Raw genomic sequence first — 144,179 nt, 5'->3', positions numbered from 1 at the left:
ATTATAAATAACCTAACTTAAGATGAAAAGTAAATAAAGAGATAAATAAATTTCATCAAAATCTGACGGTCTCCTCCTGATCCTGTTCTGCCCTGCCCTCTATAGTTCATGCACGCTCCCTATAGTGTCCGGCGGCTTAGCACGGTCGCGTTTTTATCCCTTGTCACCATGCCTGTCACGTTCTAACAAGTACGTAAGTGCGAAAGGGACGCGCATAATGATAGACGATAAAAATGGAGCCGTGCTGCGCCCACAGGAGTTTAAATAAAAAAAAAAATTAACTATTTTATTTTCAGGTGTCACAAACTTCAATGGCAAACATGGTTGTTTGAAATGTTGCACTGTCGGAGAGTACTCTTATGACTCCCACACCGTATTTTTTCCGAATACTAGGTGCCCACCCAGAAACGATAAGGATTTTCGTGACAAGAATTATGGTCAACATCATAAGAAAGACTCGCCATTATTAAAGCTTAAGATAGACATGGTAGAAGGCTTTCCAGTTTCAGACTCACTCCACCTGATTGATTTAGGAGTTATGAAGCGCTTACTTATAGGATGGCGAGATGGTAAATTAGGTAAATATACTACTAAGTGGCGAGCACAAAGTATTAAAAAAATTTCTGATTTTTTAATCAATTGTCGTACACCCAAGGAAATACATCGAACTATAAGATCAGTAGAAGTACTCGCTCACTGGAAAGGATCCGAATATCGCACTTTCTTGTATTACCTTAGCTTCATTATTCTTAAACATAATGACGTAATGTGCGCTGGCGCTTACCATCATTTCCTTACCTTTTTTTGTGCAATAACTATATGTTCTAATGAAAAATATTTCTGTTACTTAGAGATTGCTGACAAATTATTACATGTGTTTATAGAAAATTTTTCTAAATATTATGGCAAAGATTATATTTCCAGCAATATTCACAATTTATGTCACATTGTACCAGAAGTTAGAAAATTCGGCAAATTACAAGATTATAATGCATACCCTTTTGAAAATAAATTGTTTACTATTAAGAAATTAATAAAGCATGGCAAAAATCCACTAGCACAGACCGCGCGGCGCTTAAGTGAAAGACATGACTTTGAACTTCAAAATTTAAATAATAAAATAAATGTGAAGTACCCTTGCATAAAAATAAACCGTAATAATTTGAAAACTGTGCAGCTAAAGGATTTCATTCTATCAACGCAGCAAAATGACAAATGGTTTCTCAGTGTTGAAAATCATGTAGTGGAAATTGAAAATATAGATTATGACCCCAACAATTCTGATAAAATACTGCTTCACGGAAAGCACATTTTAAATTTGGACGACGTATTTGTAACTCCGATAAAATCTTCCGTTTTTAATATATTTCAATGTAATGAAGACAATGTCCGTAAAACAACTGGTGTATACACAGAGAGTGAGATTAAATGTAAATTATTTTCGGTTAAATACGAATCCGTTTTATATTTCACACCTTTGCTACACACATTGTAAATAAATAAGGGTGAAGAGTGTCCAAAATTTAATGCCACAAGAACTAGAATAAGATTTATAAAACCACTGTCCATGTAGGTATTAAGATAGGTACCTAATGTATATATAAAATATCAAATATACGACCTGTCTCATAAAACTCTCACAAAACACAAACTTGGAAGAAACAAGCCCTTTCAGAAATACGCAGTTCTTTTTCCGTCCTTTGTTTTGTTTTAAGTGACCTTTATGTTTTATTGTAAGTATAAAGTAGGTAATCTAAACTGTAGCATATTATAACCGTAACTTTTGTATACCAACAAGGAATCAGGCTACTCCTAATAAATGTATTGTTTTTTTTGGTAAATAAGGAAGTTTGGTGGAAATGTAAATAAAATATAATTTAAAATCTTAATGTTTTATTTCAAATCAACTACTTCAAAAAATTTACAGCGTACTTACTAGCATAAGATAGAAAGATGTCTTATCGACATTTTTGTACGAAAGAGGTATAGGACGGGTCCTGTTTAGAACAAAATATGGGTTGTATTTTACATCGGAATGTTTCCGGAGAAGAAAGCTTGAAAACTGTAAGTCATAGCAACATGTTTCAAAGACTAATACCGTAAAGGGTAATTTTATAAAAACTGAATTTAAAAGTCACAACAAAACTTTTTTACTTTACGCCGTAAAGTATTTAATGTAGAATTAAATTTAATCTAAAAAGTTTTGTTGTGACTTTTAAATACCGTTTTTATAAAAATTAAGCAATTATAAAGGTAAGCAATCGTCTGATGACTTTTTCTCCTTCGGATATTTTTTGTCCCAAGTTGTTATTAAACATGCATGCTAATTTTCAAGCTTTCTTCCGGAATGTGAAGTACTCAGGGCTTAGAAACAGTACTAGTATCTTACATGCACGCAATATCTTATATAAAAACTATCTTTACTAAGAAAGAGAAATAAAAACACAAATATGGCATAAAAAACTAAACTAATGAGGTAGGTATAACCCTATTTTTGGTCATGCAGCAAATCTGCCGCTTGCGAACAGCTCACGCACGTGCGTGAATGACACATTCGAAGCGTCAAAGTGACAGTTCGTACAAATTACGCTAACTGTCACTTTGATGCAGCAAATGCTTCGTTCAGCAAACGCGTAGTGCACGAGCTGGTCGCAAGCGGCAGATTTGCTGCGCAATCGTTAGATTTGGACACCGTTTTACAAAAAATATGATTGATTAGAATGATAAACATCAATTTGGCACCTAATCTAATTAGTTGCAACCCTATTTTTGGTCATTATCAGTTTTGTGTTCACTATAAAAGATAAAATAAAAATCAAAAATCTCTAAAACCACTCCAGCAGCATCGTAACAACAAATAATCAACGTAATAACGTAATTACAAGTTTGTTAAAATATTATTTTCCCATAAAGTAATACGCCTATCTACTTAAGCCCCATTGGACCATTCCACTAACCCGGCGTAAACCGGTTAAACCGTTAACCCAGTGTCAAATCGTACTGATAACTATGGTAACTCCAGGTTTAACCGGTTAACCCCAGATTAGTAGGATAGTGCAAGTGGCGCTAAGAATCATGAGATCAGTAGAAATTAAATCACCTATTGTCCAAATGTAACGATTACGCAGCCAATCTGCCGCTTGCGAACAGCTCACGCACGTGCGTGAATGGCACATTCGCTGCGTCAAAGTGACAGTTCGTACAAATTATGCTAACTGTCACTTTGATGCAGCAAATGCTTCGTTCACGCGTAGTGCAAGAGCTGGTCGCAAGCGGCAGATTTGCTGCGCATTCGTTAGATTTGGACACCGTTTTACAAAAAATATGTTTAATTAGAATGGTAAACATCAATTTGGCACCTAATCTAATTAGTTGCAACCCTATTTTTGGTAATTATCACTTTTGTGTTCACTATAAAAGATAAAATAAAAATCAAAAATCACTAAAACCACTCCAGCAGCATCGTAGCAACAAATAATCAACGTAATAACGTAACTACAAGTTTGTTAAAATATTATTTTCCTATAAAGTAATACGCCTATCTACTTAAGCCCCATTGGACCATTCCACTAACCCGGCGTAAACCGGTTAAACCGTTAACCCAGTGTCAAATCGTACTGATAACTATGGTAACTCCAGGTTTAACAGGTTAACTCCAGATTAGTAGGATGGTGCAAGTGGCGCTAAGAATCATGAGATCAGTACAAATTAAATCTCCTATTGTCCAAATGTAACGAATACGCAGCAAATATGCCGCTTGCGAACAGCTCGCGCACGTCCGTGAACGGCACATTCGCTGCGTCAAAGTGACAGTTCGTACAAATTACGCCAACTGTCACTTTGATGCAGCAAATGCTTCGTTCACGCGTAGTGCACGAGCTGGTCGCAAGCGGCAGATTTGCTGTGCATTCGTTAGATATGGACACGCCGTTGTACAACAAATATGTTTAACTAGAAAGGTTAATTAAAACATAAATTTGGCACCTAATCTAATTATGTAGTTTCAACCCTATTTTTAGTCATTATCAGTTTTATGCTCACTATAAAAGATAAAATAAAAATGAACAATCTCTAAAACCACTGCAGCAGCATTATAGCAACAAATAACCAACATAACAAAAGAATTACATTGATTCATAAAGATTTATGCCTATGTATTGAGACATGAGATCAGAACTGAGATATTTAACATAAATCTGAAATTTCTTCATCGATTTCTTCTGTGATCATATCATCTTCGCGCACGTAATCAGCATCGAAATTTGCTTTAGTAGGGTCGTTTTTTTTACCATGGCTTGATAATTGATTTTCCTTGTTATGTTGGATTTCTTCTGCTTTTTTCAGTTTTTTGCCTCTTATCTTTTGATGTGGCATTCTTACATTTTTTGTACCACACCTTTTTCTCGAGTTTCGGAGAATATTCTTGAAAAATGAAGAACACTCTTGTGTTGTAAAGCTCGTATCAGACATATGGACTATTTCGAAAAACAATTTAATAGTGTTACGGTAGCTTTTGAAGCAATTTTTTTCTACGTTAGATCGTGTTCCTCCAGCCCATGAACAACCGTCTAAAAATTTCCGGTCGAACATTACGTCCGATAACGTATAAGCATTAGTTATTGCTTTTCCTTTTCCCTGGCCGCAAATAACTGACAACGAATTTTTGACTTCTTGTGCCTTATCCTTATTTTTAATGGATTCTTCAAAAGCATCGAGACTTTCTTTGTTATCTATAATCTTAAATGGAACAACGTTACGTTCTTGTTTTGCCATCAATATTGCTCGAGACAACTTTTTCATATATTCTTCTAATTGCGTAGATATGTCTGCCAACTTCTGTAATATAACTATTTGGTTGGCACCCAAGACTTCTTGATTGCTCTGGATATTATTTACTGAAGCACTCAAAGCTTCTATTTTTGATTCCAAAAAATTTGTGGAAGTAAGAATACTTGTAGTTTCATCTACTTGAGCCAGAGGAACTTCATCATGTTGTAGCTTTGCGGTGATTTCTGGCGATATTTGTCCTGATTGAACTATCACTACTTTGGCGTCAACAGTTGCGGGTTTGAGTACCTAAAAAATAAAATAGGTTATTATTAGGTTCAAAATGACGTAACCAAATACGAAACACTCAGTTAGTAAGTATATGAAAATCGCTACGATAGCTGATCGGAATTGAGGTTTGAAGTACTTTGTTGTGATTGGTCATTTTACGCACCGCTTAGCTAGTCTCGCCTCAATATACAGAATGGCCCATTTAGATCGGTCAGTATGGGAAAATCTGAAACCATTAAGACATACGACGATCTCTTCTTAGGAACCATGTCATCGATTTTAGTAACAAGAAAAACTGCATTCATAAATTTAAAAAAATGTCTACTCAGCTCGGGAATCGAACCCGGAGGTTTTGAAAAATAAAACTAACACTATTTATATTTAGATATCGATTGTGTAGGTCTTAAGCAGTAAACGTTACTATGTAACATGATTTCTGAAATGAATAAAATGCATTGTTTTAAATTTTCATATCCTTTAAATTATTTTAGTGTGTTTTCGAAATGACCACCATTTTTTTCAATACATTTTACATACATTTTTTAATCTATGAATGCAGTTTTTCTTGTTACTAAAATCGATGACATGGTTCCTAAGAAGAGATCGTCGTATGTCTTATGGTTTCAGATTTTCCCATTGTGACCGATCTAAATGGGCCTGAAAACGCTGCCTGCGGCGTCAATAATGCCAAAAAAAGAATAATGCGTCGTATGAGGAAATTAAAAGACTGACATACGAAATAAATGATTGGCGATTACTCCACCGACAAGAGCAAAGCTCTTAAGTTATGATGATGATGATGATGAAGGTACCAATACCAATCAATTTCACAGATTCAGATATACAAACAATACAACGTAAAGTTATCTAAAATATGTATTCTACATATTATATAATAGTCTAAAATAATAACGCTAGCGAAATTTCAGGCTTTGCTGCAAGAGAACAGCAAACAAGTGCAAATTTACCTGAACACGTTTTTGATTACAGGAACGGACTAGATTATCAACCTCCTCTGGAATTGCATCTGCTGTTTGAAGTACCGTAATAACCTCCGCGTCAATAATTGTGGGTTTATCATTCTGAAAAGAAAATAGGCATATTAGACATAAACATTCCTAAGTTCAAATGTGGAAATTTCTATTTTAATCCTAAAATATTACTTAATGGTAATTATTTAAATTACAGTTACTTAATGGATTACCATTAAGTAATATTTTAAGATTAAAATAGAAATTTCCAGTTGAATTAGCCAGTTGAGCCAGATATTTAAAATTATTTAAAAAATTTGGCTAAAAAAAAAACAATCAAAATAAAAGTTACTTCGTTATTTACCTACTCCTGTTCACAGCATCATCGTTGGTCTAAGTTCGTAACATAAGAGTCAGTCCATGAAAAGTCTGCAGCGGATTTGATAGCCCACGCAGTGCACGTGTTATTTTAAACGTCAAACTTCTATGAAATTATGACGTATAAATGACACTTGCACTGCGTGGGCTATCAAATCCGCTGCAGACTTTTCTTGGTCCGACTCTAACAATTTTGAAGGGATGTTTACAAAAACAACATAACTCGTTTTTTGGTATCATTGTGTATTGGTATCATCTACGAAAGGGTTATGTGGATAAGCGAAATTTAAGATAAAAATCCGTCAAGTATTATTTGAGAATTAAGGGATAAAAGTGGTAGACTAAAATAAAAATATAGTTATTAAGTATTGAAAACAACAAAAAATATAAAGTCGTCTGAAGGCATATTTGTTGCATTTTCCTCCAAAAACAACATATTTAACTAACGAACAATTTACAAAACTGCTTCGAGTCTGACCAGCGAGTCGTGGCACAAAAAAACGCGGGAATTTCAATAAAAAACGCACCTGGCAATAAAATTACTATGAAATTAAAAGACAGCTTCAAACTGACAGCTTATTTGATAGGAAAAAAAGTAGCCATATAAAGAATTTTAAAAAATAGCTTGAGACACGACTCGCTGGTCAGACTCTAACTAACATAGACTATTTTCACATCACCTAATCAGAAAATGGATTTTTCTTCCCCGCTAGGAGGGATCAAAGTGTCACTTTTCTGTTCAACGACATTTCATTGCCAGTATAAAATATTAATATAATTAACTATGAACATCGTATGTACAGCTTGGCAAAAAAATAGAAATTAAAAAGTGGCGATACTGTAGTGTTGTCCCTTTCAAACCAATATATACATATAAGAAAACGGGACGACACTACAGTGTTGCCCCTTTTTAATTTCTACTCTTTTTTGCCAAGCTGTACAGCCTGGCAAAAAGAGTAGAAATTAAAAAGTAGCAACATCGTAGTGTCGTCCCTTTCAAAGCCAATTAAGCCATATATGTAAGAAAACGGGACGACAATACGACGATGTTGCAACTTTTTAATTTCTACTCTTTTTTGTCAGACTACATAATCGATTAGAGTCTGTGCGGAGTGAAAAGCAACTTGGAATGTATTGGCTGTCATACAAACCAGGTCGTTTTTCATTCCGCACTGAGTCTACATTTTTCTAATTTTACTTTTTAGGTATTTAGGTTAAATATTAATATTTCTTACGTAATAAAATACATTTACATAATAATCAAAGTTAAAAATAAAAATTAAAATAGCGAAAAATCTAACTCTCATAATCGATTTTAATTTCGTTATAATCGATTACGTTCTCATACTAATGTAATATGAAACATAATAAATAACTCTAAATAATGAGTATAATAACATAAGCAGTGCTATACCAAGTACATTTTAAATAAATAATTTTAATTAGACCACGACTATCTAACGATTTTTCAAAATGGAATCGATACAATAACTGCAATAAGGAACAGTCACAGCTATCGATTAATCGATTTGGTCTACGCACGAACTTATACTATGCGTTACCTGTGGTGCCGTCATTGTAAAAATTACATTGCAAATAATATGCAAATATTTGTTATCAGATTTATTTATACTTTCAAAAAGTGCTGCAATGACAATAAACATACGAAAAGCAAAAAGTGTAAATTTAAAAACAAATGAAAACGCATCAAAAGAACCCACAATATGGCTGTACAAATAACATTGCGACGTTTTTAAACGAAGCACCCGACTACATTTATTTGTTAATGAAAGTAAGTAAAATAACGCACTCTATGCTTAAATTACCTGGGAACAGTGCATGTAATACTCATCATCTCATTAAACATAACTTTTGTTACAGGTGGTTCTTCTTATCTTTGGGCTTAATGGTGCCTGCCGTGGAAGTGAACTAGCACATTTAACTGTTGATAATGTTCAAAAACATTCTGAAGTAATATTAGTAAATTTGCCTGATACAGAAACAAAGAGAGAGCGGTCATTTGTAATAAAGGGAGAACATAAGAAAATTGTTGAAAGATACCAAGCACTTCGGCCTTCTGACTACACTAAATGTGTGAGACAGGTAATTGGGAAGAATAAATTAAGCTCAATTCCAGGAGATATAGTACTCCGGATTCGGGCCGACTCCGGAGCGGATCTAACTCTACTTAAGCGGCATGGAGGTTGGAAATTGAGTTCTATAGTAGAAGGCTATATAGAAGAATCAGTAGAAAACAAGTCGAAGATAAGAAACAAACTAACAAATAATATTAAACAAGACCAAGCTTCACCTATGCCTGGATGCTCATCTGATGTAAACCCAAGACCAGCTTCACCTTTGCCGGGATGCTCCCAAATAAAAATATAACTTTGAATTTTGAAAATTGTACCAATATCACACTTCACTTTTAGTATGTATTTTAAATTTTAAGGGATAAAATAATCACATAACCATTATTATTTTCGTTTACTGTTTCTTGTTAAATTTGATAACTTTAGCACTTTTATAATCCTGTTTCAACGCTAAGATTTTTTGTTATAAGCACTTTTATAATTTTGTTTCAATGCTAGGGTTTTTTGTTATATTTGTAATACTAACTAATAAACAAATAACATTATGACATTATTGATAATGAACTGAAATCACAAGAAACATGCTTTTTGTATGTTTCTTGTGATTTTAGCACTTTCTGAAAGTATAAGTAAATCTGATAATAAATATTTGCAATGTAATTTCCACAATGGCGGAGTTATAAAATAATAAATAAAAATAAAATAAATATTATAGGACATATGTGTCACAGTGTCACAGGCAGTATGTGTCACACGGTATCAAAATTATTTTGTCTTGGGCATTAATACTTGAATCCCTCATTATGCTCAGGATTCTACTTTAGAATCCATCGCTTCATTCAGGATTCAATGTACGCCCTTGACGGAAATATATCATTTTGATCCCTTGTAACACAAACTACTATTTCCTTAATTTAAATAAATAACGGATGTGTTATCATATACATATATACATACTATTCACAAGACATCTACGTTTATAATATTTTTAGTGTTTGTTCCTCTCTCATTTTCTCAAAGGTTAGCTGGAAGAGATCTCTATTAAGGATAAGTTCGCCTTTGTAAATATACTTACATCTTTTACTCTGTTATCACAGAATAAGTAATAGTACTCTGTTGTATGTAAACTTGTTTATGTGCAATAAAGTGACATGTATACATACAATACTGTAAGAGTCATTTATTTTAATCTCCTGAAAAAACATGTTATGTGTAGTTGTTGTTTTTGTAAAAATCCCTTCAATTGTAAAAAGCAAAGTTAAGTACCTAGTGCTGTAACATGACATTATTAATATTATTATGATATTAATTTAAGTAGCCTAGGTTTTACTTGAAACACTCATTAATTTTTGTACTAAACCCTCGGCTCATTTATTGTTTTATTATATTTGTTACTATCTAAAATATTACAAATATTTTTACCTGTGTTTGTTTTTGATCGCAAAAACGTATTAAATCATTAAAATTTTCCAGCTTTTCTTGCTGCTGCCAGCTGGTTGTTTGTGGGCGTTTTGTTTGATGCTTGGAGGGTAGCCATTTTCTATTACTGCCGTACTCCGTTTCAGTATCGCTCATATCACTCATATTTTTATTGACAGATTCGGCGGATTGAAAACTAGGGAAACCACTTCGTTTTACTATGCAATTGAACGATTTCCAGTTTTCTTTGGGTGTGGATAATGGATCCCGACGTAACTTCTCAGCTTTAAGTAAAGGCCACCTCAGTATACCATCGGTTTCCCATGCTGATGGTACAGTACATAGTAATATACGTTTGTTTTCAATCGTCTGCACTATTTTGAATGACATGGCACTGAAAAAAAGTTTATTCTGTTAGTATTTTTGTACGGGCACTTTTATATTCACAAAACAACAACGCGTGCACTCGTGGCTCACAATTGAATAACAATAATATTCGCTTAAGGGCTGTTTACACCTGTCTAACGTCAGCATGCTAAAGCCCTTGCTACACGGTCGCCGACAAGCCTTCAGACTAGGGATTGCAGAACCGGTACTGTTTAAAAGAACCGGGATTTTCGGTACCAGGCAAAAATGGAACCGGGATTTCCCGGTATTTTCGGTACTTTCGGGACTGCCTTCAAAAATCAGTTTTTACCTCATTTTCGGTAAAAAAAAATCATGAATATTTCTCTAAACACCAGTACAGTATAAAAAGTACCACAGTGAAGGTACAAACACTTCTTTTTTACGATAATATGTATCTTCAAGCCACACAATCATTGCCTACATTAACTCAGATATGGACTGCCTCTGCTTACTATAGTAATATACTACTAAATAATATAATTTGGTTTAATCCTAAACTACATTTGATATTTTTACTATCTTTGTTGAAAAACATCGGCAAAAACTGACTTGTGGCTCAGGTAATATCATAATTTATTTTAAATGTGTAAGCCGTATCATAAAATTTAATTTTTTCGCCACCGTTCTGTGGCATTGATATTCTACCTACTAATAATAGAACTATCAATATGAAGAATCAAGAAGTTGTTGCAGCCAGAATTAAGAATTTACCAAGGAGAGGGCATGTCACTGTAATATTTTAATTCATTCTGAAATGACATTATCAATGAGAGTTTCTTATACCGTATTCGAACTAAAATGAATATTTTATTAATTACTCAATTCTCTCTAGTTTTTGCTCGTATTTAGTATACAAATAACTAATTATTCGTATAAAATGATTTATTTATCGTAGAATCACTTATGCCCGTATAGTTTCAAAATACGCAATTTTATATTGTTGGCATCGTCAAACCCATTGACTATTTTTGTTTTAATTTTAATATGTGGTCAGCTGTAAAAGTATTAGCGTCAGCCTTAGATTGATACAATATATTTCTTTAAATAACATGATATTTCATGCTTAGTAACAGAAAACAGTCAAATATTGTACCGGAAATATTAGTCCCGAAAATCCCGAAAGTACCGGGAATTTAATATTGAAATCCCGGTTCTTTGCTTGGCTCCAAATCCCGGGAATTCCCGGTACTTTCGGTTACGGTACGTCCCGGACCGTGTAGACAGTTGTTTCCAACAAAATTTGACCAAAACTGACCAAGGACAGACCAAGGTCAGACGGTTAGAAGGCTTGTCGGCGACCGTGTAGCAAGGGCTTTAATAACACGACAGGCTATCTTAATGTAAACAATTTAAGTAAGGTACACTCACCTAACTTATTTAAATAATTTTCATAGGGTTGCAAAAGTAGTTTAATTACAATAATAGCATTCATCGGTAATAAAATGATCATATACAGAAAAGTAAGTGCAATATTGACACCAAAATAAACCGGTGTGAAGTAATAGCTTTATTTTACTGTCAGGTAAAATAAAGTGAAATCTTCGGTTCGAATTATTAGCACCGCAACCGTAACATTTTTCTGATAATATAAAATGCGTTTCCTTCCAGGGCCAATTCATTCCAGTATTAAGCAGTTGGAAATCATCTTTTTTAAGAAAGGTATCTACATCCAAGAAGACTGGCATTGTTTTATGGAGTCCTTCCTTTAAAGAAATAAAAAAACACAAAGGAATCAATAAATTTGGTTCTCGACTTATTAGGGAACCCTAAATCCATTAACAATATGGCTACATTGTGTGCTATAAGAGTAGCAGTCAACACAGTTACTCGACTTATGATCGAATAAATGAGATATAACAGAAACTAGATCGTGTAAGCAAATTTTTACTTATTTTAATTAATATTTTATTATTGAAATTTAAGAAAATAGGCGGCCCATGAATATATATGAACAAGTGTCTTTGGTTTTATCAATAAAGTATTTTTCGCACTAGGTTTTACTGTATTACGTGTACTTACAGACAGTAAAAACTTATGTACACAATCACGGTAAAAATAAACGTCATGGACGAGAGCAGTAAAAAAATACTTAAGTACTTACCTTTTTGTTTTAGACACGTGAAGACAAAATGACGACGAGGCCTCAGTATCAAATTATTGAAATATAATCGCTTACCTGAGATCGTTTTTAGCACATATTAGTTGAATAAAAGCATTTACTGCACTCTTACACATTTAAAATGCCGAGTAAAAGCAATTCGGCTACTTTTACGAAACATTTTTGCCGAGAAAAAGCAGTGCGGCTGCTTTTATAGAACACTTTCACTGAGTAATAGCAAATTGATAATGTTTATAGAACAAATAATCGAATAAAAGCACTATCGTTGCTATTAAAACACTAGAAGCGCTTTATATCAACTTTTACTCAACTCTTACAGCATCGATTTGCTTCTTATACAGCGCTTACTCTATTTTTATAACACTTTTAGTCTGTATAAGTGCGCCTTTTCGCGTTGAGTAAACGCTTACAGGACTTTTATTCGACTGTTTTTACACCGTTTATAGCACCAAAAAGCGAAAATAAAAACGTGCTCTCAGCTTTTATAGCACATAGATTTGCTAGTTGGGCTATTTCTGCGAGTACTTTTGACTGATAGTAACAGTCACAATTACTATTAACCACTGATTTTCAGGTAAAACTACTCAGTCAAAAGCAGTTTTGCCTGTTTTTGTCGGTTAAAAGTTCTTTTGACCAGTTCACACTTTTGACTGCGACATATACAATATTTAAATGCTACTTTAGGGGTTTCTCGTCGTTAAATTTATACAACGTTCATAATTAATGTGACATCAAATAAAAAGGCCGTCTTTAGTTAAACACCATTTAATATTTTAATGAGTAAACTTTAACAACAATAACATTTCCTCGATTGCTCAAAGGGATCCGTGATATTTTTTGGATACTTACCGTGCAAATATTTCCCTTTTACCCTCATAATAAAAAAGACGACGGCGCTGTCAAAAGGAATCAATAAAAACGTTTCAACAAACTGGACTACTTATTTCACCATTTTGTAGCAACGGTGAAAATCGAGTTTCAAGTGCTGAGAGCAATGTCAGCATATTGCCTGTGCCACGTTCCACTTGTATTATGAAGTCCTATTTTACTGTGACATTTTTCGTTCACTTCTATTCGATTGGATTTTTGAAATGTGTAAATTCGATAACGGGGAGTTGGGAAGAATCTTTAAGTTTCGTGTTTTGCATTCCATGCCACATTGTTTTCTTAAAATACTGGAAGTTTGAGAGCGTTATGCACGACATACCTAATGTACGATGTAAGACAGATTTACTATGCGTAGAGTGATGGTACATTATCATGGGTAGTATTCACATGGCTAAGACGAGTTTAAGAAAATAGTTTTAATGCAAAAAAAACACAGCGTTTGAAATTCATTAAATGCCCGAGACATCTATATTAAAGTCTAAAAAAAGTTTTTTATGTTCACATTTTTATTAGTCTAGGTCTAGGTACCTATCTGAAACTAACACCATTTACAATATCAGATAATTTGAGGGGACCTTGCCTTAACTAATTCCATCCGTGGTGCATAGCACTGCAATATCTACATAGTCCGACCGAAAAAAATGTTTTACATCATTACCGTTTCAGAAAAAAACTTATTACATTCTCCCGTTCCGTGAAAATTTTCTTATTAAACGTAATGGTAGTGACAATATTGCAACAAAATATAAAATTGGCGGAGTTGACGATGTCCGCGGCACGAGGTAATGGCAGCGCGTCATCAGCGGTAAATGCAACGAGGAAATTCCGCGGCAGACACACGTGCACCCGTCTTGGAAGGAACAGGGAATGATGTGGACGAGCGTTTTTAATGTTTTAGGGTTACGTACCTGATGTCGTTTTATCTGTCCATGTGACACTGACGTCAGCACTGCAGGCTTTGGCATTTTCGTAATGAAGCGTGATGAGTGAAGTTGAGTCGGGAGCCCTTAATTAGTGAAAAGTATGCGGTCATAGTTTGGTCTAAGAAGTCTTAATTCAACCATTAAAGCCGACGAGTAGAAAATTATATTTATTGAGTAATGACTCACTAGCTAACAAACTACTAATAGGCAAGTACAGTCTCTAAATATTGCTGTTAATGAAAAAATCATTTGTCAATTTTCTGGGACAGTTGGACGGAAAGTAGCTAATTATGTAGCTATAATTATACTTTTGTTATTTTGTACCGTAAAACGGGGTCAACAGAAATCGCGGGGTGAATAGAGAAATTTTGAACTTTTTCTTTCAAGTTGTTATATTTAAAAACGTACATCTCTAAAATTATTTTTTTGGAATGCGTATATAGTAGACCATTCATTCTCTACATTGATACCAAAAGAATTTAATCAAACTGCCTAAAAGTTAGATTTTTTTGACTCTAAAGTAAGGTCTCGCCGAGGTAAGAAATTAAGCCTGTCTGAACGTTGTTCTAGCGGTAAATGTTTTGACATTAACTAAGTAAAAGTTAGCTAACCTGATAATATAGTATCTGTATTACCTAAATAATAAATAATATCACAAACTTTCTCTATAATGAAGCATTTTTTTGCAAAAAACTAATAACAGGCAATTTTACGTGATAAAGGGGTCAGTAGACACGCATATGGGGTGAGTAGTTACGCCATAGGGGGTGATTAGATTCAACAAAGGGGTGTAAAGACACGGCTTGGGGGTTAAAAGACACGAAAAAATAATTTTGTGTCAAATAGCTGTTTAACAGATATATATACCATTTGCCAATAGAGTATCAAATGACCAAATTCGATGTCTATGACAACTAAAACTTAATATTTCTATTCACCCCTTTCTTGTGTCTATCGACCCCGTTTTAAGGATGTGGAGAAAACAGGTAGTTTTCTTTAATTTTCTCTGAATTGGGTAGGTAAAAATGTATTTCACAAATGCAAAATTGAAGAACTAAACAAGACTCAAAAAATGGTATCAAAATTTTTACTTTTATCATTTGGATTATTGGCGAAAATCGTCCTTGAAGTTGAAAATCGTGCCTTTTCACCCCGTTTTACGGTATTTGATTTTCCAAGCGTGCATGTCCCTACAAAGTCAAAACCCAAATAATTACAGATGTTTACCATCAAAGTAAAATCAAAATACCTTCCACTTAAAAATAATTCCGAGTACAATAACTAAAACATTATGCAAAAAAGTTGGGATCACGTAAATAAACTCTTACCATGCAAACCGCGTCCCTCCAGCTTAAATCAGAATACCACGACCGATAAAAATGGAAACAAGGAACAAACTTTCAAATACCTAAAATGGAAACAACATTTTTGTTTTTATTTCCTTCATAATTTCATTTCATTTCAATTTATCGCGCTTGCAGTTGACTTTAAACTGCTGTGTTTGACCTAGTTAGTAATTGGCTTTTAAATGTATGGTTATGGTTTTTTTATGTGAAATAAATATTGTCATTTGTAGTTATCATTGCGCGTAGTCTGGATCAGTCTTGTGTAGTGAAAAGTATCGCTTTTGACCGTAATGGTCAGTAACTATGATTATAAAATTGTAAGGTTTTTATATTTCAATCAAGTTGCTACCCGGATTGATCATTGTTCTGAGAATGATTTCATTACAGTCACTATATTTGTGTCATGTTATACATACGTGTTACACTATCACATTGAGCAACTGTTATACTTTTCGTTAATATAAATAATTAAAGAAATAAAAAGTTACAGATAGCACATATTAATAAACTGTTGAAAGTACACATTATTAATACATGTAACTTTAATGTAACCTTAAATAAAACAAAAACTAAAATACTTATTTAATATTAATGATAATGACATCTCTCATCCATTCCCTGTCCAGTACAATACAACGGTAGCAGGTAATATATTTGGAATTTTCCAGTGCTATGAAAACGTTACGTGATCTCAGTGAGATTTTCGTCCATAAAGAGGATCTAAACATCGCTATTAGCTGAATGTCCGCTTTAAAACTATGTGACAACGTTTTGCACGATTAGACAGGTTCTATTTTTGTTTTACGAAATAAATGATTTACAGTTTGAAAAGCGCTTTTTTAAGCTATATGCCTCTTCTTGGGGTTCCGTATCTAAAAAGGAAAAACGCAACCCTTATAGGATTATTCGTGCATCTGTCTGTCTAACCCCCCCCCCCCTTTATCTTCGAAAATGGATCTAAAATTTTGAAAAAAATACACAAAATAGTATGTTATGTATGTTCCCTATAGATGACAGGAAAACCTATTAGAAATGTGCAGTCAAGCGTGAGTCGGACTTAATTACAGTTTTTGATCCGACCCCTACGGGTTTTTAAAGACATTTCATTCACGTTCCACATAAAAAATACATTGTTAAAAATAAAACTAAAGGGGCCCACAGATTACCAGTTCGCCGGACGATATCACCCTGTCAGTTGTTAGCAACTGTCACCTTTTGCGATTAACTGACAGGTCGATATCGTCTGGCGAACTGGTAATTTGTGGGCCCCTTAAGAGAAATGATGTATGGGACATAAGTGTAAACATAAAATATCATATTCTGTTGTAATTGAAATAAATGTACCTCATTTAAAATACAAAACTAATTATTTATGCTCAACACTAATGTAAGTGAACAAATTAAACTTTTGAGAAGTGATTATTCCATTTAAGAGCCAAAATCAGGTGCACCCAGAACGTGCTCATTTTCAGTTGAGATTCATCGTAAATAATGTGTATAGCTTTCCAGATTTAATAAATGCGAGGCGCGAAACGAGGTGCCTGTCATATTTCACTTGACAGACTATCTGATGAATACATAACCGGCGTTTAACCTACAAGATCTCATAACGCCGCGGCCTCCGCCCCGAGACTAAATCTCATTTAGTGCACTAAATTGCTAAAAGCGAACTTGACCCAGTTTGAAAAAAGGTAGCTAGAGTTTTAATTTTAATATTTTAATTGCTGTTTTCTTAACAAACATGTGTAGTAACATTTATGATTTATTATTAACTTACTCACCTTATAATGATTTGCATAAATGTACACCTGGTAACTAAATTAAAATGAAACATCTCATAATACGAGCTTGGAATAGTCCATCTTTTTAGTGTGATAACTAACTTACGAGCAACTTTCTTCTTGAAGAACCCCATATTATAACGCAAAGGAAATATTGCAGGAGGTAACTCATTCTACACTCTGTTTCTATATATCATATTTAAAAAAAATACATTAAATTACCATACCTGCCAGATGTTATCTGTAACTTTAAAGAATTAACGAATGAAAGTCATCCTCGATGAAAGCAAGTACTCATTGTGGTTCATTCCCACTCGTTCCGTCGGCTCGCACCTAATTACTAAATAGCGTAATGGATGGAACGGTCTCATTAGAGCAGAGTGGAGCATTTGGAAGACATTCAGTTAGCGTTTGCACTTCGGTGTGAATTCTGTTGATGCATTAAATTTATTGGTGGTTGAGTTCTTATACAGTGATGTGACGTTATATAAACATTTTACGCTAGTTGCCCTTAGTACTACGGATACTTTTAATCAACAACAAGTTTATTTAAACTGAAACAATGAACAAAAAATACATAATATGAAGAGAGTTGGTTGGTAGTGGTGGGTTAAGGCTAGGGCTGCCCCGTCGTCAAAGCCTAGGATACGGATACTTAGTACGCTACAGAATATGTTATCCTGATGTTGTTAGGCCTTTTATGTGGCCAAACTAGAATGTGTTTAACTCTAGACTTACTTCATATACTAATCTGATAATTTGTCTAAAAATATTAACTTCTGTAGTCAATAAATATTTATTTCTTATTTTTATTGTAACTTCATTATTCAGTCTACAACACAAAGCCAATGTCTACTGACAGCACATTTTAAGAGCAAGAAAACCAATAAGTACGAGACAAATTTTGTCCCAAAGAACAATATTATGTGCGTACAAAACTTTGGTTCTGAAATTGAAATTTGTTTCGTATCCCCGATTTGAATTTTCTTAACGAAGCTAAACAAACACAATCAGACGACGAGAAAGGGATATTAATTTAGAAACCCACTGGGCAGCATTTGGGAATGATTTAATTTGCTTTCTTACTTTTGCCAAGAATGACACCACAATTTCAAAATGAACAAAGGTTGTTGGCAGAATGCAGTTGATAAAAAATCCAGTCGACTTAATCTTAGCTATTATTAAGAATACTATATACTTATATTTTAATTCAAATGAAAAACTATTCCGTACATAATAAAACTGTATGGTATTGTATTACTATTACTATTTACTTGACTATGACTATTATCACTAGAATTTTTAATAATTTATTTACATACAATATATATACAGTGGTACTACTAAACGAAATTAATAACTAGCTTAAATCTAAAATAGGCCCTTGAGGCATTGTACCAAGGATGCTGGCGGCATTTCCTCGTTGTATCGCAATGCTGATACGTTGTGCGAGGTAGCCGCCAGCTCTTCGGTCACCAGTTACGTCAACCAGACGCTTCGCGATTTGTGCGAACAACTTATGCGCGCTGGGACCTCATGGACCTAGAATTTCAACTCCAAATGGTACAAAATGGTACTCTCTACCGAGGCTCTTATATTTGTTACGTTTTAGAATTTCGGCGCTTTCCGCCGCTCCGCCCGCTTTTACAGCAGAATTGAATATTTATATTGAATTTTTGAAAAATATACTTTCGTTATTAGTTTATAGTTTAAGTCAAAATATCTTGGTACTTTAAATGAAATTAATGACTCAATTTTAACCAAAGCACTGGATTATATTATTTTATACCCCTGTTATTAAAAAAATATTTTATTTTATTTGGTACGAACAAAAACATTAAGAGTGTCTTAAACACTTATTTTAACTCATACTACATCGTAGCTTTAAATCCCTGAAAGATAACAATGTGACGGCAAATTCACGGCAAATTGTATGCGATGTCTCAAGTTTATCAATTTGCACGTTTCGAACCCTCCTTTTTGTGACTAAACTACAACGAGATTTCAATATAAAACTATTTTATTTAAATTTAATGGTAGCCTGTAACATGGAGATTAGCGCTTTTATCATACAGAGTGGGAACTGTTTGTAGGATTAATATGTACAGAATTTCTGATCAGGAGTTCAATTAAAAAGATGGAAGAATTGGCATCAACGTTTCCTTATCGCATTTTTTGCCAAAATAAGACAAGAAAGCGCATACTTGGGAGCTTTATCAATCTGATCAAAATGTGTGATTAACTACCTTGTTGTAATCCATATTGTAATATGTGAAAAAAAGTATACATATTTATGAACTCGACTGTACTTAATTGCTAAAAACCAAGTTCAAAGTTCAAATGTAGTTTATTCATGTAGGCCTAGGACAAACACCGTTTTCTTCATATTAGGCACATACCAAGTCCGAAACTACCTCTGGTTCTAGCCTACTGCTCATTGAACTCCTAATATAAATCAACCCCACCTGTTTCCGATAAATCTCCACCCTTAATGTAAGTATTCTAAGGGCCTCATTCCAATTGTTACCGAGAAAGGGGGAGTCGAAGGCCCAGACAAAGTAAGGTCTCCGCTGCATAGCCGTAACGTATCTCGAGGTCAAGTTATACTGGTTAACGCGAGAACTCCACAACTTGATCTTATAACTGGATAATTTTACAAGGCATAGTCGTGAATTCAATCTATTGAAAACTCATATTAAATATATTAAGAACGGGTCACTCACGTATTTTAAGTCGAAAAACGCTCGACATGTTTCACTCCGTACCGACAACTCAACAAAAGTAAATAAATATTACGAGAAAATTTTACACAAACCGTCCAAGTCCCAGTATTGACGGGAACTATCAAAATTGTATACTTAATATCTCGTTGCGATTGGTGCGATCAAGATATACTGAGAGTAAATAACATATCAATAATAGGATTGTGAATGCCTCTCCTGGGTATTCGAGTAGGTACAAGTTCTATATCAGTTCGTGAGGTATTCAGAAGTGCGCACAATCGCCATTGTGCAGCCGAGCCTACTTTGTATCAATAGCACTGAGAAACTTCCATTTGAATTCCGTATTATTACACCTACTGGGTTTATTGAGCATACTAATGTGACGTGTCAATTGTGTGCCGTGTTTGAAACTACTACTAGTTTTACCCTTGAAGTTTTCGAATTAAATTTTACTATTGCAATCTGAATTTAGTCATAAGCTCAAAAATTAGTATCGTTGTGTTTGTATAATACGTCATTTTACAGATATAAAACGGGAGCTAGCTCAACACTAGACCACCAGACCACCAGCCCAGAAGACTCGTGGCGTTGCCGCTCTAAATAGCGATGCTAATTTGCAGGGAAGGAGGAGTCTTGCTGTTGCTACGGGTGACCGCATCAGCGAGGCAAATTGCTTACTTCCTAAATATTGCATGTACTTCTTAAATATTGAAAATATTCAGGGGCCGAGGATTTCCACCCCAAACATCCCAAAATTGATGGCCTAGCCTGAATTGATGGCTGCATATACGCCGCTTGAGGTGCGCGGCCATTATGGCGGCTGTTTCAACCAAGATCGAGATCTTTGATGCAAGTTTAACAACGTTTACTTTTCTCACTCTCTGTTCGTTTCATGACTCATGCTTGATTCTTTAGTTCACAGCTTCCATTGCATTGACGTAAATATATCTAAGGACTGGCCATACGGGCATTAAAAATGGTACTAGTTCAGCGGTGTCACTCACGAATTCGAGCCAATCGTGCAGTCTAACGCAACTAGTTGCGACCATTCTCGCGCGTGATGCGAACTCACCAACCAATCGTGCGCGTGATGCGAACTCATCAAACAATCGCGCGCGTGATGTGAACTCATCAACCAATCGCGTTGCTGCGGTGTCACACCGCTGTACTGACCCCTGTCATGCCTCATTATTATTGCCCGTAAGGCCAGTCCTTAGATATCTACTGTCACTGTTCTATTGCTATTCTGTGCCCATTCTTCGCAATATTTTACATGTTACTAGAGAAAAGCAACACCTGTAAGATCAATAACCGCTAGTGACACATTATTTATTAATTTAACGAGTACAGCAGATAAAATCAATATAATGCGCATGAATCGGCCGCCGGGACGACATCAAAATTCCATCAAGCGAGGGTGCGGTTGATTTGAATTCGATGTGCGTGCGGCCCGGACCTTTATGCGTGATACATGTACTGTTTTAAGTACCTATGACGTTAAAAAGGAGGGATAATATAAATTATATAAAAATATTCGTTGAAATGAATAAAAAATATCTAATACAACGCAGTTACTGTATACCAGTCGCTTGTTGTACGTTCTTCTTTTCTTTTGGTAGATCAAAAACGAAGCGATTTTTTGTGCTTCGCTTTTATTCCTATCAAGCTCGTGTCAATGTAGCGAATACCTACTTCAAAATATTGTCAAGTAATTTCGACATAGGACATATTTCAATCATATTATAAGTACATTTAATTTAATAAAAATTACCCAAATTCACCTTATTGCCATCGTTGCCCAGCGGTTGCTAGGGAAATTTGTCTTATTACCTACCTATTTTATGAAATAAATAAATGCAATAATAGAGGGTAATTTTTTCCTCGAATCGCCGTGGGTCACAATATAAATTGAGATCTTGGTACTTAGACGAAAACACGTCCAAATATTTGCCCTAAACAACAGACATATAAATGCCCTTACAGGAATTTGAACACAAATTCATCAACTAGATAAAGGTTGTCTGGAAAAGTTTATTTTTTACTGTTAAGACCGCCTGTTTTCCTATTTATATTTTACTTTCAATTTATTTTTGTTATTTACATGTAAACTATTATATTATATAAAGGATATTTACTTACTTACTTAGTTGGCATACCTATTCACAATCGACTATAAATAAACTAAATCGCTCGTCGTTAAATATTTTTACAAGTAAATAAAGTAATTTTACCAAAGGGTTGAAGTAGTCACAAAGAAATTTGCAATATAAATATTAACTAACAGGCCTATTCGGATTTCGAGATAATCACAAGATCTTGAGACGACTTAGAGATCAACTAGATCTACATTAGATATCGACTAGATGTGACTTGGATATCTAAGTCATAACTTGTCGAAATCGTTCAAGAGGACCTCCAGAATCGCGGAAACGTCAAATTTGACATATCTATCTTACAAATATCTTTAAATTATCCGTATCGTAACTTGAAGTCTAGTAGAAATCTAATTCATTTTCCGAATCGAGCCGTTAATATTATAACATGTGCCTTTCTCACAGACGAAAGCGATTTACTGTTTTCCTCTTTGTTCTTTACTTTTTCTCTCCGATATACCTACTTTATCGTTGTTAGATTCTTCCAGAAGTAACGACGGATACGAAACTTGCGCTAAAACTGAAGTTTAAAAGTGCAGTTAACAACGCAGTAGCTCTAACCTAAACTTAAGTTTAATATGCATTGTGTTGCATGAGATAATGTATTACGTGCCTACCGTAAAATGGGGTGAGAAGGGACAAAACTGACATTCAAACCTCGATAAAATTTTATTTTTTTCATTTTATGCAAACTTAATTTAATTAATAAATGTTCCGGCCGTTTGTATTTTAGTTTTTTTATGGTTTTAGGTAGTTCCATTTCATAACTTTAACGATAAACACAAAATCCCTCCTCACCCCGTAGTCCCTCGTAGTTGAGATGAGATGGGAATTCATACAAAAGATGATTTTGAAACATTGTTGAATCGATGTTTTTTATTATTATGAATATTACTATAGCTCCATTTGTAATAGGAATACATTATTTAGGTAGCAGTAGCCTTTAAAAACCATCTCACCCTCCTGTCATCCCTTCTCTCCCCATTCATAATCCGACTCTCCTCGCAATCCCTACTCACCCCACACGTACGGTACAGTACATTAAAAACAAAAAAAAAACAATTTATATCAGATAAAAGTGTATAAAGATACAGATCATACTTATCGTGGCAAGTCTTTGCTATAAGAGCCTCTACCATCAGTTTTAACATTGACATAACGCTCACGTCTACGTAATTTACTTTCTGTACATCTCGCTTCCACTATTGCTCGCATATGCGAGTACGAGCGAGATGCATAGAAAGTAAGTTACGTAAACGTGAGCGTTATGTCAATGTCAAAACTGGTGGTAGCCGTAAAGGTCGACGTCCACAGGGCCGCCGCATTGCACGCATTGGACGCATCGCACGCTACTACAGATTTTCGTATTCTTTGTATAGAAAGTCACACAAGTGCTTCCACTGATCCGCAGTGCCAATATATTTTAGAATACACACTTAACTAAAGTATTTCCCTTTGTCCATGATATATTTATCTTAATAAAAGAAAACCGAAATATTTTAGCTTTTATGGAGAACCTTAGCCGATTCCGTGAAATTGAAGAGCTCTGAGCACTCAAATCTACTTGTTAATCATTTTAGGCAAACTATACTTCATCTTAATTACATGCAAACTTAATTAATAGATGCGAAAAAATAGAACGAAAGTAAATAAGTCGTAGTAGTATTTACTAGTTGACCGAGCGAGCGCAAACTGCAAGCTTAAGCGTCTCCGTTTCAACTTGGGTAAAAAATCTTTCGCATATTCGGTTGTTCTTATCGATTAGATTATAAGCCACCTTAATGGATTAAATGGGCTGTTACAGAACCATTAAGCTATGTACATCTTCAATTTTGATTGTTAGTATAACTGGAAAATAAGTGATTAGGTTATACATTTTTTATTCAATAATTAATTGTACAATCACTTTGTACACAAAAATGTGTTTGTGCATCACGTTTAATAATTACGCTTGAAATAAAAAAAAGGTATTTGATTAAATGAAGCCCAAAATAACTAATGATTAAATTTCATGCTGTCAACAAAGTTTAAATTTCCTAAAAAACGTCGTAAACTGGTTGTAACTGAGAGGGAAATTATTTAAGGGAAAAAGGAAATTTATCTTTTGCTTAATTAGTAAAGTTGGCCGGACGCTACGATGGGGAATTCAAGGCCAATAAATCAAGGTGTTGCGCCACTTCCAAACAAACCATTATTTGCTCTTAACACTGCTATTTGGAACTCTTATCGTAAGCGGTTATAAAGTATTTTCAACTTCACCCAAATCTATTCGAAAGGCACGCCATTCAGAATTTATTTACTATTTATTTTTCGCTATAGGTACCTGATCTAATATGGATTTTCTAATATTACAATTATTTGGTAGCTGTAGTTACGTTATTACTTATTACTTCGAAATATTAGCTTAATACACAGAATTCTTGGAACTCTGGACATTAAATTCATTTAAACAACAAACTTCTCTTAGATAAAGTCTTATAATATTATTATAAAAAGGGCCCTTTATTTGTTTAACAACGTGACCTTAAAGAATAAATATAATGCAACAGAAATACATCACCTGTGAAAATTTCAACTGTCTAGCTATAGCCTGATGACAGACAGACAGACGGACAGGCAGACGGACAGAAGAGTCTTAGTAATAGGGTCCCGTTTGTACCCTTCGGGTACGGAACCCTAACAAAAATCAGTGGCTTCACCTTATATATAAAACTTTCACCTGCTCGACAAACGTTCACGTATTCTCTGCGCTGCGAGCTTATTGAAAAAAAAAGTAAAATTCCGCTCGACTAGATTTTATGTAGACTCCGTAATTGAATAGTGACCCTTCGGTTTTAACGGATTACTGGTTAGGGCTGTCAAGGACCCAAGGGTTCCTCTAGGAGTGCTCGACGTTCTCGAACGTTTGACATATTACAGGGGGGAGTTATCCCACTTGTGGGTAGCCCTAATGCCAATGGAATAATTTAGACACCTTTTTGGGATGGTTGATATACGCTGAATTTTGGCGATTTGTAATTATAATTGTGCATGCACCGACGAAGAGAATTTCTGCTTTTTAGATCATAGTTGCATATTTATTCTCACTTTTACGGCTGGCTTAGCTTTAAGACTTATTTTTGATCATTTTGTGTGAAATATGATTAAAAATATTTTAACGTATTACCTGATCTAAATGCACCAAAGAAAATAAGTTTTAAGTGACTTTAAATTATGTATTAAAACTACTTCAATAGAAGATTAAAATATATTCACAAATATAGGTACTTCTTTGATATATTTAAATGAAAAATACGTAGAAAAATGTAGACCTTATTTTCAATCACCTTGTATTAAGACTGGGGGACGAAGTATATTGGAAGTGAAAAGGAACGACAAGAAGTAATTGGGGTGGAATTGATAATTATAATTCCCCAAAGGGGGCGCCCCTACCCGTGACGGTAAGAGCTAAATGTTAATAATTGAAATTGCGATACTCCAACGGATTTGTTACTTAATCCCCTAGTTAAGGGTGTTATCTAAATTATTACTTAGTAAAAGCTTTGGTGAATCTTTTTGGTATTTATTTTAAAGAAAAGTAAAACATAGTGGCTTGGGAAGTTAGTAATTTTAATCGTTTACGCTAATTTTATAAAAAGTTAAAATTAAACCTCGTTGAACCTCATATGAACATGAATTAAAATAGAAAACCACGCAGTGTGTGATTCCACTTTTTATATACATACCTTTTGTATAGAAATAAAAAAAGATTTACAATATTATTTATTTGCACCCTGGACCACTTAACTACAGCTTGGCAAAAAGAGTAGAAATTAAAAAGTGGCAACACTGTAGTGTCGTGCCTTTCAAATCAATATATCTAAGAAAACGGGACGACACTACAGTGTTGCCATTTTTTAATATCTACTCTTTTTTGCCATGCTGTACTACTATTCATATTCATGGCAGTGTTGATTTTTTTATGAATGTAAAGTGAACTAGTTATGCGTGCCAGTTAAGCTATAAATGATTGGATCGACATGCTATTATAATTAATTACACATGCGTGATTCCATTTTCAACACATGACTAGTTACTTTTAACACAGTAAACACGACGTTAAAGCCTTGCCATTTTTTTACATAATTTTCAAAGCTACGTTTGCTATGTTGAATATTTTTTTTAGTATTTAAGATTTTTATTATTGTATATAATATATATGTTACTTTGTAAGGTATGTATCTATGGGCCTTAGTAGCCTGAAAATAAATGCTTTAATTGATTGATTGAATAATAAAAATAACACTTAAACATTATTCTTTAATAATATATTCATCAATGTATCTAATACTTACCTACTTTGAATTTGTTTTAAAATCCACCTTTGCTTTTTCACATATTTTTCTTGCATTTATTAAGAAATCGAGTACGATTCGTAAATTAATCCATCCACCCCTAAAATAGTACTTGGAGGTAGCCTTTGTGATTGAAGAAAGGGACATCATTATTTCACCCTTTTCGGGGACGAATCGATTTACATTTGAATTATTTATAGGCAGTACAGCGGTTCGATGGGGGGAATTCTCCCAAAAACTTACGACACAATTATGTCATTTTCTCTTCTATCCTACTTTAGTAAAGTTATGACGATAATTGACATATTTTACTTATCTATTCGGAGATTTCCTAAGCCAGCATGATATATTTAGCGGCACCAATAGATTAATATTATTTATACTCGTAATAGTCCTTATAAACTTGTGTATATTATCACAGCAAACAAAATTGTTTATTATTAACAAGGGCATAAAATAAAATAACGTTTACAGAACATGGGTGTTTAAGAGCAATATAAAACTTAGTGCTTAATGCTAAAGAGACCTAAAAGTTAATTTAGGAACTTATTTTCAAACTCACGTTAGCACGCACTAACATAATTGAAAAGCATGGTAAAGATAAAGACATAATAAGATCATTAACTTTCATTTATAAATCGACGAAGTTAATCCACCAGAGCGCACGCAACACGGTACCGTTCGGGCTAATAAATCTTTCGTTAACTATACCACATTCATTAAAATTTCTTCCAACGTGCGTGCGATAAACCAGAAATACCTTACCCCCCAAAAACTTCGACTTATCTCTCTCACGTAGACGGTCGTAACGCCGAAATTATGACCCTGGTTAAACACATGCTACATTTACCTGTATGTTCATGTAATGCTCGGATAACTTCTTGTTGGCGAAAGGGCTAGGACGATCCGGCCTGACTGCGCCAATAAGAAATGTGATCACTTTCAATTAATTATCGAATATTATCTTTTTTAGGCACGGGATGTGTTTTTACACATTTTTGGGATATTTTTTTCAGTTAGAAACATTAACTGGAATACTTACTATCAAAACTTAACTGGAAAGCAAAAGCTAAACTTTAAATCGTTATAGATCCTAGACGGTCATTAAAAATTAAAAACGTTCAATGAAACACCCATCGATGAAACAAATCCATATAAATTGACACGTACCCCCAATAGTTAGGGTTGCCATACGTCCCGTATTTTGACTGGTCCCGTTTTTGTCCCGTATTTTGTCGACCGGTCTGGCCTAGTGGGTAGTGACCCTGCCTATAATATTTATTTATTTATTAATAGCGCGCTAGAACAGGGCTCTCCAAACCCCAGCTCCAAACAGCAGCAACCAGATACAACCCCCACCCCTCGGTGGCCCGCGCGAAAGTTACTGAGCCATAATATGGCCCTCAGGTAAAAAAGTTTGGAGGCCCCTGCTCTAGAATACCACTGTCCCTTATCAGTTCCGACTAATTATGGCAACCCTACCAATAGTATATACTTGTCTTTTTTTTTTTTCGTTTTTGCAGTATGCCGTCTGATTGTCACCATATTATTCTCACTTTCACATACGTAGTGACACACAGACAATTAGACAAATTGATTGACGTAAAAAATTAATAATCACCAAAATTAGCCCTCGCGTTTGATCTTCGGAGTGCCAGAAAGGAACAACCATACAATACATACCTACACTGATAAACACATTACTCTCCTTTGCGTTGCCCTGTCGGGTAAGAATAGTTGTTAGTTTGTTTAGACAATAAAGATCATAAATTATGCACTTGACAGAACCATATGCAAAGCATTAAAAACGATTTACACGATCAGTTGCGCAACATCTCTTTGATGTTGCAGGTTAATGAATATTCCGACACGGACGTATTATTCCGTTCGTATTATTGCGTTAATTACAAGCATTACCGAATTTATGCAATGCGGTCCGTTAATTTCCGCTTGGCCCGTATTGTAACAATGAATTCCATTGTGTTGGTGTTTGTTTTCATTTCTATCGATGTAAGAACTTTGAACGTGCAATGGGTCATGCTTACTACTTGCTGGTTGGACATTTGACAGCTAGGGCAGGCGTGACTCACTCCGCGATTTCGCCGCGTCGCTGCAAGTATATTTCGGCCACACCAGTTTTGGTGCCTAGCAGTAGTAGTTGCCACGCACCGTTATGGAACGAACGGATGCCTGCTCGCGCTTGCGCTTGTATCTCTCGTAATAGGCGCGTATAGTTAGAGTGTGAACCTTCTGTGCCTAGTACTATTATTTATTCTGTGACTAGGGTAACTGTTTTCTATAACAGTCACCCTAGTCACAGAATAAATAAATTCGTCGATTATTGGACACTACATAGTAATTGGCCAATCCTAACAAACCAGGAAGAAACAAGCCAATTCAGCCTTATTGTTAAAAGTGCGCTGACCTGTTTAGTCTAGTTGGAAGTGACCTGAACGGTACCGCTGAAGGTCCTAAAGCTAAAGGTTCCAATATGTCTGACTCAAACGGAAGTTTTGTTATTTATTAAATCTGTAGGTCCCGGTTTCAAAACCCGATAAGGCTATTTACATCTAGCCTTGATAGGATAACATTTATTTATTTCTGACAAAAACCTGTAATATGAATATTTCATAACGTACCTAAATATACACACATACATACATTGTTATAAACATAATATGTATTATTTAAAGTGGTAAATTATAAATAACTGTCAATAGCTCTTATATATCTCTAAATGCACAGTATCTCTATCAGTATTATAATGATGTTTAAAGGCACAATATGCTACTTTTGTTGGTAATGTTTACAAATTATACCTCAAAGAAGCTTCAAGGCATATTTTTCATACACAATACTGTTTCGCGACAGGCGCTTTGTCCAAGACATTCAGAGTAATTTTATTCTCTGTAGCCTTTGTGGAAAAAATGTTGGCTTGTTGGCTTAAATTGCGATTATTTTGTGATGTTATATTTTAAATACATAGTAACTGTATGAGATGTAGATCTAATAAAAAAAAATATTATTCAACCTGCTCTAAAAAATTCACGAAAATCGGCATTTGTCTCGTTGAAGAAATGACACCCTTGATAAGTAGCAGATTATATTCATAACCTTGAAAAGTAGCTGATAGATTATATCCATAACAAATTGATAACAAGAAATTACTGTCCTGTAGAGGAGGACAGCCGGACAGACAATACGAAAGCATTTTTGCCAAAACTAAAGCAAAGTCCGCTTTCTCTCGATCGATTAAAAAATATTTTTGCTTACGGACTTTAAATTTTACACGTGTTGAAGTGGTAGGTATTCAAACTAATGAAAGTTTGATAATTATTTGAATCTCTATCAGTTTCAACGCGTACCAATCAATATATTATATTAATATGCATTATTTTATTCTAAGTGACTCATTTATCATAATATTAGTCATTCTATTTATATAAAATATTGTCGCTCCGCTGTTGTTTTCATATCTTAATGTATAACCTTAATTACTTATGTCGCACTAAAGATATTCTGTCGCCGATGCCAATCAATAGATAGCCATGAACGAGCACTCAGTCGATTAAGCCCGGAATCCGCGTCGTGTCTATCAAATCCATCAACTTGATGGCACTGTAAAATATTAGAAAAAAATGTATCATGTGAAATCATAGTGCGATTTGTTATCATTATTAAAGAAATATCATTAATAATATCAATGAAAGGCTACATGCTTTTTCAACTAGGTTAAAATGTAAAAAATCGTATCGTTTTGAAACTTTTCACTCACGGCTACATTAAATCTTTCAATACGCATGTTTGAATTATTTAAGCATATATGATAATGAAGATAGGTGGATTCTAACATTTCTGATTTCACGACTGTTTATAGAGCATTCAAACAACTTGGTTGTTGTTGAATTCGCTAGCTGCTGAATTTGAATATAAGAACATAGAATTTTGTATTACATAAATCTGTCTATTAATATCTAGATAACATAGTCTAATAGATACAGAAAACCGGTATATGCGATATTTACTACGACTAATATGCATAACCATGTACCGGCTGGTCACGTACGCTAATTTGTAGGTGTCGTCAAATAATCAGATTATAGGCTCAGGGAGCATTAGCCTGCCCACAGCGCGTAACGATCGCGGCGCAAACCGAATTATACGATGAACTAATTAAGGCTTTGCCTTCGCAACTTGAGAGAAACAGCAGCAGGAGGGATACAGAAATGTGATAACAATTTCATACCTTTTACGGTACGGTAAAATCGGACGTAATCGCGAAATAGAAAATGACAGTGTCTTACTGATTTAGTTGCAATCCAATACCAAAAGAGTGCAGTCGTCTTTTCAGCCTTAACTATATAGAGTAGTTAATACCACCATATGTAGGTAAATATTTAATTTCATACATAAAAATGTAGAAATTTACCAAATGAATTGAAATATGTAACTGGTATTATCAACTCTATATCATTTCCGCCAGAAGTAGTAAATGACGGTGTGACGTTCTAAAATTACCTCCGGACGAATTTCAAATTCTGATTCTATTTTATTTAGATTTTGACAAAAAGTCATATCGCAATATAGTCATCCTCCGAGTAATGTCATTAAAATAGGGAGGGCTTATTTGACATTGAGATAATAGGTATCCTTAACGGAGTATCCTAAGCGGTAAGTTTAAAACTTTTTGTGAGTTAATAAGAAAGCAGAACAGCAGTATCACCTTCGCGTGTTACCGCCGATACCCGATGTATCTTTCTAAAATCCGAAGGTCATTCTGAGAGTTAACGGACTGTACTTGAATACCTGTTTTATAGTTAATTCTTTATTATAAAATCTGCTTTAAGCATCGTCTGCTAGAAAAAGTCCTCCTCGCAAGGACCTCTGCACTTCCCTTATTCAACGATTTTCTCTGAAATTCTGACCAGAGCAATGGTCTACCTTGTTGAAGGTCTTTTCTTTCTCCGTCTCTCAGTTAACCATTGAATTTAAGAACCTTCGGCCTCAGCGGCCTTCGGTTCTACGTGATATGTGCCTCGCCTACTGCTTCTTAATTTTGGCAACTCTTTAAGTGACCTTCACTCTTTTGCTGATGTTCTGATTTCTAATTCGATCTTGCAGAGAAATCTGAACAAGGATAAGTCAGTCAGCTACTGAGAAAGCTGGCCATCGGTACAAAGAAACCTTTACTCGATAAGGTTTCACTCCAACCCACACTACGTAGGAAAATCATAGTAGATATGATATTGTGAGTAATACAAACGGTGTGGTAAGGGGGAAACAGAAACTACCTACAAGAGATCTTAGAGGTATTCGGTATCAGAAATGAAAAACAGCATCCAAGGATTTGTAACCCGCACTACTAGTTGGGAATCGAAACCGGGAAATCTAAAAACCAGAAAGCTGTTTTATTGAGAAAATGGATATGTATTATGAAATCATGTCATGCCTTTTAAAAACCAAAAATGTACTTCAGTCCAGAGCGATAACATTTCCGAAAATACATATCCTAAGAACAATTTTGCTAACTCTTAAAACATTCTAATTTCTCACTGCCATTGTTGGATTGATCACCATCATATTTCCATTTTTCAACTGTTGCTTTTCTTATCGTGGCTTAAATTCCAGTTACTTAATTTAAATATATGCGACAAAGAAAAAATTAAAATATTTCACTTCTCTCTTATCTCGTTTTATTCTGCTAATGTAAAACCTACCTTTTGTCAAGCGAAATAAAGATAATATTTTAGTATGACACAATGTACAAATATGAGGGCTCGTCTGAGGGTGCTATTTGCTACCCCTCTGCCGGCAGTTTAATGACCTCCATTTTTTCTGTACTAAATAAAAATATGTCATTGTCATGAACAAACTTTTTTTTTCATAACTTAGTCTCTTTTGTGTTTTATTACCAAGGCTGTAACAGTTTCACAGATTCTTTGACAATTAATAAGTACATTAATTTGATGTGCTAAGCCTTGTTCTATGAAAAAGGTGAAAAAGGAAAGGGGAAACGAATCTAATATAGAAATAATCTATCGGTACAGTAAAATCGGAAGAAAGAGATTCTAGGTGGTATTTCATATTCTAGTCAGGTATTTAAAAAAAAACCTTGCTTGTAATTTTTAGAAATGACTTTAATTTTCCTTTTACCGTGAAATAAGTACAGACTTTTAAAAATCTTAGTCAATAATTTATTCACAATTGTTTTGTTATACTTAAGTTTACCACTATATTGTACACGGGAAAATATTTATCTTAACATTAAGTTATACAGTTTGTGAACGCTTATCTAACATTTTTACATTCTATATCACATTTCATTTTATATTTTATTTATTACAGTAACAACACAGTCACTTCTGTGATGCTATCCAAATTAATATATGAGTAACAATTCTAGGGTATGAGTTAGTAACATTTATTTTCTGTTCAAACAGTGGCCAAAATAAATGATAACGAAATAATAGTCAGAGTTTAATTACCACCGCCCACAGTGTTAATTGTACATCGGTGAGCTTTATGCCTTTTGTAATAAGGTCCACCGATGATGTACAGTTAGGAGTGCTGCTTTTTGTACTGCCAATAAAATACGGCCTTTGTGTGGCACTAAGTCAAAAGTTTCGTAAATGAATCATGTGATTTCATAAAACCAAAATGAATTAATCAAAGCAATAACTTTTACGAGGTGAGCATTATTTACTATACACAAGTTCTAAAGCTTATCTGCATTCACTCAGCAAAGATATTCTCAAAATAATATTCTGAAAGATTTTGACTTATCGATAGTCGGGTATTCGGCTCTATGCTTATTTAACCCATAAATGTGTAATGAAAAGCATACATTTTTATGGATTGCATTTGATTTTATTATTGATTAAGCTCTGCAGGTCCTATTTAAAATATCTTAGATTGGGGTTACTTTATCCACGTTTCTTGTGTTTTTCGTCATAAAGTCGTTCTCGTGTCAAAAAGACCTTTCATTTAATACCACACACGACAGGTTTCTGAATAAAAATATTTTTTTCCCATACAAAAAAAAAGATTACGTCATAATTCCTTTATTTTTTTTACAATTTTTAGTGCTTCGCGTCAAATTGATTCAAATGGCCTAAAGATCAATCGTACCGATTTTATACCTTTAACACCATTTGCAGAATTCTACTGAATTTCGGGGTGTACCGCTAACACTATGTAATGGTAAATGGTAAAAGGTACTTGGAATGCATTTTGAGTTATTAACATTCGAGTTTTATTTTGAAAGAAAATTCTGCACAAAGTAAGTGATCATCGTTTAACTATAATTTTATAAAAAAAATGAAAAAAAAATCGAAATATTTAAATATTGAAAAGTTTATAATCTTACAATTTTTTTATATTATTTCCATTTTTTTGGAGAAATTAAAAAAAAGTTAAAATTAGCAAAAAAAAAATAGAATATTGAATGATTGTAAATTGACAAAAAAGTTTGTAACACCTATAGGCTAAACATAGAGAATAATGACATTTTAAAAACAAAACTTCCGTGAGACACAGACATATTAAATATATTAAAAACGGGTCACTCACGTATTTTAAGTCGAAAAACGCTCGACATGTTTCACTCCGTACCGAGGAGTGTCATACGTGAGTGACCCGTTTTTAATATATTTAATAATGACATTTTAAAATAATGAACGTTACCTCGGTTCAAGGTTAGTTAAGACGTGATTATATTTTAGAATGTTCCATGTTAAACATTAAAATACTTTTTTATTCTTTTACACACGATATTCTTTCACTCATTTTTCTCTGACATGCCTAGTTACTTTTGAATACAATAAGTACACTGTTTAAATTGTATCTTAAAACTGTATTGTCAAGCTTTTTATATACATTTAGATATGTTATTTGGGTATACAATTCTATAGGATGCTCAAATTGAAATAATTGTCAACTTTTAAGGTTTCAGGACTTGTAGTGAAACTTATGTAGCGTACATTTATTTATTTATTCTATTGCACGATTCATTATTACTACTATATTTTCGTGAAACATGTCAGTTAAGTAACACAATAGTATGGCAATCAGTTAAGGATTATTTACACTTTATTAATATCGTTACATCACTAGAATTATACAAATAGATTACTTACATGTCATGTAAAAAAAACAGTATCTTGTTTTAGGGGGATTCCAATAGTACTAGTGATCAAATTTCTTTAAAGTTTCGCCAAGTATTAAAGAGGCACTTTGGCCAAATCAGTCTTCACTCTAATTTTACACAAACACATTCATTTCCTAAACAAATCTGGTATTCGCACTATACAGTAGTTTCTATTACATCCGGAGAGGGTCAACAGAAACCATCCTTGAGATCGGGATACCCTAGATCGGGCATGGCCCGCCTCGAGCCCGTGCCGCCGTTGCCTCTCGCGTTGTCGACGCGCATGCCTCGCCCGGCGCGACCTAAACTAGCGTACCTTGTATCTGCAAGCTTATCCCTTTGTGCTACCTCGTCGTAATATCTCGCGTCGTTCAACCCCGCACAATACTTTTGACTCAAACTATATTTATCTATAGTTGCGTATTTCTGCACTGTCGCGTATTGCCGCGTGGCTTCAGGAACGCCGTTGGTTTTAGCGCGATCGTAAGGTCTTTCTTCTGGAGGTAACGCACCGTCTAACCGAGCTTTAAACTCTTTGTCTTTTCTTCGACGCCTCCGGCATGCGCATAATGCGACTGTGACAGCACAAAGCAGAAGACCGACGCCGGCGGCCGCGGCTATGTACGGTGGCGGCAAGGATATGCGGAATGAACAGTTTGAATCATCTTCGTCGTACCCTGATGGACAGTGAGGACTACCATCGCACCATAAAGTTAAAGGAATGCAAGCGTTGAGCTCCGGACAGCTGCGAAGAATAGAAATTTTTTTTAATAATTACCATTTAAACGTAGTACAACTAAAATACAAAGATTGGTAGAATATTTTATACATACTTGTATCGGCAATCCAATGTGACAGAACTAGGCATAATATTTGAATCTGGATCCTTCTCGAATAATGGCTGTTTCATGACCTCTATCCATTTAATTGAATAATCTGCTGGCTCATGTTGTAGAAAATCAATAACATAGCTTCGGGCATGTGGTTTCAGCGATGTTTCCAAAGGCGTTTGAGCTGACTGCCATCCAGGTGAAAACAATTCAATGAAGTTCGACCCATCGGGACACACTTCGCGCGGTTGCGATGTGTCTCGGGCCTCATAAATAAAAAGTCTATTAGGAGTACGACAATATGACTTGTCTGCTGTCACCTCAAACCCTGGTATTTTTACGTATAAATATCTCCCTTGTACAGGAGTCACTTCATCTCCACCTGGTTCTATTAGCCAAGGCCTATGAACACATGATACTTCTGCTCTAACACTTTCTGATATAACGTGCCGATCCCCAACTATTTCTGGCGCTGATGGAGTTTGTCTTTTGTCGAATAATCTTATTTCTCCGCTGCTTCCTCTTAATTTCCTTTCCCCCCAGCCGGATGAACATACTGTTTCATCGCCAGGTCCACTAGGAATAAATTTGTATTCACCCTCAAAAGTAAAATCGTCGTAATCTTCTGTGATATTCATCATTGTCACAGTAAAGTTGATTTCTACAACTGGAGCAGTCAAAGTATGAATAGTTAAGGGTTCAGATCGATTTGTACAAAGACAATCCCTTTGAATAGGCACTCCTTCCCAAGGATATTCGGTAATAATAATCTGAGCGAAGCCTTCGCCTCCAATTGTTCTTTTCGCAGGCCTATCACATTTCCAGCGGCCTGCCCGGGAGTCTTTGTATGTACTACATTGTTTGTTCCCGAAGTAACTACTAGTAAAGGTTAATTGTATCCTTTCTCCGGGTTTTGCTTCAAATCTGTAAACAATGTTTTATATAAATATTATGTTCTGTGTTATATAATACGTGTTAATATTATTTGTTGTTAATATTTAAATTACCTTAAGATACAAGTGAGATTCTGTGCACCGCCTCGCCCGTAATAGAAAATAGCTCTCGGAGATTGAAATCTTCCCGAATAAGTCTGAGCGGATTTGAAAATTCTGTCGCAGGCTGACTGAGAATCGACCAACGGCTGCCCTTGCTCGCTCACATCCACGAATTCATACCGGAGTAGGAACGAGACGGGGTACAACGCCGATCCTTGACGGAGTTCCTGAGGGAAAAGAGATGATTAGGTAGGTACTCCGCTCGACAACGCCGTATTATGTAATTCAATGACAAAGTGTTCGATACACGATATGCAAATGTCCCGTGTTACATTACATTTGTAGAGAGGTAGTATCAGTCACCAAGGTCGATTTTAACATGACACAAGGCGACGCGGTGTAGTAAAACTTCAAATATTTAGTTAAGGAACTTGCCTCGGTCCTTCCTCTGTTGAATTTAATATTGAATAATAAAGCAGTTCTCAACTTGTGACTTTAACAACTTGCTTAAGCCCAGGTTTCCTACATTAACTCGGGCTTTCGTGTATTCGAATTCACTCTTGCAGAATGCCAATACTAATGTTAGTTATTTAATTATTATAAAAGCAACGTAGGCCACTCATGCGACTATAAATAGGATTGCTCTTCACTCTATACTCGCGTGAGCATATCAACTCATTCAGCCCCTGCCCAGCTCTATGCAGCCAATTAAAACGCTTTTCATTTTAATTCGACCACTGAATTTGAAGCGAGGGATCCTTTAAAATACTTGTGTGAACAAGTATTTGTGCGATTTTCCTGCCTCTAACTATATAAACAAGTCATGTTTAATGGTTTATTAATTAATCTGCACTAAAATGTATTTACTTTATTCGACATGAAAGTACATGTAATCTGAATAGGCACATAAATGCTACATAATTTAAATCGAGCCTTTGTTCTTATGCCTCACCGAATCTGATTTGCATTTGAAATGTCTACGGGAATGTTTCGGAATGCACGTACACTTCAGCTCCTTACAGTGTTTCGCGCAATAACGCGACAACACTGGAGCATTCTATCACGCCCGGAGTGGAGCACGTGCTTGCATTATTCACAATGGCAAATGCAATGCTTTGCGCGCGCGTGACTTATCTATGTTCCAGGTCAATGTTTCATGGAAAAATCTAGCTAAATACCCTTTGGACCGGAGCTAGTAACTTACATGGAGCGCTTCGAGCTTATATGCTCTATTTGCTCATCATAGTCTGAGTGCTTTACCTGCTAGCATGAGTTGCGTTCTCGCGCGCGACTCAATATATCTAGCGCGACTTCAAGTATGGACTCGCGCGCAAGAAGCAACTTATGCTAGACCGCCTTTATAAACACAGATTTGTGAAGGGTTACATCGATTCGATGCTACAGAGACGTGTAGACGTGCGAAACAGTATAAAATTGCTTCAAATATCGGCTATTGTTTAACTTCATTCTGCTTTAAATAAAATTACTCTGATAGAAATACAAACTTTAAACCCTGAGTAATTTATTATTAATATAAAGCGGCAGCAAGATTAATCCTACGTTGCGTTAAACATATAAACGAAGAATGTACACAGTAGTTACTTTTTTTGAACAGGCGATCCTGTTATAAGTTAAATACCTTATACTTACAATAAGTTAAATTGCTTGTGATATCGTGCAATTGCCGTCTACATTGTGCTAATTTTACCTATCTAATTGCGCCTCGTCATTGTTTGTCGCCCAAATATTATACCGCTTACTCGTATTATTATCACCACAGCTTCTCAGCATAATGTACTGTAATCTTCACCACTTAGCATTATGTCTACTCAGTCTTGCGCTGAATAGGCGAGAATGTTTCCAAGTGCGTTTTGCATTGAACTTGTAAAAGGAAGTGAGGTAAAGTCAACGTGTGCGCGGCAAGCAATATACTGTTAAGAAATAATTATCTCGTAGCAAACAAGAAGCTGCGAAGCGTAAATGGAAACTATTCATTTGGTACGGCGTCTTACAATTAACAAGGAAACACTACTAGATAATAAGAAACCTTAGTGTGAGCGTAGCAGCGATGTTTTATTCCCTTAGAACTAGACAGTTCTATTCGCTTTAAGATACCCTGCATTATACTTACTAGTACTTTTATGTCATATGAATAGTCTAATATATTATGCCTAGACAGCGTAGTTACTATTTTTTTATAATACTCAACTACAAAGGAATCATACGATGTGACTCGTTAAGTATTTTCTAACGTGTATTAGTACAGTCGACATCAAACATAACTAATGTTTGCACTTTTGTACCTTAGTTTGTAATACTTGCAATAAGGTGAAAAATGTAAACATATTTTAATGTCGAAAGTACTTGATACTTTCTTTGTCAATCGTCGAACTTCAGTGTTGGAAATTTCTATACCTACATAGTTAGCGACGCCACAATAGGTTTGGTAGAGGTTAGGTGTTATTAACCTTATTACCTACTACGCAGTACCTATTGTTATGACTCATTTGTATTGTATTAAATATACAAGCGTCTGACATCGAAAATCGAAGAATACCTACTAAAAAAGTGTGTGTGTGTCAGCTTCGACCTACGACTGGAATTTACTCCTTACGAACGATTAATAATACATTATAAAAGGAGATCGTCGATTTTCTTAGGCGTTTGGGCCCACTCGCAAATTGAACGTATACATGTAATATATATAGGAAATTAATCGTTATAATTGCTAGATCATGATGATAAAATGAGAGTCACGAAATATAACGGGAATTTTGTGAAATACTGCAATAAAAACTTGAACATGACAAGAAAAACTTTTATATACAAAAGCGTATACTACTCACACTATTCTGTAAAAGTGTTTTGACTTTTTAAAAGAAAATAGACAACGTCTGACATGTAAATGAAACTGAAATCGTATCCGCGTTCAATAAAGAGATATATTTTGATCTTATTCGGAAGTTCATTGTTACTTCTACGGAGAGTGAACAGATTCATTTTAAATCTTCTTTCAATGAAGTAAGGTTTATTTAAGGTTGGCATTACTTGAAAATATTTGACAGTTTGTTAAAAATGGTTGCGTTTAGTTAAATAAAAGTAGCATGATATCGTCGTATTCTGAATTCATTTAAATCTCCAAACTATGTAACTAAATAAAAAGTCAAATTACTATATTTCTTAACTACTTATTTTAGGCATTTTTACAGTCGATTTAGAATTTAAAAGTAGGTATATATTAAATAAATAATAAATGACACTACCTAATAATATTTTGAATAGTATCGAAACGCACTTATGGCTACCCACCTTATAGTTTAATGCAATGAGATTTTATAACTCCTTAGTGAAAAAACCTCACGGTTTGTGTGAATTTGAGCGTTATGTCAATGCTAATAAAGATGTTGACGACGGCAAGGCTTTTGTTAATATATAATACATTGATTTACGGAAATGAATAATATAATGTCTTTTAATTATATATTTCTAATTCCCGTTTCATTTTTACCCAATATTATATCTTTTTCAGTAATAAAATGCGTATATAATTACTGTAATAGTCTGTACCATATACGTGATGGTTTACTCTGGGCCCAAAATCGATGATCTCCTTTAAACTCCGCAAATTGACAGTTGTTATTTGTTGATATTGAATAAAGTGTTTCCATGCAGCGTTTCCATAAGTTGCGAACGGAACATAACGAAATGTAACGTTTGATATTACTCCCCATAAATTTTCATACCCCGCGTTTATAAATGAAAATCGACTCTTAAGAAGTAAACTCCAATAAGGTCCAAATACCTGAGAAAAAAAAATTGTGGCTAAGTATAAAGTTAGTTACAACCGTAATGCTTTTTTATTTACACGCTAGTTAATAATATTCTATAAAAAAAATCATGATGCACGCTGCATGCACGGTTTTTTTTTTCAGCACAAATAATTACCTGTAGGATCGTAAGTGCCGGTCCCGTGGTGATGTAGCTCTCAGACGGAGCGCAAGGCCGAGTGGCCCGGGTTGCGTTTGATAAAAGAGCGTGGTCGCAGAGTCGTGGCGACTCCTCGCGACAGAACGACCCCAGCAACGAACGCTTGTCCGCCATGTCCAGCTGTGGAAATAAACCATATAAGCACGAAAGGGGCTTTTTCACTTCTCATGCTCAAAAAGTGCACCTTTATGTCGTGTGTAGACGACATAAAATCGCATTTTATGCTCTAGAGCATAAAAGTAAAATTTTCTTCTAAGACTAAGGTAATCGGTCTCAACAGCCAAACAGTTAAAACATATTGCACAATTTTACTGAGCAATAAAATTGTGTAGATGAAAAAACTTGTTATATTATTTTATTTTTGCTACAATTTATTAGAAATCCGTATTTTCTGTCATTAAATTTAGTAAATCACATAAAATAGGCGTCGATTATCGTTCAAAAATGCTCCGAAATGTTTGACTTGGCAGACTTCGGCAGACTTCGCTTCGCTCAGACCAAAAATTGCCTCGGGTAAAAATGGGTCACTTTATGCCCTTGTTGTACAATCTACTATTGAATCGCGCCTTGTAGGAAATTGTAACAACTATTTCGTATTGTGTGCGGCTGTTTAAGATGGTAAGTAGGTAAGTATGTATAATAAAACTATTTAAAAAACTCAGCTGGATATACATTTTATTGAGCGTTTCTTTTATTTTTTGCCATTTTTATATATTGTAACCTTTTTTGCGACTTTTGTGTTATTTCTACTTAGAATCACGAGCTCTTTCGATCCTAATGGGATAAAAAAATGTCCCAGAGGTTTTTCCTATTGTGTTACAATTTCCCCATACTCTTCGTATTGCGCTAACAAAAAGGAAAGTTTGAAAAATGTATGGAAATTTTAGGACACTTTTTTCTCCTATAAAAGGGCTCGCGATCCTGACTAGAAATAACACAAAAGTGGCAAAAAAGGTCACAATATATAAAATGGCAAAATATAAAAGAAATCATATTATCATAATTATTGGTTGGTAAGAAGTGTTAGGTAAACAATATAATTTCACATGTGTTGGGCTTGTATAGCCTTTAATATCATGTAGCTATAAGTAGAAAGCTTTTGATTAGTCAGGTTGATAGACACACTTCCTTAAACTCAATAACCCTGTCTTATCTGCAATGTATCGTTAATGACAATAATGCTATTAAAAGCTTGCGCATTTAATGTGTCAAGTCCGTAAAAAAGCTAAAAGTCAAGCAATAATCACAGTCGTAAGGACTCCCAGCTAACTGCTCTTTAAAACATTAAAGACGTCATGGCTCTGGTTCCTTCTGCCAAATTGCTGCGTACATTATTATTACCTTAATGCATGAAATGCCGAACGAATGTGAAAGTAACTGTACTCGTAACCATCTTAATAGACTCTTAAACGAAGTAACGCCCCAGTGAGTTATTTGCGACGCAAAAAACTTTTCCTTATTAAACTACCAAGTAAATGACTTGACTCAAAGCCGTTTATCTATTCTTAATGCAGCCAGAGGAATAGCAAATGAATGAAACGAAACACCGCACTGCAGTTGGTAGAGGAGTCGGTAAAAGTGCTCAGACACATTAAAGAAAATTAATGTTTGGCTCCCGACGTCAAGTGGGGAGGTAGTTGGCAAAGTGAAATGGTACGAATAAAGGCGGTGAGAACGCTACCCAATTTTATATCGCTTCTGTATTTGTATCCATGGCATTTAGTCTTGCGCAGTGCGAAAGTTCCGCTTCTACGCTTAAGTTAATCCACATTTCATTACCATACACGTTGGAAAACTTTTTACATTGGTTAAAATTTGTGCTGCGTAAAAGTTTATGTGGCATAAAGAATTTAAATCTAGGATACGTTTATTGAGCAAGTGAAGATAAATAAAAAGGATTCTATTCCAATTTAAAGTTTTGCTTTGTGATATTCTTTTCGATCTCATACATGTAGATTCACATAAATATATCTCTGTCTTTATAATCTGGTAGATAAGTACCTACCTACCTGCATTTTATCTTTTATGAAGTTTTAAAACTACCTAGTTATGTATTTTTAATAAGTAAGTACCTAATATAACAGAAATATTTCAAATTATAATCATATTTTCTTTGCTTTGTAGTTTGGAACGAAAACTAAAATATTTAGAGTAAGAATAGTGTAAGACACAGAAAACAAAACACAAGGAAACATAATCAACGGACTTCATCTATTTGCAGTTCAAGTCTATCATTATAGGTCACCGTAAAAAGAGCATTTTAAATGAGAAGCATTAAAAAGTAGGGAAGAATCTTTTTAAATTAAACTTTTAATAAAGTTCTGCGAACTACGAAGAAGGTACTGTGGCTATGAAAGTTGAAGCGAAGTGTACTTGATTGCTGTTTTTATTTTCGAAAGTTTTTAACCTCTTTGCGAAATTGATTGTGAAATATTTTTCATAGTTGAGTTGCTGTTATAATAAATAGTTACGTAAATTACTTTATAAACTACGCAGCTCGATGAAAAATGTATTGAATCACGAATATGAAATTGCAACTTTAATACATACCTACGTTTATATACGTGCCCAAAAGTTTGTACCTATATACTACCTATGTATAAAATAATAATGAACGTCGTATACAATTTTAATTACAAAAGTTCCTTGAATTGCGAGAAAGAGGAAGGAATAGCCAGAAATATAGTTTATTAAACATTTGTGGATGTGACCTGTTAAACTGTTATACATTAATATTAGGTACATTTATTTTTATGGTTCCACTTTCCACGCTTTCTCAGTGATATTTTTATATGAATTAAAATACTAATATCTCAAAATACTTATTCGTATATTTTTATTTACTAACTCTATATTGTTCTCAATACCTTTTTCTGATTTATATTTAGTTCAGATATTAATAGTTCAGAAAGTTCTTTTAAATATACCTTTCTCTCAAGATCGGCATCAGGCGCAGCCCCATCCCAAATGGTCAGCTGCGAGGAACAGTCTTTCTGCTGGTCAAATCCTGCAGGTTCAGTGCCTGCTGAATGGTACTTCACGAAGGAGACCCACACGATCTCATTGGGTCGACCCTAAAATGTATGAAAATATGTAATATAGCACAGTTGCTCTGCTTGTAGGATGTAATTAAGCTACATACGTAGCTAAAAATATATTATGTTAGTTCGACATTCTTACACCTTTTGTTGATAAGCCTGGCAAAGGTATTTCCTTTACAAATATTGTTTGTAATATAGCTGTACAAAATTAGAAAGTCATATAAAACAACAAAAATGCTTTAACTCGAATCTAAATTAAAAGGAGTACAGAACAAGGCTCGGAACCGGTTTTTCGTCATACAAAAAATACCGGTAAGTATTATTTATTATTTTTCGTTCTTTGGTTTATTATTTCATTTTTAATATGACAATCTAATAATACCATGTTGTTACCTAAATACATGATTCATCAGTCCTACGTAAATAACATAAAATAATGGGCTATTTTGAGTTTAAAAAAAACCGGTTCCGAGCCCTGGTACAGAAATCTTGGAAAGAAATGCTAAAATACCATGTTGTTACCTAAATACATGATTCATCAGTCCTACGTAAATAACATTAAATAATGGGTTAATTTGAGTTTAAAAAAAAAACCGGTTCCGAGCCCTGGTACAGAAATCTTGGAAAGAAATGTTAACGACCCTCACTTGAAAATAGTAGACGCACGAAGTATTCGGCGGCAGGGAATGTCGAGGATTTCTCAGAACTCCGCTAGTTTTGTCTGAGGATCGAAGTACAAAGCGGCACCGACCGTCTAAACGCACGTACGAATGTGAATCTTTGTCCACGTACAGCACCTGACAAAGAAAAATATTTCAACTGAAACCACGAAGAATACTAACGAGTACGATGAGGCAATAGAAATAAGTTAGCGGGAGATTGGGTTATAGATGGACGAGTGTACCATGTGCAATTTGCCTGTGCAGAGTAGCGTAAATCTGTTTATTATTACTTTGTGGTTTAGATTAGCAATATTTTTAGCTAAAAATTCAAATCCAAATATTTTTAGAACGAAAATATGCAACTGTGTTCAGTTTTCTTCGAAAATACATATTTTCATAATAACGTCGATTAAACGTGCATAATAGATGATTTTACTATTTTAACTAAATACCAGAATCTAGCAGAAAAACATTTTGCATCAATATCAGACATATTTCCATTAATTTAAATTAATAGTTTCATAAGATTATCGTTCCTTGAGAATTCAAATGTTAAATACGGCATTATGAAATATATCTTGATACATCTTGATCTTACCTGAACTTCAAGTTCAAATCCCGGTAGATAGCTCAATGGCACTGGATGGAAAGGATTGTCATATGGCGATGTATGGAACTCCAACAGCATGTTAGGCCCGCGGCTGATTATATCTGGTACTGCGTCTCCTCCACACAGTCTAACCAAAACGGGAGTTTCTCGAGTGGGGCCGTCCCACACTGTCAGGTAATCCTGGACAACATTGCACTGGTCCCAAATTCTACAAAAAAAATGTATTATGACATAACAATTTTCACCTAGCTTTTAACTAAGCGCTATTTTGGTTGCTTAGTAACCTCATCCCAGGAAACAGTTCAATACGAAATCTATTGCCATATAACTTTCCAATGCAAATCGGAAACTAACCCTTAATAGCATTTGTTTGATTTCCTTGCGATGTTTACATGAATCGGAGAGCAAGCAGAAAATTATATCAACAATAATATTTCGTACCTACATAAATTCCTAGTAAATCATTCCAAGTTCCAAGGTCGCAATTAAAGTAACAAAGTTGGAAATTGTAGCGAACGAATAGTTGTTCCTAAGATATATACTTTTCCTATGTATCTAAGTATGTATTTATTTATTTAAGTCGTGTATATAGTCACCTAATAACAGTATAATCTTCGCTTTGTTGTGAGCTAAGTGGAAATGTGTAAAATTCTCCCCAAATATTTATTTATTTGCTTGTAAATTATTGTGTACTTTGACGTTTTGTTAGTATAGGATCCGCTGCCTTATTAATTTTCAATTAAATGTTTAGTCAAAATTCAAACAACCCGTTACCCGTTTTGTGTATTAATTAAGTAAATAATAGAAATTGCTAACGATATCAAATTTAGGTGTAAAGCTACATTTTCTTTGATCAGCAAATCTCAAATCGGTTAATTGAAGTACCACCAAAAATACTAGAACACTTTATCATCAAATATAGCCGTGTGGTAATGCATGTTAAGTAAACGTAAAATTATGTAACTAAGAAATATAATCTACGTAATTTGAGAAGATAAAACATCTCTTCTTCTTCTTCTTCCTCGTTCCCTCAATGCTGAGGATCGCGACCACATGCAACATGTCCCCACTGATTGCGGTCATAAGCCAAGTGAACTGCACGGTGCAGGCTGCCGCCACTCGCCTTCTTCATGGCGTCAGACCATCTCTTACGAGCCCCACCCCGAGCGCGTTTACCATTCATTCGCCCCAAGATGATACACTTCTCCATATCATGCATTGATGATCTCATAATGTGTCCGAAAAATCTAAGGGTTCGTTCATGGCATGCTTCGGAGAGCCGTGTGGTAATACTGAGTTCTTCCAAAATAGAGATGTTAGTTCTTCTAGCTGTCCAAGGTATACGCAGCAGTCTTCGCCAACACAACATTTCAAAAGCGTCAATCTTAGCCACATCACAGCTTTTCAGGCTCCAAGTTTCGGCACCGTACATAAATATCGAGAAGACAAGAGCTCGAACCAATCGCACAGATAAAACATAAAAACATTGATATATATTCAAATAGTACTTACTTTAAAACCCTCTGACTTCTATCGTATTTGACTATTTGGTCTTTGATATGTATTTTATGACTGTTTGTCTGTCTTACTGCTATTAAAACATGCTTATCCGATGGTATCTGAAACAGATATAAAAGTTTAAACCACCAACAAATTATGTAGGTACAGTTAGCAGCAGAAGTTGCTAAGCGCCAAGCAGGCGAGGTGTTCAAAATTACCTTGACTCGCTCTTATTCTCATAACAGTAAAGTCGCGTCAAGATCATTATGAACACCTTGCGCGCTTAACAATTATTGCAGCTGACTATACCCATATTTTAGTTTGCATGCAATTTCAATGCATGCAAGTTAATACTTACATCAATACATACAACCTGTCCCAATACATCAATTTGTTTTAAATCTAAAACTATCTTCCAAATAATGCTAGATCATCACTTCTAAATGACAAGGAAATCCTTATCAGAAAAACCAAACGAATTTAAAAAAAAATTATACCTAAATATAAATTACACTAAAAATATTCTAGGAAGGAATATCAAATTTTCTTATAATGAGCTTCAGTATAGTACGGTGTGAATTTTATATTAATTATTACTGGAAACAGCCGCATCAGCAGCACCGCCGGTAACGTGTTTCGGTTACCCGGTAATTTTTAATTATTCCCATTCAGGTCTGCTTCTGCTTAAATATGTAACAGTTGAATCCTGTCGCGTTTATCATAATTAACAATGATTTATTCGAATATGAACCGGGATCAACTGCTATTATCATTTAGGTCAACTTTATTGGGGAGATCAGAGTGCAACACAATCTCTACAGCTGCAAATCGCTGGCCCAATATTACAAGGTTCAATGTTTCACTTTTATCGAACTGAAATTTGAACATTGTCATAATGACATGAAGTCGAATTTCAACTATCTTGAAAATGTAACATAGAACTCTGTAATATTAGGCCAGCGAAATGTCATTTGATTTCAGATCTCATCAAAAATTTATGCAGCGTTGTAGTCATGTAATAGTTTGTCGACTGTTAAATGGACAAACATACAACATTTGAATAACTTTAAGTACGGTCTATGACTGTTTGAAAACCGCATTAGATCGTTATAGTTAGGCGACATGAGTTGGCAAGGCCTTATCGTGCTCGACTGATAGCTAAATATTTATATGCCTGCCTACGCATTTAATACCACAATAAACCAATAGACGATGCTAAAAATGTAACTCCATTTAACCACATATTTGTAAATTCAGACAAAGAGAGTAATTTTACGTATCAACCAACCCAAAAATTGAAATTTCACTGTTGTTAAATCTGTTATTTCGTTGCTAAATATTATTTATTTGTAAAATCACTAACAACTGGAAACAGCAACAATCTATTTTGTGGATTGGGAGTTAGCTTTTGTGCAATTGTTTAAGCGAAATTGAAGAGCAATAGTACTAAAATTAATAAGCATAACGGCGGAAATTGCAAACGTAGTTTGGCAACTCCATCCGGTTGAATAAAAATCATGCAACCAAACGTGTCGACAATGACAAAGAAAAGCTCGTTGCTTCGAGTACCTTGGTATGTTCGATGCGGTATGTACAGGTGGCGTTTCTCGGGTACACCCCCGGGAAGTTCGGCGACTGGATGCGGCAGGCTCGCAGGTCGCAGTCGCTCAGTATGCGGTCGCAGTAGGTCCCCGGGACCCGGTCCCCCCTCCAGGCCCCCACAGTTGCGTTCCCGTACCGCAACCGCGCTTCACTCCGTCTTAGAAACTTGTAAGCTAACTTGAAGTCGAAATTGTATCCAACGCCCTACGAACAAGGCTGACAGTTAGTTCGTTATTAGTTGGTGTGTTTACTGTTGTAAAAGTATTTTAATTTTGAGTTCGCAATCAATTCTTTGTCGGTCTCGTATGAAATTAGGAGTTCAATGTAATCCCGAGGGTCTTATTCGGCTTAATTAATTGATCGAAAGTTCAACCCTTGCACATAATACGGCTGCTGCCGGCAGATAAAGGAAAAGCAGCGAACCGTTAAAAGCGGGGTGATGTGAAATATTAGTCGAGTCACAGGCGAAAACACGTAGTTAGTTACGTCACGTCAGTAAAACACAAAGGGATGCTTAGTGACTCTTAATGAAGATAAATAACGTTGTTCATTAATAAGGATTAACTTTACTATGTGCGAAAAGATACACTTAATTAGTACGCTCGCAATTTAAACGAGTTTTCGAATAAGGTTGCTTTCAGATTACATTTAACACATTCACTGCCAGCGACCCGCTAGGCGGGTTCTCTGTTCGTAGTCGCTTTCCGCTACATACGGTTTTTCCCGTGTTATCGGCTACGCTCGTAGCGCGTAGCTCGCGCTGGCACTGAATGTGTTAACACATTCAGCGCCAAGAACCCGACCATCGGATACACTGTTCATAGCGACTACGCGCTCCATACGGCGAAGACGTGGTTACGCGCTACGAGCGTAACCCGTAGCACTTAGTGGCAATTAATAAGAAGAAGAAGAAGAAGAATCTTTTATTTGCAATAAACATAATGTGTTAAGACTCCTTAGATATGTTATTTTGACGACCGGTCTAGCCTAGTGGGTAGTGACCCTGCCTGTGGAGCCGATAGTCCTGGGTTCGAATCCCGGTAAGGGCATTTATTTGTGTGATGAGCACAGATATTTGTTCCTGTGACATGGGTGCTTTCTATGTATTAAAGTATTTATATATTATATATATCGTTGTCTGAGTACCCACAACACAAGCTTGGGCTTATCGTGGGACTTAGTCAGTCTGTGTAAGAATATCTCATAATATTTATTTATTTATTATAATTATATGATTAACTTTATTATTTTTCGAAATTCCTACATTATACCTGCTATAAAGTTGTCCGTCTTCACATCAATAAATAAACAATAAAAACTTATGAAAGCTTTTATAATATTATTTCTGTTTGTTAAGCAACATTTTTCAGTTTTTTTAAACATCAACTATGAAGCCACGAAGAATTAGGTCCATTATTTCAATATTGTCTTAAACTTAGGACAATTTTGCAGTAACGAAGCCAACTGGATAAGTTCATTGAACAAGAGGATCGATAACTCCGTTGTTGTAATTGTACCCCTCGTAAAGTGAAATTGAGATTCAGTCTAAAGCAAAATGTGTATGTTATATCCACTACGAAACGATATGTAGGTATGTAGGTAAGGATCCGATTACTACGGTGGGTTTATACATATACCTCTACACACAAGGGATATCAAATTCATTTATGTCGAATAATTATCGAATTGTATTGTACTTTTAATGTTTTATTTTTGTGTCTCAAATCCAATTATACTTCGAACGAAAGTAATGTTTGATAATTGTACGTGTGATTTATTTATAATCTGAGCGCTTATAAATTGATTTTTATAACACATTAGGTACTGGTGTTATCGCGGACATTACTCCTTTCTTATGTGGATACGATATTTTACGATCATATTATTTATAAGATGATTTTAAGTAAATTATTTACTTAAAATAAGTAAATAATAATAAATAATATAAGTAAATAATTTTAAGTAAATTATTTACTTAAAATAATCTTATTGTAGCAGGCTATACTTCTCTTAAAGCATACATAAGTAGAAAAGTAACCTCAACCTATTTAAATTATAGACTCCTCTCTTGTAGGCATTTTGTGATACACCCTAGATTAAAAATAAGGATTCATTGTGACAACATATAAAGTAATCTTGTATTTAATATTGTATTGTAAATATGCCACAAAATTTACAGTTCAATTATCAGATACACTCGTCGGGATTTCAAACCAAATACACAAACACATTAATGTAATACATTTAATGGAGCCTCTAAACTGTCCATAAATTGTAGAAATATTAATGGCAATACAATCGTCCATAATTTACCACCCACCTGTTGGCTGAGCCGGTCAAGTCTCAAGGTCATATTGATGGAGTCCGACTCGCTGAAGTAGACGGTGTAGCCCCATGCTGAGCCGCACCACTGCCCCGTCGGGGGGGAGGGGCTCCTCTCGACGATGGTCATGTGACCGTCGGGGCAGCCGTCGGATGTGAACGAGACGAACTTGCCCACGGTGAATGTGTCGAATGTTAACTGCAACAAGGTTATTTTATAATTTCCGGATAAATTAATTGTTAATTTATATTTCTGCGGAAAATTATATAACAGTCTATTATAAACTTAATTATTTTAGTCTAATTGTAAGCATAGTCAACAAAAAGATGTTCATGGGCCTATAGTCTGTATCTTTAGGTATTTAAATAAAATTAAACAAACAATTTGTACATTTTCGGGTAGTTATAACATTTATTGGTTAACCAACCAAATACAAAACCACCTGGATCTATCAATGAACGACCTGAGTTTAACCTACATTATTATTTGATCATGTAATGTTCTCATCTGCCCTCAACTGGCTTAAGGAGCCATTTGAGGGTAGATTTTGTTTACTTTTATTTAAATAGCTAAAGATACAGAGTATAATTACCGTCATCGTCATGGATTTTTACTTTTGTCATCCTAACATGAAATTGGAATTGATAATTTAGAAACAAGCTGGATTAGTTTGTTGTAGTATTATTACAAACATAATTTCCAGTTTTAATTTCAAACGAGACAAAAAGAGATTGTTTCTAAAGTAATCCGACTGCTACGCCGCGGCAGCGTTGTAGCGAACGCGCAGGAAGCGAAGAATTGCTACGTCACTCTAACTTAAATAATGTAGCTAAGCGTAGAAGTGCTACAAATTGTGTTTTTCAAGTAATCACTGTTAATACTATATCCCTTAACACATTCAACACCAAGAACCCGACTGTCGGGTACACTGTTCGTAGCGACTACGCGCTACATACGACGAAACCGTGGCTACGCGCTACGAGCGTAACCCGTAGCACTTAGTGGTATTGAATGTGTTAACAAGAAAAAACATAAAATATTTAATTTGGATGTTTGTTTTTCTAGTAGGTAATTCAGTTACTTTTGCCAATATCATATAGGAACGTTATTATTGTGAAAGTGTAACTTACCTGAAAATATATGCGCTGAAATAATCATCATCATAAAACCTATATATTAGGTCGTTATTGTCTGAACGGAATTAAAAAATAAATAAATAAAATGTACCTTTCCTCGTGGGAATCGACCGTTTACCGTCGACTTACTCGTACTAGGTCAGCGTAATAACCACTGGAGCATCGGTGCAGCTCTCAATTAAATCGAAACGTCTCTTGTGTATTGTAGTAACTTTTATACGGTCAATTTGGCTCGATATTAATGTACAATTTTTTTTTTTGTTATTTTGTCAAAATCACACAGACAACACACACACACAAATCTGTGAAGTTTTTGTTCGTTTAGCGCTTATTGACGTAGAGAAAATGTTTATTAACTAACTTACTCGTAGCCGGTGATGCGTTCAGTAAATACTTATGCGTTAACATATGTTTATGCCTACATTGAACGCATTATCGGCAACTCTATCAAAATAATAATCCTCTTCAAATAGTCCCCAAACTGGAAATTTGGGACGGGGTCAGGGTCATGTTACCCAGTGACATGATCCCATCCCTTGAGGACGAACCGTAACAATTAACTAGCATTTAACGTACCTGTATGATATCCCCATAGTTCCCCCCGGTGGCGGTGAAGTTGAGATGGCACACGAAAGGCAGGTGATCCTCGCGCGGCCGCCGCACTTCCAGCTCGTAGGTGCGACCCACGTCGCCCATGTATGTCCTGTTGCAAGCTGCAGGAAAAACATAGGTAAGTATAGATATTGATTAAGTTTTGTCAGTGGTGAAATCCCGCCTGATGGTCTGCGGTTGTAGTAGCTTATGATAATGAATTTTAAGAATATAATGCGCATTTTCGATTGTTGAAACTATTATGCAATCCTTATGTTAAGGATACTCTAATTTTATCATACTTATAATACTATCTAGCAGATAGAATAGGTACCTACTGCTAGTAGCATGTATTGGGTCTATCAGCAGTCTATCGGGTAAACCAGCACTTAAAAACGAGGTTTATAAAATCAAATATTATATTTTACAAAATAAGTAGTGAATACTATATAGTGTTTTAAAAGTCTCAGTACAAGATATTATTAATAAAAATGTTATCAGCTTTTTACAGTCAGAAAAGTACGTTAGTAAAACACATCTTTCACCCTTTTTTCATCTCACGCCCCTGGCTGCCGGTCTATACTGGCTTCGATACGCTACTTTGCGCAACTAGAAGATGTTGATTTCAACTATTATATAGCCAGTTTCTTCGAGACCACATGGACAATTTGATCGCCGTCTTCGAAACGTTTTAAAAATTAATTAAACGCGATTAAGTCCCGTTATCGTACACAAATCTTCTTCTTCTTCTTCGCGTTATCCCGGCATTTTCGTACATAAAATATTTTTTTTTATCATTTATTTACATACAATATATATACAGTGGTACTACTAAACGAAATTAATAACTAGCTTAAATCTAAAATAGGCCCTTGAGGCATTGTACCAAGTAATTAATTAAACATACGAATATGTATTTAGTATATTTTTTAATTTTCAAATCCACTAACAAATAATTTAAAATGGGTATGATTCAAAAAATCCCTTTGAATAAAAATGTTTTCACAAAAAAAAAATACCTACTATGCTTTTATCTTGTGCAGCAAAAATTAAACTTCAAAACAAAATCTACGAAATGGTTTGACACTACGATAAAACTTAACCTCCTTGCTAGTAAAATATTAAACTCTCATTTCGGCTTTGTAATATAATTATTTGGGTACAAAATCATTTTACATTATAAAAATTATACAGTTAAGTATATGTATGTTAAAACACTGGCTATCCTGTACATTCCAGCAAAGTACAAAACAAACACAAACACCAAAAATTAACATCTAAAAATGTCCACAGCCAAAAAAACAAGGCCAAAAATTATGCAGCAGATAATAAATAGGTGCGGGCTGCGGTACCTGTGTTGTTAATCCTTCATACACAAAAATAAGGAAATGAGAAGTAAAAAGATCGGAATAAAGCGCGCCAGCCAACACAATGGGAGCGGCCATATTTTTACATTCTTTCAAATAAAAAACCGTCTTTTGTCTACTCTGACAGCGCATTACATAGCATAAGTGTTCACTTAGCCGTTAAATGTTGTTTGCTTTAATATTCTTTTGTTTTTGCTTAAGGCAAACACGTCACGGACAGTTTGATGGTTGTCGTGTCACTCGTGTCACGTTAAGTGCTTTTTCGTATAAATTATTCTGTCAGTTTTTTTTTTCATATTGATGAAAGTACTTTTATTTCTTACATTTGTTGTGTTATTAGAAAAATGTGTTTATTTTTTTTATGTCTTAAATATTATGTCGATACAGAACATAAAATTAAAAATAAACATAAATAAGGCGTATAACTAAGGCAAAGGATATGCACACACAGCCGCCAAATTTGTAAGTAGATTAACCCACCAAGTACTCTCAGTGAGAACAGTTAAAACGGGTTAATTTTAATGTGTTTTATTTCGTCGGACAGTTTTATTTGCTGTTTGAGTGTGATTTGTAGTTGTTAAGACACTTGTCAAGTACTAAAATCCAGTTTTTATTCTCCTAATGATATTCCAACTGTTTTTGATAAAGTTACGAATAAGAATTAAGCACTTGTCTAATAGCATTACCTATTAGACAAGAGCTTAATTCTTATTCATTCGAGCAAAACAAAGCTACCTCCTCACTAAATAGATGGATTTCTTCATTTTCCCCGATGCATGGCGGCGTAGAACAAATGGTCCATTTTACTAGAGTAATGGCTCACTTAGATACGCGTGTATGTAGAACTTACGTTGCCTTAGAAGCTTGTTAGTGTTGAGAGATATTTCTATGTCATTATCTCTGAACCGGCTGGTGCAACTTCGTTTTGTATAAGGGGCTATACAACAAAACTTTTGCATTAATATAATATTTATTCTGTCATACATAAGATAAGCTTTTTATTAATCTTAAATGAAATTAACAAAATCAAACATAATAAAACTTACTAAATACTTAACCTTTGGTAAAAAAAATTGCCTCAAGCGCCGTCAACGGGCCAGGTGCCCAAAACACTGGCCGTATTTCCTCGCTGTATAGCGATACTAATACGCTGTGCGAAATAGTGGCCAGCCCTTTGGTCGCCCGAGGCCTCTATTAGGCGCGCGCGAATAGACAAATCATATATAATGGTTTGATATTTCTATTATTTTTATTTGTATAGGTATAATTCCCTTTGTTTAAAAGCTGCCTGTATTTTTTTAAACCTACTGGTGTTAACAGTAGGCTGGCGTAAGAAACAAGGAAAATCTAGTTTTTATTAGATTCATAGGAGAAATACGGAAATTTAATAGGTCTACGAAACACGTAGATAACGTTAGGTTTGATTAAAAAAATATCAATTAAAACTTTAAGTCAGAAAAAGATATAAAATAACACTAACAAAGAAAAACAGAATAATCAGTAAGCACACTACGAGTAATTCTTATTCATTTAGTGTACTTATTGCTGTGATGAGTATATAACAAGAGTGACAAAAAAATAAAGAATTCCCGCCACTTATTCGTAACATGCCCATTACGGAACATATAAAAGGCATTGAATAGACGGAAACTAGACGGCGCGAACAAAAGTATTTGCCGACGGTGGCTTAAGCGGGCATAATTGAGACATCTTAGCGGAGACGCTATTAGGAGCTTCGCTGAATACGAACAAAATTGTTCTTCCAAACTCAGTTGGTGAAAGACGCGTTGCGATGCCGTGTGACGATGTCGAAGTTAGTGTGTTTATTTTAGCGTAATCCTATGCAATCAAAAGGAGTTATTTTGAAGTTTGTACCTGGATAATCAAGTTTTGCGCTGTGCGAATACAATTAAACTTTTATCGACAAACTCTTCCATCAAAATGTACACTTAAGAAATGAAATTTTACCAACCAGGTACCGTACCTAATATACAAAACATCCTCCCTTATATGTAGAACATTGAAGTATTCGAAAAAGAAGCTGTGCTTGGACTTATATTGCTACTCTAGATCTACTCAATATGACTATTAAAAACAAAGTACTTATATTTGAAGATACGTCCTTTTAGCTTAGCAGGGCAGAATAGGTCTTAAAACGAATATTTGTTTCTTATATGTTAAGAAAAAACTTCCAACGAGATCACTGTCGGACCGATCTTTACAACAAAATGTACAATTTACTCTCGTGTACCTAGTTCTTTTGGGACTGTAGCACAACACACATCACGTATGCCTTGCTAATTACAAACAAACTTCGAAGCCGACGGGCATTAGTGAAATTGGAATTATTCGCGCCCCGTTTTACTGCTTTTCTGGCAATTTACGTTAAGGTAATGTAGTTAGAATTTTCCCGAGTGCGCCTCGCTATTTAATTAAGGGAAGCATACTGATTATTATACATTATGGGGGTTCATGAAAACACTTTTTCTTCAGATTTTTTTGTTTTCCCTCAAGCTCCATTACATTTATCACAAATGGCTACGGTATCGTCGTCCTCATATTATATTTTTCTATCTGCAGCTCAATGAGAGTTAATGTGAACAAAATATTAAATTTTGAGTTGTTTGTCTGTCACTTTATAAAAGTACATATAACATGTTTATGTTAGTTTTAAAACACCAACAAAATAGTAAATTCTACTAAAAGTTTTTTTTAATGTTAAGTGATTTTAGGATTAAGTAGTAAGAAAATTAAAAATCACCTTCAATCATAGACAAAAATTAAATTATGGCGATTTCAGTTACGTATTAGATTACGAAGATCAATTGCTTCTAAAGTTTCTCTTCGCCGAAATAATAACAATTAAGTGAAAAGTAATAAAATATAATTATTAAATAGTTATTTGTACAACAAGAGATCAAAGTTTGATATTTCTTCGAGTGCTTATTTTGAGTCCCGTGCAAGCGAAAGATTCTATAATAGATTAATTTAGAATCTTGAGCGTAGTAAGGGATTCAAAAGCGCACGAGATGTAAATAACTTTGATCTCGTGTAGTACACAAAATTTTTCACCCTAAGCAGTGAGAACATACCTAGAGGGACAGAGATAATAGAACCCAAGTATATCGAACTTGTATTAGACCCCGCATGTTGAAATGACATTTGACTATAAAGGTCACTTGAAATTCATTTTGTCTCACTCAGTGAGCAAAATCGCATTTTGCTCACTGTTTTTAAGAAGCAAAGTACCCTTGTTCGAGCTGCTGAGGTGAAAAAGAATTTTATTAAGCATGAATGGGTAATGAAAGTATATTGTTATTAAGTTATACAGATGTATCTAATACAATACTAAGATTTCAACAATCGTTGAATACAAAAAGTAATTATAGCGCTGTCTACCAATAAAAGCAAAGGCCTGTCATTTTAATTGCGTCATTTTAAATAACTTAACAATATTTGTCCACGTTCTCTCCCACTTAGCGAGTCAACCATACAATAAAACCTCCTTTAATTACAGCGATGCCTGAAAACGAGCTTTCGCTTTTATCGTTCCCACGAAGGTGGTCATTAACCCGAAATATAGCTACAATTAACAAAAAAACCCACGCTCCCCTTTAATAAGGTGTTAAGTTTACCGTGGTGCTGTTTACAAAATGGACGGACATTAGTCACGAACTGTACTTGGATTTATGGGTACCTATTTACTTGCTTATATACATAGGTACATATTTAGTTGTCGACATTTCTTAGTCAGTAATCGTTTTTGGTATTTATCTTTTCTCGAATCGATTCCTTGTGGAACCTACGTACTTTGCTAATATAAAACGTTTCCTAAGAAAATTTGTATCTCAGAAATATCTCGGAACAACTTCACACTGCTTCAAAGTGCAAAAAATTCACAGATTTCGTGCCTCACACGACTATCGAGCACATTGGAAATGAATCTACGGAATTCGAAAAAATATTGTAGCTGAGCGACGAGAAAGTCTGGATAAGGAAAAAGTTACAAAATAAAACTACAACGTTGAATGATAATTATTTTATTCTTAGACTAACACAAGTATCCTGGACATAACGCATGTGAACAAACCCCTTCGGCCGCGTACGCAACTGGAGCTTCGTAACCAGTTGCGATCGAAAACTTTTTCGGTCTTGTACGGAACCGGTTGCGATCAAAAACTATTTTCTTCTCATACGTAACCAGTAACGATCGAACATTTTTTGTTTTTGTACGAAACCTCTCGACCGTTCATGAAACCAGCAAAGACTTTCTTATTATAAACTTTAATGTAGTAATAATGCACACGTTATACAGGTAATTAACCTCGTTTAAGCTAACTCTGCACCGTGTTTGATAGCATATATTATGGAAGTATTATTTTAAACGTCATCATTGCATAGAAATTAAAAAAATCGCATCTTTATTATCTTACGTAAGAACTATGAAAACCCCCTCCCTCCCCCTTGTAAGAAAAAATGCGATTTTTTCGACCCCCTTCCCCCCTAAATCGTCTTACGTAATAAATGAATGGCGCTCAAGTAGCTACTTCCGAGCCTCGACCAACAATAACGTACTATTACCGATTTTTGGTCTAGGTAAATGTAAACATAATTGGTTATGTAAATATAAAAAGTTACATATGTCTAAAATTTATCTAGTATAAAGGTTAGTTTATGTGAAACATCGTCAAACACGGTGCAGAGTTAGCTTAAACGGGCTTAATTACCTGTATAACGTGTGCATTATTAGTACATTAAAATTTATAATAAGAAAGTCTTTACTGGTTTTACGAACGGTCGAGAGGTTTCGTACAAAAACAAAAAATGTTCGATCGTAACTGGTTACGTATGAGAAGAAAATAGTTTTTGATCGCAATCGGTTTCGTACAAGACCGAAAAAGAATTCGATCGCAACTGGTTACGAAGCTCCGGTTGCGTACGCGGCCGAAGGGGAACAAACAAATTGCAAAATTTCCACACGCGTATCCAAGTTTGAATAATTGTCGCCGTGGCGCATAAGCAGGATATATTAATGTTCAAAGTACAAGAAAATTATTACACGGCAAATCCGTAGTCAACTCGAGAAGTCGAAGCCGAAGATCGGCAGCGGCCCATTTGCTGCAAGATATGAAATTTTCTTGACAGCAGTTTGACGCGACGAGAGATGACCATAACAGCGTTTGTCTATGTTGCACCAAACCTGAGTTCCAATAGGTACTACCAGGGTTCAGCATCAGCTATCTTGGGTAATGCTCTACCATGTGCTCATCATGACGAATCGGGTGTCCAAAACAGCGTGTGCCTATGTTGCACCAAACCTGAGTTCCGCTAGGTACAACCAGGGTTCAGCATCAGCTCTATCTTGGGTACTACTCTCCTAATAGGGTAGTAAATAAAGGTAGTGGACCCCGCAGTAATTCCTCAGCCAGAAAAAACTTTACAGTATGATAAAGTATCAATTAATAAAAAGTATTGTATAAATTTCCAAAGAATAATAATAATAGAATTAAAGTAAATACCTAAAGTCTTAAATCGTTAATATCTTTTTACGGAAAAATGCTCCGTTCAAACTTTCTTCACCAGACATATTCATGTAACGTATTCCAACAATATATGAAATATCAAAAAAATATCCCAGCAGAAATACCAGTATTAATAAAATAAAATTGTTTGGCGTGTCTTGGACCGGAAAATTGCTCAGTCAAATTTTTTCACTGGAATGCCATTTTATTGCCGTTTTATACCTACAAAATGAAAATCTAAAAATTTTCCACTCTCAGTTTTTAATAGTTCTATAATACATACATTTCGATACGCATTTTTTTTGGATTTTTTTACCCACTGCGCCAAATTATATTCTAAGATCATATAAGAAGAAAAAAATGACAGAGCAATTTTCCGATGAAAATGAGCGTCAAAAAAAGGAAGTATCATAAAAAAATATTCTCATGTTTGACAAAACTTTTAGATTTTTTTCTAGTATCACATACTGATACAAATAACTTATTTTGTAAAATAATTTTGGACTGAGGAATTACTCGGTTCAATATATAATCAGATTTGTGTTTTTACCTAACTTAGGAGTGTTTTTTTTTTTGGATATTTATAATGTTAGTCTCGGCTCATACTATACAATAACCAAGCTAAATTTCATCGACTGAGAAATTAATGCATGGGTCTCCATACAACAACTTGCTTCATTTACTACACTATAAGTGCTCATCGAGACGAGTCCGATGACCAAAACAGCGTGTGTTTATGTTGTATTAAACCCGAGCTCCACTAGGTACTGCCAGGGTTCAGCATCAGCTATCTGCTAGCAGCCGCCAGCAACATGCTGAGGTGAGACCATTTCGTGGCACTTTTTCTTTTTTATGTTTCTCTGTATAAGTTATTATTTTGTGTTTCTCCCTCTCCCTCTCCCTCTCCCTCTCCCTCTCCCTCTCCCTCTCCCTCTCCCTCTCCCTCTCCCTCTCCCTCTCCCTCTCCCTCTCCCTCTCCCTCTCCCTCTCCCTCTCCCTCTCCCTCTCCCTCTCCCTCTCCCTCTCCCTCTCCCTCTCCCTCTCCCTCTCCCTCTCCCTCTCCCTCTCCCTCTCCCTCTCCCTCTCCCTCTCCCTCTCCCTCTCCCTCTCCCTCTCCCTCTCCCTCTCCCTCTCCCTCTCCCTCTCCCTCTCCCTCTCCCTCTCCCTCTCCCTCTCCCTCTCCCTCTCCCTCTCCCTCTCCCTCTCCCTCTCCCTCTCCCTCTCCCTCTCCCTCTCCCTCTCCCTCTCCCTCTCCCTCTCCCTCTCCCTCTCCCTCTCCCTCTCCCTCTCCCTCTCCCTCTCCCTCTCCCTCTCCCTCTCCCTCTCCCTCTCCCTCTCCCTCTCCCTCTCCCTCTCCCTCTCCCTCTCCCTCTCCCTCTCCCTCTCCCTCTCCCTCTCCCTCTCCCTCTCCCTCTCCCTCTCCCTCTCCCTCTCCCTCTCCCTCTCCCTCTCCCTCTCCCTCTCCCTCTCCCTCTCCCTCTCCCTCTCCCTCTCCCTCTCCCTCTCCCTCTCCCTCTCCCTCTCCCTCTCCCTCTCCCTCTCCCTCTCCCTATCTCTATTTCTATTTCCACCACCACAAGAATGCATAGATTGTCGAATAGTGCGTTATCTACGCCCGTCTCAAACAGGATAGATAGAGTTAGACCAAGAAAAATCTGCAGCGATTTTGAAAGCCCACGCAGTGCAAGTGTTATTCTGCCGTCATAATCCCGATAATTCACAACAAACACCGATAACGAACTCTGCGAAACATGAAGTCATAAATGTCCTGTGAAAAATGTCGTTCTGACTTTTTGACTATTTTAAGGTTAGGCTACAGGGCAAACCCTTAACCCGATCGTCTTTGTTTTAGGCTCAAATTTTAGCTGAATAAATTGTCCAGAGCCGTTTTTCTCAAATTTTTGATATCATTCTTCGTTTCCAAATTATCGAGCACCAAAATCAAAAATTCGGAAAAAATTGAATTTTATTTTGACTATTTCGACCATAACTTTTTTTGTTTTTGACTTTCTCGAATAATTATTTTTGCACCTTACAGCTCTCGTGATTATGCGTCTTTTGAGCCTATTTTTTAATATCATATCTTCACAACTTTCCGAGATATAAGGGAATCGCACTTTTTCGTGAAATCGGACCGTATACTGGAGCGAACGAAAAGACATTTCCAATGTCAAAATACAATAATTTTTAAAAATTCTTTCTACACGTCACCATTTCAATATTTGTTTTGGTTAACAAAACTGTGCCAAAGCAAACTAATTTTAGACTCGGAAAAACTGCAGCCGTAGTTTTAAACGTACGAATAAAGGTAGCTAGTAAAATTTATTCACACCACCGGTAAAATTGAAATCGAAGCCGGCGGACGCATGACACTTCCTGTTGCACACGCAACTTTGAGCCAGTTTATCTCCATACAGGATGTAAAAAACACTGTAAAAACGTGACCATCGAAATGTGATAATAGTATTTAAAGCGAGGGTTTTAGGCCGACTTTACTATATATTATATAGTTTCGTTTAGTAGTAGTAGTTTTTTAATAGTTTCCACCAGTCAATTTATTTATTTTGTAATGTTGTTCTTTTTATTGTTGTTCTTAAAATTTTTCGATGTATGAAATAAATTATCTTCGCTTTGTTTTAACTGAGTAAGTTTTTACATTTTCATTATTTGTGTGCTGTACATTCTAAAGAAATACTTGAACTGCTCATTTTTAAAGCGCGATTTTATCACACAGCAGGTTTGGTTTTTGAAACGAGTCTGTAAAGCCCCGTCGCTATTTTTCTACGACGTTAGTTAACATTCAATGAATTCAAGCGAATAAAAATTGCTCAAGCTAAATCAACCGTGTGTTGTTGCCACGATACCGATCAACTTTTGTCTCATTTTTTTCTGTTCAGTGAAAGGAACTGGGTAACCTTAGATTAAAGCGATCTTCGTTCGTAGCTGGTACAGTCACCTGCAATAATATGTTCCACAATGAAGGCCGCAAAAATATGTGACACGAACTTATTTGTAGAGCTATAAGAGCGTGTCATATATTTTTGCGGCCTTCAAAGAGTAACATATTATTGCAGGTGACTGTACCACTATGATTATGTTACTTGAATTCAAATGTTAGTTTCTTTTTACCCTGTACACTATTAAAAGGTGTTTAATTCTAACGGGGCAGTAAGAAAAAACCGGAAACTATAAGACGATAACTAAATAAGTACGTAAGTAAAGTAATAAAGTACAAATATCTTATGGTTCCTTTTTTCCTTCCTGTCTCATTTAAATTGAACGCCATATATACTCGTATATATCGCCCTATAAATACCATTATCACCTTTCAGAAAAAAAGATATTAATTATTCCGTACATTTTGTTAAAAATGAATGATAGTTAAATATTTTCTTATTTACTTAGTTCATTTGTTTTACGACTAATTGTAAAAATAAGAAATTGCTGAAATTACAATTAATTAAAACAACATATTTTTTCACAAAATTCTTTAAATTGTGATTGCGTAAGTCGTATTGTCGACACACTCATATTCAAACAAGCCCAAAAATGACCGAATTTATCCATCGTAAAGCTTCTGTCATCGTCCGTTGACGTCCCAACCCTACTCTCCAGAGACGTGGCATCGTGGAAACAGACAGTAATCTAGTTCTTTCAATCCCCTTTGTGAGGACATCTCGAGGTCTTTTGTGTAAGACAATTATCGTTCCGGATATTTCTAGCGTAAAAACGTATTTTACGAGAACAGAAAAGGACGGTAGGGGAGATACTGGGACGGTTATGGCGTGCTCGCATTTGAGAGTTTATTAGTACAACGGAAGTGCTGAAATGTAGGAAAGTTGTTGCTCAAGGGCACGCGCGCTGTAGCTTATAACGAAGTGAGCTAGGAAAACTCCAGTGCTAATAAATATACTCATGTTTGTATAATATACAAAATGAGAAATCTTTTTCGTTTTGATAAAGATTTTTTCCTGTAAAGTCAATCATACTTTTTATGCATAAATTTCTAGTTTCAATGGGTTCCTATATAGCTACCTACTATGAAAACGGGAAAGCACTAAACTGAGATGATTTATAGTTAAATTAAAAAAATACTGATATTTTTTTCATAGAACAATTTATGAAAAAAAAATGTAATCAATCTTTTGTTTTTTTTTCTAGTTTCAATAAAGTTTTAGTTGCCACCAGTTTATTTTAGGTTCTTACCTTTAATACCTACATTATAATTTACGAAGGGCAGTATTTAGAAACAAAACATAACAAATCTGCAGTATTTAGCAACAAAAAAAACAGAAATCGATTGGAAGTAATAACACAGTAGGATTCAAAGAAGAACGAATAACTGCGAAACGCATAAATATAAGATATGTTTTGGCTGACCCAAGGCATAACTTTGGCATATTGATACAGCATATATATTTTGCGTAAAGAGTGCAGATAAAATATTAAATTTGGTTTGTAAGCAGATAAAACGCGTAGTTCTAAAAGAAAGAGAATCTCAGGAGGAGCATGATATTGTTGTACATTTTGTACAAGTACACCAAGGTAAGTTCATCCTAGAGATAATGACATTAATTATTTTTGCTATTAGAATCGCTTTGTTCAAACTATATTAACTTTCTGTTTCAAGCAATTAAATATAATTACAACACGCTGTAACCCCAAGTGAGTTGGTTGTTACATGTTTAAATGCCATTAAAACAAATTTAAGACGTTTTTGTTATGTCTGACCACATAAGGTGATTTTGTTATATCTCAGTCTACTAATATTATAAATGTAAAAGTGTGTATGTTCAACCACTTCTACGTAGACGGAGTCGCGGACATAAATTATTATTTCAGTAATCCCTATAACCATATTAATATATATTCCAATTATCGAATTCATAGGACACAACTGGCTGCCATGGTTATCCCAGGTCGATCATCGATGGATTACTTGAACCGATTAGATTAACCTACCGCGCGGATTATAGAGCGACAGGTCAATTCAATCCTATACAGGTGACTTGATCTGAATTTGATTTAAACGCTTCTGGCTAACAGCACAATGTCCTCGTATGCGTTAAACTATATAGAAACCTTATTTATGCAGATAAATCGACAGACTAATACATATAGCTGACTGTGACCTTAATTTTGAAATGTGTGAGTTACAAGCTCAAATCTTGGAAGGGGCAATTATTTGTGTGATGACCTGATGACTGATGAGCATGAATATCTGTCTTGATTTTTTTATCATCATCTCAGCCATAAGACGTCCACTGCTGAACATAGGCCTCTCCCATCCACCCTCCGATTTTTTTATGTATCTACTTATTTATATATAAGTATTTCAGATACCCATGTAACTTATGAACAATATGTAATTTATTATTGTAATGGGTGAATCATATAGGTATTATGCAAATTAGCATGTACAATGATCAAATAGACGTGATAAATTATGCACGGTAGCCGTAATGGTGAATGTAAACACTGCTCGTCTACATTACTAAATGCAAATCATACATTTTCCGTATGTTCAACACCAAAACCAATATCTTACGAGTTAATAATGCAGGAAAATCGATGTATGGAAATGTCTCCAGCGCTTAGGAAATATGCCACGAACGCGTTTCTATTCTTATTTGAGCCACATAATACACAAAAGGCTAAGGAAGCCGAGTTGTCCGCTGACACAGCCTCTCCGAGGCGAATCGAGCCGCCTGACCTTTTTTAGGATTCCGTCGAAAATAGAAACCATAACTCGTAAAAACTTATTTTTATATACTGGTCCTGAATATTTCAGTGTGGGGTTCTCAAAAAAAATATTTATTTTTATTTTTTTATTTTATTTATTCAAACATATTACACAGTATTACAGTGAGACACTAAGGCACTGTGGAAAATATATCGGTAGGTTTTTAAAGGGTCTGTAACACGCATATGAAACTCATTGGGCCGTTAGTTTTAAGCGTCTATAGGCGGGCTTTTACAGAACGATGTAGTAGAGATAATTATGAGGGAACAGATGAACATACATACATACCCACATCCATACCGGTCAAAATCATAACCCTCCTTATGCTTTTCCGTAGTCGGGTAAAAAGTGCAATCACTTTCAGCAATTCATAATTGTCTAGATTAGATACTAATAATATTTTCACCGTAGTATATTTGTAGTAGGGGTTTTTAGGAAGAATGGTATCATTTACTTTTTTTCCAAAAATCATTAACTTTTGCGTTACTTAGACTCAGAACCACGAGTACTATTAAATGAGTCAAAAAAAAGTGTCCCCAGTTTTTCATAAAAATTTTGGGTACTTATCAGTTTTGTTACGGTCCATACAAAATGTATGAGAACATGCGTCACAAACCTGACATTTTTTGAACACATTTTTTCTTTTTAAATCGATAGTCCTCGTGATTCTAAGTAGAAATAACACAAAATAATAAATAACCATAAATAAAAAGTAAAACTTGCGTAGTTCTTACTGTCAAAAATATTTTATTAAAATATCTCCAATACAAGTAGGTAAGTAAAATATGTCAATGAATCCTTTGACTGCGCAACCCTTTGCCTCACAAAGCACTTTCCTCATATAAATAGGGAATACAGCTAGAAGGGGACATATTAAAATAAGTTTGAATAACCCCACAAACCAATAAGAGTGTATTTGAATGGATGTAAAGATATATTTGCGAATATTACATAATGATAAATCAGATATAACTGATTTATATCAAACATAAATAGTTAGTGTAAGCCGCCAGAAAACTGGACCCTCGGAACTTTTTGATTTAGAATAACAAAATAGGTCTTATTTTTCCTTTATGTTAAAATATCTATCATTATCTAAATGTTACATAGAAAATATTGCTAAACATTAGCAAAGAAATAAATTAAGTATTCTTTTGTCTCATGACGTAAATATTCGATGGATTTTTTTTTCTGGAGTTTTCTATGCTGTCGTTTTAAAATTCTACATCTATTCTGGGGCTAGCCAGCTGCTAGGAATTACTCTTGTCTTAAAATTTCTTAGGTAGGTACTTAAATTATATCTAACTTGCATATATTTTTATTTGTAACTCGACACATACATATAATGTTTTTTTAATGAATATACGGTGAGTACATTAGCCGCAGTGTGTGTGTGCCACCAGAATACGCGTTGTCCAAAATGTTGTTATAATTATTAATTTTCAGAAAGACAAGGGTTCGACAAACATTTCCTTCCAAACATTCCAGCTCCATAAACCCCATAAATGTTTTGGTAAATTACGTAAACGGTGTATACTTACGTGTACAAGACTTGGGCTCGTCGCTTTTGTCTCCGCAGTCGTCCTCTCCATTACAATACTTGTCCAGCGATATACACTGTCCCGTATCACACAGGAGCTCGCTCAGTCTGCAAGGATTCTGCGCGTTTCTAGGAAACTTCACCCTTTTCACAGGCACAACCATAATGTCGGAAATTGTGTCTAAACTGTCCTCATTCACGAATTCCTCGTTCAGGTCTTGAGGACTGCACAGTTTTAATGATAATAGCACTAAGATGAATAGGAAGGTTCTGTTATTGAATACGTCTTGGAAATTCTTTAGGAGACACATCTTTAGCTCCTTCTCATCTAGGTCCTGTGTTTGTCACAACATTTTTCTGACGAGTTGTTTGGTGAACATTTTTGTACCTGAAACAGCAAAAAGGTACAATTACATCTCTTGTCGCATTCCTGTACGATTATTTTTACTAAAAGGGACTATATTACGTTTAATAGTTTATATTCTAAAATTTAAACATAGTTCGGTTAGACACATGATTCATGACGTGTTTGCCCGTAATTAGCCTCGTTTTCATGTTTAATAAACCTACACACATCACACAAGGACAGAAAAAGGGTATTTCTAATAAATTTAAAATTAAACGTCGGTTGCACTAAGCAGGTACCTAAAACAAATGTAATCGTAAATACGTTCCATAACTTTTACTAATAAGCTTTTGGTAAGCAGTTCGTCAATATTCTGTTTTAAGCTGCCTAACCTGTTACCCTGTATTATTTGTCAATATTTTAGCAATTTTGATATAACCAACTTTCATAAATATCAAAAACATATTTTCGTATTCATATACATATTTTAATCAGCACGACATTTCCACGAAATCCATAATTGTAGAAAATAATTGAGTTTACATTAAATAGTAGTATTTTAATAATTTCTCCAATAATCCAATTCGGCAATCACGAACATGTTAATAAGTTATTTTCATACCGCGCAGGTAATTAAATGTCTATAATTCTGAGTAATTAAACCAATTCGGACAATTAGTATTACTCGACTACCTAGTTACTTGCTCATTAATAACGCGACTGGAACTAATTTCAACTACAAAATTAAATAAACATTAATATCGCGATCCGACGACAGTGATTGCAAATGTACGAGTAGATATTATACAACGCACGTACAATAACCTTGAAGTCGATTATGTTTAATCAATTTGAAAATATTTTGATTTTATTTTGATACGCCCTTGACTCACAAACGCACCATAAAGTGCCTTATGAGTCGACTTCTGCAGGCCTTTTATGGATGGCTTTATCTACGTGACAAAATATCCGTCACTTTTTAACAGAGCGCGAATGAAAGTGACGGATACCGTTTTATCACGCTGTCACGTAGACAAGAACGACCATCATATCGGGTTAAAGATATTTTTATTTGTCTCAAAAGAAATATTACATTTCACTTATTGAGATAAGTCCGTACCGTTATACTATATATATATATATATAGTACCCGTACTAAATACATTTCATTAGCACCAATCAGGGTGATTCGCTAACGCTGATTGATACCCACGGTCAAGGTCGTACCAAAATAAAATGAAAACCATATTATTATCTTTATTTATATTTCTTCTTAAGTAAGGTTGTTTATAACATGTATATAAAAGTAAAATACAAAAACACATAAAAAAACAATAATAAAATACATATAAACACATTATAAAAAACCTAACCCTAGGTTAGGCCCAGCGAGAGTCTCACTAGGTGTTGGTCGAGACCATGGTATAATAATATACTCCGCCTGGTACTCTCTTCCCGTCTTTTCGTGGTCACGTGACTGACACAAGCGACAGCGCTATATGATAATATGCGATAGCGCTATATAAAGTGGCAATGTTATTATGACGTAGGCTTGTGTCACTCTAGGAAGAGAAGACCATGTTTTATTAGACTATGGTCAAGACTATGAGACCGTTCGCTGACACGACTATGGGAACAATGATCGTCGAGTCAACCAGCCCACATGGTGCAACCATATTATTATTAATTGCGATACTATAATTTATAAGTTACGTTTAGTTTAAAATTTTTGATACAATATTTATATTTATTTGTTCCTTAATGTTTCAGTTAAATAAAAGTTTGATTATTTTATTAAAAAATCGCATAAAAACCATATCAAATCGTTAAAACGGAATCGGTCTCGTTGTCTAAGATCTATTTGTGGGATCTTGTTACAGGTGCTTCAGGCATTCTGTTTGTCTCAGAGCAATGCCTTAGGTGATCAATTATATTACGGTGTAATACAATATAGTTACGTAGGTACATTACAGCATCTGTATCTAAGTACAAACACATTCTAATGATTAACACTTTAAACTCTCGCGTTTTGTACACATATTTAATTACACAAACGGGTCTACCGCGTGCAATTTCTTTGTCTACCCCGAACATTTTTATAAACTAATTTCGGGTAGTTTAGTGGTGTTTTATTAATATATCCGTTGACATTTGCTGGGACGTCAGTCTTTCCGTGACCACAGCTGGTGCAACTGAGCTGAAACGTCGGAAAAAAAATGAAATTATTACGCGGTAGACCCGTTTGTGTAATTTAACATGCTAATTATTAAATGCGAATCATATAAATTAGGTACGTATCTCTATGGATTGTTTTACAATAGCGTGCGGCTATATTTTTATAAGTTATGCAATTTACAAACATGATCGACAAGCTGTATTCTCACAAAAAAGATTAATTGGTAAAATATACTAAGGTAAGATGGGGTAAGACGAACATAGTTTATTTTGCTCGGGGGCCTCGGGGCAAAACAAACAGTATGAGGATTCCATACAAGTGTTTGTCTTGCCCCGGTGATAAGCTTACCCCACCATACCTTATACGTATAAAATGCAATTTATTCTATTACTGTTTACCATCAGGCGGGCAATATACATTGTCCTTCGTCACTTGGCGCCAATGTGATATACCTACAATATTTTTTATATTAAAAAATGTACCTTTTAGAAACAAGTACCAATCAAAAGTTACAATTGCGCACAGCCCAGGGGCCTTACCATGATGTCCTTTTTGCGATTCTGTTTAGGACCTAAACTGAATTGCTAAAGGACGGAGCTATATAAGTCGCATAATTCTGTCCTTTAGCTATTCAGTTTAGGTCCTAAACAGAATCGCAATAAGGACATCATGGTAAGGCCCCAGTACGTGCAAACATGTATTCGCATATAAAGATACACATATTATATATGTATATGGCTGATACAGGGCCACTTACCGTACCCGACATAAAACTAGCAACCGAAAAGGAAAAAGAAAATCAAACGCCAAAGAGCAAACAGACCGTGTAAACCTCCATACTACAAATGACATGTGTGGAACCGTAGCCTTCGACCTTTGTAAGTAGGGCGATACATTCAGCACTTTACCCAAGTGTGTCCATAAATATACCCACACCTGATACGCCGGCTGGATTGCGCCTAGATAAAGAAATTTAATATCGTATTTGCAGTGTAGTCTGATTTATGGTGTATGCCGGTGGTGCACTTAGTTTGATTTAGGGGTGAAATAGGATCATATACTTAACGGTTAGAGGGGTGAATGTTGGGAACACGATTTATTGTTATGTGCGGGTGCTTATGGGTTCACATTTCAATTGTTTTAAGGTTAACTTATGTTGGAGATTATGTAGGCTAGTAGACTTAATGCTTCGTTTTGTACCTATATTTCTTTGCAATTAGTTTCAGTCTCTGCTAGGAAATCTACTACATTAATTTATACACCTACAAAGGTTCACTTTCTTGTAAAAAAGCTATTTTTAAGTTACATGCATTAAAATATGTTAGCGTCCCTATTCTAACTATATATTTAAACATATTTATATGAATTAAGTACAGGACAATATAGTACAGTACAATTTACTTTGTTAATTTTCGTAACACAATGGAATCAATTAACTTAAAACTAATTACACGTCCCTAGCACTACACTTAACTACGTATATAGTTTTTGCAATTCACCCATTAATCAAATAGCATTAAATTACCCCAAATTACTTAAACAAAGATTTTAACAACTTTTTTTCCGTAAGGTACTTCCCTGGCTTTTTAGCATTGATCTGTTGGTTTTTAATAACGCATTCCATTTTCGGAGATGGGTCAAAAACAAAACTGTGTTCGCGTCTTTTCTGTAGACATACACAAGAGTTAAGGACTATAAAGGTAAATTTTCTTATTTAACCCTTATCCACATGAAAAGGTACTCCTTTTATTTAGAGAAGTACGATAAAATCATTACCTAGATGCCCACAAGCTGTTAACTATTGCCCACAGGAGAGAAAACTAGTGTGTTCGCGCGAACTGTACATTTTTCTCTCCTGTGGGCAATAGTTAACAGCTTGTAGGCATGTAGGTAATGATTTTATCATAGTTCTCTAAATAAAAGGAGTATTACCTTTTTACGTGGATAAGGGTTAAATAAGAAAATTACCTTTATAGCCCTTAACTCTTGTGTATGTCTACAGAAAAGTCGCGAACACAGTTTTGTTTTTGACCCAGATATCCGAAATTGTGCAGTATTTGGAGTTACCTGAATACACCTTACTTATATCAGTTATATCTATTTGATCACAGCTTACATCATCTAAACACGACACGTGGGTAAACTTGATAGCAATAGAATTATGTTGCCAAGAGATTACATGACACATTAAGTAGGCACACAAATCGCACACAACATTGTTTGTTTGTTATATAATCTACGTGTAATTAGCCTGTTATAATAATAGCAGGCACCCAATTAATTACGCGCTCAAACAACCGTCTCGTAAAACGGAAATTAGAGGACCACAGAGCAGCAAACACTCCTGTACGCGTATGTGATGGACCAAAATTGAAAATTATAATTTTATTTTTTATTAGCAGAGCATTTACCCAAGAGTTAATATGAAAATAATCTAATTGAACTGACACTCCTTTTTGCCAAAGGTAGGCTACTAATTTTGTATCCAAATAAAATAAAAACCAAATTAAAAAAGTAAGTATTGAGAGAAAAGATGTCATAATTATTTTGTATCTACTTAAACACCTGCAAAGTTTGACTAACAGGACTCTTTGATTGAAACGTGTAGCCTATGATCACATTAAATTAATATTATTTCCAAATATTATTAACCCTGTTGCAGCGTGCAATTATAGCTGCAACATTTCGGAAGTCACCGCAACTGTGACAGCAACATGCAAATGACCGTAAAAGCGAATTTGTGTTACCAAACGCAAAGCTCTCACAAAGGGTTGAAATTTGCAATTCTATTTTATAAGCGATGCAGATAATACGTTGAAACGTGAAACCGACGTTCACGTGAAACGTTCGAACTCTAGTGGTTTCGGTCAATATGTTTTCCGGCGTAATTCATCGTTATTGAAAAGTTTTCATATTAATCCCGTGGTTCAGCTAACGCCAGTATGATAACTGGTGAAATATGGTCAGAGTTCCACGTTACTGATGTAACCACGTATAATGGAATCTGTAGTATTTTGATGGTGTTCATTTTCAACAATAAGGTTTAACTATTTTTCATATAGATTAACCTTTAAATCATTTTATATAATATAATATGTTTATACCAGGGCGTAAAAGGGTACGGATTGCTCAGTAGCTACCTGAGTGAATGGTATATTTATAGGTGGATATTATTAAATATTTTACAATATTTTGAAATAAAATATTTAGAATTACATCTTCATTTGGAATGTTTTTATTGTAATTGGAACGTCCTTTAGGCTCAGGGAAATAACGATGAAGAAAAATTTTCCTTTTTTAAATACAAATTGCCATTGGGCTACAAAATCTCATTTGTACAACAAAACGTCCACCACAAAATTTTAACTACAACATTAGCAATCTTAAGAGCCCTCGATCCCTCCAGGAAACAAGGTAATCTGGCGGACAGTGATAAATTAATGAGTAAATAAGCGTTGATAATGATCAGGACCAAAAAACGCGAGCCACAGGACACCCCAACTGCAACTCTGACGTGACAAATGACGGGGCGGGAAAAAATGAACCATTTAAAATTCCCGTCCGCCTCCACCACTGGGTTATTATTCTTATAGCTCACTCGTACATTGCTGCTGGTTAACCAATATAAGTGACTACGGTTACACATCAGTTTTTTGCATCTCGAGGACACTCTTATACTGGTTCATCTGAACGTGTTTGGAATAAAAGCGAGGTTTTAGTACGAGCTGTGACGCTAATTTAGGAGTTATCTAAGCCTCTTATCAATTTCTTTCGTTATTCTATTTATTTATTACGTACCAAATTCACGTAAGTAATAGCTTTTGGCAGGCTCTCAGCCTCTGTTTTTCAGGTAACTGGTTTTGTAAGAGTATTCACTCGCGGATACGGATAAAAGCTGGTTTTATAAATGAATAGGCTTGGTTTGACCTAAATCTTTGCTGGCGGAAAGTTCTAATTAGGTCGTAGATGATATCGCGAAGACTATTCTAGTTTTAATTGGTGTTGTTTATTCTATACCTAAATATTTTTAACGCTGATTCGATATTTTAACGCTTCATGGGTGCACAAATCATCTCAAAAATATGTCCCATAGCTTTTATGTCAGCGAATTAAGAACTATGGGACATATTTTTGGGTAGGTTATCTACACCCATATTTTTACACTTGACTGTACCTACAATATTAGATATACTTACATACTTGTTTCCATTATTTTAAGATACGTGAAATTTTAAGAAACGTGAAAATCTTTGACCCGTTCCCTGAGTCGACGGAGCCCCGCTACGCGGGGCTCCTATTTCTGGGCAGTTTGCCCTTCGGGCATCTGAAGCAACCTAACGAACCTATCCTACCTATGTATTGGTTTAATGTGACTATCGTCAAAACATTACACAGGAACATTACGATCTGCCTGATCGTACGATCGGCCTACGACATACATATAGGCAACTAAATTGCCTTAAGTACTGTCGCGTACCACTCCAGCAGGGCGACCGCGGGGTGAGGTGCGAGCGGGGGGCAGCCAAGATGTCCGGGGACTTGCCCACTAGCCACCGCGGCTATAACTCGGCTCCGTCGCATTTGTATTTTTATATTATTTATCATTAAACTCATAGTAAAATCACTTGACTTCATATTTAGCGTCCATAGAATCAGGATAGCCCCTCAACATTGGTCCTTCGAACCGGATCAACCCTGGAGTGGTACGCGACAAGTACATATGTACACACAATACTTTCATGTTTATTATTATTAAACCTTTTTCATTTTTTTACCCTTCACGGAACAATTGTATGTCGGAAATTTGGTAGACGTGCTCGGAGCCGAAGCCTACACCGAGCGGATTCTTCTGTCCTCGCCTGTGTCATGAGACTCATGAGACGCCCGCTAAGGCGGCACCCGATTGGTTCTATTTTTATTTATTAACACATTCAGGGCCACGAACCCGACTGTCGGGTACACTGTTCGTAGCGACTACGCGCTCCATACGGCGAAACCGTGGCCACGCGCTACGAGCGTAACCTGTAGCACTTAGTGGCAATGAATGTGTTAATACTGTTAATATTTATTTAGGTACTGTTAAAAATTATCACATACTTAAAAATCTTGTAGGTATTCCATTGTATTTTAAATTTTTAAAGTTACGTAGTGACTAGTATGTGTTAATTAAAGTTCACTGGCACTGAGTTTAGTTGCGTCATAGTCCTCTCTAATTCCGTGCAATGCGCACATTTTACTTGCAGTGGCATGGTATAGAATAATAAAGCTTGCAATCATAATTATTATTTAACGACTTAAAGTAGGAATAATGGTATAAGATGAACAGTTACTTTCGAGGCAATTTCTGCTTAACTCGATTTAATAGGTCTAAGTATGTCAGCAAATAAGAATGAAATAAAAAATTAGTTACTATGAAAGTATTGCAAAAAAATACTAGTACTTAAGCAAAGTTATTATAATTTATTACCTACATTTAAAATGTGAATTACATAAGAAGAAAAAGTACTGGTATAGTCTTTAAAAGTTTGTATGTATTGGCTTGCTAGGTAAAACTGTAAGAAAATCATTGTCCATCAGCTCTGATTATTTCTAAATTTAAACTCGCTCATCATTTTGTATAATAGAAGATTGAAAAAAATAGTTCGCATCTAAAAAAATCTGATCGTCTTTCTTTGCTAAATAGAATGAAGGTTTTACAAATAACGACTGATATAATTACTTTGACTGGTATAGAATGCCTTTTGTACGATACGACGACGACTTTTTATTGTGTGCAATAACGAATAGATAAATAAACTCCTGTCTATAGGTACCTACTTCTCGGCAAGTCTCGGCGGTGCATAGTAAGTTTAGTTACGTCTTGGTTAAACACATGTGGTCTGCAATGTTCACTGGATTGATTAATTGCTTCTTAAACATGTTACACACGGTACAATTTCATGCACAATCTGGCTATACCTACTCGCAAACTGGTTGATGTAGATTGCTGGTGGCGTGTAGGTAACTGGCGATTTATAACGGTTGGGTAATTTTGGTTATTCTATGAATCTCATTTATAGATAAATGTGCTTTGCTATGTAACTGTGGGAAAGTTACAATCGACTGCGATTATTAACAACAAACATAATTAACGGCCTCCTAGCTTAGTCATACTACATAGAAAACATCCATAACTCAGGAAATGATAAGCACACAATAAATGCCGTTACCGGAATTCGAAAGCAGAATCACCACCAATTACCATTTGGCATTACCGATTACTGATTACTGTTTGCCATTTTAGGGACCATTTCGTGTGTATTATGTGTTATATGTCATTTAAAGTAATGTTAGTGTTATAAGTTTGCTTTTTGTTCCTTTTTTATCTGTATTTCTTTTGTCTGTTTCTATTTTTTTGCCACGTATAATCTAACTATTTCTATTAGGCTAAGCAGCCGTTTTTAAGTAGGTACTAAAATCTAAACATTTTTTTAGTTTTTAGAAAAATAGAAAACTGTATATTGGACCAACTTTCTTTCTTGTTCTAGTAAAACTAAATCTTATAATAGATTATCCATATCTTCAGTAACTTAATTATTACTTATGGCTTACAGAATTCTAGAATAATCATTAAATTCTGGCGATGTCAACGTTTAATCGTAAACATAGTTTACTTCAGCCCTTGCCAAACGTAAAGCGAAGCGTCAGCGGCCCTGTCATATGTCACGCCTAAACCTTCCTAACTGATAGTTCTTGTCTCACTAACCTGTCCAAGACATTAATTAATGTACCCGTATTTCAGTAGAAACCCCACTTATTAATGCGAAACATTAGTCCGCAACCAGATGAGGCCAGGATTCTAGAATGTTCCGGTTCGTGCCAGGATATTCCAGAAATTGTCTGTACAATAATGTATTAGAAGCTTCGTTATCTGAACAAAAAGTTTGATATAGTTTTATCTCAGTGAATAACATGTTGTTTATTAGTATCTTGTAAGTAAACTTTTCATTTATCAACAGATTTTTTTTTTAGCTGGCTTCTAGAAAGTTTTATTTATATAGGCATTAAGAGCCCATCAACGTGCACACTAGCGCCACTGCTAAATAATCGTGATTATTTAAATTTAACGACAGGTTAGCAGTGGCGCTAGTGTGCACGTTGATGGGCTCTTAAATAATATCGAAAAAGTAAATAAAAACCTAAATTTCAATTACTGTTTGTTTCTGAAGTTAAGCACCACGGCCGTTATTCCCTACCCCAAATATTTTTGTCTACTATATGATAACGCTAAAATAAAAGATAAGCTTAAAAATATTTAGAAAGCTTATTGAGTATATGCTTTGTATGGATTTTTAGAGTAACTGTACACACACAGTAGTCGGGTCGGGATCATCCCAGATTTGCATAAATGTATAAACAATCTGGGTTTAAAATCGAATCACATTTAGCCGTATTTGGTTAACCTAGACAGATGCGGGTCAACACAACGTACCGTTAATCCAAAAAAATAACAAAGTAATTCCGGGAAGCAACTTTGATTTAAAGGGAGTAATACCGATATATAAACGATAACATTTAACTTAAATAGTACCATAAAAATTACATCAATTTTTGCTAAAATATTATCATTGAACAAATTATGTAAGATCGACATTGGGCATGGTGTACTTTTAATACTTCTTATACTATCACCAAGTTGATGCGAATTTAAATGCCAACTAATAGGTTTATTTAAATAAATTTAATCTAAATTTAAGATACTCTCCTCAATTTATTCTATTCAGGAAATATAATTTGAACCGATTGATCGCACAAACATGTTCGAGAAATAGGTGCAATTATATTTCGTAGACTATGATAAAATAGCATAGGGCAATCAGGAAAAAAGTTATTTATTTACAAGTATTATAATTTTTTGTACAAAATACTAAAATAATTCACAAATGGTGAACTTAATGACTAATGGCATTCTCTACCAGTAATGTAATGTTTACTCAACCTATGAAAATATATAAAATGAATGACATTTCAGACTCTTAAAACTTTATTGTAATCTGCCCAAAGCGCAATCGGCCGCCCGTCTGCCACATGATCCAAATTACACGGATGACGGGTAAAAATAGATGGACATTTCTCTTCAGCAAAGTTTCCTTGCCAAGTTTTGAGTTAACCAAGTCCTGATATATTAAAAGGAGGAAAGACTTTGAAGGAAAGTATAGACTGCGCTCAGTTACTGCGCGGAAGATGTTACGTGGTTACTAAAGAAAATAGGTACATATTTATATATATTTTTAGTTTCTTTTACCGTTATTACTTTTGTTTTGGTTGAGTTTATTGCCATTATAAAAGTTTTGAATTAATAAAAATATATATATATAAATATCCATAAAGTGGGTGAGATTATATTCAAATGCATTTAATATTGTCCATATCCCTATAAATTTTACTTTTACTCAATTGACAGATTTCGTTCCTGTCGCAAAAAGCAAACTGTAAAATTACAAAGACTATTTAATATGCCTATCAATTATAAATAAGATTAAGACGAATATTATATTGTTTTAAAATATATAATAGACTAATATTTTTTATAAAACATAAATATCTTACCTGAAACTGATATTAATAACACAAGAAAAAAAAAATCTTATTCAGCACGTTCTTTATAATTAAGTATACCGGGTGTGGCCTGTAACACGAGCAAATAATTAAAACATAGATTGTACTCCTCAAACGGTGACACTTTAGTTCAACAACTTTTAAAAATTATGAAGTATTTAGACTCCCTATTTTTCATACAAAATAAATATTATCTTCAATAGACGCCATCGCCACGCCATATCATTGTGATTGACGTTGCTTGTCACGCCTCAAACATAACAAAATTCGCAATACATTGCGTTGTAGAATAATCTTTAAAGTGTATTAAAAATCACCCCACAAGTTATTTTTAAAAGTCGCTGAACAAATGTTGGTCAGTATGAGGAGTAAGCCTACAGTTTAATTTTTTGCTCATGTTACAGGCCACACCCGGTATAACTTACCCTAAAATTCAAGACAAGTTTATCATCGGTAGAAAAAATGTGATAAGGTAAAGGCTCATCAAAAAGTTGTAACAACTCCAAATGCTGCGGTGAATAAGTGGCCCGTAAATAATTTCCCCAGAATTATGGATTACCGAAGACCGTTTCATCAATGCCTGTTTAATATATCGCCTTTCCAACAGTTTTCGGGAAAAACAACTTTATTATTGTGAATATTAGGAGCACAATTCACTATGCTTATTTTCTGCTTAGCGTAGTTGATTATCTTGGCTCAGTAATGAGATTAATGTTAATATCTAATGGAGCGTACATTACGATGTAGCAGTAAGCGAGACGTGAATAATTTGAGGGTATATAATATTGACATATGTTTTCTACAATATGTAGAGATATGAACTATAGTTTATTTCGTTTCAATATAACATATGGAATAACATATGGAGAAAGGAAGGGATTAGTTGGATAGAAAACATATGAAATGTTAGGGTTCTAGATAGGATTAAAGAGAAAAGATATATAATAAAGATCTGATCATCTGCTACGACACGACCTGTTCCTTAAAAACATCATAAAAGGAAAAATAGAGGGAAAGAAAAGAAGAGGAAGATCGCGAATAAATTATTTCAACCAAATAAAAGAAAAGGTTCAGGTCGTGTCATACCAGAAGGTTAAGGAGTTGGCAGAGGACCGGGCGCAGTTCTGTTGGAGATTGCTCCACTGACAAGAGCACAGTTCTTAAATATAAAGAAGAAGAGAAGAGAGGAAAACCATATTTTATGGATTAAACGTTAATCGAATCTATATATGTTGTATAAGGTCGGAAATTTAGCACACGACTTTTCATCTCCGGCAAAAGAGGCAAAGGTAAACCGAAAACAAGATGGAAGGACGTAGTGCTAAAAGATATGATTGAGTACAAAGTATCCGAAAACGACGTCGAGGATAGGGCGAAGTGGAAGCGAAAGACACGGAAATCTGACCCCATCACCATGTGGGATATATATGTAGCTCGGAAGAGAGAGAGAGAGAGTATATATATGGTCAATACGGGTAATTGTGGCTGCGGGATAAGTGTGGCTGGCCTTCACATTGGGGCTTGTTTATAGATTGATTAGTATTTATTGTTCATACATTTGCCACTAAACGCAAGTAGCATGTATGTTAATATCAAACTGGTAAAATCGTAAAAAAAAATATTGCAACATGACAAGTAAGACCTAAGAGTTAAGACCGAACTGAATCTGAGTGAAATTATAACATTTTATAAAATCTTTTGGTGTACCTACCTAAATTCATAATCTAAAAATATTTATAATTTGTCAAGCCATTTCTTCACATTTCCATCAAGTGTAGACTCGAAGGATAATCGTCCCATAAAAAATTTGGATTTCGCGCCTTTTGCTACGTAAGTCCGTCACGTAAGTACGTCAAACTGTATTTCTAAAGGTTGTTCCGACACATTGTGCAAAAGCATGTCTATATTTTAGCGGAAAGCCTCAGATAACGTGAGATCACATTAACTTGACCTATAACGATATCGGAAGCGGATAATGTTCTTTGTGCGTGTGTCTGAATGTATCTTCTTGATCACATAATATAATTCTGTTAACGCATGACTCTTTATTCAATATGAGATCAGGATTCTATTCATAGATTGTTAAATGCGTTTTTTACTAAAGTCTAAGGGTACACTATGTATGTTAAAGTGCTGTAAATAATATATTTACTTATCTTAAAAAACCTTATATATTAGCCTATTTTGATGTACATACTATTGCTAAGTAGATATACCTACTCTCCTTTTTGGAGCATTCGCACATTACAAAATGGAGGAAATCTTTAAAAAAAAGATAAATTGATGGGAACAAATGTTGTTATTATCACCCATAAAAACTAACCGTGCCTAATGATCAAATGTGTTGTTTTGTTTACTATTCCGATGGGCCATTGACTTCGATTGTTTACGCGAATAACACTAGGTATATATTTCAATAGGTACCTATCAATAATCTACATCCAAGTATCGGTAATACTTATTTTCCACAGTAAGAAATGACGATAACCATTTCCACACGAAATCCGTCAATGGGCGTAAATAAATAGCCGTAACGCGCAAAATAAAATACTATCGACAAAAACACGAAAAACCACAATTTTCGGGACAAACAGAATATGTTGGACATGGTTCACTTGTTCGAACCAGTATTGTATGTCGTCATTGTGTTCTGGAGCATTTGTTTCCTTACGAAACGGCAGTTAGGAATATTTATTGGATGAACTTGTGGCGTGGCGACGCTTTTTAGCCAATTGTAGCCATTTTTGTATCGTTTTCCTATACTTCAGTGTGATGTATATCGAACGACGGAGTTCTGATGGTAGTTTCAATTTAGTTATACCCTAACTGCAGTGATTTCAGCTTCTAATGTGAAATTTTATGTTCTGTTACATTACCCATACAATAAAATTGTCTTACCTTTAAAATTATTCAATTTCAATGGAAGACTTGTACTTATACATTATACAGGGTGTCCCTAGCCATTGGACAAAGCCGAAATGTACACATGCATTAGGGTATTTAGAACCAGTATACAAAGTATCATAACAATCGGTTTAGCGGTTACGAAGAAATGAACAAATTACGATTTTTTTACTTTGGGGCAACCTGTATGTGTTAGTACCTTCTTCGACCGTTTAGATTATCTTTTTTATTTATGACATTAATAAGATTCTGACTTTTGACAAATGTCATAATTGCCGCACATTTTCAAACAAATTGTCAAAAGCACTGCCAATGATTAATACAGTATGTTTCTTTTTGTTGTCGATTATTGGAAATAACTTTTGTTTGATAACTTATTTTTTTATATTTTGTTCTAATTAAAAAAATATTACCATTAAAGCATTTCTGAGAAGTAACCCTACGTGGGATTTCAGGGTCAAGAAAATGGCTAAGGTCACCCTGTATATTATACCTATATTTTAAGTTTAGTTAATCATTATCACTTTTTAGCTTTCCAATGTATTGCTGATAGTTAGCTAATAGCTAACTAGTATTGACTAAATATTTCCATAAATGATAAGAACAGAACACGAAAAATGTGCATACTTATTTACTAGGTACTTACCTATTCTTTTTTTAGTTGTTCCTGAGTCATGGGTGTTTTCTATGTACTTAACTATTTATATTTTAAATATAGTTGTCTGAGTCCCCAGAACATAAGCCTTCTTGAGCTTACCTTAGCTGGCTTAGTCAATTTGTGTAAGAATGTCCAATATTTATTTATACGTATTGTCAAGTGTAATAAGTACAAAAAAAAAAAAACAATTTAAGCTTACACAAATTCTTCGTCGTTAACATAAATTATTTCTTAGAATTTAATTAACCATCTTGCAAATGTAGTACCAAAGCCAAAGGGTAGACTTATGCAAATGTCAGAAGGGCCAAAACAACCCTGTATCCAGGATTAAAGGGATGGCATTTCGGTCTGTTTTTAGAATGCCACATGGTGTCCTCGGGTATAAAACAAGGGCTGTTTACAGTGCCCTAAATGGTTGGAATTGTGGCATTTCACTGGCGTAACAGAGTGATGCTAATATCAGTGTTTTCGATAGATCCACCGCCCGCTCGAATTGCAAATGGAATTTTGTTTTCAAATAGATCGGTACGATAGAAATGATACATTTTAAATTGATAGTCATCATTTTACTGACATATTACGTTATAACCATACTGTAAAAGATATAACAAATAACAAATTATATTATTTCAGTTTACTTGTTTTCTAACGTGAATTTAGAATAATACACGCGGTATACTCCCGACACTTCTGTTGTTTTTAATTTATATTTTTTATTACCTATTTTTATCATGTCAAAAATAGTCTTTTAAGACTAGTTTATTCAAGTAAGTAGGTACTAGTATAACACAATAATTATGGTCTCTGCTATAAATTTATCCAAGCATTCCCTGACCCATCTTATCTCGTTGCTGTCTCAGCGGCGCCTAGCCGTTAAGATACTTCTAGCCTTACCCCGCCATAATAAGTACATATCGCTCCCTTAATCTCCTCTCGCTTTCACGTCTTTGTCTTACAAAGCCTCCCCTGGGTTTCTTCCCAGTACTCGGTACATTATCTATGTCAATACTCGGAGCCATTTTTAGAGAGCATTTTGGTTTATCGCTTGTATCCCTCCCGTAAGGACACGTGTGGGAACCATTACAGAGATTTCTAGCCCACAACATATTGTATAATATCGAGCGACACTGAACCATTTTTATTTACAAAGTGGCTTTATAGCTGGCTTTACGGCGACCTTTTAAGCTTGTTTAACGCAATTTATTAGTCGTAAAGGGAAGTTTTCGATGATTAAAATGACGTTACGTTAAAAGAGTTTTTGTATCCAGCAAAGATAATAGCTGCAATAAAATAGAGTTCCGGTTTAAAACTTGAAATGTGAGAGCTAAAACAGTGAAGCTTTGCTCGTAAGCGGTTTAATGTTTAAGCTCTATACTTTTTTAGTCTTACGCGTCAAGGATTACAATTAATGTTCGCTAGAATAGAAGGACTTTAGCTGGAGACTCGACCACGTACCCTCATAATCATTAAGAATAGTTTTAATCGCGCTAGTGCTTTATGGGACTACGCTATTATAGTCTATTTTTCTTAAGATTTCTCAGAAGAAATCAAGAAATCTAACAAAAAAATTGTTCTATTCCATATAATTACTTCACTATTGACATATGTTGGCATAAAAACCTTTAAAAATCGTCAATACACCATGATATGTCCGAAATAAACTTCAAACAAATGACATTTAAAAAAAAAAACACTTTAATCCGACCAAACAATAAGTATAGCTCTTAGACAACATTATTTTACAGCATAAAATATTAATTTTTTCTAATTTAACCTTAAGTAGACTAAGAGAAAAATAATAGGTTAGTCCAAATAACCACATTTTAATGAAATTCAAAGAGCTACAAAAACCGACGCCGTAGTAATACCTACCCCGATAAATATTACTGGCAGTGGCCACTGCAGACTGCTACGTACTACCAAGTACTACGAACTTAATCCTATCTAAGTCTGTACAAAGTAAGTGCTTCTAATGTGGACACTATTTCACCTAGATAATTGCTTGGCGAGCGAATAGCCCCACAGATTAAGAAACAGTTGACAACATTGCAGAATCGATGGGTTTGTTCGAAATGTTTTTTTTTCTTGAACATTTTAGTAAAAGCAAAGTTTTTAAATAAAAATTAATTATATCTCATAAATCTCGTGTAACTACGAAATTGCTATTTGTACTGAATTATTTTGCGAACAAATTACAAGCGAAATTGAATTAAAATTCTAAGCATTGCAAACTAAATTCATCAAAAAGTAATTATTGTAATTAAACTAGACTGAGAGCGATTGTGTAAACTCGTCAAAACTGCTGGCAAACAACTATAACATCGCAAGTAACCTGGTCATGAATTCACTAGCTAAGGTATTATACCTAACTATTATAATAGTCTCTCGAGATATATTTGAAATTCTGATCCGTCATTTGGAAACAAAACGAGAACATTTTGCATGAAGCTATCACGAGAATATCTTCTCAGCAGCGTCAATATCCGAGAGGAGTGCTTACGTAGAAATGCAATATCGACGCGTGCCGACATACTACCTACGTTATATTTAACTTTTAAGCTGTGAAAAACTAAGTAGTCAGTTTTCGGTTTTTTTCGTGCTTCGTTTCGGTGCTTGTTGCCAAACGCGTTAGTTTCAATTTGGATAATAAGTAAGTTTCATAGTATTTTAAACTACTTCTTGTACATAACATTTTATGTTGTACCTAGTTATACTAAGCAGTTCAAAATCATAAGATTCGCACAGCGTTTTCATTCCAGACGTTATTCGTTTTTTAATTTAACTTTAAAGAAAATTTAATTGAATTCTAAATCCAGTGAGATAAGCGAAATTAATTCAGAAACAGCAGGAGGGTTAAAATTGTTTGAATAGAAAATCAAAACACCAAACAAAAGACGTGATCCCCTATAAATTAATGTAGCGTCAAATAAAAATCAATACCGTGTAATTGCACAGTTGGGGGATTAACATTGTGTTTAAAATTCAAATAAAAGATTTTACTCCCGGCCTCCTCAATTGGGCGCAGTGATGGTAAAGGGTGTTCATTCACAGGGGCCTACGGTCAGTTGATCGATAAGCCCCTTTGGATGCAACTTTTTAATTAATAAGGCGATTCGCCCCGTGGCTATGGCGTATTTTAACAGGCCGTTTATAATAATGTATGCATTGTATAGGATAATGACTGTTTTATTGAAACGTAAAAGGGTATATTTGTATATGAAAGGTAAGGGGTTACATGTATCGTTATTATAATATAAATTTTTTTCTTATATAAAAGGAGAAAAACTTTTTTTTATTATTATTTACCTACGATTGACATAGTGACTTTCGGAAAAAGTATAATCACAATATAACAGAAAATAAACCTCTATTTATGAAAATCTTGAAAACCAGAGCATTCTAAATTTCTACTCTTTTTCATATTGCCAGCTGTAGGCATCGAAAACGTTATAACTATTTTAGCCGCCATGATAAATATAAACACTAGACTTATAAACCGGTGAAACTAACCGGGAATGATTCAAAACTGTTAAATATAAACACTGTGTAAGATTAAAACACCTTTCTTTCACATTGTTACATTATTAATTCAATCACATTCGGAAATCGTAAAAGTCTACATTTTTTTTTTAAACGCACCGTGCACGAAGCATAACAGCGTATTCTGCCGGCCGGCTATAAAGACCACCCAACGTTTTAATTATGGAGTAAATAGAAGGGGCCTTTTAAAAAACTGTAACCAACATGTGGTGACGGTGGGGAATTAAAAGATGCCCCCTCGGCGAACAACCATAAATTATTTTTTGGGCGATCACTGTACAAATTGTATGTAAGTTTAACAAAAGACGATGTTTTGGATGATTTAGGATTTCTATTAACGCGAACCCGCAGAGGGGTCATTTATTAGCAAAGTTCGTGCCACCATGTTAGAAAAGCTTGCTTTTCATGTTTTAATATAATTTCACTGACTACATGCAACTGTTACATTATGTAAAAACGTCAATGAATATTCAGTTTGTGTAAAACTGCATATTGTTTAAGCTTAAGCACCATTAATAATCGTTGCCTACTTTAGGGAGCTACTCCACCAGAGAGGCAAGGCGCAGATTAAATAATATTTTTTCAAGAAATTGATATTTTATCGCCCCTATCATAAGATTTATCGCTCTACCTTATCTAGCTTATTGGGGAAACAACTGTGAATTGAGATTTGAGTTTTAACTTATAAAAAAAACAGTTTTGTTTTTTTATACGACTTATTATATTTCAAAATGTCAAGCATCTCAATTCAATTGTACGAGTAGTTAGATATGTTTTATTTATTGTTGTACTTCTAACATCGTAATTTTTGAACGGATTTTCATATTTTTTTGTCTTTATAAAACAGTTTTACGTCATGTCAAGTACAGTATAGAAGCAGTTCTATATCAATGAAGACCAAAATGGAACTTGCCAATGACGTATTTTACGTCTTTAGGCTAATTGTAATTATTATGAGATGCACTATAGTCGTAAATAAATATAAATGACATTCAAAACTGTTTCAAGACGATTTTTTTAAGTCTGTGTGTATGTTTTATAACTTCTCAAGTTTATTTACACTTATTCCTAAAATATATTTTCACGGTTGAACGAGCACATCAAGTACAAATTTTACTATTCAATATAAGGGACCCCTAACAAAACCCATCCAACAGAAAACGAGCAGACTTGGAGGACTCAAGAGACCTTGCAGGCCCGTTTTTGACGCACATGTCGTCCATTTCACATAAAGCCATTCTGACAATAATAACATCTGTATGCAAATCTCGACGGACTCAGTACCGTTTCAAGCGATTTAATTGCCATGTGGATGGGTTATCGCACTCGTTACCAGGGGAATTATATCTTTATTAATAACCCCGGTGTAGGATACTGGTAATTTTATTACTTAGTTGATTACCCGGCGTTGGAACGGTTTCGCTAAAATCAAATTTATTTTTGCTTTATAGGTAAGTGGGTGATGTGTATTATTATTTATTAAATCATCTTCATCATCTTCGTATTAGCGTTCCGGCTTTTTGCCCCGGCTCCTGGGAGCTAAGTGCTCGCTCGGCAACTAATCCCAAGATTTGGCGTTGGCACAATTCTTACGAAACTGATTGTCATCAAATCTTCCCCGGGGGGAAACTGGGCATGTATGTAGGTACCTATATAACAATATAAATTTGAATATATTATCATAATTTGATTAGTTATACAATTTTTGTTCAAATGTGTATTGTCTGTGTGTGCTTATGTTATGAGCACTTAAGGCAGAAATAACAATCATTTAATGTATAAAAGCCTCTTTCAAATAGCTAAAATCTTTTAATATAGCTTACACATTTTTATACATAAAGTTTCTTCTTAGAAATAAATCAAACAAGTTATCTAATAAAAGTATTTCATCCAATAAATGGCACCGTTTTTTTTTTGATACATATGATCAGATCTTTTTCGTAACCAATAAAGTGTGACGTAAACTCTGTCGGTCTAGCATAGGTTGCGTTCTCAAGCGCGACTCCAAGTATAGACTCACGTGCGAGAACGCAACTTATGCTAGACCGCCTGGTAACGTAAATGGAAGTAGAATTATATTAGCGGGTAAAGGTATGTTCGAGAATTCCCCCGTATGACGCCTTTACCCCTCGGTCCCTCTGATTAAACAGGGAGTGCTAATTACACGCATACATTGTATGTGATTTCAATCGCTTGTTTCCGATTAAAAAGTTAGTACCTTTGGATATCTGCGTGAAATGTTCTTTTTTTTTATGAAATAGGAGGCAAACGAGCAGACGGATCACCTGGTGGTAAGCGATTACCGCCGCCCACGGACACCCGCAACACCAGAAGAGTTGCAAGCGCGTTGCCGGCCTTTAAGATGGGAGTAAGCTCTTTACTTGAAGGTTTGAAGGTCGTATCGGTCCGGAAATGCCGCAGGCGACAGTTCATTCCACAGTTTGGCTGTGCGAGGCAGGAAGTTCTCAGACAAAATAAAATTGGAACGTATTAACTTAATAGACTATAAAATTTTAAGAGTTTAAAACGTACACGAGATATAGGTAGTTTCTATAGGTACAGTAACAAGAAATAAGATCTGCAATGGGTATTTGAGACAGTTTAAATATGTGATTCTATTTGAGTTTAAAAAGGAATCATACTACTACCATTAAACCATTAACCAGCCAATCAAACCAATTAGACCATTGTAACCTTATTACTGCGAATAATCCATTTGTATTTGTATTTGCATGAATGCAGGATAAAAAAATCACATATCACGAACCTCAAACTCAGTGTCAATTTGAACCTGGAACCAAATCCGAAAGTGTCATTTAAAAAGACTGCGGCAGCGCTTCCGTTTTAATTCATACCTTTTCTCGCAAAAACTCACGAAACTCGCAACTACTGTAAAACATAACGGGAGACATGCATATTGCCCTAACGTTCTCCGTGTGCTACCTGAATTCAATTTCGACTTTACAGATTTATGTGTAGCCATAAAAATGCTTGAAGCAGATGCTGGTATGCTTTGTTTTTAATACGTCAGTTTCGCTACGATCTCGGAGAAGCTAGTTATTTACATGAATGGTCACTATAGTGAACGTTTATGTAACCTAAGCCACGTAGGTACCGAATAGCAAAGACATATGTAACTTCGTATAAGACGAATAAAGTCTAAGGAAAAAACGTGCCTCGGAATTCAAGTAAAAGTCATTCTCGAATAGATGCCGCACACACCTTTAGCCTATCCTCGGCTAGATGGCGTGGCGACACCGTTTCATATTTAACAATTTTAACACATAGATATCAGTGAATGAACATGGATCAAAATGATATAAAAATAATAAAATCATTTATCCATATATATACATTTTTTGATAACTTTATACGTTTTCATTTTGAGTTTTAGTCGTGTGTCAATAGATGGCAGTAAATTTACAGTGACTACTAAATTTACAATGACAGGACCCCTCTATACTATCTATTCTTTTTGCGAATAGTTAGGTAAAGTATATTTTTATTTGTAAGCCTAAGATAGCTTCTATAATTATGTTATGCTGGATATGAAGATAGTTTAGATTTTAATGAGTATTTAATATAATATTTATTTATTTATTATAGTATTTAATAACACGCAAATAACGTTCCTTTTGCTTCACCATTGATGGAATAAAATTGTGACAATTAAGTGAAAAGCTTTTTAAGAAGCTATAAATAAATTATTCTATGAAAGTATAAGGTCAAAATATATGTTTTATAAGAAAACATTATGGGACCTCTTTATCTCAACAGAATGACAGGTTGGAGATACCTATAGCTACCATAAGCGGGCATTTAGGGAAAAAGCAAGTCACAAGTTGGCTACGTCACAGTTGTTGCTAAAGAGGCTCTCTGTTCGAACGTTCGCATTAGATTCGGCTACGTGTTGTGCTTGCATTATACATGTCCTTTTTGTGTTTAACCGATTACTAAATAATATTATTAATATGATTAAATCCTATCACTCTGTTTAGAAGTTTAACAGCTCATATTTTTCAAGTTAAAATGCCACTGACACAATTTCGAATTTGATAAAGTTTTCACAAACTTGCGTGAACACGGTTCCAACAAAACACATTTACAAACAAGGACAGCCGTCTTTGGCGGCTCAATTCAATTTCCTGGGCGTTTGGTAGCGAGTGCCACGACAATGTCTCAGCACCGGGACTGTCGCGGTTAATGGATACAATAATGCGCCTTCTGTAGATGTAACTGAATTTCAAATACAACATTTTATAACTAGGAAGTTTTTTTCTTCACATTAAAATTTCTGACTGTATTCAGATGATACATTTACATAAGGTGTTTTTTACAATAAAAATATTGTTTTCTTAAAAATAAGAAGTCCAACTTTAGGGTTTAAACTTGTGACGGTTATTAGAATTTTACGATTATTGTATTCCTATTTGTACAATAAAATATAGTATCCAATTTGTTGCTGGATAAGCAAATAAAATTCACTCTTTATGGATATCGGGTCATATTTCCTAGCATTTTATTGGATATACAATGAAAGGTCAGTTCTAGACGGAACATAGAAACAAAGTAGACGTCATTATCCAGAGTACAAGTCAAGGAGAAGTTACCTATAATGTAACTTCTCCGTGACTTATCGCTTTTTCGGTTATGGTTTATCCTAATAATATTCACCTGAAACTTCCCGTTGCGCTTCAATAACACGTTCCCAAACTGTATTTTTAAGCACATTTTTATGGTACAATTCAATTTCTTTAGCTTTTGCTCGCGACGTAACAATGTCCCGCATTACCCACCACGAGGCAACGCGACGCTACTTGCTTGGAGATACTGCTATTTTCATAATGTTCCTTGCACGTGAATGCGATATTATTCCCATAATGTTTCTAGTATACCTGTACTAAATTTCTTTTCCCAGATTTATGTCCGGCCGTAAATATTCACTGCATTTCTTGGTTTCGTTTTAAATAGAATAAGGTCAGGTGGGGTAAGAGAAACATACTTTATTTTATTCGGGGCAAAATAAACTGTATGAGCAAAGTCCTTCTACGTAAGAACTATTAAGTTAATTAAATTTATACATTTTAAGTAAGTATTATTTTTATTTGTAGTATTATCATTTAATTTAGTTTTGAATATCTTTCAGTCATCTCTAACAGTTTTTTTTCCTACAAGTATTTCTCCTGCCTCATAGTTTCTCTTAGCCCTCCCTCACCTTACTTATTTTTAACCACAACCTCATCTTATCTCTCATTATAGTCTGCAAGGCAACGATGTTAGATGTATTAACGTTATACGGTTTTTTTCTTACCAGTTTATTAGTTTATTTTGGATAATGGCTTCATTTTACTAAAATGAGTAGATAAGTATATGGACGTGTTTTTTAGTTTTTTTAGTTAGAACATCTTCAAAAACAAACTAATTAGTCATAGAGGCTTATTCTGACTGTAATAACAAGTTATGAATTTTATCCGGATTTTTTATAAGATCATTCAGCTATCAAAAGTGGTTGCTGAATGAAGAAACAGAATCAACCTCATATTTTTATTAAAGGTCATACACCTATATACAGGGTGATTCATGAGACGTGAGCAGGACTAATCCTGCACACTCAGTAACTGATAATTGATCGATCACCGTCGTATTTACGTGAAAAAGCCAGATTTTTTCCTATTTTTTTACTTTTTGGTGAGGGCAAATTTAATCCTCTACAATCATGGTCACCCTACAAGACCTAATTAATAAGCATAAAACCTCTTTAATTTTTGATTACGAAGAAAATAAACTGTCAAACTTGAGTGAGATACGAGTTTTCAAAAGTAACCAGACCGCGATGACAGTGGTGACATTCAATTTGACACAGAATATCGGTAGTTTAGTATTCTAATTTTAGGGTGACCACGCATGACGTAAATAAATTAATAACTTTTTTTTTAACACGACTAGAAAATTAACGTTAACCTCACTAATACTGATACGAAAGTGTTGCTTATAATCTACGAAATGCGCAGTATTAGTCCTGCTCACGTCTCCTGAATCACCCTGTATTGATGTCCAATATTTGCTACCTCTATGTACACAGCGCTAGTAAAATAAATAGGGAGATATCTACATACGTAAAAATATAAATGAATCATGCGGAAACCAATACGTTTTGTATACAAATACAGATATTGATATTCCGCAGCCCGTTGCCGCAAACGGTTTGAATTGTAGCATTTATTGTGTACCAGTTTTCAGTTACTGTTATCATAACAAAGACCTAAAAGTATATACATAAATTGGCTTTTATATTCTTGTCAAATAAAATAATACAGATCAATATAGGCCATATTCCAACCGAACCATTCAAAGCGAAATCAATTAAAATCCAATAAGTGAAAACTATAGAAGCCTGAACAGAAACGTAGAAACATGGTGTGTAGAAATAGAATGAATGCGTATAATATAAATGAATAAAATGTAAATACAGGTACAATACAAAATTAAACTAACTAAAAACTAAAATATAACCTATACATAAATTAGATTTTCATATATTTACTTACTTACAAACTCCAAGAGAGAGGAATAATTCCATTACTTTTAAGGTAGCTTTAAAATTTCAAACTAAGAAAAGCTTGTACAGTCAACAACAGAGCTATGAATACAGGCAAAGTGTCAAAAATATGTATAAAGTACTTTATTGCCTATACATTAAGGTCGTGTATACATATTTTTGGCACTTTGCTTGTATTCATAGCTCTGTTGTTGACTGTACTATAAAGGAACGATAAAATATACTTAAATAGATAAATAAATACCCCTAATCACGATTCGAAGCCAGGACCGACTAAGAATGGAGGCCGTCCAAAAAACATATAACTAAACTCACCTAAACATACAGATCGTAGAAGGTAACATATTCGCTGTAACCTTCAATATCATGCTTGGAAGAAGGGTCAACGGCATCAATGTGTCAGGAGAAGGTTCAAAGAGGTTTCCGTCGTGTCCTCACAAATCTTACGGAACATTGGCCATAACTTAGCTTGCCAAGTCGTAGAGCCAACAGACTTTTGTGCCAGGTGAATCGATCGGTTGTACTCTATATTTTGCGTCGATGCGGTCAGTTTTTAGCTTGTTTTTCTGCTAACATGGAGGCCAATACGAACGTACATTTTGTCAATTTCCATAGTAAAATGAATGGTATCGTTGGAAATGGACTGTCACCTTTACGCTCGTAAATGTATTTGCGGTAGCGAGACGCATGAGCGAATGATAAAAAAATTACATTATTTAGATATCACGATGTACATTTGAATTGCCCTGCTGGTCTTGGGGTATAATATTAGATAATGGATTATTTGTCAATATGTACCTATTGTTCAATTTTCATATTAAATACTTTATACTAATAACGTCGGTACTGTAGGTAATTACGACTAGGTAATATGAGCACGGAGCATCATAACCCCAGCGTTACTCTATTTATTTAGTTTCACCAGCCTAAAGTAGCGTTAGTAGCAGTAAAAGTTGTTCTCACTATTATTAACAATTAATGGTAGTAGTAGGTAGTAGAAAATACACGATTAACAATTATAATTACGAAACCTAATAAGGTAATAACCATGTTAAGGAAAGCATGTGAAAACATGGTTATTTTATGTAGGTAGGTTCATTGAAATATTTTAAAATATTTTTTTCTTATATTTTTTGGCTTACCGTATTCAAGTCAATACCGTCAAATAATTCGCGCTAATTAAAAATGTAACTATCCTAAAAAAAACTATAATCCAACCAAAACACAAAGAGCATTTAGGCCCCGCATACGTGTCGGTGTTTGCGAAACCGGCGATACTGCGATCGACTGGCCTCATTGTTTGACGCGCGGCATTGTGGGGGAAATGTCATAGCCCGTGTAGCTTGTACTCGCTTTGTTTATCCACGGGTTTTTATGGAAGTATGTGTGAAAGGCTTATTTTGTAGGCCTGTAGTTGTAGGCTACGTTGGGCTTTCCTGCTTTCCTTTTACCTTTATAAAATGATTGACGCGCCGCCGTTTTTGACACGGTAAATGTTATATTTAAAACTTTCGCGTTTTGAACACGTATTAACTCACATTTATGGACTATTGACAATAATTAACATTATGTGTAGTGGGTGGTTTGAAACTGTGATGTCTACCCTAAACTTTTTCATAAACTTTTCGTCGGGTACCTAAATAGCCCAAATCTCTGTTTTGACATTTTGCTGGGACATCGGTTAGCCGCGACCACGACCAGTGAAACCTGTGTCGATCAGTCGGTAAATAAAGGTAATAAAATAAATTTGCGATAGACCCGTCTATAAATGCGAATTAATATGGTAAATGTTAATTAGTATTTATTTGGAATGAAAATTGCAACAGCAGATCTGTTGTACAGTTTTTAGTAGTTTAATATCCTTCTTCATCTTCTTCCTCGCGTTATCCCGGTATTTTGCCACGGCTCATAAGAGCCTGGGGGTCCGCTTGACAACTAATCCCATGATTTGACGTAGGCACTAGTTATTACGAAAGCGACTACCATCTGACCTTCCAACCCAGAGGGGAAACTAGACCTTATTGGGATTAGTCCGGTTTCCTCACGATATTTTTCTTCGCCGAAAAGCGACTGGTAAATATCAAATGATATTTCGTACTTTGGTACGAGCCGGGGCTTGAACCTGCGACCTCCGGATTGAAAGTCGCACATGCTATAGTGCCACCAGCGCCTAGTGGTTTATTATCCTACTGTGGTAATTCAACTTATTAAGCTTTATGATCATTATATCATAAACTTAGGTACTCTTTTGTACATATTCTCAATATTAATATGAGTACATTTAAACTTAGCCCGACTTAGTAGCTTTTCAGGCACTGTTTGTTGCGCAATCGATCGCCATCAGGCCCCAATTTCACCACGGTGACAGGTGCGACAATTGTAAAATCACTGTTACTGACGTCACAGGCATCCATGGGCTACGGTTACCACTTACCATCGGGCGGGCCGTATTCCTGTTTGCCATCATCATTGTATTATTTAAAAAAACTTTATTATATCGGAAAAAAACAGATATTTCTTTTGCGAAGTTTCTGACAATTGTCAAGATTTAGAAGAATTGTAGGTAATTCTTGACAGGTAATGAGGTATATGTCGGAATTTCGTGACAATTGTAGTTGTTTCTTGTGACAATTGTCATAAACTTAGCAAGAGAAATATCTGTTTATTTCCGATATAATAAAGTTTTTTTAAATAAAACAATGATGGTGGCAAACAGGAATACGGCCCGCCCGATGCTAAGCGGTAACCGTAGTCCATGGATGCCTGTGACGTCAGCAACAGTGATGTTTTACAATTGTCGCACCTGTCACCGTGGTGAAATTGGAGCCAGAAAAACTCTCAGCTGTACTAATATAATACATGCACAGGATACTTACAAGTACAGGGTACTTTGAATAATATAAGTAGAAGACTCACTTTTCGATTTATACATGAAAATTGTGAAAATGAATATACATATAACACAACTAGTTTCTAATTAATTATGCTCGAGCATAATGGAATACTTGTCCAACTACCCGTAATATTCTCCCACATACGTAGAAAAACTTTACCTTTGCACGTCTATACCCGGCCCAAGTTGGCAGCATAATGGGAACGTAGCCAGGTAATTTTGCACCGTTACTAGTTTTGTTACTGCCGATATATGGTTACTAATTGCGCATATACTCGTACCTACCAAGGATACGGGTTATGCACGGTAGTAGCGTTTGGCGTAGTCCAGGCCTACTCATAATTGAGCCACTGATTTCTTTATTGAAGAAAAGAGAATACAATCGTACAAAAGGCGGACTTAATGCTATAAGGCATTCTCTACCAGTCAATCTTCGGGCAAAGCAGAGAATTTGTGGAAGAACAAATTGTAACATACTGATACCAGTTTGATTTTAATGCCAGTGCGTCGCGAAACTGTGCTGCTCTGTAGAATGTGGAGATGTAAAGACGTCTTCTGTTGTCAATACGAAGAAGGGCGCAATTGACATGAAGTTGAAATCGAGAAAATAAATATTGAAACTTCAATACTACAACTTCTGCCGTAACCGTATTAAAACGGCATTGAAACATTTATGTTCAAATATTAAAAATATTGTCCAAAACTTAATACTTAATTATTTGCCTTTTCATTTTAGTAAAAAAAAGGAACGTAGTAGTTTTTATGTTTTCTACTATTTATGTCAGCAAACGAGCGGATGAACCGCCTGATGGAAAGCGGTCACCGTCGCCCATGGACATAAGCAACATCGGAGGAGCCACTTAAGAGTATCCGACCCTTGAGATCCCTGAATACCCGCTTCTTGAAGAACCTCATGTCGCAGCGCAAAGAAATTCTTCAGAAGGTAACTCATACCACACTCTACACGTAGTCCTAAAAATATAGTAAAGAAATCTTCTTAAAAGAACTAAATGTTTTGAAAGGATTGGCTAAGTGGTTACGAAACCTTATGACGTACGAGCGTTCATAGACTACGGTAACTGCCGTGGTATAAAATAGAAAGTTTAGGAAGTAGTGAAGTACATATATGTATTATAATATACATCTCATAAGTAGCATGACAAAAACGAACGTTTCCGAGAAAGCACGATATAAAATAATTATACACTACATCTGTACTTGGCTGTGACATAATTATTTGATTCATCGGTAGTTGATAAGAATTATGTTGGCATCTGCAGCGGTGTCATCTATGTCGCGTTTTTATCACCTGTCATGTCATGCGTCACTTTCGCACTTACATACTTGTTAGAACGTGACAGGCATGGTGACAAATGATAAAGAGCCGGCTATCTTAGCCCTTCTGGATTCATTAATGAAAAACTAGGAGACCGAATTTGATTAACAGTATTTAAGATTTCAATTTTTTTTATATACGAACTTGTCGTTCGCTCACGCTGCTTGGTGTGCGCGAAATACAATCAAAATGGTGCCATTAGGCGTCTCGTTCGCACTCATTGATGCGCATGAGATGCCTAATAATATGAATAGGTAAGTAATTGTTAAACGAGAATCGACCCCCAGTAAGAAACAGTAAGACGCACTGATAATCAGAGTGACTTGGTATTCATTTTCCATCAGATTGATATAAACAGAGTGCAGTTTTTTTAGTAAAATTAACATAACTTTAAACGTGATTTTTTGGAATTTCATTAGGTGTTGGAAAAGAGTTAAGTATATAAAAACTTTGTTTTTTTATAGCAGAAATCTGTAATTAAAGTTTTTCATTAATGTGAAAATATTAAGTGATTAACGGCGCAATTGGGGAAATCATTTAGAGATTCACTAGACATGAAATAGTAAAGATATATGACGTTCCACAGAAAAAGGTACCTTATGGCGGAGGGCGCTTACGCTATTATTAACGCCGCTCCAATATTCAGCCGGGGCAATGGTACCTTTTGCCGTGGAACGTCACATATCATTATATCTAGTGAATCTCTAAATCATTTCCCGAATCGCGCCGTAAGTTGCTATAGCTGGATCTGAAGCTCATTTGTTAAAATCATCTTGCTCCGGTGACGCCCAAGTTGCGGGTTCGAATCCCGCTCGGGTCACATGGTTTTTCGACACGCTCACTTTAAAAAAACAACAAAAAAACAAAAAAAAAACTTCAATGAAATGTGTAATTGTCAAACAGTTTAAATACGCGTTCAGACGCGCAAACGTGATGTAAATTGGTTGCCGCTACACGCAGAATATCATTGTCGGTTTAATTTTATTAAGTGAATGTCATACAAATACCTATTACTACCTATTTTTACCTCAATCTGTACCTACTCGTACATGCCAGTATTGCTTAAAACAATTTTGACAATTATACAGGCTGTCCCATAAGTGACACGTCACAGTGACACTAGAGGTAGACCAGGCCAAGAGGACCCAAACCAACTTAACATGACCACAGTAAAAGTGGCACGGTTTTCGAGTTATTGCCAAATTAAGGTTTTTTATGAATTTTGACCGTTTTTAACATTGTATAAACAATGTAAAATGCAAAAAAATACTGGTTTAATCTTGAATTAAATTCACAGCGAAACATTAATTTCGAGTTTAACCACCTGTCGTGAAAAAAAAATACTAGTAAAGTAATCGGCCGACTGGAACCAGTGGCATGGCCTAACGTTCCTAACGGACCTAAACCCATTAGATTTTTTTATTGGGGATATTAAAAAGATACATTTATTTATTAATGAATTGATTAAACTTCAACCTGCAGTATATTATTTTCTTTGAACCTTTATCAACTCAATGATATCCTTAAAAAGGGAGATAACCATTTTCCATCTCTTTTTATTTCTGTATCCAGAGTTACATAAATCTTAACATAAATCGTTATTTTTACTAAGTAGCAACGGACTGCAGATTTCCTAGTTTTAACTTATTTTTTATGAGGCTTTCGAAAGATGATAATAATTCCTATTTTATTACAGAAAGGTACATGTGTCATACCATTTTTGAATCTGCATAACATGCTAAATAGTTTGACGTTATTTTCTTATTACTTTACTAGTATTTTTTTTTCACGACAGGTGGTTAAACTCGAAATTAATGTTTCGCTGTGAATTTAATTCAAGATTAAACCAGTACTTTTTCGCATTTTACATTGTTTATCGATAAAATACCTATTCTGTTATCTTAATTAACTATTCATGATGCGGTTCACATAAAAAAACTAACTTCAAGACCTTTCCGAGTGCACACTGGCACTAACAATGTTAAAAACGGTCAAAATTCATAAAAAACCTTAATTTGGCAATAACTCGAAAACCTTATAAATATAAATTAAGTTGGTTTGGGTCCTCTTGGCCTGGTCTACCTCTAGTGTCACTGTGACGTGCCACTTATGGGACACCCTGTATATATTGATAAGCCATTAGTACTTTTACAGTAAGTGCCACCTTAAGGATGACTCACGCTAGAGACTGGGCCGGAGCCGGGCCGGAGCTTCCGGCAAAGCACCACGAGATCACCGATCAGCCGTCATAGAAAATAACATGTCGAACGCTCGGCTCGAGCCCGGCCCGGTCTAGTATGAGTCATCCTTTAGAAACAAGACCATGGTACAAGTTGTCAAAATAGGGAGCTGTTTTTCACACAGTGAGAGGGCCTTAAGTTTGAAAGTATTTGATTAATTTTCTGGCTCGACTTCCTAAAGTTTTTCGAGTTTATTCGTGTGAATCATTAATTTTAAACCTTTTTAAATATCAGTTTAATAATGATTATTAAACTAACGCATCATTTTATCATCAATTATCATCAGCGTTATCATCTTCATCGTATACTCATGTATGTATTATACTGCTATTACACATGCCTCTTCGCATTGTATATTGTGACTTGAGTCATAATCCTTACGATAGCCTTTGCGAGTTTGGGACTTTTTATTTTCTTTAAAGGTCTATGTAGTAAGGATCTAACGGCCCGATTCGAACTTTAAGATACGTCAATTAATAGATCTAGAAACGATATGGATTAGATATGTCAGTATCAAATATGACGCGTCTTCAAACGAAAACGTCAATTTTGGTCGAGCAGTCAGTATCCTTGTGATATTTTCTTTCACCGAAAAGCAACTGCTAAGTACCTACATATACCTAATAAGTGTAAACCCCAAGAAATTAATTACTACTACTACTACTACTTGTACTAACCGGGGTTTAAATCTCCAACCTCCTGATTGGACGCCGATATACATACGAGTATATATATGTGTCTATATCTATAATTAAATGAACTACATATTTTAAAAGTGCTGTAGGTAGATTTATTTTAGGTACTTAAGTAAAGTTTTAAAAAAGTTTGGGAACCATCAAAAAGCTGTAGCTACTAAAATAGGTTATAATTTCCTGTTACATTATTTATTTATTTTGTTGACCAAATCTAACAAAATAAATGTAAAATACTACTTATTAATACATGTAGATTGATTTTCTACCCTTGATGTACAGTCACCTGCAATAATAGGTTACTCTTCGAAGGCCGCAAAAATATCTGACACGATCTTATTTGTAGAGCCATAAGAGCGTGTCACATATTTTTGCGGCCTTCGAAGAGTAACATATTATTGCAGGTGACTGTACATCAAAGGGACCTATTTGTAACCTGTAATTTGAAACATACGTACTTCAACAGAAAGCAATTACAACATATTAATGTATTAAAGCGAGCTGTAATAAATTAGTTACCTCACAGTCGGAACTGGATTAGCGCAAACAGAAATTCCATGTTGGCACTCGCAATTCAATCGTCTGTTATTAATTACGGCCACTGACACAAGCAAACGTCACATGGATTACAACATGCCAGATATTCGTTCATTAAACACACCGCGGTTCTACAAGTACATCCCGCTCAGAGCCGACAGTCATTTGTATCATTAATACATCAATGTTCAAAAATTAAGTCTACAAAACTGTCTGTTCCGTGAACAAAGGACGTCATCTTTTAGCGTACCGTCTACGCTTTTTATGAGTGACATTCACAAAGCGTCTCTTTTATTCACATCTAACAAAAAATAACAAAACGCCACGAATCGTCGCCGGCGCTATTGTCCGATAGCGTAGGCGGAACACAATGTGCGATCGTCTGCTACGGCGTAGCGCGTCTCGGTGCCGCTACGGGCGGCTCGCTACTGGCGGGGGCTACAACGGCCCGGACCGTCCGCGCACACAGCCGCATCGAGCTCGCGAGCTCGTCTGTACGCCCCGACTCACTCACACATGTACACTTATTACAACAACTCGCGAGAGCAAGCGGGAAAGTAGCATTTTTGGACCCGTAAATGATGTACACACTAAGGGTGATTTACTCACACACACGCCACTCCAAAGCACAAGTTTGTTCATGCCCATACACATAGAAGCGATTTAAACTTGTAATCCCTAACGATGATTTGAATTTAAGGGATTTTGTTTACCCTAGAACTTTCCGTATTCCATCGGTTAATACGAAACGTGTACCTACTTGCAGATTATCGGGCGACGCAGCCTTAATTTTCGTGTCCGCGCGATGATATATAAATAAAGAAATATTTTTATTTACATTATAGACAATATTACTTTCAAGGAATCTCATTCAATTAGACTACCCTGCCGATTTTTCCTGACAGAAGTATTATTACCAAGGTGAAGTTCTTCGTTGATTGGTGTATAGTAAGGCGTGGGATTATCCAGGCTCCATCAACAATATTGCTGGCTTATACAATATCAGCAGGGCGCTAATAGCACTCGGACTTAGTACGTTCCCTTCCTATTTTCCAATAATAGACCAAACTTGTGATAACCTATCTGAAACAATTTAATGATTCAAGTTGTTTGCCGCTTAACCTAACCATCTTATTCATAAAACTTCACGGGCCTGATTTAGTTAAATTATGCTTTATGCCTTTCTTAGAAATACATAAGTCAAAATGACAGATAAAGACACACGATTATTAGTTAATTAAGGTTTGTAGCGCGTTTATGAATAAGGGGGTTAGTAGCGGCGTTAGCAGCGCTGAAAACGTGAATTTAACCCTTCTTTGCATGGTGATGGAAATTTCCATCATAACATTGTCCTATGAAATAAAGGTGCTTTCGGAGGTGATTGATATTTATTTTTATGACTGTCAACTTTCAACACTAATCCATTTTCTGATTTTTTACATAAATTTACGCAGTATTTTAATTTATAAAAATTACATTTGTTTAAAGACGAAATGTCGGAAAACTTGGAAAATCCAGGAAGTTGATGAGTTTTAGTATGTGATTTTGGGCAGATTTTTCGGGGTTTGTAATTATTTTATATTTACAAACTTTATCATAGGAATATCACAAATAGTGTACCTTTCTGATGGCAGTCAAATTTTTTCCTATACCCCTTACTAATATGTAGTTATATATTTACAATAATATGATTTAGCCTATTCAATTTCTAACACTGATTTCGCAGTAAAAATTGATGTTATATTTTTATTTTTATTTTTCCCAGAATCAGTAAACAATTACGTGACACATATATTCATTTCGGGCAAAAATAAAAAATCATGCAAAGTAGGGTTAAATAGTGTAATTGTAACCAAATTTTGACGTCCTGTAAACACGACATTATTTATACAACCGCTGTTTACTTCGGGTAAGTTCTTATACCTTTTCTATCTTTTTTGTCTCATTCACCACGTTTATCTGTTCCAATTTCTTAGGTCTATTTTTTTGCCCATATTTTTCCCTACCGGAAAAATACTCATCGACGTAATTGATCGGAGGTGCTCCAGCGCTGATCCACCCGGGCTGTTTCCGCATAACGGCAACGGGTAGAGAAACAACAAGCGGCCTGGGTGCCTAGAGTGATAGAACACAAAACGAAACGCTTTGTATTCTATCACTCTTCCATATTAGTGAGACAGTAACAGTGCGTTTCGTTCGCTACGGAGCGTTAACAATTGATGTATTTCTGTTGCCGCTACAACAACAAATACTAAAAATAGAATAAAATAAAGAATCAAGTGGGGCTCCCATACAACAAACATGATTTTTGACCGAAGTTAAGCAACGTCGGGCGGGGTCAGTACTTGGATGGGTGACCGTATTTTTTGCCGTTTTTTGCATTATGGTACGGAACCCTTCGTGCGCGAGTCCGACTCGCACTTGCCCGGTTTTTTGTAATCATACTGTTTCCTACTACGATTTACGCGAATCATCTGACCAAATTCTCCGACCACCAATCCTCAACGCGTTATTAATTTTTAGTTCATTGAATTAATAAATTAATTAAATTACTTATTAGGAGAAACTTTTAACACTTTTTTACGCGCCCTTATACTCCCAGCACTCACTATTCTCAAAAGCGCCTTATTGTTCTATATCTCCTTAGAGCATTTAGTAACTGGAGATGTCATCGCTGTCATTTTCTTTACGAAACAGTCTGCCGATTTTTGCGGGGGAAGGGACGTCAAATGTATTGCTATTTCTACATGATTTGTACGTAACGTACAAATAGCCATGTCAGTCCATAGAAAAGTTTGCACAATTGTGCAGGTTTTTCGGCAGAGGGGTAAGCTCTAAATGGCCACTCCAGTTATTAAATGCTCTAAGTATATCTCAGAATTGGCTTTACCTTTTAACTTATTGAACATTTTACTAAGGAGCAATCTATAAACGTTTTTTTTTTCTTTTCATTTATTGTTGCTACGATACTTATTTATTGTTAATACTTTACACGCCAGATTAAGATTGTTTGTAACTACCTACTTAATTTTTGGGCGGACCAACTTCATACCCGAGTCTGCCAAATTTCTTTTTTTGGTAGTAATTATGGCCTTTTTCCTCACCCCTCCAAAGGTGGGGAGATGATATTAAAAAAATCGGAGGAGTAGAATGGCCCAAGAAAGCAGCGGACAAAACTAGAATGAAGGAAGCTGGAAGAGGCCTATGTGTTACTTGACACGCTGACCACTTTAAGTATGGCCTTTTTCCTAGGTATTCAACATGCTAAGGTATTGTTGGCTAACATGTTCAACACATGCTTGAAGCTTGTAAATTCCATATTTTTATTATTCCATAATTGTTAGTCTACTATCTCAACTTGAAATGATAAGTCTCACTCGCCATTTTGTCGTCAACAAAACTTAAATTTAATAACACAACTTTTGCTTTAAGTCAATAATCTTCCGTGAACAATTAACAAGTGATGGTAAACATAGTCAAAGTAAAACTTTATTTATACCTCAAACAAAAACACACGTTCTACGCCTTAATGAAAAAACTTTCTTCGTTTCAATTAGAGTCCGTTCAAAGACTGTAATTTTCGACGTTAACGAGCTTAATTTTATCGAAAATTAATTGCGACATCTTCATTGAAAAGTTTTCACAAGTTTAGTATCTGAAATTTGGAATAAAATTTTTCACAATGCAGTGCCGGTTCAAGGAATATAAGGCTGTATACCTTTTGACCTCATATATGAGTTTGAGTTTTAGGCTTTACACCTTACGAATCGCGTGCAAAAAAGGAATGGGATTTAACAAAAGAAAGTATTAAACTCAAACAACTAATTCAAAATAAATACCAGTGAAACGCGCTCGCACGCATGTTGTTGTATCAGTAGGTATTAAGGTAACACCGGTAACACTAGGTTACTTTTTTAAGCTGGCGTATTTTGAAACCAGGTCGTCAGGAGGTTAAGTAAAAATGTAATTTATGTTACAAATTATTCATTAATCGGATTTTGATATCAGTTTTGGTGCTACGGTGTCATAAAGTAAATAATATACATACACATAATAATATGAACTAATAAGAACCTATCATTTCAGTTTAACCATAGTCAGGAAAAAATAAAGTATTCTATCTTCATTCGACATTCACGACTTTGATATGTTAGACTTTTGATAGTAGAATACGTAGGGGTATACCTAAAACAAAATTTCTCTCCAATTATGTGCTGTATTCTCGCTAGCTAACTTACTTTAATTGCAAACTCTGTTTTACTCAGTTAAATAACAAACAATACAGCTACGAGTTTGTTTTCTACATTATTACGAGTACGAGTGTACGGGATCGTTATAATTTAGCAACAGACCTAGGTACAAAGACACACACACACGGCGCGATTCGGGAAATGAATTAGAGATTCACTAGATATGAAATAGTAAAGGTAATTTCATTTCCCGAATCACGACACACAGAGAGAGGGTGGAATCGGCAAGACGATCAAGAAGGATGATATGTGATGAAAACTTAATTTAGTATGTAAAGCAATGTACATACATGCATAAAAAAACTTGATGTTAACCGAATCAAATGCCGATTTCAAAAAGTTTCATTTTAGGCGCCCGGTATTCATTTTCAACAATTCTCGTTTCTCGAGAGTCCAATAAAACTGCATTTCATTGCTCCTGGGCTATTCACGATTCGGGCCGGGCATTAGCGGTAGAACGTTCTTTTAGCCTATGCGATATGTGGCGATGTGGACTTAAAAGGATGAGTCTAAGTCCAAGTTTAATGGTAGATACTGCTTTTACGTTTAGCGAAGCAAGATAGCACTCAACCTGATCGAAAGATCGAGCTGTAACGGAAAATAAAATGCTGATCTTGAACCGAGAACTGCAGTAGCAAACATATAAAATGGCTATGGGTTGAAAAAACACCCCGATATTTTGAATGAGGTACTTACAGTCGGCAGTTGACAGTTATGAAATAATCCTTATACTTAGGTATATGAGTGAACTGCAAACAATTTGTACATTGTTAAGCACCTGTAATTAGTCTAAAGTTAATTAATTCCATTGTGTTACGAGTTACGACAGTTAAGCCATTTCTATTTAAGTTAGATGCATGAAAGTGTATTAGCGTATGCTATAGACTTTTATGTGTACGAATTAAGTACAATAAATACAATACAATACAATTTACATAGTTAATTTTCGTTACACAAATGAATCAATTAAGTTAAGAAAAATCTTAACTGCGCTTAATTACGTACATTTTTATTGCAATTCACCCATATAATGAAGACCTTACTACTTTTGTGTTGAACTGACAGCCAAAGTTTCATATTATAAGGGTCAACTCATAACTGAGATATTGATTTATATTTAAATTTCAGAAACATTATTGGAACGATCATGTATTGCTTAATATTTCAAGGATTTTTTTTAAATGTATCAAAACCTACATACATACCTACTTACCATTTTCTTTTTTGCGATCCTACTAAAAAATTATAATCAACAAATATTTAATTACTAAAATTATCTATCTAAGTAAAATCACATTAATGAATATGCGCCATTTGAGTCTAATGCGATTAAATCTCAATATCCGACCTTTTTTCCGACGTACCTAACATTAATTATGTGTACAAAACGAGAGAGTTTAAAGTGTTCTCCACACTCACCATTCACCACACAACAGTCGCCATTTGATTCCTATCACCCATCATTTATTATTATTTTACTTCTTCCTAATTCCCACACTGAATTATATTTTAATGGAACTTACTTCTAGCAGTACACGATTGCCTACTGGGAAAGACCTTTGCATTTAAATATTTCAACTAAGCTTTAAGAGCTAAAACGAGCTCTGTTTTCAAACCCGCTCTAAAGGCTATGGAATCAAAGATTATTTTTCTTTGAATTCTCTTCAAATTATCCGTTGGAGTGAGCTCTGCGAAAAGCTGGAGAGGAAACACCGGACCTTAGCCAGCTTAAGATATTGCGGCGATCGGACCCTTTGAAACTTCCTAGTGCAGGAAATTTAATTTAATCGCGTTTTCTTTCTCGCTAAACGACGTCGTTCTATCGCAGTCTACCTTTGAAAACGTTGCTTTTCACACAAAGTTTAGGATTATAAACTCAAATACAAACTGAATTCGGAAAAATACAATTTACCTACTCACTTACTTGTCGAATCGTAATATGTCGTGTAATGTAATTTTTGACGATCATGATGAGAAAATAAACTTAATTTTGACGAATGTAGCAAATTTAGAGTGTAATTTTCATCTTGAAATAAAAAAATCGAAATATTGTGTTTTTAGACATACTTTGCTAACACTGAGGAGTGACTGAGGAGTTAAGAGATCTGTAGATAGTTATTTTAAATATATTAGACCGGGTCACTCATGTTTATAAAGTTGATGATTGCTCGGCATGTGCGGCGAGCAGTCGTCGATTTTAAAGGGGCCCACTGATTAACAGTCCGCCGCACGGTATCGGCCTTTCAGTTGTTCGGAACTATCAAAATTTTGTTCTAACTGTCAGGCCGATACCGTCCGGTAGACTGTTAATCAGTGGGCCCCTTTATAAATGGGAGTGACCCAGTTTAATATACCTATTTAATAATGTCCGTGTCTCACGGAAGTGTCGTTATTAAGATATTTATTTTTCCATTTTTCTCTTTCTAATTAATTTTTAGAGCATGAAAACCCCATTTAAATGGGAAGGTATTTATGCTACAAGCATTTAGTGGAGTCATACCCTTTTCACTTCGATTAAGAGGAAAACGAGGTTGGATTCCCGGTGTTTCTATACCAGGTTTTGTACTTTGGGCTCATTTTCGAGTCAAAGGAGTCTTCATATATGATTATACTTTATACACTCGCGCATAACAAACTATTTTATGCAGTATAAACACGACATAAAATAACGAGCTTGCAAAGTTAAAATAATTATTATTATTATCAAAATTGTCGCAAAGGCGCAATCTTAAAATCAATACCGGTACTGAAAACCGCTACGACTTTAAGCAATTATCGTAAAAGGAAGTGCACTGGAAAATATCTACTCCCCATTATTGCAGACTGTATCCTTTCATAACTAATACTGATCCTTTCATAAGTTAACTGCTGGATCGAGAGCGGGAAAATTGATATGAGCAAATAACTGTTATCACGATAATTTTATACTGCAGTGTGTTCGCTTTATATTAAAAAATATGTATGCTTTTTATTGGAAATATTACATTTAGTCGAATGAGTATAAATATTTATAAATGGTTTAACGGCCTGCTAGCCTATAGTCGGAAGTGACCCTGCAAGGAATGAGGGCACGGGGTTTCGGGTTTAAATCCTGGTAAAGGTATTTAGTTATTTTCTATGTACTGAAGTATTTATCCATATTTATCTATTGTATATAATGTATCGTCGTACTATGGGGTTAGGTCTATTTGTGTAAGATTGTCCAATAATATTTATTTATTTATTAATTATTTTAATGCACATTTCTGTTCATTATCCCATGGAAACTTAAGAGAATTATTAAATTTACAAGTTTTTCATTACCAAAATAAGCAAAACGATGTGCCTATGTTCCCGTGCATTATATACCTAATGCTACTTTTTTCCTCGTTAAATCGTTATGTTTAGTATAAGAATTGAAAAAAGGCAGGGCGACTAACACTAACTAAATAAATTTAATTCATAGTATAATTTTTTATACAGTCAATTCGTTTCAAATGTATGCCAGGATGGCTAATTTTCCTTCCGCCCGCGGCCTTTTCTTTGGCGAGGTCTCTGTGTCACCATGCAGCTTTGTGCATATTGCACATAATATGTCATATTACAGTCGTGTATTATGCATATACATACGGTGGTCTGATGGCTACCCAACATATGTCACAGGCAAATTAGAAGGTAAATCTCATAACAAGACACAAAATTATCGAACTTTTGAATCTTATTTCCCTCTACTCTTAAAAAACATTAATTAGTTTGTAATGTTATAAAAATAAGTGTGTAAGTAGATATAGATACATTGAAATTCACATGTAATTATTTTTCATCGAGCTAGAGCAACTGTAATTTTAGCACACAAAAATAACTTGCATGGAAATATAACGGAAACGTTTAATATTTGTTGACGTCAAATTACCATCTTGTGAAGAGTTCAATTATGAAGACACTACACTTCAGTTGTTTACTTCTGAATACTTAAATAATTATAGCAAAATATTCGTCATAAATTGCAGTTATTATTCAGTCCACAACTTCACAATTCGTAAACTGTTTGCACTGGCATCTAGACAGATTAAACGCTCTTAAACACCACTACTGAGCTATGGGTTAGCCAGACTGCAGCGCAACTTGCCCAGTGTTTCTTGCGAACAGTGAAACAAGCTAAGCATAATAAATCTTTCTTACTGTCATTGAAATTTAGTTCGCGCGAGGGACCAGTACAATGGCACAGCCTTCAATAAATCATTTACAAGTATTTTGTTTGTGTACAAGTAGATTTCTAAGTAATACCGGGTAGCTTGGGAAATATTTACTCGTAATTAGCGCTACACGTGTTACTGATTTGTTTGAAAAAATCGAGTAAGTAACTTTGAGCAGCTGTATCTCTAGACCTATAAGGTCTACATAGACAAAATTGGACTCATTTTGATGGAATTTAAGCCTGCTTAATACTTTCCTTGGTATATTTAGCTGTAGCATAAACCTTTAGTAAGGAAAATTGTCAGAATAAAAAATAAAATCCGAAATTGCTTTCGAGGTCAGAACATGAATAAAAATAAGATTTTTTTGTCACCGTTAACATATAATAAAACCAGCCGGCCCTTGTTTATGTAATACAACGCACCACCCCTTATTTGGAACTCTTTCAATATGAAGTTGAAGTGATCTGTAGGTAGGTACTCTAAATTGATTATTTACCTAATGAACCTCTATTCTATAATATAACACCGCGCGTTTATATGTACTCGTACTGTTGAGTCTTAATTTCATCGTTCTTTGAAATAAATGCAAACATTAATTTATTGTACACCACATACATCTTCTCCGTCCAGTCGTGGATAAAAAGACAATACGAAAAGGACTAATCATTATATTCATTATACATATAGAGTATACATTAAATATGAGGTTAAATAATGTATTAATATGGTTACGCGCCGCACTGACCGTACTGAGTAGTGTATTGGCAAATCTAATATTTTAGGCACATTTGCAATGCGTCTAATAACCATTGTATAACATTTAGGTTTATAGATTTACTAGAAGCTATTATTTCTTATCGATATCGTATTGTGTGTTATTAAATGTTGGTCTTACCTAGTCATTATTGAAAGATAAGCTAACATGTATTCAAGTCTGGTCACGACTTGATCCATTTAGAGGTGATTTAATACGAAGGACAATAAAGTGCTTTAGACTCTAGCCTCCCACGTGGCTAATACTAGTACAAATTGCCTAGGTACAATGTAGTTTGAATCATTATTAAATGGAATATAGTCCCTTTTGTTTTGTTTTGTTCTATTTTAAAACCAAACATGTTTTGCTTGCATGGTGGGCCGATAGGTGGCATCTCCAGGGTAGTCGAGGCAGAGGCAGACCGAGATAGAGATGGCGGGACAACTTGGATGCATTCCAGCGGGATTAGCGGGATCTTGCTCAGCACTGGGAGGATTGTAAAGGGAGAGGGGAGGCCTTTGCACAGCAGTGGCTAAAAAAAAATTGTGGGCCGCTAGGGTTAGGGTTTAGGTAGGTACCTAAAAAGTAAAATAAATTTATATATTTTTATTAATTTTATCCTATTATGTTTCACTAATAACTTTTGCAGTTTGGAAACGCCTAACGCTTCGTCAAGGCTAAAGGAAAACCGTTTTAAAAATGCTCGTACAATATTGGTCCATTAAGCCAAGTCATTGGTGTAAAATGAAGCAAGACTAGCTACCCTTTTAACAGAATACGTCGAAACGTCTAATAAATCAATCCGCTGCTGAAACTACGGCTTTTGAAAATGGAGGATGTGAATTGAAAGGGTGGAACGAGACTTGTATACATCATCAGTATTAGGTACATTTTGTTTTTAGGTACATACAATAATAATGGTAAATGATATTCCAAAAAGGCATAAAAGTGAAAATATGAGCCATGTTCAATAGATATTGAGATCTAAATTGGTACCGAGTTCCGCAGATAATCGGATCAGATCAGATCCTTTTACTTGAACTTGGCTTAACACACGCTGCTACATGTCAGATAGGTATTGTATAAAGCATGAATAATAATGTGATAGTGTGTCTTACTTCTGTTCACGCGTAACAAAATGTGTAAGAGAAAAACAGTAGTATGCTCTTAAGAAAATAATATTAGGTATACAACCAAATTGTAATAAAAAAATAATATGTAAATTTAAGCTTAGTCAAGTACCATATTAATAACATATTTTTTAAGTGTCTAATGCCGCTAGTTCTCTTGGTATGTACATTTTGTATAAAGCTATTTTACTTTTACGAGGACGAGAGGCGTATTCTTTGTAACAAAAATACTTTTGACATTGACAGATCATATCCATAACAAATCCAAATAAAATGCATACGCTGTTACACTCAAAATACGCCTCAAGTACTTTAATCAAATATTCCAAGCCCTTCAACTTCAAAAGCGCGAGCGCCAGCGAAACTTATTTTTTTCAAGCCATGCAACGTGGATCGACCTGTACCGTTTTAAGGATTCTGTAGTCCTCTCACGTCGCTGAACACTTGCAGTCCCGTCCAACCAATCACCGGTATATTTGGGGATGGGAATACGTTAACCTGAAACGGTATTAGAGTATTGGACATTTAAACTATCGGGAACGAATTAAATGCTTTTAAAATTTTAATCATGGCAAACAGTGTAAATAATTGTAACTAGTGTTTAACTTTTAAAAGCGAATACGCCGTACAAATAAAACGGTATTGGGTTTATGTTCTTTATTGTTTGTTTTTGTGTCAATGTGAACATTATATTTTTATAACGGCGACCTAGCCTAGTCGGTAGTGACTGGCTATGAAGCAGGAGGTCCCGAACGGAGGCGGTTCGAATCTTGGTAAGGGCATATATTTGTGTGTTTATTGTTCCTGAGTTATGGATGTTTTCTATGTATGTTATGACATATATGTATTACTATATATTATATTTATCGTCGTCTAGTACCCACAAAATAAGCGTTATTGAGCTACGGTGGGACTAGGTTAATTTGTGTAAGAATTATAATATTTATTTATTTATGTATAGGTCACTACATAAGTACATATAGGTATTATAAGAAAATATTACGCAAGTTTGTATTTCCAAAATTTATTCATCAGGGTCAATTTCTGAACACGAATTTTTTTCTGTCCGTGATGAAAATCGGGGGTTAGCATCAGATAATACTTACCATTTTTTTTTTTACATAAAGAAGTCACACTTTCACACCGAGTTCCATTTGAATTCACTGATTAATTGGTTTTTTGAGTACACTTAAAAATACATAAAGGCTCAAATTACTACTCCCGTGCCCTGTCCGGAATCTACTTTTGAGCATAATGAAAAATCCTACGAAAAATTGTACATTAGTATCACTAATTTAGTATCAAATACTTAAACTAGATGATATTTACTATCACTGAGCACATACACTATTAACTTCATTGTGGTAAATAGCTCGTGATCGATGTTTAAATTTTGTCCGAGCGCGCGAGTACAATTTCGTCGGCAAAACTCAAAGGGCTCTGACAGCCGACGTCTGTATTTGAACCGCCTCGTGTCCCGTCTCACTTGTACTGGCAGTATTCGGCTGTCTCTCAAAGCAAGCGGATGTACGTCAAGCCGCGGCGTGTTCGAGCAAATCGCGTAATTATTTCGGAATCCGGGTGGGCGACAATTTTTTTCTAATTTCGATGCCCCTTATAAATTTTATTTCCCACATAGCTTTTCAATAACAATTGTCATATTTAGGAGCCCTTTATGTATCTTTATGTTAGCGATAACATAACAGTTTGGTCAAACACGATTTAAATTTTTGGCGAATTTTTTTATTACGAATACTAATTTCCGTGCCTTAATTCCCATGGAATATTTACCTAAAACAGCTGATTAAGTGGCACGGGAATTAGGAAGTATTACATATATTGTCAACAAATCTTTTATTGGGGGCACTGTAAGTTAATTGGCAATGTTTACGTCATATTATTATTATATATATATGTATATTGGCATTGAATATATATTATATGTAATAACAATAGGTATGACGTATATCTTTGTATTTTACATTTAAGAAAATCTTAAAGAATGCACAAAAATCTGTGAACGGTTTTTAGTATAAGTACTATAGTACATACAGGTTGGACCCGAATAACCCGGGCAATTTTAATACGTAAGGTAAGGTGGGGTAAGACGACACCGGGGTAAGACTCACTTGTATGGAATCCTCGTACTGTTAGTCTTGTCCCACCTTACCTTATTCATTGATCATATTATAAAATTAAAATATTATATAAACATAAAACTATTTTTGGAATTATTACATATTATAATACCTGTGCCTAAGGTTACATAAAACAAAATGAATCAAATTTGCAATGTTCTTTTTTGTAAATTAGACAGCTGACATCGTATGCCGTATAAAGTTTGAACATCTGGGAAACTGAGCTTTGCTCGGAAAACATATACCTACCTAAAAACTAAAAATACGCGTTTTCCCAGAGATAACACCTAGCTAGATCGATTTTTCACCCCAGAAAACCCTCATAGTTCCTCATAGTTGTTATAAATTAGCTTTTCTAATACAAGAATAATTAAATATATCCTATTCTTACTATATTATAAATGCGAAAGTATCTCTGTCTGTCTGTCTGTTATCTTGTCACGCTTAAACCGCTGAACCAATATCATCTTGATGATATTTGGCATGGAGATAGTTTACCCCACCTTACCTCATATGTGGTCAAACAATTTTTTGTGTAATGAATTTATGAAGGCAGCATATTCGATTTCTTCAGATTAACTTACACAATAACTTCTTCTCACTGTGCCCCTATTTATTTCTTAGTATCATTTCCTATACGGTCATATACCAGATCATACACCTTGTACCTATCTACATACAGATACATAATGACACTTTTTAATGAATAGTTTTGTATAGGTACAAGGTGTATGATCTGGTATATGACCGTATAGGAAATGATACTAAGAAATAAATAGGGGCATTTATTTCTTAGTATCATTTCCTATACGGTCATATACCAGATCATACACCTTGTACCTATCTACATGCAGATACATAATGACACTTTTTAATGAATAGTTTTGTATGTAAGGCGGACAAGTTTACGCAACTACTCAAAGTATTGTTTTGAAATATGTACATTTTACTAAGAAAGAGAGATTAGTTGCCATTAAAATAAAGGAAACGATTAGTCAAATACGTAGTTTTTAGTGTATCATACTTTCGTAGATTTGTCGTCCGAAACTGAAATTAAAGAAGGTAAATATGTTCGATGCCGCTTCAGTATGGTTGCAGTATTTTATTGTAGCTTAAAATATACATAAATAATAGTTTTAACTACCAAAATAAGTTAAGAAAACAATTCCTGGGCCATGTTCTAATTTCCGTGCTAGTAAAATCTAATTCCCATGGACACACTAATTCCCGTGCCCTGACCAAAATTTTAAATTGAAATAACTTTTATAGTTTTATGAATATTTTTACCCAATAAGAAAATTAAAGCTTATTATATTTTTTATCAAATTATCAGCATATTTTTTTTTGGGTAATGTTGGTATTTCAAAATTCCATGGGAATTAGACAAAAATGCTCGTTTGGTGAAATTGACCCATCATCATCTTCCTCGCGTTGTCCGGCATTTTATTTTTTTATTTATATTAACTATAAATGAGACCTTTTTATAACACCTACATAGTGTTTAATATTATGTAATGGAGTATTGAATTTAAATTTTAACACGAGTGAAGTAAACTCAAATAGTACTTTTCCATTAAAAACCTTTTAAAAGGACTTAACACGAAGTAATGACGCTGCCACAACTTTAAGTTATTCACAACTTAAAGCGTCAAGAAAATCGAAAGACAGCAAAGCGCTCAAACAGATGTGAACAAAGATGAAAAAAGTTTGAGAAATTGGGAATGGGAGATGATTACAGTACAGAGAATGGAGTTGCGGCCTTTTTTATGAAGTCGCATTTGTACGGATTCCGATTGTTTCCTTTTAGAACTTCCCAAAACTTTATGGTATACTTGGGGAATATGCATAAAGAAGTTTAATTTCCATTGTAACTTGTAATTTTTATAATTTTATTGTTTCTATTGTTTTCGATGTTTACTGGCTTCCCTTGTTCTTTTGGCTGTTGTTTTGCATTAATTTGATATTTCCTATTTCGTAATTTGTCAAATTCTTTGGTTTTACACGATTCCAAGTTTTCTTATCCAATAACAATATCTTTGTTCAGTTATTAAAACACATTTTAGCTAAAGGCTAAAGGTTAGCTGGAAGAGATCCCTTAACGGGATAAGTTCGCCTTTGTACACATTTACTGTACTTGTTTTGTGCAATAAAGTGTTTACTACTACTACTACTACATTTTTCACTACACCGTCTCGAAAAAGCTCTGTTTCTTCTTCAAAAACTGATAAGAAAATAACATTTTATCCACAAGAGTGGAAAAGTAATTTGAAGGAAATTTTGAGTTGTTCTCTCATACTTATATCGGCTGACTTCATGTGTGATTATTAGTATTTTCTTCGCGTTATAGTAGCAAAAATGTTGTGTTTCACTCGTTTACACAACTACGGTTAGTTTGTTTAACCCTCGTGCCTTGAAAACATCGCAACGCTCATTATTCCACTTTTCAAATCAGTCGCTACGATCGTGGTTCAATTTTGGAATCTTTCGCTTGCTCGGGTATCAATACACACACAGGGGGTTAAACAACAACTTTGCCTCTTTGTAAGTATAATTTAGGCCCTATAGGTTAAGATGGGTTTAGTTTAGTTTTAGTTTTAATTTGTGTTATATTTTGTTACTCGTGTACATAATTGTTAGTAAAAAAAACAACGGGTTGCACTCCGGGAGTGCCGGCAGAATTGAAAACTCAATGACATTGTAACAGTTTTTCGATCAGGTCACGTTTCCGTCTTACGTCTTACGCTCTCGCGAGTTTAACATTTTTTTTTCCTCATCACAAAAAGTGCACAGCGCCGCTAAAGAGGTTTTTCACTTCAAAAAATTGTTCACAGTATCATGAATAAAAAAGCTATATCATAATCAGAGTGACAAAGGCTTGCGAAAGACAATAACTTAGCACCAGGTAAATAATGAACGAATGTGGCCAACCTGCCAGAGCTCTTGCGAGATGACATCTCTGGAACTTGATGACAATTCTCATTTCCGTCCTTATTTCACAGAAAAATCTAAAAATGAATTTCGCCGTTGACAGCCCTCGCTTGCTGACGTAATATTTAATACCTGATAAAAGATACTGAAAAAATGTTTCTCTCTTTTCATTTTTATTACGCGTTTTTCATATTAGTGACATTTGATGAGCGTATTCAATTGAAACAACGTGGTTAAAACTCAAATGGTTTTTGACAATGGAAACACAGCGAAATCAAAACGATTCTTAAGCACCTATTCGGAGAAAAAGATATAATTTTATTACCAGAAGTGCCAAAGATTTAATAGGTGCCTATAGTCATAGTACACTCATAAAAACGTACGTACGTAGTATACTCAGAAAAATAAACTGGCAACTGAGTTTTAATAAGGTTACGAATTTATTCCAGTCCAGCGAGATCTTACTTTGTTTTATTTCGGGATCGTTTCGCTATAAAAAGGTTAAGGGCTAGTAAAACCGTCCTGCACAACTGAGATCGTGGCAAAATTACTTAGTACCAAGCTGCGTCAGTGAGGTCAAGAAGCGTTTTCCCTTTTTTTATTTACATTTTAGACGTAAAAGTCTAAATTGGCTTTAGAACTTATTTATTTATGTTTACCTTTAGTCCTACCTCCAGCGACCACGTGACAGTGTGTCAAGCCATGCGACCTTGAATCAAATATTATTTGCAAACAGGCAAGCCATTTGACTCTTCGGAGTGACACGTGTGCCATGGATCGTGCCCTGGAGGCCTACCGCGAACCACGTAAGACGTGTTGCCTCCCTGTCACACTTACGTACGAATTTACAAGAGCGACAAAGAGACAACCCGTCGAACGTGGTTCGCGGTAGGCCCTCTTACTTGGTTTGCGGTAACATTTCCCGGACCATACCGATAGCTACAGGAGCATGAGCAATATGTTAACGGCGTATTATATTTAAAAAAAATGCGAATTATGTACTTATTGCTAAAATATTTATATCACAACGGTTACACTCACTTGTATTTTTAGTCGCTATTGGCGATGTTTCGGGCCCGTCGGGGGTCCTTCCTCAGGCTCGAGTGCTCGCGGCGGCTGCACTGCGTGCACTGCGCGCGCCTCTTACTCAAAAATACAAGTGAGTGTACCTGTTGTGATATAAATATTTAAAATATGTTTCATGAAAGTTTAATTTCGATTTCTTATTGCTCTTAAGTTTTGTCGCATCTACGGTCTAAAATTCGTCAAAACGATCCTTATTATTAAGTCACACTAATGGACAAAGGCCTCTTTTAGGCATTATATCCCTCTCAGAAAGCAAGGAGATATTTACGCTATAAAGCACTTTATTGTCCACATCGGGACGTTACCAACAAGCCGAAAATCTGAATTAATTTGGCGTGATCTTACCTATTATTTCAGTCTAAGTGGCTGCAGCGCGCCGGGAAGCTGACACAAATTAATCCTATTTACCAGCCTGTATATTATCGTAATTGTATAAAACGTCACAAGTGCCGTACTTTCACAATTAAGTTAAGACCTTTCATATACCAGCGTTTACCCAGTTTGAATATTCATAAAGCCTCAATAACGTTCTTCGGTGGAAATCACATTATTTTACGCGCATTTGTTATGTGCGTAGCTCTTTTGATGTAGGCACGTGGCACGTACCTATTGCTTACATATAGCTTTGGGATATTCTTAGTGTTGGGTAGGTATTAACGCATAACATAAGCTGCGGATGTAGGTCAATGTAATTCTTAGGTATATATACCTAATTTCCTTATAAGTCACTGGTCCTCATATGATTTTCATTGATAGAACTATAGTTTGTCAAAGGACTGTCTCATTTCATTTCAAACATAGACATAGAAAATCATACTATTTTTGTCTTACACTATGTAGTACTATAGCACTCAAAAGACAAGGATGAGTATAGTTTTTTTGTTCTTATTTACTGACAAGGTTTTACCAACTATAGTTTGAACGCCTCAAAGAGCATTAAACCTAAGTCCCATTGGCCCGTAATCCTCAAGCGGCAAAAAAAAATATTATTATTGGCCGGGTGCAGGGGTCTTGTAGGAAGAGCGAAAAGGATCGCAGCACTGCATGCATTGTGGCCAAAAGTGTGTGAAGTTGACTCGCGCCTGTCAAACGTCATACGCTTAAGTTATTTTGTTCACGCTTTTACGATAAAGGGTCACAATAGCTGTTTTGTGGTAAACTACAATAATATACTAGACAAAATAGTTTTTGTAACTTCTAAAGAATAAAATAGGTAGTCGCTGCAAAAAATAATAATAAAGTAAGTACATACGTCTACATTGTACGTATGTAATGTACCTACCTAGAAATGAATGAATTCAGAAAAGTTTTCAAATAAGCAAAAAATATAATCAAACATGTCTACTGGTTATATTTTACATTGTCTTGGAAATTATTAGCTTAACTCAAACTCAAAGCCAAATAAGCAATTTTACTTACCCCAATATTGTTATAATGGGATAACATAATCCAATATTCCCTCGGTCACTATTACCGCAATTGGCCACCTCTTTTAATTTGCCCAGCGAAGTGACTACTGGCGATAAACGCCAGTGTAGTAACAGTGAAACCTCGTAAAATGGAACTATGTACATTATGGGGTTCCAAAATAGAAAAGAGGTTTTTTATAAGATTTAAATTTTTAGTCTTCCTAGAATTTCGTAGGCACATTATATTAACTAAAAAAAAAACTCATCACCTGGGTGATCGTGTAAATTCCCGTTCATTATGCAATATCATATAAGTTACGCGGTAACCTACCGTAGCTATTTGACGAAAAGACACTTTAAAGAGTTACTTTCTAAGTCATCAATAGACAGATCTTTTTTTTATAGGACAATCGTACACAAACCGACTTAATCCCACGGTAAGGTAAATCTTGTAATCAGGAGCAAATATCTGTGATAAACAGAGCTCGGACATTCATCGCGAAAGCATCGTTAACAAATATAACATCGAAATAAAACAAGATAATAATTAATATTAAATTCGTGTTATGTACTATTATTTTAATAATATATTTTTATATGAAATTCATAACCACAACCCAAAAGTGTGCATCTTGTTCTATACAGTACTTATTTTTGCGATGAAATGTCCGAGCTTTGGAGATAAACACGCAAATACATTACTTACCAGGATTTTGGAGAAATGGTATAAATTTGACATTAATCTCATAATGTATCTCGCTTACAACAATTATTTATTAGTGCAAGCCGCTCAATGCTCCTTCCTGTCTGACAATCTATTTATCTAGGTTTCACCGTATATTAGGGCGAGCCGGGTGTGAATGGGGTGGTTGCTGTCAAATTTCATGGGCTAAGCTTCGGGGCAGCTAGGTGGACAGGTACAGTAAACCTCGAAAGTACCAGCAGGCCTTTTTAGGGTCCGTACCCAAAGGGTAAAAACGGGACCCTATTACTAAGACTCCACTGTCCGTCTGTCGTCTGTCTGTCTGTCCGTCACCGGGCTGTATCTCATGAACTAGACAGTTGAATTTTTCACAGATGATGTATTCCTGTTGCGGCTATAACAAGAAATACTAAAAAGTTAAAATAAGTTAGTGCCTTTGCTTTGTCCATTTTTGGGATTAGATTGCCGAGCGGACCATAGACTCCAAGTGAGAAGTGGTAAAATGCCGAGATGACGCTAGGAGGACGATGATAAATGCAATGTAAAGTACAATATCTTATTTTTATACACAAATATATAAATTGCTTTATTTAGAAGGTACAAATTGATAATAAATTAAACCTTAACGAAAAATAGTGAGACAATGTCTGGAGGCGTCTTATATTCAAGGCATAATGTTTATCGTAGTAATATTTATAAAGCAGATCTTAATTTCGTCTCAATTGAAACATTTACTTTTTTACCTTGCTTATTATTTTTTCATAAGAACTCATTAATTTTACTCGTCAATTACCTAAACCTAAATGAAAAATAAATGAAACATTGTCTGGCGTTGAAATTTAAGAGACTGTTTTAGTAATATTTTTAACACGAGATTATTAAGTTACATCTCAATTAAAATATTTTGTTTTTATTAGTTCGTCTACAATTTAGATGAGAGAGAGAAAATTCACAAAATGGCGGACTAATCTTTCAATCTTTTCTAACCGACTCGACTTCAAAAACAGGAGGAGGTTAGGTACTAATTCGTCCGGTTTTTTTTTAAATATATTAAGAACGGGTCTCACGTATTTTAAGTCGAAAAACGCTCGACATCTCCGTACCGAGGAGTGTCATCAGGAGTTCAGGGTTTTTTTTAAGTTTTTACTTCAGAACACCGTCATTTCTATACTGATTTTTTTGTTTGTTTAAAAGTAATACATATTTTAGATTGGTTCTATTTTTACCAAATCCAGTTCCGACGATGGGATCCATACCCATATGAAATCTCATAGGCATAATATATAGTGATTCTTTTTATTCATCAACAAACCAAGCATTTGCGTTCAAAAAACTTACTTCAATTAGTTACCTACATTAGCGGTCAATGATAACTATTACCTTTACCTTTTGTGTTTCACTCGACAGCAAAGCCACGCGAAAAATACTAACTGTTATTAAATATTAATTACTCTATTAAATATTCATCACTAAGGGCCAGTTGCACCAACCACACTTGACAGACTGATCAACGTTACTCAGCAGTGAACTTTGAAACTTCCGATACAATAAAATTTAGCGAACGCTTTAACGGTGACAGGTGATCGAAAACATAAAAATTAGCATCAAAATACTTTGGTGTGGTGAAAAATATGGCCCTTTCATGGCATGAAAGAATTCAGGCATAGGCTATTACCTATATTGACCAGTGAAGGTTCAAGTTTGGACCTAAAACTCTTAAATTCATCTTACATACTTATAGTTAGGTAAGTATATTATGTTTTGAAATCTCATTACCGAAGGATAAGATCTCACTCTCCACTTTGTCGTATACATTTAAATTTTACGATAAACAGGGACATAATGCCGACCGAACGTGACTGTACACAATGCATACTTCCAGCAGACAGGGGCCATCCGTGGTTCGCTTTATCTTCACCATACACAGTCTGATAAGAAGCTTACAGGCAAACTTAATAAGAGTTGACGGGTGAGCTGCTGAATGAGAATAAACCTTTTGTTCTGGAAAACACGGGTTAATTTCCATTATCAGACGACGGGTCACCTGAGCTGGGTTGAAAGGCGCATGCATAATAATGTTGCAGCGATATTTGGGACCGGGAATAATATTGGTACGTGTACGAGCAGTTTCGTTGAAGTGCAGTTATGTATGATCGGGCACGTTCGAAGGATGACGTTTAAAGATAAGAGACTACGTTATTCTCTTGAGAATTGATAAATAAACGTAATATGCATATAAAATTTCATTTTGTTATTTAACTTATTTATTTGAATAATTAAAAATAAATAATATTAATTAAAAACATGCTATCATAAATCACTTACCTGCTATCTATAAATTGTAAATACAGATGTCAACACACAAATACAGATGTCAAATACAGGTGGTCAAAGGTTGTGAACCTTAGAATGCAGATGTCGCTAGTGACGTTGTCACAGTTGCAATGACTAAATTCGCGTTGACTGACAGAAGGTCAGCTGGCAGAATTAGTAATGCATTGGACCGGCAATCCAAGGATGTGGGTTCGAGTCCCACGTTGGCCAGAGTTGATGATCATCGTTGATTTTTTCATTGTGATTGACATCTGTATTTACAATTTATAGATTGTAATAATGTGTTACGTCCCACAATAAAATAGCAAAAAAATATATTAATACTTACGTGCTACCTATGTTTTTTCCATTCGATAATTAACCCACTTGAGTTGTAATGGATAATATATAATCAATGGAATTCAATCCTAGATTTTCCTAAAGGCAATTTGCTCTTCATGATCACAGAAAGCGGAATCTATCGACGGTGTAATCTGATTAGTCAATTTAAATCAGGCTTCGAGAAGAATCTCTTTCTAGTATGCAAAAAGGTTTAAACTAAAAACTAGCATCGGTTCCATTACTATGGATATATTAACCGAATTGATTGAGTACCTAGAAACGATTTATCTGTTTGATGCTTGGGTCAATAGTTGAGATTTTCGGGAGTGTATTTTTAATGTGGCTATAAAACAGTTACCAAAACCACATGAAAACAAACGTAAATTTTCGTGTATTGCATCATTTTTATAATTAAATATCGGCCACGAAATTCGTGCTCCAAGCGTGCGTGGAAAACGGGTTAAACATTAAATGTAAGTAGAGTAAATATAAAGAAAAATATATTGCATAAAAACTAATATAAAAAGGTATATCCTTAAAACTGCGATGATCCAAAACTTACGGAGCGTGACGTGAGTTCAATTCACCTTTAGCCGATTTAAAAACGCCTAATAAAATGTTAGACTATTGTTAATACATGAAGTCGAAGAATATCTTAAACGACTACGGTTACTCAATTAGCGTCAGTTTGTCTTCAATTAGTCCTAAAATATAAAATTCAGACACAAAAAAGTGCGGCCTAAACTAGGTCGAAATCAAAACCATCACGGGCCCGATCCATCATGTGGGAGCGTGAACAGCCCATTACAAGGCTTATTCGTATTAATTAGCACCGACTTATAACCCCTTACTGATGTACAAATATGCGTACGAAGTTTGGCAGCCCTCAGTCCCTCGGGCAGGCTGAGATTAACAACTTGAATCTGAATCGGAGGCCAGCCGGCCTAGCCAAGGTTACAATCGCTATCGCTTCGACAACGAAAAGAATTATGACTCTCTATCACGCGACAGTGACAGTGGCGTTTCGATCGCTACTATTGGCATCTTGGCTACGCGGCCTGAACTCGTATTATTGTAATCGTATTATGGTTTCGTTAGTTTCTCGTAATATGAAGTTTCTTGCCTTCATTCTTTCTGACACGTATTCGTGCAAGCAATCGCTCGATATTTTTTTTTACTATTAGGCGATTCATCTGCGTCTGTTTGTTTGCCTCCTATATCATAAAAAAATGGTTAAAATTATTATCTTAAACTGACTACATAAACATCAATTATATTTTAACGTACGTGACCTAAGTTGCAAGTAATTAGCTACAGAAAGCAATTTTTGTGTTTGACATGTTTTAGATTTGTCACTTATCACGTAAACGACCTGCTTCTATTTAATTTTATCTCAATCAATTATTAGTGCTCAAACAGTTAGGCTTTGGCGTCGAACGCTAACTTTAAATTAGGTTTAAATCAATCACTGTCAATTGTGAGCTCAGTCGTGTCAATATTGTCTCAATGGAAATAAATTGCGTTGAAATAGTTTCTAGCCTAACGATCGGCATTTAAAATGGCTGATAAAGAATTGATTGAGTCAATAGCGTCTCAAGGACTATGATTTCATGTGAGCACTATCTCTGCATCGCACATTTTCTTCACCGTAACAACAGCCAGGGGTAGCTGTTGTGTTGAGGTGGCGCCTCTGAGGAAGCAGGAAAAATGCGTAGGGTTGGACGGGTATTTGTGTAAGCCTCTGGTGGGTGAGCCGGTTGTAAGTAGTGCAGAATTTATGATTTTCCTTAAGGAGACGGAAAATCGGTTGAGCGATAGAAGATTTCATCCTTTCTTCGGGTCATTCGTGGTGCAGAAGTTGTCCTTCGCGATTCACAGCGGTAACTCGGCGAGCGTGTTCAAACTTTGAGGGTTTTTCCTTTATTAATTATGTATGATATTTTGGATTCAAATGTGTTATTTTTTTATTTGATAGTTGTGTATCTTAAAATATGTAATTTTAATCTTGACTTTAATATTTGAATTAAAAATCACATGATAATTTAAATGTGTATATACATTTAATCATAAAGTTACATCCTATATAGCAGTTTCAAATTTTATCAGGGTATATTCCACTCCCAAATAATCCTAATTAAAGCGGGACTTTGTTCTAATTTTGTAACATAATGTACACGGAGCTTGCAAAATTTATGATAGGACATGTGTGAAATGTTTGCGGTTTTAATATCAGCTGTAAATTAGGCCGCTGCACAAATTGGTCCCGTTCGATACAATAATTTGGTTTTATTGTTACATATTTGATAATGCAATCTTGCAGGTGTACCTATTCTAGTTTTAAAATTCGATCTCGATTTTATGCTTTCCTACTGCTAGCACCTCAGATATACAATCATGCTTGCCTATACTTATAAGTGGTACCTATAAGGCCTATTTTTGTTCGTAAAAAATGGAATCGTCATAACCTGCGATGCCTGCGATACAGTAACTAAAACTGATTTGGGCCGAATAGCCGATATATTATTTATCTCGTATAAACTATGTATGTATAATACTTTAGTTCATTAATACTTAAGTTAAGTTGCCGAAACTGTACTCTAGCTATAAATAATATGTAGAAATTAAAATAGAAATTACTTGTACTAGTCTTCAATTAAGTATAATAAGAAACCAACATTCATATTTTCATATTTCTACTACAACCATAGACTAATAAGTAAACTTTTTTATTTCTCTATACTATAATGTATATAATATACCAACTCAATTTCATTTCAATCAGTATAACGAGTTTCTATTAAACGAAAAGACGTAGGGTGCAGATAATAACTCTTATTCCGCTCCATCGCACGAAATCCCGAAACACATCAAGTATGATATTGAATTATCTTTGGCAGAATGATGCTCCCTCGAAGAATTTAGTTTTACTGACTCGATCCGATTATGTCTGTTTAATAAGCCCTTGGTGGCCTTGGTAATAATCGTAAGTGACGGTTTGGGCAGTGAATCGTGTGGCTTAGGGGAATCTCTTAAAATTAAAATTGACTCTAAGCTGCATGTTTAATAATATATGAGTAGTAATTTTGTAACTGAATATTTTATACGTAAATATACTTTTCATGGATTCCAGGGAAAAGAACCAAAATTATGTTAAAGGTTTCACAAAAATGTATATTTATAAAAATAAATAAATATATTGTGAGAGTCAGGATCGCGGGTGTACCTAAATAAAAATAAACAAAAAGCATACCATATTTTAGTACCTAATTTGTACTATTTGGTACCTCCTTTAAAAAAATTAGTACCTCACGGTATTAAAAGTTATTACCAAAAAACATTACACCCGCCATTCTGACAGTCAGAATGGCGGGTGTATTTTATTACGCAATGATCCCGCGATTATTGATAAATTCTATAAAAGCCAAATTTTAGTACCTTTTTAGTACTTTCATATTCAATTATAAATTGAGCCATTTTATTTGTGGTTTCCGAGTTTTACTCATTTTACACTTTACATTGCTATTACAATTTTGCAGGCGCTTTAATTTTTTACCGTATCGATTTCGTTTTTAAGAAAAAACGCTACGCTACAACTATTGTTATTACGCCAGGATTTAGTACCTTTTACGTTTAATTTGTTACCCTTTCACGTTTAATCTGTTAAGTTCAATTAACTATGAAAATTACCTCTTACAAATGGCCAGGCGCCATGTCATAGAATTCTTCGTATGAAAAAATTCTGCTCTTCATTTTGCTTGTAATTGTGTACCTAATACCTACTTTTAAGTATATGGTGATTAATGAAATAAAACCCGCAAATTATGTCTGTTTGTCGGTATATGACTTCTCGTCCCGTTGATGTCCTTTTTAGGGTTCCGTACCAAAAAAGTACAAAAGGAACCCTCATGGTGCGACTCTGTCCGTCTGTCCGTCCGTATGTCACATCGCTAAATATACCGAGAACTACGGAAGCTATCGATTTGAAATTTGGAATGATTATTTGTTTATGAATTTTTAATAATTATGGAAAATGCCAAATATAAAGAGGGGGCAAAATTTACAAGTCTATAGTTACTAGGTCGAGTAGGATATCATTTGAAAGCGCTCGAATTGAACATTACAAAACATTTCTTTTTCACACTTAAAAATAAATTTATATTTGAAGGGAAAATGTGAAAAACAAAACTATTAAGGTCAATGTGGCCAAATCCGTCAGAGGAGTAAATCCGTCCAACAACATTTGCGACTATTCTAACAACAGTATGCACTTGCTGACTCGATCGCTAAAGCAGAGAGCATATTTAATACCAGTAGTCAAAAACAGATCACAACAGTAGTCAGAAACAGCGCTCAGTCGCCAGTAAATGAAAAAAAATAACGCTATTAAAGTTCAGGTGCGCTCCGAACTTGATATCGAGCTAAGTGTGCTGCTCTGTTTTGTGAAGTTGGGATGAGACGATGTTAGTTAGGCCTTAATAATGGCTTATTTAGAATTTTAGAAGATGCGAGAACTCGCATGCGAGTTTCATTACACTGCGGTTTTTGATCGGTCGGTTGAATTGGACGTAACCAACAGTCCGCAAATTCCGCAATGTAACTAAAATGCATGCAAGTTCGCGCGCAGTCTAAATCAGCCCTTAGTATGTTTATTATTGTTCGATATGCATGTTTATCGGTCTTTTTATCCATTTTACATTATAATCTCTTGGTGAGAAACCATGGGTAGTTAAAATTTGTGTTTACAAAACTATCGAGCGGACAAATCCGTCAATTACGAAACGGGAAAAATCGTCATGTGCCGGAATTTCCCTATAACCAACCTTTTTTGATTTGACTCACTTAGGTAAGTATAACTCATATCATACTCATGCAGTGATGCGAGATTTTTACTGAATTGTCAAATTTCTCATATAAATTCGTGGTAGCTTTCGTACATCAATCTAAGATATCTGTGCTGTATTATTTAAAATTAAAAAGTAGATATTATTTTTAAACTTTTTTTAAAGGTTTAATTTAAAAATAGGACGGATTTGCCCCAAGAATATATCTGGGAATAAAATCTAAATTTAACCTTAAATTGAGTTCACTAAGGTTTAGTTTCGATTAAGGGTATAGTGGTATTTATGTTCACTTGGCGTACCTACATGTTTGTAATACGTCACGATACAAGAAAAATCGTTGGTTGACAGAAATGCCCCAAACCCTAGGGAAAATCCGTCAACTGACATGTCTTTAAAAAAATCATATTTAAATAACCAGCAGTACTAGGAGTTTAATATGAGTACCTTTATATAAAGAAATAAAATATATAAATAATTAATATTGGGGACATCTTACACAGATCAACCTAGCCCCAAACTAAGCAAAGCTTGTACTATGGGTGCTAGGCGACGATATACATACTTATATAGATAAATACATACTTATATACATAGAAAACACCCATGACTCAGGAACAAATATTAGTGTTCATCACACAAATAAATGCCCTTACTGGGATTCGAACCCAGGACCATCGGCTTCGCAGGCAGGGTCACTACCCACTAGGCCAGACTGGTCGTCTATATCTCATAGGTTAAATAAATGCTTAATCTATTACAGTGATAAGGTTTATTAAAAAGTTAATATCATCATAGTTATGACCTGCCAAAGTGAACTTAAACTATGACGGAAATGCCCTCATTGACCTTAAACCCCCCCCCCCCCCCCCCCCCAAGTATCCCCGAAAAACCAACATACATACAGTGAGTATTGAACACCAAAAATTTAGTCAAAAAGACTAGTAAGAGTGGTGGAGTGAGGCCACGGGGAGGCTCACTCGCCAGAAAAAATAGAACAAAATGGATCCATTCGACTAATTTACTGACTAATCTACTCGACTAAATTGTTGGTGTTCAGACACGTAATACTCGCAACTCGCCACTCGACTATGCAGTCCGAACTAGGCTAGACATTGATACTCAAGGCGGTTTGTGTACAAGTGGCTTAACCGCGAAACGCAAAAATCGAAACTTCGTTATCTGCCTCTCTATCGATCGAATATGCAAGAGTGATAGAGAGGCAGAAACCGAACTTTTGATTTTCGTGTTTCGGGGTAGGCCCTGTGTTGGTGCTAGTGACGCCCTCTACGCAGAGTTTTGCGTAATATTCCCTGTGGGGTCGCTTTCCGTGCCATATTCATACTCAGACACAGCGACCTTGTCAGAAGAAAAACTGTACCAAGACGATAGAAAAACATCATGTAATAGTTAAATGAAATAATTGCTTGTATTTCTAAAAGATATGTATTTCAATCGTATGTCTTCTTAGCAAAATCAACGGGATCCCACAAAGAAGTATATTCATCACACTAATATACCGACAAACAGACATAATTTGCGGGTTTTATTTGATTAATCAGTAATCACGATATACTTAAGAGTAGGTATAGGTACACGGTACGCGGAATTTTTTCATAGGAAGAATTCTTTGACATCGCGCCTGGCCATTTGTAAGAGGTAATTTTCATAGTTAATTGAACTTAACAGATTAAACGTGAAAGGGTAACAAATTAAACGTAAAAGGTACTAAATCCTGGCGTAATAACAATAGTTGTAGCGTAGCGTTTTTTTTTAAAAACGAAATCGATACGGTGAAAAATCGAAGCGCCTGTAAAATTGTAATAGCAATGTAAAGTGTAAAATGAGTAAAACTCGGAAACCACAAATAATGTGGCTCAATTTATAAATGAATATGAAAGTACTAAAAAGGTACTAAAATTTGTCTTTTATAGAATTTATCAATAATCGCGGGATCATTGCGTAATAAAATACACCCGCCATTCTGACTGTCAGAATGGCGGGTGTAATGTTTTTTGGTGATAACTTTTAATACCGTGAGGTACTAATTTTTTTAAAGGAGGTACCAAATAGTACAAATTAGGTACTAAACTATGGTATGCTTTTTGTTTATTTTTATCTAGGTACACCCGCCATCCTGACTCTCACAATATATTGCATTGCCACCAAGCGGGGCAATGCGGCCAGCCTTCGGGGCACCCTACCGAGCGACTACGACTTAGGTAAATTTTTTTAATTTTAAGTTTTTACTAAAAGTGTGTTTATTATGTTTTAAAAATGGTATATAATTAAATTAAATAAATATATTTATATGAAGCTATTGAATCGTTTACAAATCTAAGTGGCAAAAAATTATAACTAACATTTTATAATTTTTTTTTTAGACTGTACGAGATATACCAGACACACACGTACACAGTTATACTGTAGTCCCGTCTACTTTAATTGGCGGACTACTAAAGCTTCCGAACCTCAATCAGGTAAATATTTATTACTGTAAGTAGGTAAATAAAAAAAAACCTTTGAAACATCATATATATAAAATTGAAAAACCAGAACGGGATAAAAAACGAGCGAAGAAGAGAGATGGCGCCTTACAAATTTCTAAAAAAGTTTTTGACACGTATCTCGAATACAACGCACGTATGCTAAGAAAAAACTGTTTAAATCTATTATCTACATATGAGAATAAAACTAGAACATAAAAACTTTCGCTTTCGATGCGTATTTAATTTACAATATGGAAAAGAAATTTTCATAACAATCTTCATTTTACGACTTCGACCATTTCTCGGGAACTCTCGGTTAGTTTCGTTTCGGTGGTGGTATAGACAAAATTATTTGATGTGGTGCTACAGACATACCAAATGTATATGTTTGTCATGTTGGTATACAGTTATTGCGGCGTTTTATTACACGAAGTAAAATAAAAAGTGCCGCCAACCTCAATCTTAGTCTATGCCCATACGAGTGACTTATGCCATACATGACATCAATCAAATTAGTATTATCGTATGATTATCGTGTTAATAATTTGTATTTTGTTGTTTCAAATTTCTTTTTGAGTTATATTATTCAGATTGGCTTTCACGGCGTCGGCAAACATTGCCATTCGTCCGGGGAACGGGCTGCCGAGTTGGGCCAAAAACACAAAGTTGATAGCAAGTTAATATGAAGCCCATCAGTTCAAAGGATGGTGCCCGTAATCATCCCGTAATAATGTGTGTGTGATAGTTATACTTTAATGACTTTAGAGATATAACCAATTCAGGAACTGTTTTCTCGCGTAATACGATACGACTCAACCAGGTAGGATTTTTTCTTCTTGCTGAACAGTCACCATCAGATATACCGGCGAGCGGCCGAGGTATTCACAAATATCTGAACAATGTAAATTATAATGTAGTTAAAGTGCATGTTCAGATATTTTTGAGCGACCTTGGTGGCTCCGATATATATCTAATGGCGACTACACATTCATGAAGCAAATGTAGGGTTGGCATTTGAATCTCGCATTATATGGAGGGGGGGGGGGGGGTATTTTATAGGGGTTGGTCACCCCTTTCAAATGACACCCGGAATGAAATGAAATTACGTGTGACGGAACGAAATACAGTGCCAGTGTCACCATTAGGTACGACGACGAGCGAAGCGAGGAGGAGTGTTAGGTATCTTGCGTTCACAACACACCCGACTCGCTGTCAAAAAAGAAATACAGTGGTCAAAAACATGTATACGGACAAAGTGCTCAAAAACATGTATACGGACAAAGTGCTCAAAAATATGTATACGAAATTTTCTAAGTCCAAATTGGTTACCCTTTCGTACACTTTGTTTTATTGAACATAACCCCAAAAAATAAATTAAATTTTTCGTGGTAACTATTGATTTCCTAACTTTCCCTCCCTGACCGTCCCGGTCGGGGGGGTTCCTACCCCCTCCCTATAATGCGTAATTCAAATGCAACCCCCAAATGTACAGTCAGCATCAAATACATATATAGTGACGGCTAAAGTAGCCGAATATATCGTAATATAACTTTGTTGCCATAGAAATAAGGATGTGTTCCGTTATAGTAGTGATATATTTGGGCATTGGAGAGACCAAAGCGGCTCAGCTCAGAGGCTCGGATACGAGCCGTGAAGAGAGCGTACTTGCACGTCCTAGGTATCGCTGGAACGACGTAGTTGCTCCAGACCTGCTCAACCTCGGTCATGTTGACTGGCGAGAGCTATCGCAAGACCGGGAAACATGGCGTGATCTGGTGTCGGAGGACAGGACTCATTTTGGGTCGTTGCGTCACCGTAGCCGTCGTAAGTAATGTCAATATCCAGAAAGGGAAATGGGGACTACTTACGTTTGTATGAAAATGCGATTTATGGGCGGTGGACGTACATATTCGTCTTAAGGCGGAAATTAATCTAATGAACGTTTTTGAAATTGGGCTTATAAAAATAAATAATAATTGTATGTTGAAACAAGTTTTAAATAAATACCCAAGTAGATGAAAAAATACAATCTTGCCTTTTATCAAATCACATAATTTTTTGAGAAATATGCGAATTAAGTTATCCAAATATCGGTAACAAATAAGAAGTCCCTATCACAGTTATAAACCTGGCAGGGTTCAATACATAATAATATCGGTATTTAACTAAACATAAGACAAACTCTTTATTTCATTTACGCGAGCGGAGCTGCGGGCCCGTCTAGTTGAATATAAAATTAAATAGCTCTACGGATCACAAAGAATCTGCAAGAAATAATCTCAATACCTAAACACCAAAAAACGACCACGCAATCCAACAAAAAAGAACAAGGCAAAAACAATTTTAATTAAATCATAAAGTTTTCGTGCTAATATACGAAAACAACCTTTTATTCAATCTAACTTTTAGAACGAATAGCGCCCGGTAATTCGGTGTTATTTCCTTATTAATGTGACTCTAAAAGTTAGGGGTCGGATTAAAAACTCTCATGAGACCTTACGCCCTCGCAATTACGTCCGAGGGCAGAGGACCCGCGCTGTCTCCTCTTGCAAATTGAGATGTATCATTATTGGCGTACTGCAGTGTATCGGAATTCTCTGAGTATTTCGTAGCCGCGGTCCACTTCATTATGGTGCTATTGTGGAGGTTAAAGAGGCCTGTCTTATGCGCCCCATTAACTGTAAGTAAGATAGATATTCTCTAAATATATCTTTATTTACACGTAAATGCTAATATCAATTTGTCGCTTTTGTGAGGGAATAGTACACTTATTTAAATGTGGTGCAAATTATTTAGTAAATCAAATCAATATTTTATCTATTAGTATTTAACATATCCCTAAAGTCAACCAATCGGATCTGCTGTATTTAAATGTTTGTGTTTGTGTAAACTCCCAAACGTGTCAAAATCAAGGCGGGTTAATCATCCGCTTAAGGTGACAGTCCATTTCCAACGACAGCAGTACTACCATTCATTTTAGTATGGAAATTGACAACAACACCGACGCGCTCGTACCTACTAGTAGTGCAGCTGCGATCAGAAATGGAATGTTACCCTTAGGGGGGTAGGGTTGGAAATGGACTGTCACCTTTAAGCTGTGACAAGGGTAAAGTTATCATAAATGGATATATAAAATTATTCTTCTTCTTCTCAGTCGTGCACTCTTGTCAGAGTGGTCGTGGCTGTTTGGATGACGCACATGGCTGGTCTTCATTTCCGGTTATGTTGGTGGACTTCAAACTTTGTCTTGCGATGTCTCTCCATTTCTGACGGTTGATGGTGTTGCGAGTGCACTCGACTACGGATGACTTCGTCATTATTTTAAAAGGTCGGTCCATCGCGTAGGAGATCTTCCTCTGGATCTTTTCCCTTCGATCTGGCCCTGGACTACCAGCCTTTCCAATGAGTCCACATTTCTGAATACATGGCCGAAGAACTTAAGAATTCGTAATTGCACAGTCGACGAAAGCCGTTCTCTTATCCTAAGTTCTTTTAAAATGGACACATTGGTTCGAAAAGCTGTCCAAGGGATTCGTAACATGCGTCTCCGGCACCACATCTCAAGGGCATCAATTTTCCAGCGGTCTTGTAGCCTTAGTGACCAGGTTTCAGCTCCGTAAAGAAGTATAGGAAAGACAAGGCACTTCATCAATCGAACCTTTGTTGCTTTGGTTATTCTCCTGTCTTTCCAGATCTTGCCTAACTTCTCCACTGCAGACCTGGTGATGGCGCAACGTCTTCTTATTTCCTGATCACATCCACCTGTATTGGAAATAGAGGAACCAAGATATATGTAGTTCTGTACCACTTCACAGTTCGCTATTTTATTAATATTTTGACTGTTCTGTTTGGCCCTGTCCACTATCATCATCTTGGTTTTATCCCTATTTATGGCAAGTCCAAAGTTAAGACTGGTTTCTTCAAGGCGCGTCAAGAGTTCCTTCATATCTTGTTTTGTGTTTGCTAGAAGTGTAGTATCATCAGCGTATCTTAAGTTACTAATTTTCCGGCCTCCTATGGACACACCCTTATTCCAGTCCTCGATAAAATTATAATTTACAATAATACCACAGATACATAGCAAGTAGGTAAAACCACCGGCCATTATAGATAGGTAATCACTATTACTAAATGTTTTATGAAACATATCTGAAATCTTCTCAGCAATTAAGGCAAGGCAATAACCTAGCGAATTTGTGGCATTTTCAATTTGATTTTCAATCGAGCAAACTTCATGGAGTCGTGTACCCAATTAGTATTTGGATAGAACGGTATTTGATCTAGCAAATTGTTGCTTGTAGTGAGTTTTGACTCACAGTAGCGATTTTACGTGCGACAATATTACAATAGCCACAAGCAAATACGACAAACGGGCCTGAGCTCGCTTGATAAAAAAAACTACGAGGCGTATTTTGATTGTAATAAATACAATTTTTTGTATGTAAAGGTACAACGATTATTTCATTAATAAATTCCTAGTTCCTAATTTAGAAGTCAATGTTACCAAACTTGATAGGTAGCTACTGGTATATAGGAATAGAGCGGTAACTGGACCGCTGGAACCGACTTTTCCCCTTTCCTTTTTGGGGAGTTAATCTCGTGACTAGGACGCGCTAGTGGACGCTTGAAGCGCTGGTGGCCTAGCGGTAAGAGCGTGCGACTCGCAATCGGTTTTGAGTGAACGAGTTTTTCGGAACTTATGTACCTACGAAATATCATTTGATATTTACCAGTCGCTTTTCGGTGAAGGAAAACATCGTGAGGAATCCGGACTAATCCCAATAAGGCCTAGTTTACCCTCTGGGTTAGAAAGTCAGATGGCAGTCGCTTTCGTAAAAACTAGTGCCTATGCCAATTCTTGGGATTAGTTGTCAAGCGGACCCCAGGCTCCCATGAGCTGTGGCAAAATGCCGGGACAACGCGAGGAGGAAGAATCTCGTGACTAGGACATCAGCTTAGTATCCAGGGACAATCGTTCTCAGCGGCATCGGCATTACCTGAGAAAAAAGTGCATACTCATTGCACTTACTTTATTCTGTCATTCTCTTATAAAACAAAACTTATATTATTTAAATAAATAACATTTCTCAACTCAAATCTTATGCCAATAATACGTAACGTAATGGAATAAGTATATGTAATCTCTGTTTATTCTAGCGATATACGTAGATATTGCAGACATGTATTTGCCTATACTGTCTATTAAAATAGATATTTTTAAGTTAAATTGAATTTAGTGCGGTGCATCCAGAGGGAATACTATCGTAATAGCCAATAGCCCGCTTCTTATTGGTTGCGATCTTCAGTCTTATAGAAACTTATTTTCTTGTGCAATTCCTTTTTTTTTTAAGTTCGAAGTCTTGGTGCGCAGCTAACTGGTCAAATCACATTCACACTGTGCTAAGTGAATACTCTGCGTCTTTTGTTAAAGACGTATAGGTTAAAAGTTTTCTAAGAGAATACGCTCTTTTGTGGGAGCAAAATAATGGGGCGAGCCAGCCGCAGCGCTCGACCACTCTGCTTATTACACGTTCATAAGAGTAGCTGGACTATTTACATCTGCAAAACGAACATAAAAAAATACTGACATCAATTTCAAATACATTACATAGCAGTTTAGTATAAGCGTTCCTGATTTTTACTGTAATGTTCTTACTAAAATATACTTACTCAAGTAATAATTTTAAAAAGACAGCCATATAGGTACCGATTAGTTTGATTGATTTGTATCCATTTTGAATTTAATTGTGTGCTACTTATATGTATTGGCATGCTATTGAGCAAAAACATAAAATGTCTAGTATGTAATGTCGTCCAAGCCAGTGGAAATAGAGTATATAATTATAGTATTCAGAGTCCCAATAAACCTCCGCCAAAAAGCCGCGCCCATATTATCTAACTTACGCTTTCATTTTTCATTTTAACGAAAAATGCTATTTCAAAAAATGTTTTGCATGAACACTCAAGTAATACTATTATATATCCATGTCTGGTACAAGTTTTCGTTGCTACAAATTGTAATACAAACAAAATAGTGCGAGTAGATATTTTGTTTTTAAAAGCATTACTTTAAGCGTTGCGAACTCTTAATAAAAGTACCTATCATCTTCTTCCTTGCGTTATCCCGGCCTTCGCCACGGCTCATGGGAGCCTGGGGTCCGCTTGGCAACTAATCCAGAGAATCGACATAAGCACTCTTAATGAAAGTATTAGATATACAGGGTGGTCAATCCAAATGGGTCAGTATGGAGAAGTCAGAAACTATGAGAGATAGCGAAATCTGTTCTTAGGAACCATGGCTTCGATTTTAGATTTAATAATAATGGCATTCAATTTTTTTTTAAATCTATCATACATAACCGGGATTCGAACCTGGTCAATATTCTTGTTGTTTGTTTGTATGGCAACTTTTAAACGATGCGTGATAGGTGGGGGGTGCTCGACCAAATATCATAGAGGGCCCCGAGACAAAACAAACTACATTAAAAAAAAAAACAAAATGGCCGACTTTTTTTTAATTTTTTCAAGTTGGTCCGACCGCGCTGAGATTTGGCATGCGTCGAGCCTGGGCGCCCAAGATAACCATGTCAATTTTTGGAAAAATCCAAAATGGCGGCGAACACGGGCAAAGTCAAATTCCCAAGTAGGTTAAGCGAGCCCGAAGGGCGAGCTTCAGCCCGGGAGGCCGAAGGCCGACCCCGGCGGAAGGCCGAAGGCCTGGAGCCTCCACCCCGACTCCCAAAACGCGAGGCCGAAGGCCGAGCTGCGTGAATGCGGTGCTTCCATGCGTTCTACCAAGTCAACTGTCTTGATGAGCGAAGCCGGCGGGCCGTATGCCCGACGGCGAAACATCGAGGCTTGCGAAAACCAAAGGCCGAGCTCCGCGTAGGGGTGCGCGAGCGTTTACAGTTACAGATACGTTTTAGGACTTCTAAGAATGGCGTTAATTATCATAACCTTTTTAACGAAACTTGGAAAGCCAGTTGCCTCATTTTATGTGAGTAAAGCAGTTCGCATACTCGTAATAACGATTGACGATGAACTAGGGCAACAACTCGCCACAACTTGTAGGCCGGAGTCAGAACAAATAGCGAAAAGCTGCAATGCTTTAGAAAATTGTGCCCGTAGGTTAGTTTCTAATGGTTGCTGTTTGACTTTTTTTGCTGAAGTTACCCTTTGCGTGCCTTTTTCTTTTTCATGCAACTACTTTGTTTCAACTCGTGAGTTACTGGTGACTTATTGAATATAAATCTATGATTTTAACATCACACAACTCAAAGGCGCATTGTTGATTTATGTTAGTGCATAAATTGGCATATTACACATATAATATATTATACACTTGGGTAACGTATACGTCATATTATACACAGTGGTACCTACCTAAGTTAAATAAATATGTCTTACTCCTGTTATTGCACATAAAAGTGAGAACATCGCACTGATATAAAATAAAATTGGTATTATTCAAATGTACACCCAAGAACATTGTGAATATATATAACTTTGTACTTATTACGTCGTTGTTCTAGACTATTACATGAATTTACGTTTCCAAATACACCCTTACGTTAGATAAAGGTGCGACCACACGTATGACACGTCTGCACGCGTCCCGATTAGTTCGTGTTCGCTGGAAGAAGCAGATAACTTTCACAATTAATACAGGACCGCAAGGGTTTCCAATCTGTTCGTTAGTTATACGTTAACTGTTGTTAATGGAGGGCGCTAGGGAACAGTTTTAATTGTTGCTTGGAACTAGACGCAAATAGTTTAATCTAATGTAAGTGTGTCGGAAAATGTTAGAAGGTTAATCCTTACGATACATAGGTACTTGTTTATATGCGATTTATGATATCTTTGTTTATGATATGCTGCAGGGTACCCTTTGTTCAGATAATCTAGTTTTAAACTGTTTACAAACATTATAGCACAAGCAATAATTTGATATGCGACACAAAGCAAAACAATTATCTACAATATCTACTTATATCAAACGATTTTCCTAATCGTTTGCCATTTACTATTGTAACATCCGTAACGCTATATATATATCTGTTCATTATTTGTATTTTAGTACTGATCAGCCCTAATCTTACAACACATTTTAAAATGTCAATATTATTGGTTAGTGCTAAATGCGCTACGAGTCATCTAAGTCGTACCAAATCTATGATAAATCAAGTTACGATTTTAATGTGCGAATGAACCGATCACCGAAGTCATATATGTAAACGTTGAACTAAGAATTCGATAAAAACATCAAATAATAAAATAAACACATTTGAGTGTCCCCGATACACTCAAACTATTTTGTGTCGAATAAAACCCTTATTTACTACGTGACCACTCAATCAACTCACCAACGCGGTCGCCGAATTTCTATTCTGATGTAAATCTGAAAGTTTCGAATCCATGTTTAGTTTACTTGGAATCGGGATCAGGTGTTGGAGTTCACATGAGGGCAGAGTCGATGTTGTGAGAAATTGGAGTGCAAAAGCGACGTTAGCATGTGTGTCATAATTTCAACAGGGGTATTAAAATTTCGCTTCTGTGACTTATTTCGCTACTGACCAGAGCTCGAACATTTAGTGTTGATGACGTCAACCCACAAATAAGATGATTTTAATAGTCTTTTCGTTTACAATTACGTCTTACTCGTATCAACCTCTTTAATTTAACTATATTGTCCCTTGAAATGAGCAGAAAATGAGCTTGAAATGATGTACATAATGTCTTTGAGTGACATTGTCATTCAGATTACCAATAAATCGACGTTGTGATTACAAGGACATTTTGACAATAATTATAAATATATCTTTATTATTATATTACATCTCCTTTTATTGTAGTTACAAAGATAGTGTACTTGTAATATAAATAATAAAACAAATTTATTAAGAAATCATACTTTATGGTGAAAAGTTTCGCAATTTTAGGTACTTAAATTATATTTACCAGATAATCCTGTAAGCACAAGACGTCATTTTACGTCATCCGTATTAAAAGTCCGAGCCCTGCTACTGGCACAATTTTTTTATTTATTTATCCTAATATTTATGTTAACTAAACATCTGCATGACAAACCGGACGTTTTCATACTTAATAAGGTTGATTAAAAACTAATAGGTACCCCACTAAATATGTTCATTACAAGAATATTAAATTTCAGTACTGAATAAGTACCTACTCACTAAGTTAGTTCGAGCAGCTAAATTATCGTACAGCAGTTAGGCTAAGTTCTACCATAACGCACCTAACTCTGAAAATGTAGTTACATAACATAACAGTCTGAGGTTCCGCATTATTGATGAGTGTATTGCTATTCCATCAAACAGACTGGTAAAATGAGAGCAGATCATCTATCTTAGTAAATATCGAGTAATCTAGTTTGAATATCTGCTTCATTTAGCTTGTCATTTATTTTACGCAATCGTATATTTTGATGACACGACGATTTATGAATGAGTGAATGACATACATAGTTACGAATTATGTGGCTAAAGCCTTTCACCTTTAGGATGCGAGTGGGAAATCTTTAGTTAAAATTACTAGGATTAAGGAATTTTTTGTTAAAATTTTAGGATGATGAGAACGGATTAGGCTGACTTATCATGGTACTAAGTCGATTTGTAAAAAAAATATTGTTGGACTTCGATACAGTAAATAAATATTATAGGACACTACACAAATTCACTAGGCATATAAGATTTGTGTTGTGGGTACTTAATTAACGATGTATAAATATTTGTGACAAGAATGCTCATTGCACAAATTAATGCCCTTACTAGGATTTGAACCCAGGACCAATGGCTTCATGGGGTCACGATCTGCTAGGCCAGACAGGTCGTCAAGTCAAGTAGCTAGTATATTTTTTATTCCTCGTGTAGACGTATTATTTCTGTACAATAGTTTATCCATAATTCGTATCGTAGCCACTTTACATTATCAAGGCACTAAGCTAGTTCCAAACAGTAACCACTTGTTACAATCACAGGTTTTATTAATCTGATTCAATGTTCTGCGGCTTGAACAAAGTTTTTAACAACTTCAACACCTGAATTGCCTATCAGCTGGACAAAACCGGGAATCGTTTTCAATTTGTTGCATGGAATCGGATAGGATACGCCTGACAAGCTGTAGAATGTTGCAATTGAATCAGTTAGTTCGATACCAGCTGCTGTTCTCTCCGGAAAATTTTAATAGACACGAGTAGGTAATTCAAATATGTTTACTACATTCATATATGTACAACATGTCTGTTGACGATTGACAGCATGAAACCCTACGGAAACACGTAACCTTTGAAACTTGGTTAGATAACATACCTCCGTTTGTGATTGACAGATACAAGTTTTTACACGTTTGTTTTCCTAAAATCATAAAGTATTTGATGCAAGTACCTATACATAATTATATTGGTGGGTTAGCCTAAGGATAAATTATGATTATGGTACTATAATTTATAATGTAACCAGTCTTACAATCACCAACTTTGAAAATCATACGTGTGTTCATTCTCTTTAGAAACAGCCAAGCATTATACGATTCCAAGTTGGAAAACTTTTCCAATGTATTATGAGACATAAAACTGTATAACAGTTGTCAAATCAGTGCAGCGCTGGGGAAAATTGTAACAAGTCATCGAGTTGTTTAACTCTCGTCTTAACGCACCATTAGGGGTAGATTGCGTGAGCGGAATCTTGGTTATTTGCTTAATGTTGTCGGGAAAAACCTATTTGTAATATAACGCCCTTCGTATCGTAGTCTGTACGGATACAGCTTGAAAGACTTATGATTTAGGGTGCCTAGGGTGAGAGTAAATGTTGGTTCAGTAGAGGCTATAATTATATTTACCTATATCATCTATTGGTACTTTGTGAATAATCACAAAATATACATTTCTGATTTTATTGAAAGCTCGTAAATCTGTTAACTATCAAACAAGCAAAAATATGAAGTCAAGAGTCTCTACCTCTAACGACGTTATTATTGGATTCAACACTCCATATTTCTGACAATAAGTACGAATAAATCATATGTGTCAAATTTTGAACAAAACTCAATCCAATGCGAAAAAATCACAACAGACTCTCCTTGTAGAAATTTATCTATTATCCTCATCCTACTTTTATGTCTTTATAAAACATATAATAAAAAAGATGTCAAAAATGATCCTTAAAGATATTGTGCTCTTCAACTGAGCAATCAAGTTTTATTTAAGTAAAGCTTTTCATTGTTGACAATCGACGGACCGTGAAGTGAGTGCTCCAACATAATTCCACTGAACCCGGCGGAGTCGTACATAAAATATTGAACATTACAGATAGAATGAATATACATAAAATATTTTATTAAGGTACGGCACGCTGCCAAAAACAAATAGATTATGTAATGCCTTATCTGGCTTCAATTATCCCTTTCGATGCCGCTGTTACTGCCCGTTTTTAGGGTTCCGTACCCAAAGGGTAAAACGGGACCCTATTACTAAGACTTCGCTGTCCGTCCGTCCGTCCGTCCGTCTGTCACCAGGCTGTATCTCACGAACCGTGATAGCTAGACAGTTGAAATTTTCACAGATGATGTATTTCTGTTGCCGCTATAACAACAAATACTAAAAACAGAATAAAATAAAGATTTAAATGGGGCTCCCATACAACAAACGTTATTTTTGACCAAAGTTAAGCAACGTCGGGAGTGGTCAGTATTTGGATGGGTGACCGTTTTTTTTTTGCTTTTTTTTTGCATTATGGTACGGAACCCTTCGTGCGCGAGTCCGACTCGCACTTGCCCGGTTTTTTTCTACAATATCTACGAAAGAAAGCAAGCTTTGGCATTAACTGAAACAATTAGTGTTTTTAGATATGTAAAACAAAAACAGACGCATGTGGTATGCGGACCTCTACATAAATATTAAATTATTAACATTTATAATAATTTTTGACTAAAAACGTGATCGACTCAACTCAACTAAAAACATACTTTATTTTAGCAGGACTAGCAACAAGGTTTTTCGATTATTATTTCATATTTCTGAGTCTTAAGAGTGTTATGAGTTTGAAATATAATGAATGTCTTCATATATTATTACAAAAATCATCAAATTACATTTTATTCATACTGAAGCAATATTTTGATCAATCAGTATAATTAAATTCCTGCTTAAATCTTTATTAGGGATTTGAATTAAAATAAACTTTAACAACCCGATGTTGAGTCTATAAAGCTTTAATTAAACTTTTTTATAAGGTCATCATTTAAATTAGTTTCACGTTTCTAATGAACGACGAATCTTCCTCGTAAAAGTTAAAGTTTTTAAATACCTATCCGGATTCTTAGATTTAAGGGGTGCGTGATTCTGTTATTTCCATTCAATTTAATTCCTTTATTTAATTTAATTGATTATTAAAGTTCGACATTTATAAGTTTAGTACGTATGACAAATAATAAGTGTGTCGATGTTTGTTACTTTACTGATTAGATCAAATTTTGCCACACAGATAGTTCACAACTTGGACTAATATAAACCAGGCATACTTTTTACTCCATCGTTCCCTGACTATAAACATAACAGCTACTGGGACTCAGCGATTCAATAACGTTTTTGACCCCCGAAATGAGAGCATGCCACATGTCTCTTCTTTACAACAGCTGAACAGCTGAGTTGATTCTGCTTATAACTAGCCCTTGGCAATATCACTAGCTATAATATTTTAGCTTTAGTATGCACGGCAACACCAAAGATAGAACTGAAAATAAGTGAATATCGTCACTACTTTGAAAAAATCTCGAATCTCCCACTGCTACTCAAAGTTAAAACGCAGTATCTCTGTATGCATACCATACATAGTTTCCACTTTTACTTTTGATTGACAGAACAAGATACACATGTTTTCGTAATATATAATTTGCCATTGTACTTGATTAAAACGAGTGAAAATTCAATATAAAAACTACAATTTTGCGTTAGCACCCTCTTAATGTTTTAAGGTATACCTTACATTTTCTCTGTGACGTAGGTATAATAAATACAAGTACCTACATATCCTTCAAACAGCTCACTCGAATGATCTCGTTTCGTTTTCCTCCGCCCTGAATAAAACCACTCTGGCCTCAAGAGTTGGTCGTAAACTTTATGAGGAGGGTCAAACGCAGTCTGTACCAAACGGGAATTCTGCTTATATCAGTATCCGTCGGATAAGCTAGTGTAAGCCCCCGGAGTCTCTGCGCCACTTACTGCGGTGATAGAGACGTCATGTGGACACATTAATCTCAGGTCCCAGTGAGAGTCCGTGCATGTTATCATGAAACCACAATAGTTTAGTGATTATTTGGAAATTTAGCAAATAAGTTATTTTTATTATTTTTCGCTGTCTTACTTCGACTCTCAAAAAATACATAAGTACATCTATTTACTTACATATTTTAATAACTTATTGGTTTCGGAAATATTCTTTAGGGCCGTAGACCGCCAAAACCTAGTCAATTAAAAAAAAACAACGGGTTGCACTCCGGGAGTGCCGGCAGAAGTGAAAACTCAATGACATTGTAACAGTTTTTCGATCAGGTCACGTGTCCGGCTTACGCCTTACGAATTTTACGGTCACGTGGCCTGTCGCGAGTTTAACATTTTTTCCCCATCACAAAAAGTGCACAGCGCCGCTAAAGAAGTTTTCACTTCAAAAAATAATATCATAACATATATTATCTCTTTTGTAAAACTATCGAAAACTGCCATAATAGTACGTCACCAATAGTATGCCTATAGTTGGTACTATGTAGTCATACTATTGGAAGTAGAATTTATTCCCCCACAAATAAATGTTAACGTAAACAACTAAAAGCATACACCAGGGTCGTTATTTTTTTACCTATAACATTTAACATTCGACAACACCATCACTAAATAAACAAAGACATTTGATATTATATTTATCTCGTCTGGTGCATTACACTTGTATACGATACCTGGCATTCGATCGCTAAGTTGAAACTGCATAAGCCATAACTGACGACACAGTCCCTTTCCAATTTGCTATCGAATAAATGGGAACGCTTGAATCGCATAAATGAAAACGGTGGGACAAATTGATTTCTCACTCAGACAGAACCGTGCATCGGTTGTGCCTGTAGCGTTTTATGTCGTGTTGTTTTTGTAAAAATGAATTTTGGGGAGTCAACTATGTGCTCGAATCACTCTAGTAAAATTGTTTTAGGTACATAAATAACTTAAGTTTAGTCCTTGTTGTTACCACATGGTAATAGGCTGGACCACACCAAATTTAGAGCAGCTGTTTTTTCCGTGTATTACATACTTATAGCACAATTGCTATCATAATCTGTTTGCCTTTTTATCAGTACATATCTACACTACATACAATAGATCTGAAAATTATTAAAAATCACCTACAAAAAAACGCAGGTTATTTTACACTGCTGCATTTGATTTTAAACTTCCCTTTTACAATGTTTTTCGTAGTATTGGTAAATTGTGTTTTCTCTCGATATGTAGGTAAATCCAGGATCTGTACGTGATCGTCTGGCGGTTGGCAAGCACGACTTACCGCGCGTCCTGACAACGCGCGTTTAACCAAGCGGAGATAAAAATATAATTGAATTTTTCAACAACACACAGCGTTTATTTGAGTGTCGTGTTGTAAAATGCTCGAATGCGATTGTATTAAAGCGTTAAAGCATAGTTGTAAGAATTTAGTATTCGTATTCTATTTTACAAAGGTTTTGTACGATTGAAATACAAAACACCTTGATATTCTTACCATCGACTACCTATCCTTTATTGAAAATCATTAACATCATTTTTAAACGTAGAAATAGTTATTTGTTTTACAAAGGTAAAGTTGTTGTTTAACCCTTCGTTTCATATTGATATCTGATCAAGCCAAACATAACATAGTTGAACCACGAGCATTTACAAGCTGGTGTGGTGAAAAATAATAGGTCCTCATTTCCAAGACAAATACTTACTTACTAATTCCAGTACCTCATAAGATAATGGCAAAAAGTTAGATGGTTGAAAAAGAAAGCAACATTTTTGTTAAATTTCACGACATCTGCTTAACAATGACAGCAAATATATACCCAAATAAATAATATGGGACAATCTTTATTTACTCTTTGTATTCATTTTTGTTTGTTTTTGTTTTAAAATAGAGATACAAATATATGTTTCAATATCTACAGATAAAGTAATCCAAAGGATCTTGAAGAATCCATTGTATATTTTTACTTAGAAGTTTCAAAGAGAGTCTCAGCATATCTTTTTGTATCAAAATCTAGGTCAAGACGATCCAGGAAATTCTTTATTTATCCGGCAGGTAAAAAGGTCGCTATATTATACAGACTTGAGCAATTTGGAAATCTGACGTCTTCTTACGTAACCTCATATCTCTAGATCCTAATACGCTTTATAACGTGGACTTTATTTCTTAAATGAGAAGGCTACTTTTAGAGTTGCGTAAGAGGATGAGATAAGAGTTTGCTTTAAGTAAAGAGTGAAAATATCCGACGGGCATTGAGGGTCCTTTAGTTAATTGAAAGAGATCGAGCGTCGAGAGCTGCGAGTGAACTAACGTGAGACCACTTTGTTACTGAAGATGCCGTACGTGTTTTTAAAACGTCTTCAAACTCTGGCTTGATTAAATGCCGCGGTAGGCTTAAGAAGCGCTGGCTGGACGTCATGAATGCGGACATGGAAGAGAACAATCTCACACCTGAAGATGCCGAAGACCGGGCATAGTGGAGAAGATTGAGCAGGAAAGCGGACTCTGGCGCTAGGCCGGTAAAACGCTAGGTTGAAGAAGAAGAAGTAGAAGACAGTTGTTTTGGGTATGGTCATTCTAGAGGGCTTAACGAAAGTGACAACCGTTTAACAAAAAGTAAAAAACATATCGAAAACAGGTGCGAAGGAATGCATGACCCTTTTATCAATTATCATCTTACCTGCGCCCCTGTGGGGCATGTCTGCATGCATGCCAGCTGCATTGCATGTAACTGTGTTGCGACATTACTGCTGCGGCAATGGTGCCGCCGCTCTGTCAATTTCCTTGATAAAATGAATAACGTCGGATTAAATAAATACAGTAATTTTATACATTTTGGCGTAGCTACTTCAACGAGTTGCTGAACACGCAACACGCAAATGTGTCTCCTCCGGAACTGCCCCCTAATCTTGGACTTGTTGCCCCTATTACGCCAGACGAGGTGCGAAATTGCCTTCGCAACATGAAAAACCGAAAAGCCGTGGGTCCTGACGACATACCGATTGAAGCGTGGAAATCGACGGGTCCTCATGGCGTGATCATACTTACTGACCTTTTTAACCGCATCCTCACCAGCCGCAAAATGCCCAACTTATGGAGATCGAGCATTATAACGCCAATTTATAAAGGCAAGGGTAGTGTACAGGACTGTGGAAGCTACCGAGGTATTAAGGTCATGTGTCACACCATGAAACTCTTCGAGCGCGTTATCGACTCAAGGCTCCGGCAAGAGTGCACGGTCTCGGAATGTCAGTATGGGTTTCGTCCTGGCTGTGGCACTATAGATCCCATCTTTGCCCTAAGAATGCTAGTCGAGGCCTACAGGGAAAAGAAAACGCCCTTGCATATGGCTTTTCTGGACCTACAGAAGGCTTTCGACTGCGTACCGCGCCAGGTAATCTGGTGGGCTTTGAAGGAGAAGAATGTGCCACAAACCTATATTGACATTATCCGAGACATGTACCACAACTCGGAATCCATAGTAAGGACCGCCGTTGGCGATATTCACCCATTCCCGATCACAGTTGGTGTTCACCAAGGCTCAGCCCTGAGTCCTTTTCTGTTCAGCGTAGTGCTAGACGTAGTTTCAGCAAAAGTTCACGAACCATCTCCATGGCTTATGATGTACGCTGACGACATTGCACTGACAGATGAGGAAAAACAGAAACTGGAG

General features: G+C 35.3%; 1 protein-coding gene and 1 non-coding gene across 2 annotated transcripts; one reads left to right on the top strand and one right to left on the bottom strand.

The window, feature by feature from the left end:
- Positions 1 to 34,243: 34,243 nt before the first annotated feature.
- LOC134795996 (uncharacterized) lies at positions 34,244 to 99,420 on the bottom strand. The gene is made up of 13 exons (XM_063767897.1): positions 98,651 to 99,420; positions 66,191 to 66,577; positions 52,003 to 52,139; positions 50,288 to 50,488; positions 47,935 to 48,171; positions 46,378 to 46,484; positions 44,854 to 45,073; positions 44,241 to 44,390; positions 43,480 to 43,626; positions 40,511 to 40,672; positions 36,578 to 36,792; positions 35,574 to 36,494; positions 34,244 to 35,485 (listed from the first exon to the last, which is right to left on the bottom strand). Exons 2-13 carry the CDS (start codon positions 66,498 to 66,500, stop codon positions 34,930 to 34,932), a joined length of 3,363 nt encoding a protein of 1,120 aa, XP_063623967.1. The 5' UTR covers positions 66,501 to 66,577; positions 98,651 to 99,420; the 3' UTR covers positions 34,244 to 34,929.
- Positions 99,421 to 119,716: 20,296 nt separating this feature from the next.
- Trnaa-ggc (transfer RNA alanine (anticodon GGC)) lies at positions 119,717 to 119,788 on the top strand. Its single transcript has one exon. It is a non-coding gene; the product is annotated as a tRNA-Ala (tRNA).
- The last annotated feature ends 24,391 nt before the right edge of the window (positions 119,789 to 144,179 follow it).

This window comes from Cydia splendana, chromosome 13 (assembly GCF_910591565.1).
Source record: "Cydia splendana chromosome 13, ilCydSple1.2, whole genome shotgun sequence".
Taxonomy (NCBI): domain Eukaryota; kingdom Metazoa; phylum Arthropoda; class Insecta; order Lepidoptera; family Tortricidae; genus Cydia; species Cydia splendana.
Note: the sequence above shows the minus strand (reverse complement) of the source record. Positions and strands in the feature narration are given on the sequence as shown.

Coding starts and splice junctions, on each gene's coding strand:
- LOC134795996 (XM_063767897.1), bottom strand. CDS start 66,500: ATGTGTCTCCTAAAGAATTTCCAAGACGTATTCAATAACAGAACCTTC. Junction 46,485..47,934: donor ACCGCATCGAACATACCAAG/GTACTCGAAGCA, acceptor TATCTGTTTCAG/ATACCATCGGATAAGCATGT. Junction 36,495..36,577: donor AATCTCACTTGTATCTTAAG/GTAATTTAAATA, acceptor CATTGTTTACAG/ATTTGAAGCAAAACCCGGAG.